The 105,000-nt window shown below is 41.3% G+C and overlaps 1 protein-coding gene across 2 annotated transcripts; it reads left to right on the top strand.

The window, feature by feature from the left end:
- Nucleotides 1-2,318: 2,318 nt before the first annotated feature.
- Nucleotides 2,319-61,025, top strand: dipk2ab (divergent protein kinase domain 2Ab). Of its 2 annotated transcripts, none has more exons than XM_053636792.1 (4): nucleotides 2,319-3,495; nucleotides 20,987-21,865; nucleotides 52,029-52,332; nucleotides 57,304-61,025. In XM_053636792.1, the coding sequence occupies exons 2-4, from the start codon at nucleotides 21,212-21,214 to the stop codon at nucleotides 57,633-57,635; spliced, it is 1,290 nt and encodes a 429-aa protein (XP_053492767.1). In that variant the 5' UTR covers nucleotides 2,319-3,495; nucleotides 20,987-21,211; the 3' UTR covers nucleotides 57,636-61,025. The 2 variants fall into 2 exon arrangements, with proteins under 2 accessions (XP_053492767.1, XP_053492776.1); XM_053636801.1 differs by having other exon boundaries at nucleotides 2,319-3,519.
- The last annotated feature ends 43,975 nt before the right edge of the window (nucleotides 61,026-105,000 follow it).

The following is a 105,000-nucleotide window of genomic DNA, read 5'->3' as shown; positions in this document are numbered from 1 at the left end:
TAGTAATAATAATAATAATAATAATAATTGTTATTTACATTTAATTACATTTTAAGGTTTGTTTATTTGGTGTATTGTTTGTTTATTTGTGATTGATGAACACTGAAAGCAACAGTTTATAAGAATTTCATAAGTTTTTTTTTTCTGAAGAATGTGATTATATATATATATATATTTATATATATATATATATGTGTGTGTGTGCAGTCCATATCCAGCGTCCATGAGACCGACTCGGCCACACACGATTATCAGCATATAAACACTAGATGTTTATAGACACGTGTGTGCATACCTTTACATTTACACACTGATTTTTTTTTTTCCTTCCCTCCGTAACATTACATTAAACATCAGCGGGCATTTTCTTTAAGGATTCTTAAGGATTAAGGAAATTACATGGATTTATTAAAAGTAGCTGTTAATCCTTCATTCCTGGCTTTTTGCTCCAAATCCCTCGGTGCTGCCGAGGTTTCACTGAAACAGTAACCAAACAACTTAATTCATCTGATTCAGTCGAGTGTTTTACTGTGCATCAGGATGCAGTTATAAACTCTGTACATACACACTACTAGTCAAAAGTTTGGAGACACTCGACTGAAATGTTTCTCACGATCTGAAGGTGTGGGATTAAATGCTTGGTGTTGTAGATAAAAATACAATTCTGCCATATTCATTTCTTTCATTAGAAAACTAACATTTTATTTACAAATAAAGATTTATTTTAACTCGGAGCGAAATATTCTGAAAAGCAGGTGATAAGAGTCCAGCGTCGGTGGGAACTCCTTTAATACTGTTTAAAAAGCATCTCAGGGAAATTCCTCAAGAAATCTGTCGAGTAAACGCCAAGAATACATTTCTGGACATTCTCGGCAAAAAGCGTGTCTACTTTGAAGATGCTAAAATACTAAATTATTTAGATTTATTTTGGATTTTTTGTTTATCGCAACATAATTCCCATAGTTCCATTTGTGTTACTCCAGAGTGTTGATGACTTTATTATTATTCTAGAATAAATATGCACCTCAGTTTTAGGATGGATTTACATGTTAAAGACTCGAAACAAACAAACCAGCAAACAAAATACTGAAAACACACTTAAAAACAAATAAAACAAACTGTAACATTCACATAATCAAAAAAAATACATCTTCAAACAACAATAACAACAAATTAACAAACAAATGCAGTTTCTGTGAATAATATACATGAAGGTAGGGTTATCTGGTGAATACTAAAGTTGTAAAAATATAAACAAACAATCACCAGGATAATCAGCAGGAAATACACAACAACAACAATAACAACAACAGCAACAAAGAGCAACAAACAGAAAGACAGATAAATGAACGAATAAAGTGCATGAATAAAAATCAGGCTATGGTGCATAGCTGAGAAAAACAACATTTTTCAACAGATAAACAGACAGATGAATAGATAGATAGATAGATAGATGGGTGGATGGATGGGTGGATGGGAGGGTGGATGGATGGGTGGATGGGAGGGTGGATGGATGGGTGGATGGGAGGGTGGATGGATGGGTGGATGGGAGGGTGGATGGATGGGTGGATAGGTAGGTAGGTAGATGGATGGATGGGTGGGTGGATGGATGATGGATGAATGGATGGATGGATGGATAGGTAGGTAGGTAGATGGATGGATGGATGGATAGGTAGTTAGGTAGGTAGGTAGGTAGATGGATGGATGGATGGATAGGTATGTAGGTAGACGGATGGATGGATGGATGGATGGGTAGGTAGGTAGATGGATGGATGGATAAGTAGGTAGGTAGATGGATGGATAGATGGATAGGTAGGTAGATAGGTAGATAGATAGATGGATGGATGGATAGGTAGGTAGGTAGGTAGGTAGGTAGATGGATGGATGGATAGGTAGGTAGATAGATAGATAGATGAATGGATAGGTAGGTAGGTAGATGGATGGATAGATGGATAGGTAGGTAGGTAGGTAGATAGATAGATAGATGGATGGATGGATAGGTAGATAGATAGATAGATAGATAGATAGATAGATGGATGGATAGGTCGGTAGATAGATAGATGGATGGATGGATAGGTAGGTAGGTAGATGGATGGATAGATGGATAGGTAGGTAGGTAGGTAGATAGATAGATAGATGGATGGATGGATAGGTAGGTTGGTAGATAGATAGATGGATGGATGGATAGGTAGGTAGATAGATAGATGGATGGATAGGTAGGTAGATAGATAGATGGATGGATAGGTAGGTAGGTAGATAGATGGATGGATGGATAGGTAGGTAGATAGATAGATGGATGGATAGGTAGGTAGATAGATAGATGGATGGATAGGTAGGTAGGTAGGTCGGTAGATAGATGGATGGATGGATAGGTAGGTAGATGGATGGATGGATAGGTAGGTAGGTAGGTAAGTAGATAAATGGATGGATGGATAGGTAGATAGGTAGGTAGGTAGGTGAATGGATAGATAGATAGATAGATAGATGAATAAACCTGGAAAGTAGTATTTATCTTTATTTTCATTCAATATATTTCAATACACCATTTACTGCACCTTTGTATAAACAGAGACAATTTATTTACAAATGATATAGAACTGTAAAAAAAAACAAAACATTAAAATCATTAAAATGAGTTAAAAATGAATTGTTTTATATATAAACCCGACAGGCAATGGGAAGCGCGCGCGCGTGTCTAACAAGTGGGCGGAGTTACTGTACCGAAAGGAGGCAACGAGACCATAGAAACGCTGGAATGACAGCTTAGCGAAAATCTTTCCCACTCGTATTCGTACAAACTCCTCCTTCTGCGCTGCGATTCGATAGTTATAATCATCCTCCTTCTCTAATTGGTTAATACGTCGAACCCGTAAAGTAGGACAGCGATAACTAACCAATCGCCGCTCCGAAGGCGGGGTTTATCGGAATACGGGTGTGACGCGACGACCTAAGAATCAGTAACGTAAAGCGAGCGAGAGGGTCGTAAAGCCGTTGGTTTGAAGCTGTTGTTGGTGCTTTAGGACCCAGTGAGCAGAGACACGGCGCTATCAAACACAGCCTGTCCGGGCAAATCAGACTGGAAAGCAGGGATATCGATACAGACGGCGCTTCTCAGAGAGATAAAGACACGGAGTGGGAATGAGAGCGGAGGGAAATCTGCAGCGGAAGAGTTAAAAAAAACAACAACAACCCAAAAACAAACAACAACAACAACAACAAAACAAACCGACGGTGCTGTGTTTAGTATTCCACCGGCTGGGTGGCTCGCGCTCTTTCAAAGGTCTGATCTCTTCTTGATGGAAAAGATCCTTGCTCCACTTTTCCGGTTAAAGATGCACATTGTAAAGGAATAGACGTCTATGTGCGTGTATAAAGTAGCTGTTTGGGTTTCTGATTAAATGCTTCATCTGCTGGAGAGGAAGAGAAAAAAAAAGATGGTCCAAAGCGTGCGCGTGAGAGAAACACTGTTTCAAAACTGAGTGGAGAAAGTGTCAGGTTGGTATTCAGATTTATTTCCAGGTGAGGTTTTAGTCCTTGCACGTGCCTCTTTCTTGTATAAGTTAACATTGCATGCATGCATAAGCTTTGTGCACATGATTTGATTGATTGATTGATTGATTGATTGATCTTCATGTCTAACTATTTTGCAGTCAAACTTATTGTTCCAGGATGCATTGCATCTCGTGCTTGTATCACTGCCTGTTACAGTTTTTGTAGCAGCTGTGTTTGCATGAAAGCACTTGCAATAAAAATAAAAAAACTGCAGCTAAAATTAAACAAAGTGAGCCATCATCATCATCATCATGCATGCATCTATCTCGACAGGAGGATCATAAAAGCTCTGCAGATCTGAAAGCTTTATTTCATACTTTTAAGAGCAAGGTTGCAATCTCAGATTTTGTTCACACTTCAGCTCACTTCCTATGAAGCAAGCAAAACTAATAAACTGTGCTCAAATCCTGTGCAAAAAAAAGAAAAAAAAAGAAAGCAAGGACCGTATACAGAGATCAGCATTGCATGAGCTCAGCAGTTCCACAGTTTGTATTCCTAACCTTTTGCATTTTTGCATCAGAGAAATAAAAAAGAGTGCAAATCTGAGCGCTCGGTTCAGGACTTCTCAGAAAACAGATGGCTCTGCATGTATTAAAGTGGAGAAATCTGTGACTGATCATATTTGATAGTCATGCTTTGACAAAAGGGTATTTATTTCTACCTTTCCTTGTCTTCTGTACCTTTTAGTGTGTGTGTGTGTGTGTGTGTGTGTGTTTTTTTTTTATAGCCGGAAGCATCTATAGAGCAGATGCATGAATGTAAATGTACACAAGACACCTTTCTAGATAAATCCACAAGGTACAGATTAATACTCTTGTGTTGTTGTTGTTGTAGTAATAGTAGTAGTGGTGGTGGCGTGAGGACGGAAACCGCTAAACCGTGCTCGCAAAATAAAAAAAAAAGGGGACAGTAAACCGAAACCAACACTTCCAAACTCAGCAGTTCCACAATTCTTCATTCAAGATGCGAGAGAGCGCACGTCCGTGCGCACGGCACTTCTTTTAAAACAAACCAGAACGCCTTGCACGCAAGCGCCCGCCAAGCACGAATGCGACTCGAAGCGTCGCGATGACCTTGCGAACGAGCGTACGTGGTGTTGAAGCATGGGATTTAAACGGGGCAGGACGGGGATACCGGGAGCGCACGGACGGTCTTGCGAACACATGGAGAACATCGAGTGTGTGGGGTTTTATCTGAAGTCATCGTTCATCTCGGTTTACGCACAAAGCCGGGTTTTGCTCACTTCTGGCTTCAGTTAAACGTTAACTGAAAGATAGAGCGGCACACACAGAGAGAGAGAGAGAGAGAGAGAGAGAGAGAGACACGAGAGAGAGAAATAAGAAAGAACTAATGAAGTGTTTGTGTCATTGTTGTAAAAAAAACAAAGCTGTGTCATGTGATTGAGCGTAACCATGCCGATGTGTATGTTTAAACATTAATCAGACTAATAAGAGTTGTTTTCTCTTTTTTTTTTAAGCTCTGAGAAGAGAGACTCATTTGTTTCCATCTTCCGTTCTCTGTGTGTGTGTGTGTGTGGTCGCCGGATTGAAACTCCTCAGCCCTGGATGGCTGTTTCTGTGGTCTGACATTATCGACTTCCTCAGTCGATAACCTTGGCAACTGCAGCCCAACGCGCTCGGCGGTAACGCCGGATAGCGAGCAACTTCTCTATTCCAGAAATAATGAATTCGATTCCGGGCTAGAACGCCGTCTGAGCTTGAACTCGAGGATCATTCTCGAGTTATGGATGCACTTCCGCGCAGGCGAGACTGATTACAGTGGCGATGCTGTCTGAAGACCGTATACCGGGTCGAGCGAGACGCTTTCCCCCAGATCCACGGAGAGAAAATCCTCCACACGGTCCAATCCGGACACGTGAGCACTGCGCTTTCCCGCGCCGGAATGTTTCTCTCCGTGATATAACGTGAAACGCCTACTCGCGACGACGACCCCGTCGGTCTCGCTCTCGTCGCCCGGGGTAGAAGTCGCACGTGACGTTTAAACACTAGTCTCGTCGTCGTCTCTTCACTCCGCTGAACAGCAGTGTGGAGATCTCCACCGATTATGTTTACATGCACATCAATATTCTGATATTAATTTGACTCTGGGAGTATCCTGATTAGTATCGCGTCATATAAACGCCGCAGTCCGATTATCCGAATCATATCGAGGCGATATCCTGATTCCCGTCCCTGGAACATGCCCGTTTTAATCGGGGAACGTGTTGCATGTAAACACCTTACGCAGAAAACCCACTGAAAGGAGATACATGCGCACGTTCAGTCCACAAGGAATTGTGGGTGCTAACAGATACTTAGCTGTAGGCAACTCGGGCGAACTTACAACCACCACGTATGCAGGAATATAAACACGATGCAATCTTGCAGAGTTTTTTTATTTATTGCGGGAAACGACTCTTTCGCAGCGACGTTTGTCGGTAAACGTAACCTTTTAGCTGTAATCGTGTCCGACGCGGGATTCGTCGGAATGCGCGTCGTGACGATGTCACACGGCGGGTCTCAGCCCGGATCTGCGGAAAATCGCAAGCTCCTGCGAATACTGTGGAGTTTCTTTTGATTTTGCGATCGCCAGGTCGCAAAATTCTGGAGGGACTGACCAAGGTGGTGTTAGAAAGGAACCTAAAAAAGAAAAAAAATAATTTCCCGCTTCATTTTCTTGAATCATATTTATGTTTTCTCAATGTCGAGATCTCAAAGTACGACATTAGTAGACTTTTCAGCTTTTTCCCAGACCACCACATGTATTTTGCGCGTGTGTGTGTGTGTATATATGTACACTATATCTCCATATGTTCTTGTGTAACGCGTTGGAGAGCAGTGATTGGAGGAAATTTGCTTAAATATAGGACTTTGTACAGCACCTTGATGAGCAGACTTTTTTGCAAAAGCGCTTCATAAATAACATCGACTTGCTCGTGTACGTTAAATACGCCGAAAAATGACACGTATTCGCACAGCGCACACGGTTCACACGCTTGACAAAAACGCAGAAGCACATCACATCACCGACTCGAAGAGTCACGGTCGGAGTGTGTGTGGAGTGAGATGCGTTGGTTACGTTTGCATTGTATTAAAATTTGTAACTCGTGAAAATCCTCTCGTTTCGGGGGGAAAAAAAAAAACGTTCGTAAGCTACTCGTGCTCACTGGCGTGTGTAAATTTACACGTAAGAAGACTAACTAACGCAAACCTCGACTCAACCGACGTCAAATCGTATAATCCTCATGGATTACTGCACTTGTATATCAGGAACATACCGTCGATTTTGATTACCTTAAACTTGCCGCCTTAAACTCACCGCCTTAAACGCGCCGCCTTAAACGCGCCGCCTTTAATGCGCTGCCTTAAACGTGCCACCTTAAACGTGCCGCCTTAAACGTGCCGCTTTAAACGCGCCGCCTTTAACGCGCCGCCTTAAACTCGCCGCCTTTAACGCGCCGCCTTAAACTCGCCGCCTTAAACGCGCCGCCTTAAACTCGCCGCCTTAAACTCGCCGCCTTTAACGCGCCGCCTTAAACTCGCCGCCTTAAATGCGCCGCCTTAAACTCGCCGCCTTAAACTCGCTGCCTTTAACACGCTGCCTTATCGAGAGCGACTTGTACAACCGCTTTGGAGTCTCTTCTCAAAAGCACGCCCTCATGATGGTTCACTAGGTCAGGGACTGGGAACGCCATCGAGAACATTCCGTTAAAGAAAGCGGTCGTTTTATATCATCGGCATTAACGAAGGGATATAAAAAGAGATAAAGAAAGCGAGGCAGCACGAACGCGTAAAATAAATCGAATCGTTCAGCTACGGCTAAAGCAGCGCCGCCGTATAAAGACCGTAAACAAACGCCCCGGCTGACGGAGGTTTTAGCGCTCGCTTTTGAGGGAGAGGACGATTAAAAAGACGGGTTTGGAGCATGAAAGCTGACTTCTGTTTGTCTCTTAGCGCCGTGCAGCACGTTAGATCCAGCACGTCGGATACTGATAAAAATAGCAGTGAAGCGATTAGCGTTCATGATCGCCCGGGTAGAGTGTCAATCTTTTTATTTATTTTATTTTTTTCTCACCTAATTCACACGTAATTCACGCTTTTCTGTAAATTGTCCCTTGATTTTGAACTTGATCAGCGTCTAAATAACTTTCACTTTTTACTTCGGAGAAAGTCGCGTTGTTCACCCGTCATTTCAGCTGTGTGAGCTTTGCCTTTTAAGGAGTTTTGTGGGCGTCGACAAATGCAAATCAGCTATGCTGGGCACACGCCTTGGGAATTCATCAGCATACGCACAACATAATTACAAAATCCCCTCTTCATCTCCCTCCACTGGCTTCCTGTAGCCGCCCGCATCAAATTCAAGGCCTTGATGCTCACGTACAAGACCCTGTCTGGAACAGCACCCTCCTACCTCGACTCTCTCCTGAAGGCTTACGTTCCCTCACGCAATCTGCGATCAGTTAGCGACCGACGCTAAGTAGTGCCTACTCAGCGTGGCTCAACATCCCTTTCCAGAACCTTCACACCGACCGTCCCTCAGTGGTGTTATGAACTTCCAACCTCAATCCGGACCGCAGAATCTCTCACCATCTTCAAAAAACAGCTAAAGACCCAACTCTTCCATGAACACCGAATTAACCCCTAAAAAAAACAAACACAAAAACCCCTTACTCTGGCACTTACACCTCGACTCTGCACACTTTGCTTCTTCTAGACCTCAATTAAAGATCTTGTACAGTAGCACTACTTGCATTGTTCTCTGCTTGATCTATCGCTTTGCTTGTATTCTCTCATTTGTAAGTCGCTTTGGATAAAAGCGTCCGCTAAATGAATAAATGTAAATGTAATGTAAAATCTCGAGGCGTATTTTGTTGTTTTTGCATTGTAAGAGTCTGTCCTTTTGTTCGTTCGGAGACGCTGTGCGGTTGTGACTTTCCGCACGTCTTCCGGAGCAGTTTCCATCCCATCCTTTTCATTCCATAACCTTTTCCACGCTAACACGGGAACTCTGTTGTTCAAGCACATCGTGGACGTCTGTATCGGTTTCAATTATTCTCCGCTTCCGCACACGCCGAGAGTCTTTCTCGGGTTTATCTGCCCCCGTCGTGCTGCGTTTATCTCCCGTCTGTGACTCAGCTCTTTCAGTTTGGACAAGTTTAGATCTGATGATTTGGGGAAAAAAAGGATAACGATTGTCTAAGCGTCATGTTCCAGGCGCTCTGTGGTGAAGCGTGGGCTCGGCGCGAGTTTATTTCTCCTCGTTCGGCGGTGACACGAACGCTCGGTGAGCCCCGGCACGACCGGGCTGAACAGCGGTGAGAGATGAGAGCAGCACGGGGAGTACGGCCGTAATTCAAACCCGAAGCGGCGAGCAAGAGCGAACGTTCTGGAAGTGGGAAGAAAAAAAAAAAAAGCTGGGTGGGTGTATTTTGATGGAATGCTGTGAGCCTGTCAGATATGTTCTTATTGTCCTGTTTATGTACATGTACACAGCAGGGTTCCTCCAGGACCATGATGCAACACCAAAACACTGTACATAGGACTGAATAACCAGAGAACAGTGACCTCGAAACTCTGAACATCAGGCTGCGTAAATGTAAATCGTGATGGATCAGTAAGAAAGAAAACACGACACGGCATGTTGCTACAGGAAAACAATCAAGACGCATGACTGGGAGTTACTGTTGCCACCTTGAAGTTGATCCTTTTTTTTTTCCTAGAACGACATGTCCTGATGTTTTTTTTTTATTCCTCTTATACGGTAATCATTTGCCAAGTCTAACCATTGTTGTTTGTCACGCGTTGATGTATTGCACTTTTTAAAAATTCATTAATAGTTATATTTACAAACTAGTTCCTGTTATCACTTACATTATAGCAGCTATAAACAGTCAAGCCTTTCTTCTCTCTCCCTCTCATGATGTTAATACGACCCAAAAAAAACCCCCCCAGCTAGTCATGTTACAGAGAAACCGCAACACACAGTCTCCTCCGGTCAGCTTTACCTCCGACTGTTACAAAGCTCTGACACTGGAGACTCCTTCCATAGATGTTAAATACCAGGGATGTTTACCATAATCAACGATTGCACACTTTTGAATAATCTGTTTATGCAGAGCAACATTCAAGTCCAGCTAGAATGAGCGAATGAATATAAAGTCTGTGATTTTTTTTTTTAAAATTATTTTTTCTTAAAAATTTGTTTGTTTATTTATTTATTTATTTTTTGGTCTTGAAAATGAATCGCCACCTTGTGACAAACCAGAGTCGAGAATTCAGCAGCGTTGTGTTCTACAAATAATAGATAAAATCTAAATAAACAGAAGGTCTGGAGGAGTCTTTTCATTCTGCTCCTTTTTTGAAGAAGCCCTGCGGTTAAAATGTGTACAAAAGTGGTCGTTAGATTTTTATGCTAAGTGTGCACGGTGCAGAGGCTCCGATAATATCTCAGCTGTTTCCTCTAACCATATGTGGTCCGAGATGTTGCAATTCCCATTCCAAACATCGACGCAGCTGCCCGAGAATAAAACAAAACAAAAAAAACAAAACAAAACAACAAAAGACTATGGGAATAACTATGGCTGAAAATGCGCTCTGGTTCTCGGTCTTTTCTCTGCGCTACTGTACGCGTGAAGCTGCGGAGCTGCGACAGACCGCAGAAAAGGATTATTTCTGTAACCTAATAACCTTTTTAAATATAACTGTCCGCTAGGCATTCGTGATGAGTCACGCTATCTGCCATTTTCAGCAGCCGGCGTGTGATTTTTTTCACCCTCTTTTTTTTTTAAAACAGGAAATGACATTATACCAGTGTTTGAGTCACAGCTTAAGTGCACTCAGTCAGAGAGCAGTTTGGTTAGTCGCTTGCAAATGGTTTCACAGTGTCGAATAAGAGAACATGGCACATACTTTCACTTCCTGCTTGTTTAACTTGTTTCTCCTTCAGTTTCATCTCGCGTGAGGAGGAGATATAACTCTGGAGTTACAGCTAAAGGGAATTGACTTGATCTGAGCTGCTAAGCTTCTTGCACTCTTCAAAAAAAAAAGGTTATTAATTCGTTTGTTTGTTAATAATAATAATAATTCCTTAGATTTATATAGTGCTTTTCTTGGCACTCAGAGTGCTTTACATATTACGTGTGAGGGGATCTCCTCAACCACCACCAATGTGTAGCATCCACCCGGATGATGTGACGGCAGCCATATTGCTCCAGAACGCCCACCACTCACCAGCTATTAGTGGAGAGGAGAGTGATGCAACCCATTCAGAAATGGGGATTATTATTAGGGGCTGTGATAGAGAAGGGCCAGTGGGGGAATTTCGCCAGGACACCGGGGTTGTACCCCTACTCTTTACAAGGGTTTTTAATGACTACAGAGAGTCAGGAAATCTTTAATTGCATGAAGCCACTTCTCATTAACGCCCAGATTTTGTTGCTAAGGACTTTTTTTTTTTTTTTTTGCCCCCGGTAGCAACTTGATTATTAAAAAGAGAGCTGAGCTTTTTGAGTTGCTCCATCTGTAACCATTTCCTTCATGTCTATTTCTGACTCCTCCCACTCCCATTGCTTCATTCTGTCTGTGTTCTTCATAGAAATGATTAGAATTCTGTAAATACAGATTTCTAAATAGTTATTTTAAGACTCTAGTCTTTATACGGCGGTTAGAATCTGTCGATTCTGTTCTATTCTGAAAGTTCTATTCTTTTTTTTTTGTTAGAATTCTATTCAAGCGCAATTCTAGTTTCATTAGAATATGTTCTTTTCTATTTTGTTTGTCCGATTCTGATATCAATATTCTATTCCTTTTTTGTTAGAATTCTATTCTATTCAAGCTCTATTCTATCCTAATGGAACTCTGTTCTTTTCCATTCTATTTGTCCGATTCTGATAGTTCTATTCTATTCCTTTTTGTGTTTAAAATTCTATTCTATTCTGGTCATTCTATTCCCTTTTTTTTTTTTTTTTGGCATTTTAATTCTATTATATTCCAGCTTTATTCTAGTCTAATAAAACTGTCTTATTCTATTCTGATAGTTCTGTACTTTTGTTAGAATTCTTTTCTAGCTCTGTTCTGTTTTGTTCTATTCTGATTAAACTCTGTTCTGTGTTATTTCATTTTTTTCTGCTAAAACTCTGCTCCCATTCTATTATCTTCACGTCCATTTTGATAAAGTTCAATTCTGTTCTATTCGGATGACTCTCTTCTTTTTTTTTTTTTTTAAATTCCGGTAACGTTTTATTCGATTCTGGAAAAAAAAACAAAAAAAAAAACATTTTATTCTGTTCTGATAAAACTGTTCTATTTTGATAAAACTTTAATTCTCTTCTGATAACGCAGTTCTGATCTGTTCTAGTGCCTCACGTCTTAATGTGCAAATGATCATGACGGATTTTTTGAAAATGCAATTTAACCGATGACGTCTTTGATCGCACATTAGCCGCCTTCCCCTGAATAGAGTCGCTAACACTGCAGCGCACTGCTTTACCAATGCCTCACCACCGCGACCCCAGGTCTTTTCACTTACAATAATAGTAATGATGATGATCATAATTATATCACCTGTATCAGCTCTTTTTTTAATGAAATGAACGATAAGTTCATGTCGAATAGGAAGTGTGATTTCAGTGGACTGGTGTCAGAATCACTAACGTGTGAGTGTTAAAAAAAAAAAGGCGAGTCACCGAGCGAGTATCTCAGCAGGACCCTGTCAAATGCTCTCATTTTAATCAATGTTCCCTTTTACACTGCACATGGGGTGCGCTTGACACATGCACAAAACCTGTTCGTCCACTTGAGATCTAAAGTTGCAATCAAAATGATTCAACCCTCACTTTCAGCTGTTTGCAATGAACAAATCAAACAAAAGCAATTGAAATAGTTCAACACAACGAATGCTTCGAGTGGTTTCCCCAAATTCAACTGAAAATGCAACTTATAATGATTTCTCCAGTTACAAATTTATTCACCCCCTTCATGGCAAGCATCTTTAGTACTTAGTAGAGCATGCTTTTGTTGCTGTGACCTGCTGCAAACGAGATGCAGAGCTTCTGCAGCGTTCCTGAGGAATCTTAGCCCATTCCTCATGAGCAATGGCGTCCAGGTCAGTAATATTCTTGGGTTTGCGTGCTGCAACCGCCTTCTTCAAATCCCACCAGAGATTTTCTAGGGGGTTCAAGACAGATGACAGTGATGGCCCTGTAGAATCTTCCAGGCCTTCTTATACAACCAAGCCTTGGTGGAATTTGAGGTATGCTTGGGACCGTTGTCCTGTTGGAAGATCCGATGATGCCCAAACTTCAGCTTCCTCACAGACGGGATGATGTTTTCTCCTAGGATTTCCTGATACTTCATTGAATCCATCTCGCCTTCCACACGCTGCAGGATTCCAGCGCCAGAGGATGCAAAGCAGCCCCAGAGCATCGCCGCGCCACCACCATGCTCGACTGTGGACAGAGTGTTCTTTCTTCATTCTTCTTCCTCCAGACATACCGCTGATCCATCATGCCGAAAAGTTCCAGTTTTGTTTCATCGCTCCACAGAACAGAATCCCAAAACTTCTGTGGCTCATTTATATGAGTTTGAGTTATTTGTGCTTTTGGGTCAGTAGACGTGTACATCTTGGAGTTCTGGCATGGAAACCTGCGTTTAGTACGCACCTTACTGTGCTCACCGAAACCTCAGTGCCTGTTACACCAAGTCTTGCTGCAGGTCTTCTGCAGTCACTCGAGGGTTTTTCACAACCTGTCTTCTCACAAATCTGCTTGCAGCTGTTCATAGCTTCCTTTTTCTGCCCCGTCTAGGTATTTATATATTTTCTGCCCCTAGCCAGTTTAGGTATTTCATGTGTTCCAGCTCAAGCACACCTGGTGCAACTTGTAAAGCCCTCGATTAGTCACATCAGGTGTGCTTGAGACAACACTTGTTTTTCATATTTGGTGCTGTTGTGAGGGATTCTATTCAGGGGGGTGATTAATTTTGAGATTGGAGAAATCATTATAAGTTCCATTTCCAGTTGAATTTGGGGAAACCACTTGAAGCGTCCGTCGTGTTGAACTATTTCAATCGCAAACAGCTGAAAGTCTGCCAATTTTGTCAGTAAACCTGATTTGCAACGGGGCTTGAATCATTTTGATTGCAACTGTATTTCTGCTCTGTGCCATTAGCAGCACGGTTGTGGTTTCTCGTTGGAAAACTACAAAATACTATATTCTATATCGTATGCTATATTATCCAGCATGTGCATAAGACCAGGCTGCTGAATGCAGCAAAGTGACTCTGCTGTGTGTGTGTTTGCAATAGAATGAGCCCTGTGCAGTTGCGTGGACGTGTTTGTGGTATTTAGCACTGGCGTATAGTACCCTTATTCGGCTTTTCACAGCAATAAAGTCTAAGACGAGCACGGACATTGCCCACTTCATACTATCTCTGAAATGTAGCTTCATGTTTACTAAAACCTTCGACCATGCACGTGTTACCTAACATGAATTGCAAGTATATTTCAGTTATATAACTCAATATAAATAAAACATAGCTACATTTGAGCTGCATTTTGTGGCCACGGTGATGAGTAGAGCTCCACTCAGACGTTTCTCTCTCTCTCTCTCCCTTCTCTCACTGCACATCAGCACTTAGCAGATGGTTAATGCTCACTATAGTGGCGCTTCAATGTGAGGCCAGGTTTTCCTTCAAATTAAAGAATTATATTGGCAATACTACTCAAACCGCCCTGTCTCAGCCAGTCACCATTTGTCTGAAGGTTGGTTAAGGCAAGCTCTGAAGTCACAGAAGTATAAACCAGCCTTAACATCCTTTTTTTTTTTGTGCTTGGTTTGTGAGAAGTAAAGCTGAATGTCATCTTGGTCAGGACTTCTGCTTTGTTGTTTTCTACATAAATATGCCAGTCTTTCCAAATACTGAGCTCCTCTTTGACCTCATTATTTGGGCTTATTTTTTAAAATTTGTATAACGATAACTTGGTGGGTAATGCATTCCAGGGTCATTCTGAGAATTACAGAGCCACATTTTCCGAAAATGCACAGTATCTGCCTATCTCTATGTAATTGCGATTTTTGTTACCCGCTGCTGTTTACTGGACTACACTGAATCCCCTACTATTTTCATTTTCTGTCGATCCACATGCTTCAGTTGCCTGTTGTGTTTTTTTTTTCTTCCCCCCTCTTCTTTGGCTTTGTCAGATAAACTGGCCCATTGTTCTCATCCAGTTAGAATTCTTTGGGTACCCTTCTCAAATTATCCACCTGCCTGTACCAATTTACCAATTACTTTGCTTGGTAGAACAGAAATTGCTTCTGAGAACACATCCGTTTCCCCATATATCGGCATAATCACATTCAGTTTAAAGCATAATTATAGGAAAAACAGTGATGTGCATTCTCAGTGGAAGTATAGTCACGGAGTTTGTTTTTAAGGCCCTGAAACACACAAAAGAAAGACAGTTTTCTAGAAAGTCTCACTTTTGCCTAGTATAGGAAAATGCTGCCCAAAATAACTTAATGGCTAACACAATAATGAACCTAGTTAGTTTGCTCTAACTTGCATAATTCTACCTTTTATTTCATTCATTCATCTCCAGGAATCACTTCATCCAGATCAGGGTGTGTGGTGGGAACACACCCTGGATAGGATACCAGACCACTGTAGTTCAGTATGCACAGACCTAATTGCACACTTCTACATATCCAACTGAGTGTAGCTAATAGATCTTTTCAGCGATAGGAAGAAACCAGAGAACACAGAGGAAATCCACACAGACCCAAACTTGGGATCACAACGGGGACCCTGGAGCTGTGAGGCAACCATGCAACCCACTGCACCACCGTGCCGACCCCACCTTTTATTTACTGTTGGCAAGCTATGTACTTTTCGGTTCAGGAGCCTGAGAATGGCCTGGGAATACTTACTCAGGTTGAGGTGAATGTAGTTGAATGGCGTACTTGTTCACTGACTTCCTCTTTGAAGTGGTGCCCCTCTTGCTTGTCATCACCCTGCACTTCACAGAGGTAGATTAAAATATGCAGAGAATATCTACATGCTCATTGATCATTGGTCTACTAAGGGCTGTCTGAAAGACAGTGCTTTTGATATGCCTGTCCTAATAAACTTCAAAGTGATTCAGTTATGCCATTTTGACATTGTCGTAAGGGATATGGCTCAAACAAAGTTATTGGAAGTCATTTATCTTTTAGAAGGGGTACGATGGCTTAGAGGTTAGCATATTTGCATCGCACCTGCAGGGTTAGGGGTTTGATTCCAGCTGACACCCTGTGTGCACAGAGCTTGTATGTTCTCCCTGTGCTTTGGGGGTTTCCTTAGAGTACTCTGCTTTCCTCCCCCAGTCCAAGGACATGTGATGTATACTGGTTGGCATCTCTAAATTTACTGTATGCGTGTGCGATTGTGGCCTGCGATGGGTTGGCAACCTGAGAGTTTCCTGAGATAGGTTCCCTGTGACCCTGTGTAGGATAAGTGGTTACCGAAAATGGACGGATGGATTATCTTTAAGAAAGAAAGGCGCTGAAAGGTGACATCCAAGATGTCAGTGGTGGGCCTGTCTGAGCTAACGGAGTGAAGTATTGTTTGTAATTCCTGAGATACAAGTGCCGAGTTTTGTCTCTTCTCAGCAAGTCTGCAGCGCTGTCATCCGACTGTTTCAGTGACCCCCTACATGCCTCAGGCACATCCTGTCTAGACTCTACAGTGATGTGAAAAAATAAGTACACCCCATGGAAATTGTTGGCTTTTCGGACAAGCAACGATCTGACCATCTTTGAAACAGTGTCTGTTAATAAAGTCGATATACTTTGAAAAAGCTCATTTTCCCTGTGGTTTTGTTAATCATTCATTCAACAGAAATATTAAAAGATGGGATTTTCTTCTGTGTCAGTCTCTGACATCAGTTTGCTGGAATTTGTGACCACTCTTCCACGCAATATTCTTTCAGTTACAATATGTTTGAGGACTTTCTTGCACGTACTGCCCGTTTCAAATCCCCACACAAAATTTCAATGGGATTCAAATCTAGGCTTCGACTCGGCCATTCCATAACCCTCCGTTTCTTCTTTTTGAGCCATTCCTTGGTGGATTTGCTCGTGCGCGTAGGATCATTGTCCTGTTGAAAGGTCCACTTTTGGTTCAAATTCCGATGGCCTCACATTATCTTTAAGCACTCTTTGATATGATGCAGATTTCATATTTGAATCAATGAATGAAAGCTGTCCAGTCCCTGAGGCAGCGAAGCAACCCCAAACCATAACATTTCCACCACCGTGCTTCACAGGTGGTATGAGGTGCTTCTCCTGAAAAGCTGTCTTTTGTCTGCGCCAAACATGTCTGCTGTTACTGTGGCCAAACAACTCTATCTTTGATTGGTCTGTCCAGAGCACATTATTCCAAAAGGCCTGGTCTTTGCCTGTATGCTCATTGGCAAACTGTAGTCTCGCGCTAATGTTCTTTTCAGACAGCAAAAGCTTTTTCCTGGTACGCCTCCCATGCAGGTCAAATCTGTGCAATCTCTTTCTGATTGTAGAAGCATGCACTTTGACACCAACAGTTGCAAGACTTACTAACAGATCCTATGATGAAATTTTGGGTTTCTTGGAGACTGATTTTTTTTCTCACAATATGGTATGCTCTTGGGCTGAACTTGCCAGGACGGTCAGTGCTGGACAAGTTGGCAGTCGTTTGAAATCTGCGCCATTTGTAGATTATTCTCCTTACGGTGGAATGATGCATTTCAAATAATTTTGGAGATCTTTGTAAATCTCAAGGCAGACACCACACACCTCAGTAATGAAGGGAACACCAGACACTAGATGTGAGACTTTTAAATAAGACCGGTTCCACCTGCACTCCCTAAGCAGGTTCTAATCACCGGCATCCAATCTTCAACACCTGATTCTAATTTTATGGATTTGAAGGTGGTGATAAATGTAGGGGTGCACTTACTTTTCCCATCTGACTGATCAGTTTTTTGTTACTTTAAATTGTGAAAATTACTATAAAATATCAGTTTTATGTGTCATTTGATGGTGTATCGACTTTATTAATAGGCACTGTTTCAAAGAGGTTCAAGTTTTGTTAGTATTTTCTCATTTGTAAGTCGCTTTGGATAAAAACGTCCGCAAAATGAATAAATGTAAATGTGAGTTCAGCTCACTTTTAAAACAGCCTCACGACTGACCAAAGTGCTGTACATGAGCAAGGTAAACAAATACAATATTAAAAAAAAAAAAAAAACATAACAAAGAGTGACAATTAACGTATTAAAAGCTAAGGAAAACAAATATGTTTTCAGAAGAGATTTGAAAACGGATAGAGAGGGTGCTACGCTACATTGCACTGGCAAGCTATCCCACAGTCCAGGCCCCACCACCGAAAAGGCTCCATCTCCTCTGCGTTTTAGCCTTGAACAAGGGACTGTCGGTAGGTTAAGGTTACCAGATCTTAAACTTCTGGGAGGGTTGTAGTGGCACAATAGATCAGACAGGTAGTTACGAGCAAGGTTATGTAAGCGTCTACACACAAATAGAAGAATTTTAAAAATCGATCCTAACTTGGACGGGAAGCCAGTGGAGAGCTTGCAGAGTGGGAGTGGCATGATCATATTTGTGACCATTTATTATTATTATTTTTTTAAAAGAAATTTAGCTGCAGCATTTTGAACCAGTTGAAGTCGAGCTACCTGGGACTTAGATATACAGCAGAACAGGGAATTACCGTAATCCAAACGTGAGGTTTTAAAGGCATGACTCAAGGCATTTTTCAGACGGAAAATGTTTTATTTTGGAGAGTAAATAACGTTCTGTATAACAACAGAGGATGCATGTTTGTCTAATGATAACCGACTGTCTAGAAAAACACCCAGGTTCCATACACAGTAAGAATTTAAAAACTGACAAATTTCCCAGAGAGGTGTTATTAAACTACAATTTATCGGATGAACTGAAAACTATAACCTTGGTCTTGGACTCGTTCGGAGTCAAAAAGTTACTGGCCAATCGGAGCTCAACCTCATTGAGACGGGATAAAAGAGTTTGCGATGCTGAAGGGTCGTTTCTTTTTAACGGCAGGTGGATCCGAGTATCATCCGCATAAAAGTGAAAAGATACGCCATACTTTCTCAGAATCGGACCTAATGGGAGCATGTAGAGGGAGAAGAACGAATGTGCCAGAATAGAGCCCTGGGGAAGTCCAGATTCAAAGGGAGTAGCAGAGGAGGTAAAATTGCCAACCCTGACGGGAAAATATCTCTCCGATAGATAGGATTTAAACCAATTAAGAACCGAACCTTTTAGCCCCACATGGGATTCTAATCTAGATAGAAGCAACGTGTGATCGACAGTGTCGAAGGCTACAGATACAGTTGTGCCCAAAAATTTGCATACCCCTTGCAGAATCTGCTAAATCTGAATACTGTTAACAAAATAATAGAGATCATAAAAATCCCATGTTGTTTTTTGATTTAGTTCTGTCCTGAAGAAGCTATTTCACATAACAAATGTTTACATATAGTCCATTAGACAAGATAATAGCCGAATTTATCAAAATTACCACATTCGTAAGTTTACATACCCTTGATTCTTAATAATATGTGTCGTTACCTGGGTGATCCACGACTGTGGGGTTTTTTTTTTAGTGGTTTTTTTGTGAGAGTGTTCATGACTGGAAGACTTCTGAAATTTGGTTCTCATTTAAAAATGACTGAAGTTGACACATCTCAACTTTTTCCAGTACCTTGGAGATAAAAGGAACCACTGAGATAGGGTCATAATTGTTTAAGACAGATGTGTCCAAAGAAGGCTTCTGAAGTAGGGGAGAAACAGCGGCCACTTTCAGACATTCAGGAACAGAACCGGTTAGTAAAGCCTTGGGCCAACAGACTCCGATGTTAGTAGTTTGAAATATCGGGATAAAATACTGGGATCAAATGTTTGTCTCTCCAAATACGTAAAAAAAAAAAAAAAAAAAACAATTTCCATGGGGGGGGTACTTATTTTTTTTCAGATGACTGTAGAAGGAACGGTTCTCCTCTTCAGGTATAATATTCCAGAAGTATTCATTGTACTGTAACTCTGACACAAACCATATTTTTTTCCCAAAGGCCAAAAGGCCAGTGACTTTAGACTAAGTTTAACATTTGATTAGGCACCTCTGATCAAAGGGTAAACTGTGCTCAGCTTGGCTTCCCTTGTGACACACAGCTGAACCTCTGTTTCAAACTAGAGTGAATTGATTGAATGAAAAGTACTGGCTTCAGTGCATTCCACTTTGAAGCCGTAGCAGCGTATGGCCATTTCTACTGCTGTAAATACTGCTGTCTTTCTGAGGGATCATCACTAACTGGAATTATTAATAGCGGAGAGGTTCGATTGTCATTCATTTCATTTAATTTTTTAAAATCCGGTATTGATGACGTTTTCCCAGGAGGAGAAATAAGCCAGGGCAAGATTGTTCAAAATGTGTGGCAGCTTAATCATCTGGCAAGGATCCATGATGATGATGTTGCTGTTATTTTTTTTAAACCCATTTTTTCTAATGTGGTCCTACCAACTATTTAGTTATCTTCTGTTATATGCTTTCTCTAAGACACATGAAGCCACCACATCTTCTAGAACTTCTACTTGTGCTAGGTCTCGTGGCAGCTGAACACTCAGTATACATTACATGAGCCTTCAGAATCCCACAGTTGGTTAGTACCACTCTGAATTATGGGAGCGAGTAATGCTGCCCCCTCCACCCAGAGAGGACAAGTTAGTTCAGTTTTTTCTCTGCATCCATCACCGATGGATGTGGCATCGTGTCCCGACGATGATAACCATAATGCTTTTCGACATCTCCAGTTGGTGAAGTTAAGTCATTTAAAACTCTACAGAAAACTTGCCTTTGCTGTGTATCTTCTATAGCGGTTTTTCCCAGTTTGGAAAGGTAGAAAACAAATGCTATCCCAGTGTGCATTGCGGTTAATGTAGAACCAGCTGAGTGGTACGCTGGTATAGCAGATAGCACTCCGACCTCACATATCCAGGGTCCGTGGTTCTATCCTGAGCACTATGGTTGCACTCCCTTTATCTTCGTGGGTTTCCTCTGGAATCTCCAGTTCCCTCCGACCTTCCAAGAACATGCTGATGGGTGAATTGGTGCCCCTAGTTAAGAATGATGTGTATGAATACAAGTGGTGTCCTGTGATTGACTGTCATCTCATCCTGGAGATATTCGCTCCTACAGTGTTCCCGGGATCGGCTGCGGATCCACTGCACCTCTAACCAGGTTGCAGTTAGTGAAGATGAAATAAGGAATGAATGAAACTGGCTTGTTCTGACAGTGCCTTGAAACAAAGGCAGAAACGTAAACGTAGATTGATTTGCATCGTCTTGTCTCTGTCACTGACTTTGTTGTTCTTTGTTCCTTTGCAGAATTGTTGGCATTCTATGGTGCAGTCCTAGCTGGATCCAAGAGGATGTCTCCCAGCATCCTGTCAGTGCTGCCTAAAGGGAGATTCCATCAGCATTCTCTTCCTCTCTGGCAACTGTAGATGAAGAACCAGCACACAATGATAGAACACCAGTGATTCCTGCCTTTGAGGTTCCTCACCTCCCCACCCTTCTTCCTTACACCCCTTCCCAACCCCAAGCCTGAACATGCTGCGTTTCCTGCCCCTCAAACTGGGCCGAGTGTACCGCTGCCTGAAGCTGATCTTTATCGTGGGCCTGTTTGTTGTGTTCTTGATGAACACTCACACTCTTCTCGCCTCCTTTCAGAAGAACGAGCTAACGGACCGCCGCTTCATCCATCTCAACAAGTGCCCGGCTTGCTTCGGTACCAGTTGGTGCCGCAAGTTCATGAACGGACAAGTATCCTTTGAGTCGTGGGGCCGACTGCGTTTTCTTGACGTCTTCAATGTAAAGAATGTTTTCTTTGCCCAGTACGGCGAGCCACGGGAAGGCACGCGCCGCATCGTCCTCAAGCGCCTCGGCTCCAACCAGGAGCTGGCGGACATCGACCAGAAAATCTGCAAGCGGGCTACCGGTCGACCTCGTTGTGACCTCATCCAGGCCATGTACAAGACAGAGTTCGCACGACTTAATGGAGATGTTCGCCTCTTGACGCCTGACGTAGTGGAGGGCTGGTCTGACCTGGTCCACTGCCCCTCGCAGAGACTGCTAGACCGGATAGTCAGGAGATATGCTGAGACTAAAGACTCTGGAAGCTTCCTGTTGAAAAATCTCAAAGACACAGAGAGGATGCAGCTTCTGATGACGCTGGCTTTTAACCCTGAGCCTTTGGTTCTGCAGGTGGGTCTTGACATCTCTACTCTTGGTAGTTGTCCAGTCTTCTATTATGGTTAATCTTATGATTATACAGTTATTTCACCAAGGCACTGAAAGTGTTTAATTGATTGTGAACAGATTAATATTGTCTATGCGGAGATGAATACATGCAGGGGTGGACAAATCACTAGCCCGGGCATCCGGTAGGACATGCTGATCGTTTATCAAGGGAGCAAACACGACATGCTATCTCAGACACCTTCTTATAAAATGATAGTTATGATGGCTGAGTCGTCCTCTAAGCAAGAATTGATTAATTAGCTACCATTTGTTTTAAGTTTCCAGGCAACCAAAACATGAGACTGGGCAGGCCACTGGAACTTTCACTTGCGCAGTGGGCTAGCCGATGGATTTCTGATTTGCCACCCCTGACATGGCATCACATTTGGCCAGATTGTTCACGTAAATCCCGTCTTAATCTAAGAAGTACAAACTTCCCCAAAATGCTCTTCATGCTAGTAAACAGAATGCGCAGATGTTTATTATTTTTAAAGCAGCCATGATGACAGTATTTCAGTGTAACTGATTACTGGAACATGCATACTGTGTTCTCACAAACCGTCTGAGACATCTTGACAGAATCCTCCTACCTGTAATGTACGAGTTGTGAGGTTACAGGCTGATTATAATGTTTGTCTTTGAATTGCCCTCGATAACTCTCCGAGCAGAATGGAACCTGTCAATACGACAGGGTGCAAATGGGCTCGGAAAATGTTGCTGAAAATTATAGGCCTTTCCCCCCCACCTCATCGCTTTCTTCCCATGGCCATATTTCTTGTGTAAGTCACAGTGTGTTTCGAGCCTGAAACAGGCTTTCGTCTGTAATCTTCCTTCGTTGCTCTCTTTGCAAGACCTTAATTGCAGCTTCTAACTCCACTTGGATGGGCTTGACTGTAGCTGTGATGTGCGAGGAGGTTCCCCCCATGTGTGTTCAATTATTTAATCTAATGGTCAATGGGTTTTAAATTCCGAAACTGCGTTTATAACCGAGACATCTCAAAAAATAACCCATCAAAACGGGTTTGGTTAAATAAACCGAATTAGGAAGATGTGTCTGCTTTCTCATCCCTCATGTCAGTCGGGATATCATCATCCATCATGTTTAATGTCTCGTGTTGAAATGATGGTAATAGATATTATAGTCTGTTATTGGCTGTGATTTCCCATACTGATTAGACAATCAATTCCAATTTCAGCCGGCATTGATTGCGGCTCGTGAAGAACTAGGACAGAAAAAGAACGGCTTTGTGAAGACGTTCGGTGTCTGAGCTGACCACTGATCTATCGCAGGATCCCTCATGCACCTGCAGGCATTTGGACAGACAAAAGAGAGCTCAGCTCCTCAGAGACTCGAGTCGATAAATTTCTGATTAGTCGTGTGCTCACTCTCGGTCTCTCTTCTTCTTCTTCCAGTACTTCCCACAGGTCTGAAATATACTCGCGGTGGAAAAGGCTGCCATTACTCGCCAACGGTCTACTACATGTGACGGACGACGAATCATGTCTGACTTTTGATTTACTGAATATTTATATTGATTTCACATGATCTATTTCACACATCCAACCACTTCCCTAAGCCTTCTCTCGTTCAACCCGCATGGGAAGAGTAAGACGAAGTAAAAAAAAAACAAACTCTTTCACATGTACGAACCTGGCACTGTTTGTCAGGGCACTTAATCTTTCTGGGTTTTATTGATATTCACAGACGTGCAGCCAGGTGCTCCCGTTTTCAAATTGTTTCTCAGGTCAGTTTTGACCTGAAAAAAATATGAAAAGCAGGCACTTGGCTTTAAATGAACTCTACAGGAATTGGATGCTAAATACATTTAGTGCTGAAAGAAAGATTAAAATCCACTTCCCCTGTTCATGGTTGAAAAACCTCTCGCACAGTGAACCCTGGAGATGGGGATGACCAGCCTTGCTTACGCTAAAAGTCCAGAGGTTTGGGTATATTTCTTTGCTTTCACTGGGTAGCAGCTGCATCATCTGAGCTTGCGTCTTGTCCTTCAGAGATTAGCCAAGGCGGGGCACCCAGGCTTAAATGATACTGTGTAGATCGTGGCAACGAATTAAGAATTCCGTCCCTCGTTTTAGTAAGTTGTGGCTATGTTGTACTAAATCCTTTCCTCGTTTTACTTCAGTCAAAAGGAGGGCACGAATTAGTACAACATGGCCACGATTTACAAAAACGAGGGGGCGAATTCTTAATTCATTGCCGTGATATTTATATATATTTTTTTTCCCCCGCAGGTCTCCGTACTAGGAGAGTATTCTCACGATAGCAGAGCGAACCGGCACGGAAGGTTGTAGAGCGATGGGAGATTATCCGCTAGTTAATCGACGGCAGATCGCGTCGGACGGATGAAAAAAATGATGCAAGAACGGGTCGCCTAATATACTCGGGCGGTCGTTAATATACCTGGGCAGGCCGTCCAAGTAAAGTCTGTGTGGGAAGCGCCGTCGTCTTCTTTCTCGTTCCCATTTACCTTCTTGTTTTCTCTCTGTGTGCCCTTTTCATTTTTATCCGTTTCCGTCAGCGTTTTCCTGTTTGCTTTCATTTGCTCCTTCCTAGATTCAGCAGTTCATTGAAATAGTTCATGAGTAATTGGAAAAATAACTGAGTCTAAAAAATCTAATCTAAAGTTGTCTGGACTTTTTAGAATCAGGTCAAGTACAAGCACGATGTTCTGTGCCATAAAGCGTCTTTTCATTGCACTTTCTGCAATAATAATAACGCTAGTGAGATTGGATTTAGTTGGTGAAGTGGACATGAGAGCGGAATGATGTCACTGAAAGTGAGTGCATGAGAAAGCGAAAAGCATATCAACCATGCTCGATAGGGATTGATCGAGCACTAGCGATGTCAAGTTTGCGGTTGATCCGCGGGGGGAGCAGTGGTGGCTTGACGGTTAAGGTCGGGGGTTCAAGCCCCATCGCTGCCAAGCTGCCACTGTTCGGCCCTTGAGCAAGGCCCTTAACCCTCTCTGCTCCAGGGGGCGCTGTATCATGACTGACCCTGCGCTCTAACCCAAACCTCCTAACATGCTGGGGTATGCGAAGAAAAGACTTTCACTCTGCTGTAATGTATACGTGACCAATAAAGTCTCATTATATCTAGGGACAATTAAGAGTCGCCAGACCACCTATCCATCACTGACCATTTCACACTGCGTCAGTTTGGTGGACAGTTAGGGCTTGCAGACAAGGCGCACACACTGCACACTCTTTGGCTTTGCCAAATTCTAAGGACGCAAAGAACTTGCGTTTTTTACAAAATTTTATTACATTTTTTTTTCATTTTAAAAAGACCGGCCTTGACAGGTTAGCTCGGAAGAGCGAACTCGGAAAGGCGGGAGGACATGGAACACATCTTCGCGAGAATTGAAATGTGCTGTGAGCTTCCTGTTGTGCGATGGACCGTCCCAGCACGTTTCATCCTCATATACAGTCTCAATCTAAATAATATATCAAAAGCATTCTTTTTAGATGCATATTTTGATTTATTTTGATAATTGGCATTAAAAAGATGTTACAACTACAGTCATGGGACAGGCTTCCATCATCTGCTATTGTTTTGCCGCAGGGACTTCTGGGACTTCACGCGGGTTCAGTGCGCTCAGGCCTGCGTCCGATATCAAGAGCACATCCGGGTAATTTCACGCGTCTCTGGTACATGTGTTCTTGAGTATTGGAATTGAACTTTGGCGCCGGATGATGTAGAACGAGTACACGAGGACGCGAGTCCGCTTAAGAACGTATATTGAGAAACGGCCTTTGTCTCGGAGAGATCTCTGCCGCGTCCTGCTTTTTCACAGTGCTAAATGCAAGAGCTATCTCTCATATGACTTTGTGGATATTTTATTCCGAAACAAGAAAAAAGAAAATTGAGAAAAATGTTGAGGGCATATTGGTTTGGTTTTCCATTTCGGTATGACATGCCAAATAATTTGTCATGGAAACAGTTTTTTCGTCCTTCCATTTTGCCCTTGCCCTCGCACACAAATAGAACCGGTTTCAGGGATCTGCTGCGCGTGTCGGCTAATTAATTTGATTTCTCTCTCATTGGCTGTTTTCTCATTTAACATTTTGACGTGAATGTCTTTCCTCGAGATAACGCGCCACTCAAATTGCAGTGGATTTTTTTTTTCTTGACTGCTCTTTCTGGTGTATATCTTCCAACTGCATGGGCTTAGGCCCCTCATAAATAGTTAATTTTACACTGAACTTGTGAACTTGACTCGTGCTCCTCAGGAGGAGTGTGTGTGGCTGGAGATAAGCCTCTTGCTCAAAGCACTTGGCCGGGAGCTGCACCTGAGGCCCCGTCCTCTGCTCCCACTCCTCCGAGAGACCGAGCGTAGGCAGGAGGCGGAGCTTTCTAGAGCAGGGAAAGACTTAAAGAATGAATGGTTTCTGTCTGCGATCACCGTTTGCTTTGTGCACGTGTGATGTTTTGATAAGTCCTGCTCCTCACACAGCTTGCATAGCCGAGTATCCGACCTCAAACAGATCGAGCTGACTTGTTTAGACTCAAGCGTAGGCTCAGTCAGGAAGTGTCAGGTTTGCGAGTTGCTGAGCTGTGCATTCACGCAATGGAAACTTGCTTCATTGCTCTTTTTTAGCGGTATTTTTCTCGCTAGCGAAGAGCAAGCATACCAGCACTCCAACTTGGCGTCCTGCTCTGCTCTGGCTGTAAAATCCCGACCCCCCCTCCTCCTGCTTGGCTGTGTGAGAAACCAGACTCCCTCTTTGTCTCTGGAACACAATCCCGAGCGTTGTTTCGAGTTTGGCCCACGACGCATCGTCCCTCTAAAAGCCCACTGAAAAACATAGCTCGCCAATAACATTCCCACAGTCATGTGCCTGTCAGTTTGGCTTTGAGTAGTAAATGTTTTTAGAAGCTGAAATGATAGCAACAGGAACTCTCTTTGAGATACTGGGCTCGGCGTCTTACTGAGATAGCGGCACTTTACGTAGAAGGAATAGAACCCCTTTGGGAGGTGCTCTTATAGGAAAATGATCAACAACGGGGTGGTGTGATTCAGCCCAACACAAAGCAGAGTTCCTAGTACCTCTCTGACATTTTCTTATAATAATGTTTTAGACATTTTTCTTTGTTAATAACAACCATGATGTAGATCATGTAGATAATGTAGAAAAGAATAAATCACTACCTTCTTATCAATCAGAATCAAGAATTTGGAAGTACCCTGGTCTATTAAAAAAATAAATAAATAAATAAATTTTTTAAAAGAGAGAGAGAGAGAGAGAGAGAGAGAGAGAGAGTGTTTTTACAAAATCCTTTCTACTTCCACGCTGTTAATGTGCCAAATTTCAGCCATAAAAGCTTTCTTTCTTTTTCTTTTTTTTTTTTTTTCTCTTTTCTTTTCCTGCTAATTAGCCTAGCAGGGGTTCTTCACATCTACAGGTCAGTAATTCAGTGACCCACTTTCCCATCAAAGGCATTTATTACACCACAGCCCCGTGTAGGTCAAGTGCTCGTGTTTCAGCTTTTCCGGATCTCAAATTCCCGGCCTTGTCAGGTTCTACGTGTGTTTAATAGACGGAATGAGAGTGTCCGGTTTGAGCTGCCTCCCTCCTCTAACAAACCCGGGTGGTTTTTTTTTGGTTTTTTTTTTTGCTTCCTCATTTAAGCAGCTACTCCATCAAACACTGTTCGCCTGGAGCATGTGACCAGCCATTTTATACACACACACGCACACACACACACTGGCGCAGGCAACATCTGCTCAGTCATCCAGACAACAGGAGATGACAAGCCTCGAGGTTAACTCGGGAACTGCTCTCCTCACTGCTGTTCTCGCATCTTCTCTCCTCTTCTCTTCTCTCTTTCGCCGTCTCTTCTGTTTTCCCGTCTTCTATTCTTTTCATCATTTTCACCTCTCCCCTCACCCCTCTCCCACAGAGGCAGTGTCAAGAGGAAGTCATTTATTTGGATGGAGCAGGTCGCAGTACAAAAGGGAGGAAAGCAAAAATAAAGGGAACGTTCGCACACAGTCGAACCTCGGCTCATCCCTCTGCCGCGGCGGCGGCGGCTGAGGAAAAGCAAACAGCCGAGCGCCTTTGAACAAGCACATGGCAGTGTTTGCGTTTTTAAATGGAGCCTGTGCTGCTGTTTACTGAGCGGCTGAAGAGAAGCTAGTCACATAGCCATTAAACTTCATTTCACAGAAACATCATCCTGATTTTAGAATCAGCGCGTGTGTGCGTGTGTGTGTATAGACATTCAATTATTGTCTCTAAATATTTCTGCAAGCCACCAGCGCTCTAATAAAAACGAGAGATGAGCCAACCGACATGTGAATCTGAAATGATTGGAACCCTCCAATATAAACAGACACTTCCGGGAAGCTCCCAACAACCCCCCTCCCCCCTCCCTCCCCTCCAATCTTATCTCGATAATGTTAAAAAAAAAGCTGTCATTGTACGTTCAACTGTACTGTACATATTTATATACAAACCTGTATTTCATAATGGTTTACAATATTTTGGTTTTCAGTAGGTAAGAGAAGATTAAAAAAGCTTAAAAATGTTAAATCGTCCTACATCAAAGTGTCGAATGTAACACTTTATAAATATTACACGGTAGAAAGTGATTAAATATGCCGATTTTTATTTATTTCTTCTTTTTTTTTTTTTTTTTTTTGCTCAGCACTGTGAACATTAGACAACTGATTTCTAAAAGGATTACGTCATGTTTATTGTTGTTGTTGTTTACGTTTACTTTTTACTACATATTACCGCGGAATTACCTGTAATGAGAGTTTGGGATTGCTGCGGCCGAAAACGCTCGGTGTTGCCGCGGATCACTTGTTGTTGTTTACAAACAACTGATGCTTGTTGGTAAACGAGACCTTTTAGCTGTGCTCACGTTCGACGCACGTGAATCGAAGAACGTTTTGGCCGAACGCGTGTCACGACGACGTCACGTGGCACGTCTCGGTCCGAACCTTCAGTGATTTAAAACAAAAATTTTCAAGCTCCTGGGATTATTGTGGAGTTTCCTTGATTTTGCGTTCTGGAGGGACTGACGAATCCCCTACCCTGCTGAGTTTCCTGCCTGCACAGCTGGTAAAAGTATCACTCCTCCTCTACTCTTCCTAAACCTGAAACGGTAGAAATGCTCGCTTTCCTGTGTTGTTATTTTTAGCCGAATGTTTCCAGACGATGAAATCGTTGATCACGGAAAAATGGAAAATTGCGATCAGGAAAAAGAAATCAGTACTACACAAGCTTCTGTTGAGAAAATCCAGATGTTGGGGGCTTATTTTTCTTCTTCCGAATCCTGTCGTGTCTGATCAGATTATCTGAGCGCGTCACGTTTTTCACGTCGTTGTTCGCAGGCTCCGTGCTCATGGCAGCCCTGTGAATGGTTTTAAAAAGAGCAGGTCTTTAATTAGCGCCTTGCTTTTGTTCGGGTCTGTGGATTCCAGGTACTTTCTGAACGAGGAAGGCTTAACCCTGCTAAAGTCCTCTTATTGAGCGACTCGGATGGTCTTTCATTACAGTGGAGTGACCTTTGTGTCCACCCTCAATCCTGTTAGTGTAAGGCAGAGTGGAGATTTGGGACGAGCCCTCGCCGGATGCCGTATGTAGCTGAAGAGAGAGAAGGGTGGGTGGCAGGACGAGGTGTGTGTGTGTGTGTGTGTTTGCTCGTGTGTGACCGTGTATCTCACACAGATTGTTACCCCTGAATGAGCTGGCTCCCTGTAACCCTAATCCCCTGCCCACGTGGCTCATATAAACGGCAGCTGTGTTTAGTTAAGTAAATGCCCTGTGGTGTTTCAGGCTCGGTTCCTCGCCCCTGCTGCTTCCTTGCTGTTACACTCTCATGCCCACATTACGCTTTTTTTTCTCGGCACACCTGTGCCGAGTGACTGCGGCCGACACGCACATCAGTGAGCGGTGATTTGTGGACACGGTGCTTCGGCGTAAAATGCCCGCGCCCGTGTGTGCTACCTGTGAGACGGCATGAATAACGGATGACTCGTTTCCTCGGAGTAATTATCTAGAGAAATCAGTCAGCGCTCGGGGAAACTGACTCGCCTCCAAACGCCGTGTCTTTAGTAGGGATGTCACGATACCAAAAATCTAGGAGTCGGTACCGATACCACCAAAAGTACACGATACTCGATACCACAGTGTGGTATAAAAATAAAATGAAAAAAAAAATCATTAAGAACTCTCCTGGAGGACATCCTCGTCTGGATGATACTGGCAAAAAAAAGAAGCGAGGGCGGGGTATTTTAGTTATCAAACACTGTCTGACAACGAGTGCAGGTGCATTCCTAAACGCACATACAGACACACACACCCCTCATACTCTGAATGCAAGCATTAGTGTAAATTCACTGATCTGGTGGCAGGCCAAAAAGATTTATTAACAGCATGAACATGTGAATAATTATTAGTGACATTAGGCTACGTGTATCTGACAGGACACGGGCTGAATGGAGATGCATGGTGGAACATTCGGAGGTGGTTTATAACATCGCAGTGCGTTAGCGTCGTTAACAAATAACTGTCTATCGCTAACATTACACGGAGCATAACGCTAGCTGATTTCACAGCAACAGTGCGGCTGCCTCAAACACACATAATATAATATAGGACCGTCTTTCAGGGGCTTCGCCAAATTCCAGGTGTTTCCTCGCTTTGTTTGAAATGAACGCTAGCATCGGTTGCACACCGGCTTCACAGCATCAGTTATGTGTTTGTTGTCCTCCGCCTCGAATGTGAAGTATTTCCATATTCCGTACCCTCTTTCCTCTGAACGAGTCGGGCGGAGCTAAACTTCCGCAGTTTTTCCCGTGTGCTTGTAGTTGTTGTTGTTGTTGTTGTTGTTGTTGTTGTTGTTATTCTTCTTCTTCACCACTTGTGGACCGACTAAAACACTTGCCCGTATTTGCTGCCCCCTTCAGTTCCGGAAGAATTGCAACCTCGTGCCTCTATTAGAACGGTACCAACGCCGCTCCAGAAAAACAAGTACCGTCACGTTTTAAGAATGTTGGTACCGAAATATCGGTTCTCGTGACATCCCTAGTCCTTAGGCACAGCTCCTTTTAGCACTGATTTCAGAACAACTGTAGATTCTGAATGTGATATCGTCTCTGTGCGTCTTTCTCACTGTCTGTGTGTGTGTGTGTCTGTGTGTGTGTGTCTTTCTCACTGTCACTTTGATGCTCTCTCTCTCCCACTGTCTCTCTTCTGTGTGTTTCTCTCTCTCACTGTCTCTCTTCTGTGTGTTTCTCTCTCCCACTGTCTCTCTTCTGTGTGTTTCTCTCTCTCACTGTCTCTCTTCTGTGTGTTTCTCTCTCTCACTGTCTCTCTTCTGTGTGTTTCTCTCTCTCACTGTCTCTCTTCTGTGTGTTTCTCTCTCTCACTGTCTCTCTTCTGTGTGTTTCTCTCTCCCACTGTCTCTCTTCTGTGTGTTTCTCTCTCTCACTGTCTCTCTTCTGTGTGTTTCTCTCTCTCACTGTCTCTCTTCTGTGTGTTTCTCTCTCTCACTGTCTCTCTTCTGTGTTTCTCTCTCCCACTGTCTCTCTTCTGTGTGTTTCTCTCTCCCACTGTCTCTCTTCTGTGTGTTTCTCTCTCTCACTGTCTCTCTTCTGTGTGTTTCTCTCTCTCACTGTCTCTCTTCTGTGTGTTTCTCTCTCTCACTGTCTCTCTTCTGTGTTTCTCTCTCCCACTGTCTCTCTTCTGTGTTTCTCTCTGACTGTCTCTCTTCTGTGTGTTTCTCTCTCTCTCTCTCACTGTCTCTCTTCTGTGTCTCTCTCTCACTGTCTCTCTTCTGTGTGTGTCTCTCTCTCACTGTCTCTCTTCTGTGTGTGTCTCTCTCTCACTTTCTCTCTTCTGTGTGTTTCTCTCTCACTGTCTCTCTTCTGTGTGTTTCTCTCTCTCTCACTGTCTCTCTTCTGTGTGTATCTCCCTCTCTCACACTGTCTCTCTTCTGTGTGTATCTTTCTCTCTCACTGTCTCTCTTCTGTGCGTCTCTCTCTCGCTCTCACTGTCTCTCTTCTGTGTGTGTCTCTCTCGCTCTCACTGTCTCTCTTCTGTGTGTCTCTCTCTCGCTCTCACTGTCCCTCTTCTGTGTGTTTCTCTCTCGCTCTCACTGTCTCTCTTCTGTGTGTCTCTCTCTCGCTCTCACTGTCTCTCTTCTGTGTGTGTCTCTCTCGCTCTCACTGTCTCTCTTCTGTGTGTGTCTCTCTCGCTCTCACTGTCTCTCTTCTGTGTGTGTCTCTCTCGCTCTCACTGTCTCTCTTCTGTGTGTGTCTCTCACTGTCTCTCTTCTGTGTGTATCTCTCTCTCACTGTCTCTCTTCTGTGTGTTTCTCTCCCTGTCTCTCTCAATTTCAATTTTCAAGATTGAAAATTTTCAATTTCAAAGTGCTTTATTGGCATGATTGTTTACATACAATATAAAGCATCACTGTCAATTTAAAAGCATCAATTTATTAAAAATGATAAATAAAAATGAAAACTAAAATGACAGTGCTTTCTCTCTCTCGTGCGCGCGCTCTCGCTCTCTTTCTTTTTTAATAGACAAAATATCAAACCTTCACTTCCTCATACTGACTCAAGTTGCTGTTCTGGTACACTGAAGTTTGTGCGTGTGCGTGCGTGTGCGTGCGTGTGCGTGCGTGTGCGTGTGCGTGCGTGTGCGTGTGTGCGTGTGTGTGTGCGTGTGTGTGTGTGCGTGTGTGTGTGCGTGTGTGTGTGCGTGTGTGTGTGCGTGTGCGTGCGTGTGTGCGTGCGTGTGTGCGTGCGTGTGTGCGTGCGTGTGTGCGTGCGTGTGTGCGTGCGTGTGTGCGTGCGTGTGTGTGCGCGTGGGTAGGTTTTCCCAGGCATTTAAAACCCTTCTGCTGAGGCCGTGGCTTTAAATGATTTTTTTCCCTCATGCGCTACACAGTTTTCCACGTTATTTGTACTAGTAATAAATGTTAAAGAATGATTATTGCACGTGTAATGGCTCGGCTGTATTACCGCCCACTGCTGGACTCTTTATTACACACAGTTTACCACATCTTTAGATGTAGGCAGTTAATAGTTGCTGATTACGTCTATCATGTTGTGTTCAGCATCATTCTCAGTGTATCCTGGAGCTTTAATGCTAAGATTACTGTGTGTGTGTGTGTGTGTGTGTGTGTGTGTGTGTGTGTGTGTGTGTGTGGTATGGCATGGTATGGTGTTTACTCGACAGTGGAATTATAAGGGCTCCACGTGACTGTCCCCCAGTGTCCTGGCCCGTTTTTAAACTTTAATGGGCAGCAAAATGCCAGATGCCCTACTGTCTTTGTGTGTGTGTGTGTGTGTGTGTGTGTGTGTGTGTGTGTGCGTGTGTGTGTGTGCGTGTGTACAATTCTCTATTCACCTTTTGGTTTATTTGTCTTTTGTAGAGACCCCCACTCACTCTGTGCTTTAAAGCAGCCCTTTGGGAGTGTTTGGTGGGTTTCACTGTCTCTGAGTGGACACTTGATCTCTGTGTGTGTGTGTGTGTGTGTGTGTGTGTGTGTGTGTGTGTGAGAGTGAGTGCCTGTCTGGGCTTGTTCCCTGGAGACCTGAGGACTGGAGAACATTGCCACACCCAGCTGAGCACTCTGAGACATGCTGTGTGTGTGTCTGTGTGAATGTCATTAAAATGCTTGTTAGCTGCTGCTTAATTCTAACACGTGATCATTAGCAAGCTGACAAATTTTATTTGTGAAACACAAACTTGCCAGTACTGTACAACACATCTTAGCTTTGTTACACACACACACACACACACACACACACACACACACACACACACACACACAGTGCCTCCCAGAGGAGTGTGTTTGGAAGGTCATTGTGAGCAGATGTGGGGTCACAGGTGTGTTTCAGCCTGCAGTGGCTGGCTATCTGTCAGAGTCTCAGTTTCCTTTTCAGCTGGACATCTCTCTCTCTCTCTCTCTCTCGCGCTCTCTCTCTCTCTCTCTCTCTCTCTCTCTGTGGCTTCTTGCCAATTTTTCTAAGTTTGCACTTGGTTTTCATTCATCTCATTTAGTTAAATAGAGGAATTTACATCAGTCAGGTATAGCAGGTGTAAATGGTTTGAAAGCAGGTGATTGAGGACCTGGGATCCGTATCCCAGAGTGCACGCCTCGCACAGCAGTGACTCAGTGGTGCAGGAACAGCACCGACGCAAACACTGTACCCAATGTTAATGCAGTGACCCCGGCACTAACGTCTGCACTGAAGGTGTCCCTGACCCGGAAGCAGTAGGAGAAAGCACAGGAACACACCGAGACCCGAGAAACTCTGCTGAGATAAAGGACACTGTGGTAGAGCTGCAAACCGGTGGGAGAAGAAGATGAAATGACATGAAGAACCAGACAGAGAGTGCAGGCCCGGAGTTCAGGTCATGTGATCCAGGAGGAGAGACGGATCACACCCATGGAGGAGGGAGAGATCAGCTCAGACGTCTATTTCTGCAGTCGTGAAATCCTGGACGCACCGATTAGCTCTGTCTGTCTGTGATTGACAGCTTCATTAGATTACATTAGCATTGCATTAACGTCCTTGAGAAGGGGGAGACCCTTTCTCTTAGTCTCCAGAGATGGACTTTATCTCCGCATTAACACAACCGCTCGTCATAAATTACTGTTACAATTTAAGATGATCTAATTTCTAAAAATGTATATATTTCTGATACCAATAACATTAGCTTGTGTAGAATACCGATCCGCCGCTGATATTCTTACGTTTGCACATAACATTACAGCCATAATGGTGACCTGCTTTAAGACGTATGTTCATGTACGTGATCTAATTCGCTTCGGTCAAAGTGGTCTTGGAACCAACTTTTCACACCAATGCATGTACTCCGTGTCAGTGTTCTGCATATAGTATTATCCAGAGCACCTTACAGAAGTGTTCGATTGTCTTGAATAACAAATCTCAAGCTTTCAATCCGCTAAGATTCTGCCTAGACGCATAAAGACAACAAGTCGTACAGTATGATTTATTGTTCATGAATAGGGTTTGTGTAGGGTAGTCCCCTTCCGATCAAAGGTTGTGTGTTTAAATCCCAGCGCCGCTGAACCCTGAGCAGGGCACATAACCCTCAACTGCTCAGTATAAAATGAGATCAACTTAAGTCGCTCTGGATAAGAACGTCTGCCAAATGCCATAAATGTTTGTTCAGGTGCTTAGTAAAGACCTGGGTTTGAAGACCGTGAAGGGCTGGGCTGTTCAGACAGCCATGGGAAGTTCATTCCACCACCTGGCTGACAGAACAAGTGTGTTAAAGCTTGTATTTTGTTTGTTAAAGCGTGATGAGTATTACTTGCCAAGCTGTACTTGTGGTTTGGCTTGAGGTGCTCTTTCTATCAGGTAGGAGCCATGTTCTGTTTTTTGTAAGACTGCTTTCACAGAAATAAATGCTGACCAGGGCCCCATTTGTTCTGATATGCAAAACAAACAAAAAATCCTACTGCAACAGCTCTGTTAGCTAGCTAGTATTGACTAACGAACTAGCCTAGCTTGTTTTCGCAAATTTGTGCTGCATAACATTTCTGCTATGGAACCAGGCAAGCTGGACTGTTGTTGTTGTTGTTGTAGTAGTAGTAGTAGTATATAATAAAAATCTAAAACAAATACTATTACTGTTAGTACCACTACGATTACACCTGTTACTGCTACTGCTTCTAGTACTATTACTGGTACTGCTATTACTACTACTACTTCTGCTCCTCCTACTGTTACTACTACTGCTGTTACTGTTGTTAGTACTATTACTGTTACTGCTGTTGGTTGTACTGCTGTTACTACTACTGTTACTGATGTTGGTAGTACTAGTGTTACTGCTGTTGGTACCAATCAACCTTCTCATCATAGTCATCTACCGCCCTCCTGGTCCCCTAGGTCCTGGTCTTCCTGGAGACTTTCTTGAAGAAATGGACATGCTCCTCAGTCTTTTCCCTTCTGTCAGCACCCCTCTTACAGGCCGTGGAGACTTCAACCTCCCCTCTGACAAGCTCGAGTCCTCTTGCCTTCTCCCTCTTCTGCATTCCTTCTCCTTGACGTTCAACAGCTGCCCACCCACACACAAGGCAGGAAATATCCTGGACCTGGTCTTCAGTTGCCCCTCTCCAGCTACAGACATCAATTCTACCCCAATCCACACCTCTGATCATCATTTGGTATTCTTAACCATCATCCTCCCCTATCCTGCCTAAAACCAGCTGTCGATTCTTCTCTCCTCCCTGTTGAAACCTCCATTCTATCTCGCCTTCCTCCATAGCTTCCTGCACCTTATCATCCCTTCCAAGCCCCGACTCCTTTTCCTCCCTACCATTGCAGTTAACCACAGACAATTTCCTCTCCTCACTTTCCTCATCGAGGGCCCTCCTCTGCCCTCTATCCTCTAAACCCAAGAAGATTTCTTATGCTGTTCCTTGGCTGTCGGATGCGTTACAGAGCAATTGGGGAGAACTAAGAACAGCAGAGAGAAAGTGGAAGGAATCACAACTCGACACAGATCTTGCCTCTTACTGTACTCTCCTGTCCAAATTCTTATCTGAAGTGACTACTGCTAAGACTGCATTCAACAAGGAAAAGCTGGAAACTTCTGCACAAGACCACATCATCTTTTCTTCACTACTCAACCCACCGGCTCTTCCTGCTCTGTCCTACCTGACTGCTGAAGACTTTTCCACCTTTTATGATGAGAAGATTGAAAAAAATCTGCCAGACCTTCACTTCTGCCCCAACTCTTACACTACCCACTGAGGATTCCTCTTCTCCTTCACTGGCACATTTTTCTAATCTAGCAACAGATGAGATCCCGCAGGTCATCTTGTCCTGAAATCCTACCACCTGCCCATTGGATCCAATCCCTTCCACAATGCTCCAGACCATCTTACAAGACATCCTCCCCTTCATCACAACTACCATCCATGGCTCCGTATCATCTGATCATGTACCAAATGCATTCAAGAGAGCAAGCGTTATTCCCATCCTGAAGAAACCCACTCTGGATCCCTCTGATATTGGCAACTACCGACCGGTATCACTTCTCTCTTTTCTTTCTAAAATTCTTGAATGCACTGTCTAAAATCAACTGTCTCTCAACCTCTCACAGAACAACCTCCAAGATCCTAACCAGTCCGGCTTCAAACCATCACATTCCACAGAGACTGCCCTTTTGGCTGTTACTAAGAAGCTACATGCTGCTAGATTAGCCAAACTGTCATAAGTCCTCATCCTTCTCAACCTTTCAGCAGCGTTTGACACAGTCAACTACAAGACTCTCTTGTCCACCCTCATGAGTCTCGGAATTCGTGGTGCAGCATGGCAGTGGTTTGCTTCCTACCTGGAAGGCCGTTCACACAAGGTGACGTGGAAGGGATTCTCATCTGCTCCCCATGAACTCTCCACGGGTGTCCCACAAGGCCCAGTACTTGGTCGTCTTCTGTTCTCCCTCTACACTTGATCTCTTGGTGAGGTCAGATCCTCACGTGGGTTTCCATACAACTGCTATGCAGATAACACTCAACTCATCCTCTCCTTCCCTCCCTCAGATCCTCTTGTTTCTGCTCAGATCTCAGCATGTCTGGCAGACATCTCATCATGGATGGCAGCTTATCAGCTGAAACTTAATCCCAGCAAAACTGAACTGCTGTATGTCCCAGGTGATTCATCACCATGTCAGGATCTTGCGATCTTCCTGGACAACTCTCTGATACCACCTTCCATTACTGCACACAAATTGTGGTAACCATGGACAATCAACTGTCCTTTTCCTCTCACATTGATGATCTGACACACTCATGTCGATTTCTCCTTTACAACATCAGAAGGATTCGTCCATTAGTATCCATACAGGCCACCGAGGAGCTGGTTCAGCTTCTTGTAATTTCGAGACTGCACTACTGCAACTCACTCCTGGCAGGTCTGCCTCTGAGCACCATTCGACCTCTACAACTGATCCAGAATGCAGCTGCTCGATTTGTTTTCAACCTTCCTAAGTTCTCCCACACCACCCCATTACTATGTTCCCTCCACTGGCTTCCTGTAGCTGCCCTCATCAGATTTAAAACACTGATGCTTGTCTACAAAGCCAAAAATGGACCAGCACCCACTTACCTCAAATCACTTATCACACCCTGCATTGCACCACGCTCCCTCCGATCCTCTAGCACCGCTAGACTGGTCTCAAACCTCTAGGCGTCTGCCAAATACCATAAATGTAAATGTACTATTACTACTACTACTCCTGTTATTACTACTACTACTGTTACTATTATGACTACTACTACTACTCCGGTTATTACTATCACTATTACTACTACTACTGCTACTATTGTTACCACTACTACTGTTACTGCTGGGACCCCTGGAACAATTTTTAATTAAAACTAATCTATATCCAACAAAGATGTCATGGTTGTGCTGGATGTAGTTACATTGCAAAGTATTTGTACAGTTATGATCCTCCTGATAACCAGAAAATAGATGCATGCACTGTTCAGTGTCACATTCTATCACATTGACGTTCAATACCAAACTCTGTTATCCACCACATTCATGTTTTTTTTTTGTTTTTTTTTTACATGGTTCTACATTCAGACATTCGTTTAATTGATGAGAGCTTGAACAGGTGGCCGCTACGTGCCAGTAATGCAATCACAATGCTTATGCAAAGCGGCCATTGTGAATTCGTGGAAATTTTAAGGCACTTTTCCTCTTCCTTTTTCTCCATTTGTCTTGCATCTTGTGTTTTTTTTTTTTTTTTTTTTTTTTTTTTTTAACCACTCACTCACACTCTCTCCCCACTCCATCGCCTTTCTTCTTACGTTTCCCTCCAAATCATTTCCAAGTTGCCTGTCCGGCCCATGCCGGGTTTGCCGCCTTTATTTTCAGGAGCGTGTTCGAATAAATGCGCCGCTTCCGAAATGAATTCAGATCGACTCTTTCATTTCACTTCCCTTCGACACATTTTTCCATCTTGTAAGAGTCACAGTACATTAAAAAAGCCCAATTCATTCGCTTTTATCCTTTCCTGATAGATGTGCCGTGTTGTACATTATTACTGTCAGTATTTCCTCAAAGCTGGAGTGGAAGCTATAAAACACTCAGGTCTTGTCTTGCCTGCAGCATCATTCCTTTCAGATGCCTATCTCATGAGATCAGATTGAATTACCCGCAACTCTGAACTGTAACAAAGCATTTGTTCCAGGAGGATGAATTGAAAATAATAAAAAAAAATATATATATATATGGCAATAAATCGTAGATACTATATATTTTCAAAGCCTTTAACTCCTTTGTGGGCAATATATGGGTGGTAAAGTTGCGCAGAGTCTTTCCACTTTTACTGCAAATGCTTGCTCTGACAGTCCTAAACTCTTGAGACGTACAACAATGAAAAAACGGTGTGTGTGTGTGTGTGTGTGTGAGGACCGGAATGGAAATTTCCTTCAGATCACTTAGAGACGCTGCTGTATCGGTTCACACTTTCTCAGCGATTCAGCATCTTCAGCACTCCTGAATGCCCCAGCCCTACATTTCAAGGAGAGTATGTGTGGGAACAGAGGTTTAACCAAAGACCAAAGGTTTTTTTTTTTTCCTGTCTCCGTCTCACGCCTCTACATACATCTGCATCTTAAAAATCATCATAAATATGCTGCATCTTAACGTCCCGCCTCATGTTTTATACTTTCATTAATCAACCATAGTTGATCGAGTATGTTCTACTGTGCTTTCTAATTTATCCCGCCACTTGGACGCCTCATTGCTGGCATTAATGACTTCTGCTGGGTTGCTGTTTAAAGTGCACAGGGGAGGGGGTGGGGGGGAGCTCGGCTGGTTAAGCAAGTCAAGCATTGAACACAGCTGCGCATGCTGGCTTTTTAGGAACACAATTAAAGTGAAGTTTCCTTAAAGGTATGGGGGTTGCTGGGGTGTAGCGCCGAGGAGTGTATGGAAGTGTGTGGATGATGTATAAATGCATCTTAGAGTGGGTTTGATGACCGAAAAAGGCCCGAACAGTCCCACACACGTGCACTAGATAGTTCACATCGGTGTATTTTCATATCACAGTAATTGCTTGTGTTGTCACAGCTATATTTCGACACAAGGCAAAATGCTTTTGAAGACCTTCACCCCCCCTCTATGTAATTAATAATATGCTGGTTGTTGTGATGGGTTCACAAAAATGCAATTAAACAACAAAAATGGCATAAACGTGCCTGAAATTTCACAGTCAAAAAAAAATCTAAACTTCATAAATATGCAAATATGCAAATATGTCCACCCCTGACAACAGTAAACCACTGTTGGATTACCTGCATATTGGCACATGATTGGTGCTTATATTTGATGTACTGATTAAAACACTTGGGGCTTTGCTCTTATAGGAAAATTAGGTGGTATGATGAAGCATTACAAAAAAATGTAACGTTGCAATTTTAGAGATTCGGACACTGGAAAACTTGATGAAATCTACTTCATGTTTGTAATCGTTATTTAAAAAAAAAAAAAAAAAGATTATACACTTTATTGAAATATCATGAGCACTGTGATATTTTGTGATGACAAATTACAATGAGTACGAGTAAAATAAACCTGTTATTTGTCACCCCACTGTTAGAGAAAATTAATCAACACTTCCTTACCAATCAGAATAAAGAATTCAACAGTGTTGAACAGCGTAGATTTTTCATTAAGTTCTAGCTCCACCCTCTTTCTTAAAACAAACAAACAAAAATACGGTCGTAATGATTTGTGCATTTTGACAAATCTAATTTTGTGCTTTCTTTTTCTCCTAAAAAAGTTATCGTCCTAAATGTCATGACTTTTTAATAAAACAGAGGAGACATGGATTCTTTTACACATTCTATATCGTCCATGTTTTATAGTTTGGCTATGTACTTAAGATGGCTAGGTCATCACCTAGGCTATTCATGGTCATGAAACCCCTAGTTTGTATACTCTTATACCAATAGAGATTGAGGTAAAATATCATTTATAACATGGACTGGTGTATAAACGGACTTTTGAATTAATGCTGAAGGTAGAATTTTTTGTATTCCTATTGCACAAGCATCTAGTTAATAATGTCTGGCATCCCAGGTAGTGTGCTCACACCCTTTAGCTGCATAATCATTTGGTTCTCAGGCAGGTGGAAACTTGGGATGGTAACTAATTATTACATTTACACATTTGACAGCCACGTTTATTCAAAGAGACAATTATTATAGTGCTTTCTGCAAAATAGGTCAACGGTCCCCAACCACCGGTCGCGACCGAGTACCGGGCTGTAGAAGAGTTGCTACCGGGTCGCAAGAACTAGGCTATATGCAGTGCCACTTTATTTATTTATTGTGCATTTCCCCTTTAAGAGCCACTATCCAAAATTACACAGGTGCGGTTCAAAAAACATCGGTTCCACACTTTCAGGTACAGCTAATATTAACATGAGTGTGAAACAAACATCGCTCAAAAGTTTCTTTAGTGGCTGCCACTGCTGGGCCCTTAACTCAACTGCTGGGCCCTTAACTCAGCTGCTCAGTTGTAAATGTAAAGTTTATCTCATTTGTACAACTGAGAAGTTGAGGGTGTTAAGGGCCTTGCTCAAGGTTAAGGGCCTTGCTCAAATTTGAACTCAAAAACTCAGAATACCACAAGCTTGTGAACCTCAGTGTGGCAAGAGCTTCATGATCAGAGCAGGGGCTTGTGGGTCTCACGATGGCAATAGCAGGAACTTATGGGTCACAGCATGGCAGGAGCTTGTGGGTCTTGGAGTCTTAGGATGTTAGGAACTTTTGGGCCTCAGGATGGCAAGAGCAGAGTTTGTGGGCCTCAGGATGGCAAGAGCAGGAGTTTGTAGGCCCCAGGGTGGCAAGAGCAGGAGTTTGTAGGCCCCAGGGTGGCAAGAGCAGGAGTTTGTAGGCCCCAGGGTGGCAAGAGCAGGAGTTTGTAGGCCCCAGGGTGGCAAGAGCAGGAGTTTTAAAGCCTCAGGGTGGCAAGAGCAGGAGTTTTAAAGCCTCAGGGTGGCAAGAGCAGGAGTTTGTGTGCCTCAGGGTGGCAAGAGCAGAGTTTGTGGGCCTCAGGATGGCAAGAGCAGGAGTTTGTGGCCCTTAGGACGGCAAGAGCAGGAGTTTGTGGGCCTCGGGATGGCAAGAGCAGGAGTTTATGGGCCTCAGTATGGCAAGAGCAGGAGTTTGTGGGCCTTAGGGTGGCAAGAGCAGGAGGTTGTAGGCCTCAGGATGGCAAGAGCAGGAGTTTGTGGGCCTTAGGGTGGCAAGAGCAGGAGGTTGTAGGCCTCAGGATGGCAATAGCAGGAGTTTGTGGGCCTTAGGATGGCAAGAGCAGGTGTTTGTGGGCCTTAGGGTGGCAAGAGCAGGAGGTTGTAGGCCTCAGGATGGTAATAGCAGGAGTTTGTGGGCCTTAGGACGGCAACAGCAGGAGTTTGTGGGCCTCAGGGTGGCAAGAGCAGGAGTTTATGGGCCTCAGGGTGGCAAGAGCAGGAGTTTGTGGGCCTCAGGATGGCAAGAGCAGGAGTTTATGGGCCTCAGTATGGTAAGGGCAGGAGTTTGTGGGCCTCAGGATGGCAAGTGCAGGAGTTTTTGGGCCTCAGTATGGCAAGAGTAGGAGTTTATGGGCCTCAGGATGGCAAGAGTAGGAGTTTATGGGCCTCAGTATGGCAAGAGTAGGAGTTTATGGGCCTCAGGATGGCAAGAGTAGGAGTTTATGGGCCTCAGGATGGCAAGTGCAGGAGTTTATGGGCCTCAGGATGGTAAGAGCAGGAGTTTATGGGCCTCAGGATGGCAAGGGCAGGAGTTTGTAGGCCTCAGTATGGTAAGGGCAGGAGTTTGTGGACCTCGTAGTGTTTCTTGTATGTTGCTGACTCTGTTATTTATAAATTATTTATTATTATTTATCATTTGTCTCATGTTGATCCTTTCTGCAACCTTGGGGTGGAAATAGGCAGTAAACAAAAAAAACATATTTATTAATTAATATTGTGTGTTTCAGTCAAGCGAGCACGAGTGTAGAAACTCCCCATCTATTGATCCAGTCTTCTGAGAGAGCGCTGACTAATCCCTGCTCACTCACACACTCCCTCCCTCCACACTTTCTCATTCATTCACTTACTCCTGTCTTCTTCCTTCCTTTGCTCTGCTTCATGCTGATTTCTAATTAATCATGTTACACTGTTCTGAGCTTTTAAGTGTCTCAGAGCAAATTTGGTTCAGCTATTGAAGGACTGAACTCTGGGAAAGAGAGAGAAAGTGAAACAATGTCGTGTGTACAGCTTGCCTTTGGTCGTGATGGGGGTTTGTATTCTTTCAATCTTATCTCTGCCTGGCCCTGTCCTATTTCAGAGGCCTCTGATAAAGACCTACACATCTGATCTGTCCTGCTTCACTGCACTTCAAAGACAAAAGGAGACAGACGGAGAGATATACACTAGCAAGCTATTGTTGCTGTGATGGTGAGATGTGTAGCTGTGTATAAAGTAAAACTCAGACTCTGCTACAATAAAAAATGTTGAGAGATATATACACATATATAATCGGTGCTTAAATTTATTTATTATATTTATCACAATTTAGAACTTCGTAAGAACTTCACAGTTTAAAAAAAAAAATCTAAATAATGATAAGTAAAACAGATGTTCAGTTCTGATTGACAGCTCAATTGACAGTAGCACAGCTGCAAATCACAGGTTTATATTAGTGCATTCATTCTTGTACATTATTGTTTCTATGGTAACAACTTATGGTGGTGCTTGTATGGCTGACGCTTCACATAAATGTTTTAAGTGACATAAGAACAGGGGGGTGAATACTTCTACAAGCCACCGTAGGAGCCTATTAGATTCCTGTGCCTTACTGTGTGAGTATGTAATGCTTTGTGTCGATACCACCGAAACCCGTTTTGAGTCATTAATCTGGAGTAGAAAAGAGAAGCGTGTGATTATTACCTTTAGGGCTGTAACAGTTAATCGATAAAACTGATGATCGGTAATTAAAATAACCGACTGTGGATAACCCCCGTCAGTGACGTCACTTCATAACGGTGAAAAACACATTTCTGTGAATATAACCCATGTGAGGAACAGCGGAGGTCACAGAGTGAGCGGGAAAAGTGCACGATCCGGGTTGTCCAAAACGTGAGAGTGTTTTATATTAAGCGCTTCGGTCAAACTCATAAGTGTATTAACGTGGCTCGTCGCGTCAGACGCGTGTGACGTTTAATGTGTTCCAGACGTGTTTTCTTCAGCACAGAAATGACATTTTTACTTTATATCCTCATCTGTAAATGTTATAACTTCACACCAGTATTTCCATCCTACATAAAGACTCGTCCCGACAGCGGGCGAGTCTCCGTTAAACTTCACGAGTCCATGCGTGTGCGTCAGTCGAACAGCGCGCGATAGAAAGGAAGCGCAATAACGCTCTATTGATCAAATATGTTGTTTGATGCGATATTTAGAAACAAAAGTAATTGTGTTTATTAGAGCAGTAAATGTAATGGGGTTATAACCCGTCATTGGATATAAATGTAAGCAGTGCCGTACATTTACAAAATAAAGTACCGTTTTTTTTTAGTATTTTTAATATAGTGATTTAACTTCTGCTTTAAAGTTGTTTTCAAAATATAATGTTAATCTATATATTTTTTTTAATCCTTTGCACAATGTATAGCATAGCCCATATAGGTCCATTTAATGCCTTTTTTCATAGCCTTCAGTGTGTGAAGGACAACGTCGGGCAGGATGTAAAGTAACGTTTTTTCAAAATACAGAAAATAAAAATTGGCCTTTTAATCCAACAAATCACTTCATCGAAGAAATAATCGACACATCAATCGATTATCAAAATAATGGTTAGTTGCAGCCCGGATTACCTCCCTGTGGCTCCAACGCTCAGACCCCGAAATACAGACTGACCTCTTAGTCATAAACTATTAGTGCTGATCAGATCTTTGTAGATGGAGTGACCGCTTCATCTGTACCCGAAAAAAAAAAAAATAGATCAATCTTAAAGTAAGAATATTTTAAATATAGGCAAATTTACCGAATATTTCTCTCCTTTAGGTTGTTGGTAAACAAATATACGACTATTAACCCTATTTCCATTTGGGTTTTTACCCATTTCAAGCTTGAAATTGTCTTCAAATGAATTCTCTGCCAGTAGAGTAAGAAATATTTAAGCTTTAAATGAGTAAATATGTCTAGAAATAGGCTTAATAGTCTTAGTTGTTCAATAGTAATGTCATAATGCGAAATATTCAATTACTACTCCTTCATTCAAGATATCGTTACTCGCTAAGATCTCATTTTCTGCAGCGTGCCACGCAAGTTCGACAAGTTTGAATGAATCGGATGAAGTATGAATCGGATAAAACTGGTGGGATTTAGTGCTACGTGATGAGTAGGCCTTCCCCTCTGTTTATATGGGAGATTATTATTCTACCCAAAACCAGAGAGTAATGCTTAAAGAGGACTAATTATCAGCTTCACTAATGTCCGTCATGATCAATTTCAGTGTCCATGTGCCTTCTTATCTCTTTCCGTAATACACTTCGACATCATTTCATTTCCCTTCCTCATCCATTGCACCTTTCAGTCTGAAAATGGAATTGGAAATTAGAAAAGACTAAACAGAATACGAGAAATGACAAACAGGAAACTCGAACGCATGGCGCTGAATGAAAGGTTTAAATGGCAAAAATAATAATAATAATAATAATAATAATAATAATGATGAATAAATTAAAATGGATGAATTGAAATTGAAAACTGAAGATGATTATATGAAAATGACATAGTGAAATGAACTAGGAAGAGGAAATGGAACACTGAAATAAATGATAAATGGTATTGAAATGTATAACCGTGCCCATTGAACTGTTACTCTGTGGCTTATAAAACCTCCACATGTTTGACAACGCTTCTAGTTTAGCATGAATGGTTGATTCATGCCAATAGGCATCCTTGGGGACAAGTAGGTTCAACTACAAGAAAAAGAACCCTACTCCTTGGACAATTTGGATTGGTGTATCGATTTATAAGAAGGCAACTGAAATGAATCGAGGCAACAATCATAAATCAATTAATTCTGATTATGAATGTATTATTATTGGATTGGGATTATCGGATAGATGGATTATTATTATGGACGGGAAAATAGGCTAGCAAGGTGATTTGCTTATAAATCTGACGCTTTTTAAATAGTCGTTCTCAGGGTGTTCGTTTTTTTTTTTTTTTTTTTTGCAAATTAAAGGTAGACCTTCAGATTCTGGATTCGTATCATAAACAATTCAGCGTAGGAACGGCCGACGTGACAGAAATATCATATCGCCATGTATGTGAAAAAGATGGTTCTAATAAATTCCAGTATGAAGAAATAACGTAATTTTTATTACGTAAATTTTATTATTATTTAAAAAATTCTGTCGTCAATTTTAACATCAAATCGGCTATCACGATAGGTATCACGATACCTATGATATCTCGGAAAAGTTTAGTGTGACATCATTTATCACGATATTAATGATATCGTATCAGCCAGCCCTATTTCAGTGGGATACTCCAATATCTAATTATTGTCTTAAGAGTTATCGTATTGGGTATCATATCTTGTGGAAGCCTGGGGTGTGCTTTAATCATAACGTGCTCTACGGATTTGTAACGCACTCCGGCGACGTAACTATAGCACCAGCTACTTGTTCTGAATCCCGACATCTGCCGATTACCTGCCAGTTATATGAATTAATCAGCATGCACAGATGGCAGAAAAAAACTTTCATAATCTTTTTCACTGATTAAATGGAGCAAAATCTGTCATGGCGTAAAGGCGTCATATATCTCACCTGCTTATTACACACAGTCACCTCACTGTTAAACACTCCGAGAGAATCTAAAGACACTAGCTAGAGTCAGATAGCTCTTACATTTGATGGGAGGACTGAACACTGTGTGTCAGATCTCAAAGAAACTGTCGCTTCCTGTCGCATCCTGTCACAATATGATGCCAGTGAAAGGCAGTGAGACTGAAGATAAGCGTGTACACATGAGTGAGTGTGTGTGTGTGGGGGTGTGGAGGCCTATATGGATGTATATGTAAAAACATTTTCACAAACACTCTGTAGATACTGCTTACCTACGAGGTGTGATATACCTACATATGCAGGTTTGCCGTAATAATAAATCATGTCCTCATGAAGATGACTTATTATTTTGCATTTTGAGAAACGTTTTTTCTTTTTTTGGTCTATCTTGCTCTAGTCTTGCTCGTGGATATGGGCTTATGTACATTTAATCTCCATTCTCTAAATAACTCTCAACCTGCTCACATAGGCCTGTTTATTTCACGCTTAATAAAAACCTCATGTTGATACTACATGCGGAAATGCTATACAAGTTTGTCTGTTGTGTTTTTTTTTTTCTGCTTCTCTAAAGTGACGTTAATTGAAAGCCCCAGGTGACTACACCTCGATTCAGTTTTCTTCGTATAGAACAATCAATATTTTTTTTTTTTAGGGTAGATTTGTAGGTTTAGATCTCTAATGAGCAAACCAGAGGCGACAGTGGTGAGGGAAACCTCCCTGAGAACACGAAAGGAAACACTTCCTCTCCTCTGCGATGCCTGATAGTAAGATTATTAGTCAGTTATATAGAGAAAAAGCTAACGGTACCAAATTCTAAATTTGTTGAAATTATATGGAAATTGATTTGCATAAGAAACTTTAATGTGTTAGATAGATAGATGATTAAAAAAAAACCCACTAGCTAGCTTAATGTTCTGTTACCATAATATTAGTTTATATATTTGCAACAAGGGTCACTCAGAACATACCAAGAAATTGTTATAGTTGTTGTTATATTTTTATTTAAAATGACTTGACACAAACTATTATGTAGGAATGTTCTTGGGACAGCTGACGAATGTATCAGGAATTGCGGATGGATTATAAACTATACTGAGGGTCGTCAAGGTGTACAGTTGAAATGTTTGTCGGTTTACGCTAGACGAACCGTAATACGTTTCCTTTTCGCTCGTTTATTAATCCTATACGAACCTCAGTAGCCCGTACAGAGCATCTTTCGGTCGTGTGTCTTAGCTTCACAAACATATAAAGGCACAAGGACGCGTGGTTCTTTCGCAGGGTGTCCGAGTCGAGCTGCATATACATTCGTTTTGTATTTTTGTATCAAGTCTGGAACAATGCAGTGATTGTAATGTGCTTTTTTTTTTGGTGCATAATCAGTGTGGTCTGACCTTTCAGGTTGCTTGATTCTGAGGGGACTGAAGCATGAGGCATATATTTTAGCTCGGATATGATGTACGAGAGAGTGGGCCAGGTTTTAACATGGTTAGCTCCAGAAGAACAGTAGAGAGCCAGTAGTCGGAGTTTTGGAGTTTGCTTGCCTGTGGACTTTCTGAGATGGGTGACATGTACACCATCCGGATTGGCTGAGAACTTTTGGCTGAGTATATTTTTATCACACACACAAAAAAAAATCCCCCCGCCCTCCACCCTGCTCTTTTTTTTTTTTTTTAATGCTACTCCCCACCTTCCCTGTCAGTAATACACGTCATTTTAATGAATCCACACATTCTCTCTCCTAGCTGGGATCGACGATTTCACGCCATTTACCAATTAGCATAAAATAGCTGTTTCATGCTATTTGTCACCTTTTCTCTAACTAAAATAGCTGATTTTAATTATTTTGTTTAATTATTGTTGTTCATTTGAGATGAGCTATTCCATTTCCTTTTCCACTAACAGCAGCTGTCACATTTTTATTTATTTTTTTTTACTAAAGTGGAGATTTTTTTTTTCTTCTCCCCAATAAAGTAGATGTTGAAGCATGTCTTTTATCCATTAGCTGGTTTTTGAAAAATTAATCTTTTTCACCTGCTAAAGTAGCGTATGTATGTATGTATGTATGTATGTGTATATATATAATTTATTTATTAATTTAATGTGTATGTGTATATATTCCTCACCTTTCTTTCTAATAAATAACGTCACCAGCTTTTTTTTTTTTCTTCTTTTTTTAAACTATTATTAAAATTTAAAAAGTAGCTATTATTTTAAATATAATGTATAGATCAGCCTTTTTCTAATATGTAGCTATTTTTGGACTACTCCGCACCTTTCCTGTCACTAAAGCAGCAGGTTGAAGTCATTTCTCTCATCGCCCTTGCTGTCGTAGATAGTGGGTTTTTTTTTTGTTTTTTTTTGTTTTTTGTTTTTTTTAAACTGTTCTTCACATTTCATTATTAAACTAGCTTTAAAATAAATAAATAATCAAATAAGTCCAAAACTCACCACGTAGTCAGCCAGCACCAGTGCAGCTGTGGGATATATGACCAGCAGCTGGCTCTTTGTGAAAATCTCTGGTTATATTTCATGTTAAACAGGAAGGAAGTCACGCTGGACCACCTTAAACACTTTGTTTCTTGCCTGTCATGATTTTAAGTGAGAGAAATGTGCGGAATTGATAATTACCCACCGGGGGGGGGGGGGGGGGGTCTAAGGTGGTTCTGTTTCATCAAATGCATCAACAACGAGGAGGTCTGATGTGAGGATGTACCGTTGCCATGTTGGGTAAACTTCCCCTCGGAATGGCTCCGCGTTCATGATCGCTAGATTCACGATTATCGATCGAATTCCTATCTATCGTTCGATGGATTTGATAAATCTATCTCTTTTAATAATTTTCTGTCTGTAGTATATTTCTGCTTTCTTAAAATATATTGAAATGAGTAGGATTTTAAAATACTCGTTGTTCCAAATCTGGCAGCCATATAAAGCTTTCAAAATCGAGAGCACACTAAGCTGTGCAGTGACGTGAGGATGAAGCAGCAGAACTGAAGAATACCACATTACAGTCCAACAGGCCGAGTTCAATACCGACAACGGGCGTTAATTGATCGAAACCTAATATAAATGTAATTCAGAAATCTTATTCCATCACTCTTTTCTAATGCAAGTCCAGTAAAGTGTGCCTGAAAGCAGTAGGAACGATAAAAGCATGAGCTATCCGGAGACAGTAAGAAGAACAGTGTGTACGTGCGTTTAGTGTTTAAGTGAAATATGTGCGGCCTGACCACAACTCTAAAACAGTGAAGTAAACGCTGGCTGAACAGGACTATGCAAATTTTTCTTGCATAATTTGCAAATAGATGACATGCGTTCCACAAAAATAAAAAAGAGAGAGAGAGAGAGAGAGAGAGAGAGAGAGAGCTCCACGAATAAATTGTAAGCGATTTCACGAATAAATGAATAAAACGAGTTTGAGAAATAAATAAGACGGAATGCACAACATCATAAACAAACAAGTAAACAAACACGCAAGCAAGCAAGTGAAATAGCTTGTTTTATTGACTAGTGGATCTCGTTTTTTCTCATTTTTTGTTGAAGATATCTATTTGCAAATTACGCCACAACATGGTCCGCGTACGGGACATTCAGAAGATGATAAACAAAATGAGTTCCGCAAGTCAGCAAAATGAGATTAATTCAATTTTGATCTATTTTTTTTTTTTTTTTTGGTCAAACTTGTTTATTTCTTTGTGAATTTTACTACAAAAAATTCCGAATCTGACGATTTCTCTTACAGTTAAAAAAAAAAAAAAAAATTGTTGCGTTTCAAAATGTGTATATATTGTGTATATAAAATGTGTATAATTGTTAGATAGATAAATAAATAAATAAATAAATTGTTGTGTTGGTGTTTATAGTAGTTTTGTACATTTAGTAAAAAATTAAAACGCTCTTCCTGGTGCTCTCGGACTTTATCATCAGGCCTGAGGTTGAATAGCTGAAAGAATTCGAACACTAGAAGTGACCGCTCTGGGACTCAGGCCTAGGGCATCTCTAGCAGGTGTGAACACACATTTAAATGGTTCAAGATGTTCTTTACGATCGTGTTCACGTCCAAGAATCGTGCCCTTGGGTACAGCAATTAACCTCCACGTGCTCCCACGGCTGGCCATATGTTCCGCTACACCTTCAGGGTTTAGCGCTCGGATATTCAAATATTAACCAGCACTCTAGTTGACCTCCTTTTTTTTAATATATATATATATATATTTTTTTTTTATACCACAGCGCTTTTGAATTCTCAAATTTGAAGTTGATTCTTTCTCGATCGCAGCAGCTCTGACGCAAATCACAGGTTTAAATGAATTACATCTGTTCTAAAACGTTATCGTTTCCATAGTAACAACTTGCACACAAGAGTATAAATGTAGGACTAAAACGAAAACGTTCTGTATAATGGTTGGAGTTTAATCATGAAGTTTTTTTTTATTATTATTATTTATTTTTTATGTTTGACATTTCTGGAAGGAGTCTCCAGTGCCAGTGCTTTGTGACGGTCTTCCAAGTCTTCAGGGTTTTGCCGTTTTTGCGGTTTCTCTGTAACATGATAAGGTGGTAGTGTGTGTGTTTTTTTTTTGTTTGTTTTTTTTTCTTCTTCTTTCTTTTCTGTCTGATTACCTTCAAGAGAGAAAACAACCATGGGGACGGCTGTTTATCTCTGCTATAACGCAGGACAGAACAGGAACTAACTTGTCTCGTTTCCGATCAACAAGATTAAATGTAACTATAAATGGATAAAAAGTACAATGTGCTGTTCTTTAACAAATAAAACACTGTAATTGTTGGCAAATTGCTGTGGTACAAGAGGAATAAAGCATCTCGTGGATTATTTTTGCATTAACAGCACACCCCCAAGTGTTTTACATATTTACTTACACATTTCTACTTATTTCTTTTTTTTCATTTCAGATACTTTTTTTTTTTTTTAATGTTTTATTGTTTGTACATCTGCCCAAGGTTCTTTTTACGGATAACGAGATGTTTCAACAGCGAGTGGTTGTAGGATTTTATGTGGAATTATGATTGTAACCAGCAGGTGAATTCATTAGATGTAAGAATTGAGACAAACAAGGTCAAGGTCAAATGTCTGAGAGAGTTTTTCCTCACTAGTTTCCTTCCTGTTCGGCTCGAGAAGGTAACGACGGTCGAGAGACGGTCGTTTGCGGCTGAGGCTTCTCCGTCTGTGTGGAAATATGAACGTTGTTCATTCTCCTCCTCCTTGTTTTGTTTGTTTGTAGAGTTTCCCGTCAGACGAGGGCTGGCCGTTTGCCAAGTACCTGGGCGCGTGCGGGCGCGTGGTGGCCGTGAACTACGTCGGCGAGGAGCTGTGGAGCTTCTACGAGGCGCCGTGGGAGAAGCGCGTGGACTTGGCCAAGCAGCTGCTGGACATCGCCGAGCAGCTCACCAACAACGACTTCGACTTCGCTCTGTACCTGCTCGACGTCAGCTTCGACAACTTCGCCGTGGGCCCTCGAGATGGCAAGGTCATCGTCGTGGACGCCGAGAACGTGCTGGTGGCAGATAAGAGACTCATCAAACAGAGTGAGGGCACTTTCTAAATTTTTTTTTTCCCCCTCTCAGTCTGATTTGCGCTTGTGCTTCACTCTTCAAAGGCACTGGGCTGCAGCCCGAGGCTGTGTTTTAGAGGCACGATCAATCACTCCGGTCTGATTTGTTTTTCTCAGGAGCACACCAGCGCAGTACAAGGCAATCTATTCAATACCAAATATCTGCTGGTCCTGAGCGCTGATACCCACTGACGTCTTACACGGATATAAACATGCCCGAGGCTTTATCCTTTATTTTATTCTTTATTCTGAACTGTTGATTCTGATTGGTCAGGAGGTGTTAATTCATTTTCTATAGCAGCAGCTCTGATAATAGTTCAGTGTCAAGGTTTCTATTAATGTGCTCATTTATTGATCTGTTTTGTTTTGTGCTTTTTGTTTTGTTTTCCGTTTTTTTGTTTTGTTCTATGCTTTGCATGATGTTTTTGTTCTTTTCCTTTTGTGGTGTTTTGCATTTTAAGTTATTTTATCTTTTTGTTTTGTGTTTGCTGTATCGAATCAGATTTGAGGTATTTTCTGATCCGACTCACTGACATTTATTTATTTATTTATTTATTCGCGTAGCTTCATTAGGATCGTTAAGCTCAACGTCAGCTGAAAGTCCGTAACACGAACACCGAGCGTCCTGACCGTCTCATTTCCAGCTATTAAAGTTATTAAAGAGGGAGAAGGTCAGATGAGGTTCGAGGTCCGGTGTTGGCCAATACTGAGAGTTTGATCACGATCAGTTTTTGGCAGCTGTGTATTATTAAAAGAGAGACGTATTTAAAATGATGGTTTTTGTCTCTGATCATGTGACTTAAAGCTCCCCTGACGTTGATATTAACACCACACAGAGAGTTCTCTGGTGTCAGAATTGAACATCCACAGATCGGTCCCGAGTCATGAGTAAGGAGTGCCGATGAACCGTGTCGTGCTTTTGTTTTCCGGACGGAGAAATCGGATGAGTTTCGAATCTTTTGTTTTTTCTTTTTTTGTTTTTTTTGTTTTTTTCTCCCGGATGCTGCTAACTGCATCGATTTGTCCTGTCTCCGGCGAGGCTATTGAGCTTCATGCCGAGTTCTGCTTCCTAAACATTTGCCACCTATTTCCCCACACTAAACATGTCGGTTCCCCCAGAGGCCTGCGCAGGATTTCAGACGTGTACTGTAGCAGCCGAGGCTTTGATACAGACAGAGCTGCAGAGCTGCTCTAGAGATGTGTAGTGTAGGTGTGAAGGGTGGGATGGGGATTTCTCAAAGACTCTCATTTCTCCTGGACTACACTCACCACCCCCCACCCCCCACCCCCCACCCCAGTGTGTGTGCTGTTACAGAGTTGTGAGACCGATGTAGCTGTCTCACAGTTGGATCGTATCGCCAGTTAGTTTTTCCAATTTTATTCCGGGAAAAATGTTTCACCAGTAAAACTTCATGACTCCATATAAAATCTTTTTTTTTTCTAATAAGCTGTTTTCCAAAATATGAGACATTAGGCATTGCTGCAGTGTGTGTGTGTGAGAGAGTGTGAGAGATCCCTGCATTGTTCAGAGTGATGGACGGAGATGATTGATAGCACCATCAGAGTGCTAGGATGTCAGGTGTGAGTGTGTGAGTGAGGCATGTTAACAATGTGTGCGTGTGTTGAGCAAGTGTGAGTCCGAGAGTGAGTGTATTTGTGAATGTGAGAGAGAGTGAGTGTGTGTGAGAGAGAGTGAGTGTGTGTATGTGTGTGTGTGAGAGAGAGCGTGTGCATAGGCACCAATTTCTGTTTCTGTCCCCCCCATAACACACATCCAGTTCTGGCGGTAACATGAACGCTTTATATTAATGTTCTCGTTCAGATTAGTCCATAAATAAAGTTATGTGTAATAAAGTGGAATGACACGGGAAAAAAATATTGAACATGCTAATTGAAATGTATTTAATACTTAGTGGAGAAGTCTTTGTTAGTAATGACGGCTTCAAGACGCTTCCTGTATGAAGAAATTAATGTTCTGCAGTATTCAGGTGTGATTTTGGCCCGTTCTTCTAAACATATTGTCTTTAAATCTTGTTCAGTTGGATTCGAGTCAGGTGATTGACTGGACCATTCTAACACCTTGATTTTTTTTCTCTGAAACTAATTGAGAGTTTCCTTTGCTGTATGTTTGGATCGTTGTCCTGCTGGAAGTCCACCCACGTCTCATCTTCATCATCCTGGTGGATAGCAGCAGATTCTTCTCAAGAATCTCCCGGTAAAGGGCTCCATTCATCATTCCTTCAGTTATATGAAGTCTGCCAGTACCATGTGATGAAAAACAGCCTCACACCATGATGCTTCACCTCCAAACTTCACTGTTGGTATAGTGTTTTTAGGGTGATGTGCCGTGCCATTTCTTCTCCAAACGTGGTGTGTAGTATGACAGCCAAAAAGTTCAATTTTGCTCTCGTCTGACCAGACTACACTCTCCAGTATTTCATAGGCTTGTCCAAATCAGTTTTAGCAAACTTTAAACGAGCTTCGACATGCCTTTACTTTAGTAATGGAGTCTTGTGGGTGAGAGTGAGCAGTGGAGTGCATTGCCTATTGTTTTCTCTGTGACGATGGTACCTGCTGCCTCCAAGTGTTTCTGGAGCTCTTTCCGAGTGGTCCTTGACTCTTGGGCTACTCTTCTGACTATTCTTCTGACTCCCTGCTCAGAAATCTTGCGAGGAGTTCCTCTGTGTGGCCGGTTGTTGACAGAGTGATGTTGCTTCCACTTGCGGATAATGGCCTCAATGGTGCTTACTGGAGGATTCAGAAGTTTTGAAATACATCTGTATCCGATTCCATCAATATGTTTTGCAACAATAATGTTGCGAAGGTCTTGGGTGAGCTCTTTGCTTTTACCCATCATGAGATGTTTCTTGTGTGACACCTTGGTAACGAAAAGCCTTTTTATACACCATCAATTTACTAACCCAGCTGATATTCATTTGTACAGATGGGAGGAATAATTACTTACGGATTTCAGCTGGTTCCTTACGTTTACATGTATTCATTTAGCAGACGCTTTTATCCAAAGCGACTTACAAATGCCTTACCTTGCTTGGGAGAACTGCCTTTTCTTAGCATGTTCAATACTTTTTTCCCGTGTCATTCCACTTTCTTATACATAACTTAATGTTGTGAATTCTTTATATTTCCGGATTTTGAGTTAATACTGATGTCTGGGGAAAACTTCATGTGAATAACCTCATTGGAAATATACTTGCTGAAAAAATGTTGATGTGTCCAATACTTATTTCCCCCACTGTGTGTGTGTGTGTGTGTGTATATATATATTTGAATAATATATAATTATGTGTGTGTGAGAAACATGTAGCCTCTGTGTCAGTCCCTCCTGAGCACAGTGTTATCGCACTGCCAGCAGTCTAACAGTAGCAGCTCTGTACTAGCAGCTCGCAGGATGTGGAGAGAGTTCACTCACAAGGACACGGCCTCTTTACCCGGCCCTGCTGTACTGAACCTGCTGCGTGACCTTTTCCACCAGCACCTTTGTGTATACAGTGCACCCGAGCGATCCGTTTATTACTTTTACCCAAAGTCCGAGTTCAGTCCGAGTTTGTGGAGAAACGTTTAAATTCCTAACAAAAATTCCTAGTTGCTTTAATGCTGCGATCAGTGACCTGATCTAGTCGAGGGTGTTGATTACTCTTCTATAACAGCAGCGCTATATTCATGTTCTAATACGTTCTAATACGTCATCGTTTCTATAGTAACAACTCATTCACAGGGACTTGTATGGCGTACGCTTCACATAAAGGGTGGGTAGGATTATACAGTAGCTGCTACATAAGAAATGATAAGCATTGGCAAATTCCTGTGTTATAAGAGGAATTAAACACTTGAAACACTGCTGGTAAAACAGCGGTCGTTGATTTATTTCCCTTTATGTTTATTTTAGTCGGTTGAATGTGATGTGGTGTGTGTTACGACGCCCGTTTCACGCTCCGCAAATTTAGGAAGACCAGAAAATTTAAAGAAAGAAATGCCGAGGGTGTGTGTGGGGGAAAATCAGGACTGATTTCTACTGACTTTTATTTCTAGTTTATTCCCTGCAATCTAGAGCTTGTTTAGATACACACCGTCTGCACACCTGCCCAGTCAATCTGATCCAAAAGTACTACTGAATGCTGTTTAGTACTGAATCTAGTGAGTCTCTCTCGCTCTCGCTCGCTCTCTCTTTTGCTCTTATTTATTTATTTATATACATGGGAGGAGTGAGGTCTTGAATATCGGCTGACACTGGAGCTTGTTTGAATTGGAAATCAGCACATTTGGGTTGCAGAATTTGGTTGGAGGGGGAATTAAGTACCAGTGGTATTCTTTGGCTTGAGAAAATTGCAGATTTCAGTTGCTATTCTGCTCATCATCCTTGAGGACATACGCGCGCGGAGGTAGGTCCGAGGCTAACGAAGCAGATTTGCGGTCCCGGCCTGTGTGGGAGATGCAGAAAGGCCGAGCGTGGAGGAATTGGCAGCGGTTCGTCTACACTATCTTCTCATGGCAGAGCCAGCTCTGAGGCAGGATGAAGAGATTGATTGATAAGGGAGAGGGAGAATTTCAGTCGAGTTGTTGGAAAGGAGGAGGATCTGCAGTGCATTACAGGCTTTTGGGCTCATTGACCTCATCGATTTACCTGTAGCTGCAAGTTTCTCCTCTACGAAAAAAAACGTTATTTATTTGCGGTCATCGCTCGGGCCGTTTCAACCCACGCTTGAAAGAACAGTCGTGTGGATCGCGAGGAGCAAGAGCTTGATTTCATGTCTTTCATTATTTCATTTTGTTTGTTTGCTATTTGTCGTCGTAATTAATTAATATAATGAATCGACTTGGTTATGAGGGTGGTAACCGTAACGCCAGTTCTTCGCACCAGCTTGTTGTTGTATCACTTCCTCAGTTGACTCCTGCCCCCTGTTTTTCTTCCTCTTTCTCCTCACAGATAAGCCAGAGAACTACGACGTGTGGTACGAGAGCCGTTTCGAGGAGTGCGATAAGGAGGCCTGCCTGTCTTTCTCCAAAGACGCTCTGTGCTCAAGGGTCACCGTCGACCACAACTACTACGCCATCTGTCAGAACCTGCTGTCTCGCTACGCCACATGGAGAGGCAGTACCGGGGGCTTGCTGCACGATCCGCCGCCCAACCTGGGGAAAGACGGGCATCTCGACCACCTGCTGGAGGAGTGCGTCAAGCCCAAGGCGCGCTACGGACGCTTTGCAGCTGCTAAAGAGCTCCGGCAGTATCTCACCGAGCTCAGCGGCACGGCCAGGTAATGACCGAGTGGACTGCCGGGGAGCGGGTACTGAGATACTGACGGCTTCTTTCGCTCTTTGGGTGGCGGAGGAGTTGTTTCGGAGCGACCGAGGAAAATATCCGCGAGATCTGCGTTAATGTTCCAGCCTGCTAACTTTTAGAAATGTCGTTCCTCTCCGAAGCACGGGGGGGCTGGGTGAAGATCTCCATATTGGATTGAAAGAAGGAACACTTTGTCTCATTTTACACAAGATCAGCCGTCAAGCGTCCGTGATCGATGATGGGGAACGTCATCATGCAAGGCATGGAAACTTGCTAATGCTTCAGTCCTAGGCTCATCATTTGATCATCTGCGCTATCGTACTTTCTTCCAAGAGTTGCTCGGTGAGACGTGAGCATGCTCAGAACGGCAGCTGGAGAGTTCGACACACCGCAGCTCAGGAGGAACCCATCTCCAGGCCTCTTCACTAAATCTCAAGACTTCCAGTGATCTGATATTTTGGCAATCAAGCAAAACGAGGGTTTTAGGGTGTACAGAACAAAATAATGAGCTACAGCTGTTTTTGCTTTCGCATATACCAAAGAGTCTGGCTATATGTTGCTCCGATCCCTGTACATTTGGACATCCTGTCGTGATTACGTAGTGCTCAAGGGACGGAAAATGGACACTTTTGATGGAGGATTTTTGCTCGTATTCATCAAGCAGATCCAGTAAGGACTGAACGTAATCCAGGATGATTCTCTGTTCTGAATAAATAACCACCAGGTCCGACTCAGCCCTCTGTTTGAAAGCGGACGCGCTGAAACGACGCGATGCGCCGGCCCTACCGTTCAAATTTAATTCCACGGCTCGGAAATTGATTTAATCGCAGTTTAATCACATGTCTCTGACAATTAACATCAGTTAACCTTCAGCTATCAATCTGCCATTTTTCCTGTTCCTGCCTCTTTTTTTTAAAAATGAATTAGCACATTAGTTTTGATTTTACACTTGGTGGACCAGTGAATTAGACCTGTGTGTGTGTTTGTGTGTGTGTGTGTGTGTGTGTGAGGCAGATGCAAATCATCATTTCATTGAGCTTCGGGAAGGGGCTGGAAACCGAAATCTAGATAATCACCTCAGCTTAGGACATTTCATACGAAATGAACGCAAAGGGAAGACGTTGCCGTTCTCTCACTGCGGAGTGAACTCTGTTCTTGGAGATCTACAACCTCGCAGAACCTGGTTCCTTCCCTCATCTAATGTCTTGACTCGATCCCTGCTGTAATTTGACTCGCGTCGAAATTGAAATCGTGAGACCTGGGAAATCTTGAACTACTTAGGTCGGGTACTAGATTAGGGCGGGAACTGGGTTCCACAGGGTTCCACGTCACCTCGGACGTTCTAACATGGAAAAGCAATAAGTGTCGTTCCGTATGACCCGGTTTCATCTCTGTTCTACCTGGGATTGATTCGCACCTCTTTAGCAACGGGTGTGAGCGATTTGTAAGTGCGTTTAAAAAAAAAAAAAAAAAAAACAAACAAAAAAAAAAAAAACCAAGAAGGAAAGAAAAAAAAAAACACACCTGTCTGCTTGTGTTGTAATTATTTTTTTTTTTTTTGAGTATTATATCAGCGGTGTCTGATTTTACTGTGCCTTTCATTCGAAAGTTGTATCCACAACTTTTCAGTGGGTTTAATGATCAAATAAATGAATCAATCTATATATCTGTTTCTTATATTACCTTCTATTTTGTTTTATATATATATATATTTGTGGTCACTTACACTTCCGTTACACATTTAAAATCAACCTCCACAAACAGACGTTGGGAACGAGCTTCGGTTCATTTCCCACGGACTTGAGACGCCCGACGTTCGTAGCGACGCTCACAGCAATGAAGGTTATGATCACCGTTACTGCACACAACGACTCTGTTTAACGTAGATGAAGTGCTCTGATTAAAACAATCCTCCACTCAAACATGATGTATGTTTATATTGGAATGTCTGTGATGTATTTAGCAGGTCTAGCGAGAATTTGTCAGATTTCTGTTATCCAGGACTAAGTTTAACGGCCGTGTCACGGGGAAACTTTGTTACAGTTATACGGCGGCATTTAATAGGAGAGAGAGAAAAAAATCTCAAACGTTAATTGAAAACGCTCCGGTTCTGCTGTGATCTCCTAAAAACGAGAGTAAGAGCCGCTTTACTCGCTCACCGAGCAGTTTTCTATAAACGTCATATAAACGTAAAACCGTGGAGACATTGGTGCAAACACTGGACTCAATGTCCCAGAATGCAATGCAGCTATAACTACAGGGCGTCTATGAGATGACGAGTGCGATGAAATGAAATTAGCATGAGCGTCGATGCTTCGGAAGCCGATGCGTTTGGGCAGAGTGGACAGATGAGGTGAGAAAGCTGGACAGACTAAAGAACTAAAGTGCCGCTGCATCGCTCTCTTTATGTAGAGAAGACGTGAGGGCTAAATCCCACTGCACCGCTATGAGCAGGTAGAACGGCATTGTGGGAAATGTAGGGAACGTGAAAGTAGGCAATGAAAAGTTTTTAAATCTCAAGCTTAAAAAAAAAAAAATCAACTTGGTATTTCATTATAAAATAAATCTCGGGCATGTTAATTAGAAAGATTATGCAAGTCAGGATGGAGGTTTCCTTCACCTTTTTTTTTTTTTTTTTTTTAAACTTTGCCTGATTGGCCGTTCGGTTAACCAGCTGCAACGGAATTACTATTTCTAACACTTCGTGATGAAGGGCTTTTAAATTTTGTCAACATTAACAACAGAAAACGGGGCTCCTCCTCTGGCAGACGATGGGTCCGATTGGTATTTCAGCTGACTGAAACAAACACTCGAAAACAGAGTAGCAAAGCCAATAAATGTGTTTTTTTTTTTTCCTTTTTTTTTTCGTGTTTTTTAATAAAGAAAAAAATGGCCTTTGTTCACTGGCTCTTTATTCTTATTTAAAAAAAAAAAAAAAATTAATGAAAAAACTGGCCTTTGTTCACTGGCTTTTTATTTATTTATTTATTATTTATTTTATAAAGAAAAAAACTGGCCTTTGTTCACTGGCTCTTTTTTTAATTATTATTTTTTTATTTTTTAAAGAAAAAACTGGCCTTTGTTCACTGGCTCTTTTTTAAATTATTTTTTATTTATTTTTTTGTAGAAAAAACTGGCCTTTGTTCACTGGCTTTTTAATTTTTTATTTATTTATTTATTTATTTTATAAAGAAAAAAAACTGGCCTTTGTTCACTGGCTCTTTATTTCTTTATTATTATTATTTATATAAAGAAAAAACTGGCCTTTGTTCACTGGCTCTTTTTTTTATTATTTTTTAAAAATTATTATTTATTTATTTATTTTATAAAGAAAAAACTGGCCTTTGTTCACTGGCTCTTTATTTTTATTTTATATATATATATATATTTTTTTTTTAATTCATAAAGAAAAAACTGGCCTTTGTTCACTGGCTCTTTTTTTATTTTTAATTTTTTAATTTTTTTTTAAGAAAAAACTGGCCTTTGTTCACTGGCTCTTTTTTTTAATTTATTTTTTTTTTTTAAGAAAAAACTGGCCTTTTGTTCACTGGCTCTTTTTTTTTTTTTTTTTTTTTTTTTTTTTAAAAAGTATGAACCATCTCAAATTCTCTCTTACGGCCAATCATGTGCATTTGTGTACGTTATTATTATTATTATGTTTAACCTAGAGGCAGCTCATCGAGAAAACTACGCATTTACACAGATTTTCATACATTTTCACGTGTAAAATGTCACAAAAAGTCGACAACAGAAAACATCATTTTAAAAAGAATTGGACAGAGAAGAACGTGTGTGTTGTCCTATAAATGGACCCGGAAGCTTGAGTGTGAAACGGAACATAACCACTTGAATTTGATGTGTATTATTTATAACCATAAACTCTGCATTAACGGTTAAGTATTCAAATGTAACCGGCGTGTCTGTTGCTTATCCAGACCTTCATAAGCGAGGAATTTTATGTAGTTGTATGTTCCTGATTTAGTCGCCTGAAGCTCAGCGAGTCGACCGAAGCGAAAAGGCGGAAACGATGCTGGAAAGCTGTGAGTAAATTTTTCAAAAATGACTCCATGCGCAAACAAATACGTCCTTAGACAATGTTTAATATCCTGTATGGATAACAGATATGGATATATGATGAGTAAATGAATGAATGGGACGATGAGTCAGGGCTGCGCTCAGGTCTTACTCAAAACTCAAAGCAGTGACTCATTAAACATGGCGCGTGTTTATCAAGATTACAGTGGCTTATGAGTCACTCTTGGCACAAGAACAGAAGTGATTAACTAATCGGCTGTTAATATCGCCGCTTTCCTTTAAAATTCAGGAGGACACGCTGTGTTCTTGGAACGTTAATGCGATTACGGTTTTATAATAAACAGTCGTTATTTTTGCTTTCAGTGTTTGCGGTAGAAATGTGCAGAAAATCTGTCGAATCCAAATGCAGATGATTCATCTCTCACAAACTTCTGCTGGGAAAATGGAGCTACCATGCTCTGCTAAGGTAAGGCGAGGATTTCATGCATATTCGTACTGTTCCTTACGTAATTGGTCAAAGCAGGAGAGGACGAACTGGTAGCTTGGGCACATTTCGTGACCAGGCTATTAGTTTAATTACCTGGTGGACAAAATAATAATAATAATACAATAATAATAAAACCCTCATTGACCAGAAAACTCTATTTTGTGAGACAACACACCTCAATGCTATAACTATAGCACACACCACTCATTCTGAAATGAGAAATGAAATTGTACATGTACCAGACTGTTATTTTGCATTCCCCTAACGTATATTTGTATATATTTTATATATATATATATATATATATATATATATATATATATATATATATATATATATATATATATATATATATATATATATATATATAAGCTTTACATGCTCTGACAGAGCAAACAAAAGACACGCCGTTGTGGAGGCGCCCATGTTTTAGTTTTTTGTTTTGGGTTTATTCTTTCACTTTTCACAAGTTGAGAAATGATGTCATTACAAGCTTGCACATTACCATGTACAAGGCACCACTAGCTATGTTTCCATCCGTGCGTTTTTTTTAATACAAATTTTACGATATCGCATTTAAATAAATAAATAAATAAATAAAAACAAACACTCCTGGATGGAAGCAACAGATGCGAGTAAAATCTCCAAAATGTGCACAAAAAAAAAAAAACTATATGCGCTCAATCGAGGTGAGTAATTTATTTATTTTTTTTTAAATTCGATAAGAAGACGCACAAAAACTATGGTGGAAACATGTTTACCGAATAACGTCCTTGATGCGCGTCAAAAATCATGTGGCTTTGCCTCAACAAATCATGGGATTGGATAATCGGTAGAGAAAAGTAAAAACGGCGGACGGAGATGCGGCAGTTTCCCTGGAAGTGACGGTTTCGTTCTCTTGAAACGGTGTTTGATTCACAAATGTTTTATGCGAAATTCCAATTTTTCACGAGTTTAAATCCGCAACTTGGATGGAAACATAGCTACTGAAGCAGCTACCATGAAGTCCCCACATGGCTTGGAATAGCTGACAGTTTTGACCTTGTGGAGACATTTAGCTGGTCCCCACAAGGAAAAGTGCATTTTCTTCATTTTACGTTTATGGCATTTAGCAGACGCCCTTATCCAGAGCAACTTAAAGAAGTGCTTTTAAGTCTCTATCAATAAATCCATCCGGATACCGGTTCACTAGGTCACGGATTACGAATGCCATCAGTCTTCTTAAACTGTTGGGGAGGTAATATAGTAAGAAAAGCACACAACACAATGTTCTATCTTTTTAGAAAGGTCTTATCATTTCAAAAAAGTTTTTAAACCTTAATTATGTTGTTTATTGGATGTAATAGGACAGGTTAACATGCTTTAATGTTCAAAAAACGCATTATTTGTGATGTACTGTACATTATTGCAGTAGCTCTATTCCCAGGCTGCCTGAAACACTCCGATTTCTCTAAAGCCCCTCCTTCCGAAAAGCCCAGAGTGCTCTGATTGGCTAGCTGACCCGTTGCGTTGTGAATGGCAGAAATCCTCACGCGTGTGTCGGAAAAGTAACGCCCCTTAGATTTAACTTTAGCTTTAACCTCCAAGGCTTCTAAAGCAATTCTAAGCTACTAAGCAACATGCCGTGGGTTTTACCGCATCAGTTCGAGTCCGATTCAGAAAATGCGTCTGATCAAGCGGAAGCAAGTTTGCAACCACGACCTGAGCGGAACGTTTCAGAGTGGTACGGGTTTATTTTGTAACTCTCTTACCTTTCAGGTACGATGTAAATTCCGGCCCCGCCGGCGGGACCCCACTATGCGATGTACACAGCTTCTGTGTGTACGTAGGTACTCATGTGATGTATCTTTGGGAAGCTAGGATTCTTGTGATTCGATTGATATAAACAGTTTCAAGATACAATCACAACAGCAGCTACAATCAACGTCTCTGTCAGACCACCAACATACAAACAAACATTAAAAAACTGATCCAACTTAGCAAACTTTTGCTAGCACGTAAGCGGAGGTCTACAAAACTCTGCATTTTGAACAGTGCCTAGCAGATACTTCAAAAAATAATCAAACACACTTACAGGTTCTGATTCAGAAGCGCAAGATTGTCCGAGCAAACTGGGAGTCGCCCGACTTTTCAGGAGGAGCCTTTGCGTGTAGCCTGCGTTGTACTCGCCCGGGTTCAGGAAGCTGTCCTTGTAAAATGCGCTCTGCACTCGCTGATTTCGGTCGTTGATCTCGCTGATTTCGTCCGTTTTCAGAAGTCTAAACAAACAAACACATGATGTCTCCGCGACATGGCGCCCGAATTCACTGGAGCATCGCCTTCTTTCTTCGTGGCTGCCTTTGGGCGGGACTATACTGATGTAGTGACGTAGAGAAATTACAGAAGTAAATCTGGACTTAAAGAAGGCATTTCAGGCACGTCTGGAGGAGTGCTCTCTGTTCGATGGAATGAACCCCTTTGGCGGGGAAATATGAGTTTTGCGTCTTTGCAGAGCTTATACGTGCACAGACGGGTACATTACACTCCCAAACAGAAGGGAAACATTAATAATCATGTTCTGACCCCTTTAAATAAACTGCTAATTTAAGTACAGTAGGTGCCAGAACAGAGAAGCGTCTTGATATTCAAGCTTTTATTTGAAAGAGTCCGAAGGGTTTACGTTCGGTGACGGAGGTTAAGGTTAGACGTAGGGGTAGCCTAACATTAATGATCTGCATTAATAATGATGTCAGTGCGAGGTCCTCACAAGGATAGTAAGACAAGCGCTGGTGTGTGTATGTACAAGTGGAACAGTGAAAGTGTTACTTCATTCATAAAGGCAAACTCTTGAGAAGTAAGGAAGTGGGTAGTACTGGTCTGAATGCTCACAGAAAATTATAGTTTTCTGTGCGTGTGCGCGCGTGTGTGTGTGTGTATAGAACAGGAATAGTATCCTTGCCTCCAGCTCCTACTCTATAATTATGGCTTTATGTTTCACCACACCCAGCAGTTTGCCAGAAACATTATTAAGCAGTAATCCACACATGCATGCAGACACATGGTACACATTGTGTTCTTTCTCTGAGCTTTGTCACATTAATCCCACTGTCTAACGGGGGGTGGGGGCTGGGGGGGGGATTGTGCGGATAACGAATCCATCTCTGGAGACCTCAGCTGTGCCTGTTTGGATAAATAAACATGAACCTGATCTAACCCAAGAGGATTTTATCGGTGACGACGGATGGGAGAGGACAGAAGCTGATTAAGGTAAAAAAAAAAAAAAAAACTTCCACCGTTGGGCCCCAGACTGGTACTTCTGTACAACATACTGTAGAAGCTTTGAGTTAAACCAAGTTCTAACATTTCTTTAAAAACAAAACACTGTTCCTCAAGGGTTCTCCAGATGGTTGTGCACTTGGAACTGTTTGTGAAAAGAAAACTCTCTGTTGCGTTCACACACACACAGCGATTTTATCGTTGCAAGTCGCCGGTCACTGTACTATGAAGTCGCAGGTAGGCGTTCCTACTAGGGGTTGCCATAGTAACATGGGTGTTAAGTTTTCTTGCTGCTAAAATGAAACATTCTATAGAGAGCGCGATCTTATAAAATATTCACCGGTGTACATATGCATCGTATCCTTTGTGATGAAGGAGAAGCAGCGTGCGCTCTGTGCCACTCTGGCCGTCTGTTAGCTTAGCTTAGCTTACGGTCTTAGCGCATTTAAAGCAAAATAATAATAATGAAACACTCACTTTTTGTTGCAATTGAGAAAAATCCCGGTGTAGCTCCTATCTCAGTAAGTGAGCATCACCATGAGGGTGTCATTCACTATATGTTCGATGGTGACTGGGACCTGGACCGCATCTCTTCGGCCGTGGCCTCCGTGTTTCCTGGGTGAAGTGTCCCTGCTCATTCCCGGGTGCCGAGGCAGCAACAAGCCAGATACTTCACCCAAGATAGGAGCTACGCTGGGATTTTGCTCAATTGCAACCAAAAGTGAGTGTATTTCATTATTTTATTATTATTATTATTATTATTTGCTTTAAACCAGCTAAGATCTTAAGCTAAGCTAATTGGCTAATTGGCTAATTTCTGCTAGTGAGCACGGGTGGCTATGGATGGCGTGCGCTCTACTGTCTTCACTCCCATTGGTAGTCGCTGCACCAAGTCGCTCCAAATTTGCATAAAGTTCAACTTTTCTCAACTTTCAAAGTTGCTGGACACGCCCACATCTAGTCGCCAATGCTCGCTGTTGCTCACGTCACCAGAAGTCCCCAGCTCGCATTGAAAATGAACGGTCTCCGGTCGCTTTGACGCTGTGAGTCGCTTCATTCTCTTCATGTCTCACACATAGGTAAACCCTGTATTGCACTGCATTACGTAGTCTCCACTGGAAGGGCACGTCATCGTAGTTCCGTGCACATAGGGGCACCCTAGAGGGCATTTGATTACATTTTGTCCATTTGAAGGCTAGCCATGAGGTCAGTTCATCAGGTTTTCTCCACTCTAGAGGTACCCTAGAGGGCACTCTATCATGTTACATCTACTAATGCGGCACTGTAGATGGCACCCTACAGTATATAATTTTCTTCACTATTTTTTTTTTTTTCAATAAGATGTTTATACATGAAAGTGTTAATAACATTCACGATTTAGTGAGAAAATTCAACAAAGCATGTCTGTATAGTTTTAATTAAAAACATATCTATCCTAAATGTTGATCTAGTGTACAATTTTATCCTAAAAGTTCCAATGAACGATTTATAGATATAAAAAAAATATGAAAAATATACTTTTTTTTTTTTTTAATCATTTCTATATTTGTTTATATAGCTGTTTAAACCATGCTCATGTAAACAAGCATTTTAAAAAAATAATAATAATTAAAAAAAAAAAAAAAAAAAAAATTAAGCACTCACCTGCCCAAGCGCTTGGAATATAACGAATATAGATTTTTTTTTTTTTTTTTTTTTGAAAATATGAATTGTTAAAAATGTGAGACTCTGAACACTGAAAAGAATTCAAAACCAAATAGAAATGAATGTGTAGGTCTATGTATTTCAATTCTATGAATTTACTAGTGTTTAAATTCCATTATTAGGAAGTTAATGACTTATAATATCCAAATCTTTGTCTGTTTTGTTTCCATAGAAACATTTTACAAAGGAGATCTCCCGTCCCCATCCATGAGTAAAGTAGAAGAACCCTGATTTCTTTATATATATATATATATATATATATATATATATATATATATATATATATATATATATATATATATATATATAAGGCTTTTTTTTAGTTCTCCAACAACGTCCTTACACTTGAGGAACGAAGGTGTGAACTCTCTCAGACACACTGAGACGTAGGCTAAGTGTTTCTATAGAGAAACCTTTTGCTTCTGTTTAGGTTAGAGAGAGCCATCAGCTGTTCGAGACGGCTCCATCCAGCTGGAGTAATTGTTCCTTGTGTTTTCTGATTATACTTGTGTCCTCTGAGCAGACAGTCCACCTTTTAAAAAACGTTCTCTTGGTTGTCAGCGAAACGTGCTTTAAATAAGAAATATGTGGGTCGTGGTGCCACTGTTCCGTGCTCCATGATCTAAATCTGAACATGAGTGTGGCCTCGCTTGTCAGATGGCTGGCTTCCTGAAACAGACCCAGATATCTTATTTAGGCCAGACAAGGAATAACCCTCTGTGGCTTCTCCTCAGCAGCTTAAGTGGAAGAGAAATAAATAAAAAAATGCCACAGAAACAAAAGCAGTTGTGTGTGGGTCTAAGGCTAAAAAGAGCCAAAATAAGTAAGTACAAGTTCACATTATGTTTATACCGCAGCACTGTTGAATTCTTGATTCTGATTGGCCAGAAGGTGTTCATGAATATTCTCTAACAGCTCTGACAGTAGTTCCGTCCGTAATGCAAATCCCAGGTTTGCATATATTAATACGTTTCTATGGTAACAGTGGACACAGGGAATTGTACGGTGAAAGCTCCACATAAACGGATTAAAAACATGTGTAATTGTTGGCATGGTGAAGTTTTCTGTCAAGTGATGTTTATTTAAAATTTATGAAAGGAGTCTCCAGTGTCAGTGATCCACAGTCAGAGATACAGCTGTAATTTCACATTTTCCGACGTCCTCGGGACAGAGGAGTTTACGCTTTGTGCTTTCTCTGTAACATGACAAGCTGTGCGTTTTGTCTTATTAACTTCGACAGAGAGACAAAAAGAGAGCTTGGTGAGGGAGCGACTGTTCATAACTTCTAAAAACATTTATTTTGTGGACGTTCCATAGCACTAAATGTAACTATAAATGGATTTAAAAAAAACAACAACATGGTCATTCTTTAATTATTATTATTATTATTATTTTAATGTTTGAAATAAGTCACTTCAGAACATGCTGTTTCTAGGAAAATAGTAACTTTGCTTCATCACACCACTCTGTCACTGATTATTTTCCTAAAACAGCACCCCCCGTGTGTTTTATTACTGAATTAATTCACTCCTGTTCCTTCTATTTCTGTCTCTCACCAAATACATAGAAGCCATTACTGTACGGATATGCCTGTTCACTTAAAAATACACTACAGCAATATACACCGATCAGCCATAACATTAAAACCATCTGCCAAATAGGCAGTTTGTGTAGGTCCCAAATATGCCTATAAGTCGTCTGAAAGTGTGCTGTGGTATCCTGCACCAAGACGTCAGCAGCAGATCCTTTAAGTCCTGTAAATTGCGAGGTGGAGCCTCAATGGATCGGACTTGTTTGTCCAGAACATCCCACAGATGCTCGATGGGATCGAGATCTGGGGAGTTTGGAGGCCGAGTCAACACCTTGAACTCTTTGTCATGTTCCTCAAACCGTTCCTGAACAGTTTTTGTAGTGTGGCACGGAGCATGATCCTGCTGAAAGAGGCCACTGACGTTAAGGAATACTGTTACCATGAAGGGGTGTACTCGGTCTGCAGCAATGTTTAGGTAGGTGGGACGTGTCAAAGTAACAGCCACATGAAGGCAGAACATCGCCCAGAGCATCGCACTTCCTCCACCAGCTCGCCTTCTTCCCACAGTGCATCCTGGTGCCGTCTCTTCCCCAGGTAAGCGACACACACGCAGCCAGCCGTCCACATGAAAACGTGATTCTTCAGACCAGGCCTCCTTCTTCCATTGCTCCATGGTTCAGTTCTGATGCTCACTGTACTCATTGTATTTGCTTTTGGTGGAGGACAGGGTTCAGCATGAGCACTTCGAGTGGTCTGCAGCTACGCAGCTCCGTACGCGGCAAACTGTGTGTTCTGACACCTTTCTATCATTAACTTTTTCAGTCGTTTGTGCTGCAGTAGCTCTTCTGTGGGATCAGACCAGACAGGCGAGCCTTCTCCACCCACGCACATCAGTGAGCCTTAGGCGTCCATGACCCTGTCGCTGGTTCACCAGCTGTCCTTCCTTTGACCACTTTTGGTGGGTACTAACCACTGCATACCAGGAACACTCCACAAGACCTGCTGTTTTGGAGATGCTCTGATCCAGTCGTCTAGCCATCACTATTTGGCCCTTGTCAAAGTCACTCCGATCCTTACACTTGCCCATTTTTCCTGCTTTCAACACGTCAACTTCAAGAACCGACTGTTCACTTGCTGTCTAATATATCCCACGCTTTGACAGGTGCCACTGTAACGAGATAATCACTGTCACGGCTGATCGGTGTACATTACATACATAGAAAGTATAAGCAAACTCTTGGACAGAAATGCATTCAAGGTCATTGAGTGCAAAAGTTTGCACGCCCTTAGAAACGACTAAGTCATTTATTTGAACAAACATTACATTTACTGTTTGGTTTGACAGATGCTCCTACGATGTTACAAGTAACCAAAAATGGTCATTTCCCTTTATGTGTGTGATATAAAAACTTCCTGATAACTTTCCTTGCCCACATTTTGTCTTTATAACTGTCCCTAACCTCTTGTATATCTTCTAAGCCTTCAATTTCCTCCCCTGAAGTGTCTCTTCTAAATCTGACAGATTGCTTGGCAAGTCTCTCCATTCTTCCTGAGCTCAGGGTTATAACCCTGCAACACACTGCCTTCTTCAGATCAGCTCTGGAGACAGATAGGGTCATGACAAAGATTTGACTTCTACCTTCTATTATTATTTTTTTTGCTGTTGAGTAACATTTTGGGTTGCTGTCTCGCTGCAGGATACGCCCACGCTTCATTTTCATAGATAAATTGTAAAACAGAAGTGCAAATATGGTACCAGAAGGGATACAAGCTTTTGGCACTTTCGATACAACTGTTCTACATATAATTACTGAATCTATATTTGGGTGTGTGGTTATTTCCTTGGTGTTTGTAATTATGTTTTCCACTCCATGGTGTGCGAATGCAGAATGTGCAAGCTCTGGCTTCTGACAGATTGCTTGAGCTATGTGATGGGGTCAAAGTGCATTCCAACCTGCGAAAAGCTGTTGAAAAAGCTGGTGAAAACAATCCTTTTCTCCCCGTGGACTCTGAAGTGAAACCAAGCATGTAAAACATCGTATTGAGAAGCCATCTTCAAAAAAGCAGGCAGGACAAGGTTGTAACTTGTGGTGAATTTTTAACAACCGCTTTATCTTCAGCGATGAAAAATGGTGGAGGTGGAACACGGATACGCACGTCCCTTACCCCATTAGCGGAACAGATAGAATAGCTCGGCTTGGCTGGAAATAAGATTTTCTTTTCCTCCTCCATACTCCAGCAATCCCATTACCCAGCGTGTTAAACCAACATCATCATCGGCCCTGTGGGGGAGGCTGGTAGGGGGTTCAGATAGACGGATGATTGGTGCTTCCCATCCTGCTAGTTACCTCCTCTGGTTTTGTATCTTATCTCTCCCGGCGTGTCTACATGCACACACACTGCCATGATTACAAGCACCATTTATTCTGCTCATGCACCAATGGAAAACAATATGCTATGGCTCAGGGCCGTGGCACTCATGCCACTGGAAAATCTGGGTTATATATATATTTTTTATTGACACTGTTGTAAGAATGACAATGAAGACAGACGCATGAGAACCCATAAATTTATGCAGGGACCATGATCTCTATTGAGTCTCATTACACTTACCTAGCTTCATGGTCAGATTGTGTCTTTCATCGTTCAAGATGAGCATACAGCAATAAAGGAGGAACGTTTGAGCTCTGATTGATAAGCTAATGCGAAAGTAGTGAAAAAGTAGTTTTTCAGCTGAACAGCATTGATTAAAAGTTGATTTAATAATCAGCATTTATTGAGAACGCGCGCGTCGAATACGGACACGGGTTTAACGAGCGTGAATGAAGTTAGATCACTTTGTCCAGCACTGATTTTAAAAAGCCAGGCATAAATAAACGCATCAACCATCATTCATTCAAAGTCTACAAGAAGACAGATCGCACAATCATAGATTTTGTGTCTTCAAATGAAAGCAGCATTCACAGACGGTGTTGCTTATCTGCATTTCAGTGTGCTCCAGTGCGCATGCGTGATACTTTTACAGCTATAATGAGAACCCACGCTATAAGGCGCAATTCGAACGGCTGAATTACTGATGCATAGTAGAGGTTTTTTTTTTTTTTTTTTTGCTCTCGCATTCAATAACATGAACAGCCACCAGTGCTATTGAGCAGCAGGTTTTAGAAGCGTTTTTTCTAAAGGCTGAAGGAAATTGCAAAACTCAATCTTTACAGCAAGTGGCCTGAAAGACTGCTTAAATAAATAAATAAATAAACATCTGTCTTAGATTTTTATGCCCGACATCAGCTTTGGCGTTATATCTGATCTTCCTTTTCACCACTGAAAGACCATCTTTCACCACTCTGAGTCACACCTTGGCTTTTTTCTTTTATTAAAAATTAATATTCCCACCTCACACACACACACATACTCACGCAGCATGTGCTGGAGTCCTACTGATCATCCTTTATCCTTCCCATGGCCTCTTACACTGCTCTCTGTGGCTCTTTCAGCCCCAGAACCCCCACATTCACATTCCTCTCAGGATATATTTACAACACAGCTTTCACTGGATGTCATGTGGGGCACACTGCACCATCAAAAACAGGGACTGGCCCAAACAGGATCCAACAGGATCCTAGGGTTCTAGGTCATTTTCCATCAAGATGAGAGTTTGAGATTACTACAGTATGTGTAATTCACTATGAGGTGTCACAGTGCCATTGCTCAGTCCAACATGGATGAGGTGCTGGGATTATTATTAGTTTTCACTCTCTATTTTCTCCCAATTTTCACTGCCTATTCCCACCCACTGTCCCAATTACCTGTCCCCTCTCACACAACAGAATGGGCATGGTAAATAACTTTTTTTTTTTTTTTTTGCCATATTTGCTTTGATAACTCAGGATCTAAACACAGTTTTCTAAAGGGGTTCTAGAAAAAGTTCTCTCGAAAAGGAAATACTCTGCTTTAAGAAGCTTTTTGGTATTGCTGCCCTAAGATCTATGGAAAATGTCCTAGAATACTACCGCTCTTTCATTTCCACTTGTTTCCCATCATTACTCTTTGTCCAGGAGACTCCCCAGCTTCCTGTTGTTCGTGACAGCCATTAACAAGTTAGCGCAACACTAGGAAAGTGGGACATGTGCTAAGATGTCTGAAAGGTTCGATTAAACACCCTGGTTGCTCATGTCTTTCCCCGTAGGAGAGAGATGAACTGTCTGGCTGGAGGTGTGAAGCTCACAGGGAGCAGGAGCACGACGTAATGAACACAACGCTGGAGCTGGTGATGCTAGAAGATGGCGTTCGCTCCTGCCATGCCGTGACTACACTCTCTGACATCAGATGATGAGCGATAAATTTAGGATCTTCCTCTACTCAATACACTCAATCTTGACAGTTCCTGTGTAGGCCGGTGTCGCACATGTCTCCTGTTCCCGTCTTGAGCCAGAGTGTGTGTTCGGCAGAAGTGTGTCACATTCTCGGCTTGTGACACTTCCCCCACCGTCAGGAAGACATCAAACGTAGCCCACTTGCACTTCAGAGGGATTCTTTGTCAGGAATGAACCAGCTAGCTTTAATGCTGCTCTGATGGGGAGAAAAGAGTCTGTGATGCTTTACAAAGCACCAAGTTAGAGATGGAAAGCATGAGACTTTTTTTTTACTATTGCTTTCTATACCACAGCGCTGTTGAATTCTAAGACTGTTGATTTATTTTCCATAACAGCAGCTCCTTGTAGTTCCGTTCGATGCGCTCGTTCTAATACGATATCGTTTCTATAGTACCAACTCATTCACAGGGTCTCGTATGACAGACAGTCCACATACAATCATTGCAATGATGAAAAAAAAAAATGTTTATAGAACATTTATGGAAGGGGCGTCTAGTGTCAGTGCTTCGTAACAGAATGTTTTCCAACATGGGTAAAATTTCAGGACAGAGGAGTCTTCGCTTTCTGGTTTCTCTGTAACATAAGCCGTGTTCCCTTTCAAAGGGAACTCTACGTTGCGTGAGCTTCACACTGTGGGAAGTGGGAAGCGTGAAGCTCACGCAACGTAGAGTTCCCTTCTCAGGGAACAGGGTTAGATTTGTAACCAAGACGTGTTTTTTTTTTTTTTCTTTCCCTTATTAACTTCAATCGTGCGAGAGAGAAAAAAAAAAAAGAGAGGCTGGTGAAGTAACGACTGATTTATAACTGCTAAAAATGTGATAACAGGGACTAACTCGTTTCACAGAGGTTGCAAATCATGAAATGTAACTATAAATGGATAAAAAGTACAGGTCAATTATTAATTACTAAACAAATGAATCGTTAAAAATTTGCCGTGGGGTAAAAAAAGGAATTAAACACGTTGGGACATGCTGTTATAGAAAAACAATCGACTTTGAAAAGGTAACACTAATACTTCATTGCACCACTCTGTATTTGATTATTTTTTCTATAACAATGCACCCCAAGTGTTTTATACCTCACCGTATATACTAAATCTCACACCGTCATGTTGCAGACAGGAAGTAGATCTACAGTACGCTGTCTTCTTGTCCACTTGGACAGTTTTAATTCAGAAAGTTTATTTGAAACATCAGTGAATATGGATTACGGAGCATTTCAGGTACACGCCGTCTGATGTAGTGCTAGAAGTGTTCTCACAATAGGAAATTCAATAAAACGCAGCGCTATTTTTACCTGGATGATTTATATTTAATCATTACACAGCTGCTTTTATCTAAAGCGATTTACAGTTGAGCCGTGCAATTCAGGTTTGGATCAAAAGCCCGGCCGTGGTTCTCTGGTGGTCTTGGGATTTTAGCTTACACTCTTAAAAATAAAGGTTCCGATAAGATTGCAAAAGATTCCAAAAAAGGTTTTTCAGCGAGATGCCATAGGAGAACCCTTTTACTCTCAAGAAAAAACTTTTACTCTCAAGTTTTGTATAGAACCATCTATTTACTGGTGTGGTAAAGAACCCACAAATGGTTCTTCACAGCAGTGCCACAAGGAATCATGTTATCTTAAGTTCAGTTCTCTGAAAAAACAAAAAACAACAACAACAAAAAAACAACCTTAGTTAGTGCTTTAAGGAACTAAAGTAAGGTTCTTAAGCATATTTTTACTCTCAAGTAAAAGGAACAACGGTCAAGAACAAATGGTTCTTCACAGCAGCAGAGCCACAAGGAACCATGTTATCTTAAGTTGTCTCTTAAAAAAATAAAAACCCCCAAAACCTTAGTTAGTATTTTAAGGAACCAAAGTACGGTTCTTAAGTGTGACGCCAGGAGATCCTTCTCACAAATCCAGTCCCAGAAAGAACCACATAGGGTTTACTTTAACCTGTTAAGGGATGAAGAACTAATACACTGCTCTGAAGAACCTATAATGGATCATAAAGAACTTCTTTAATCTCCAAAGAACCATATAGCTCAACTCAAGAACCTTAAACAATGAAAAATGGTTCATGACAAAGAAGAAGAAGAAGGAGGTTCTTTGCAGAACCTATGGTGCTGTAAAGAACCACTGAAGAACCTTTATATTTAAGAGTGTATAATCATGTTGTATGTTAACGCTGTGGGAAGCATTGTTGCCCAACAGCTCCAGGGTTCCTGGTTCGATCTTGAGCTCGGTTTACTTTCTTTAAGGAATTTGACATGTTCTTCCCGTGTCTTTGGATTCTCTGGTTTCATCCTGTCTCAAAAAAACAACAACAACAACATGCCTGTAGATGGATTGATGAACAGTAATGATGCTGTGATGTAAATTACAGCAAGGTGTGAGTGAGTGAGTATGTGATTGTGTGTGCATGTTGCACTGAGATGGATCTATGTCTCATCCAGGGTGTATTCCAGCCTCACCCCTAGTCTTCCTGGGATAGGCTTGGAATCTAAAACCTAAACAGGATAAAGTGTTTACTGTTAAGTTTTTGCACTCTGTGGTTGGCGTGCTTCTCAAAATGGTAGATGCACAGAATGAAAGCTGCAAACAGGCAGCAAAACATTTAGCTCTGATATTTTTGGGGGGTTTGATGGCTGTTCTTTCGGAGGTTGTACAAGGGGTCATTGCCTCAAGGCACCAGACGAATCTGTCATATCCCTACAGTCATATCCCTACTGTGCTCAATTTGTGGCATCACTACAGTACAATACAAAATCCGGCTACTAGATACTCAAGGACATAACATGTTATGCTGTACACCCTGGCCTGGTGGTTAATCTGTGCTCTTTGTTTCTGTATATCCTCTGAATCCTTTTTCTTGCTGGGTTTCTGCTTCCAGACAGCAATTAAGGGACCTCTGGTGTTGACGCGGCAGCTTGATTCTCACTTGTTCTGTTGCTTCTGTGAATTCTGTGAATTGTGCTTAACTTCTTGGAGTGTGACCCAAACTTGTTATTGAACTTGAGATGTAGCCTTAGATGACACCTTAGATATCGTTTGCTGTATTCGTATTTGTACATATATTTTTTTCTGTATATATACATCCCTGTTTACGTCCCTGTTATATAGTCCAAATTAGCATATAGTGTAGGGTTTGGCCTCCGTTTTTGTTTTGAGGGAGTTCGGAAAGTTCGGTTGTCTCTTGTTAGTGTTTTATTTGTTGGTAAATTTAGCCGTCCAGGTAACCTAGGGGATCTGTTTCTTTTGGCCTGTCTGATGTCATTTAGTGCTATATAAATACTCTTCATACTTGGAACTTATGAGAAAATTGGCCAGTGTGTTTTCTTTATACAGCTAAAAATGACTACACACACACACTCACACACTTTCTGTTACATGCCCAGTCCTAGACTGGGGCATAACAAGTGTGCGGACTAAGAATATAGTACCAATAAGTTTTGTGTGTTTGTAATATTTATGATTCCTATTTTTATCATTTTTTTTAAATGGAGGAGTAAAAACTAAATTTTCAAGAATATCTGTATACATGTGGACAGGACCTGAGTCTGCAGATATTATTATAGCCGTAGTTGCACATTTCTAGCTAAAACGCATGTTTGTTTCTGTGTGGTTGAGCATGAGGGCAAATGAGACACCCAGGATAAGAGGTACTCACAGATCTCAGAAACAAAGGGATTAGCTGAAAATACAATTTAGGTCACACATGGCTGTGGGTGAAAACAGTATACAGCTCATTTAAATCCTTCGGCGAAGATCAGGGTCAATGGAGGTCAAGCTGTTGACCCAAGGAGGTTAGGACATAGCCTCAAGGTCTGATTTGTTTTTCCTTTTACATGGTTAGAGCAAAACCGATGTGGCGTAGAATTTGCGTCAAAGAATTAACGAAACTTATTTAAAAAAAAAAAAAAAAAAAAAGTTTTTTATTTTGCCCACAGGCCTGAGATCTTTCTACCAGTTCGCTCAAAATGAAAGATTGTATCTTCGAGCTGCAGGAATATCACAGTAATTCTGTATCTCTTGTAGATCAGCATGCTGATGTGTTTTTTATTAGAGCAGCAGGAAGAGAAAGAGCCAAAGCTTCACTGATAAAGAGACTGGATGGACAGGAAATCGGCGCCGACCTCCACTTAGTCTGACGTGATCCGCTTTGTGGTGTTCTCCACCGCACACAAAAACACCAGCTCACACAGGTGTCCTATTGCACTGCACAGTTAAATAGCAGCTGTTGCAACACCACTGAGCCTTTCGATAAGGTGTGGCTCAAAGAGCGCACTAAGTGATGCCACACTCTTCACCCGAGCCCATCATCGCTGTAATTATCTCATACGCTGCTGCTAATGGATTCCATGATGAAGTAGAGGTAGGGATGATGATGATTATTGCAGTATCTTCAGATTGAGATTACGGTGCTCAAATTTATGGAGTAAGCCTCGAGGGTCAGGGTTGGCGGAATACGATTACTTAGACAAACTGAACAGATGGAAGAGCCTGCGTTTCCCATTGCCTATACGGTTGTTTCCTCAGCTAGTAACGAAGACCTTGTTAAAGTATCTGGAATGCTTAGCAGAATAATCCAGCATTTCCCGATTTAGTGTTACTTGCTTTTTAAAAGGATATCCCAGTGTATTTCCACCGAATCTCTATCCATTAAGTGGAAGGTTTTTACTTTCACGATGACAAGCGATCATATATGATACTTATAGGACAAAGAAAGATCACATTCATTAACCCAAACACGAATTGCCACATGGTGCATTTACAGTGTCCTTTCATTCATTCATCCTTAGTAACTGCCTGGTCAGGACTGCAGTGGTTTATGTTAGGCCACTAGTTTATATTTGGAAAACAACTTTTGGGGACATCGTCATTTATAAATGATGCTAAGAAAATTTCATTTAAAAAAAAACACTAATAATATTCAAGCAATAAAATAAAATAAAATGAAATTCTTGTAATGTCACATGACATCCCCTTCAGCCAATGAAATTAAAAGTTATCTGCCATGTGCTTCACTGCCATGTTTAGCAACAAGGACGTGAAGGGGACATCGGCACATGTTAGGTTACATGCTCTCGAGACCACATGGTGAGTTCATTTTATACTAGAAAATACATAAAAATCTTCAGAATTTTTCATTGGGATTTATGTCACTTTTATCCACGGTTTAGAAAAACTCAAGAACACAAAAAAATCCGGGTGTCATGTATAAATAACAAAGTCCTTTTATGGGATAGATATTTCCTGTGTAGCTGCCAGTGTTGTTCAGTACTAGCAGGCAGTATAAGCGTCTCCGTGTCTGTGTTCTAGGTTGACGTTAGTAAGTTTTATGGAATACAGAGAGGCAAAGCTGTACCATTTCCAGAAGGTAGTGATGATAGTGACAGCAGTGCCTCAGCAGAGAAGATGCATTCTCCAAGTTACTACTTCAATCAAATGTCTTCCTCTGAGTGTCTCAAAGACATTGTCCGGCAAATATACCTTTAGTTCAAAAACAGGTCAACTCACCCCTGGACTGCACAGAGAACGAAATCGAACAGTTCATTGGGACTGCTTTCCAAATGTCCATCTATGGAGTTCCTGCAACACGTATGTGCTGGCATACCCACCCAGGCATTGACAAGATAGCTGATGTGATGCCAGTGAAAAGATGGGAACAAATCACGAGCAACCTTTTAGTCAACGCTTTAGACCTCGGCAGTGACGACTCAAATTCGAGATCCTCTCTTCAAAATAAGACCTTTCCTCAACTTTGCTGTAGAACGAATGAGAAGCATTCCAAAGGATGAACACCTAAGTGTGGATGAGGAAATAATTCCATACAAAGGAAAAAGTCGACTGAAGAATTTCAAGCTGTACCATGACAATTAGTTCACAAGCATAGGCCTTGAAGTTCAAATGGCAAAGAGCGGGATCTACTGCCTTGTCACCTAGTCACCGGCAGGCACAACAAACCGGCGTTTTGTGTAGGACTTACGCCGCTCGAAATGAGATTTGTTGGCGATCGCTCTAATCGTAGCTCGCCTCTTGCGCATGTAGCAGCTGCAGTATTATAAAATACAGAATTGAACTGCACACTGGCTGATAAGAATGACGACAAAGCCAGAAAAGCGTGCGGTTCAGTCTCCGTGTCGTTGTGTATACGATCAAGGAAGCTTAACAGTCATATGGTAGGGGCTTGACGATACGCAATGATCCAGAAGACCCAATCAGGGGGCGAATGTGGGTGAAGCCACGCCTTCGTTTTCAAAAGTCTTTGTTTTGGTCTGTTTACACTGTAACGCGAGCCCGGGGTTTTCAAACTAAAACGGGGTCTTCGGCGTTTCTGAAAATCTCAGTTAATGCGGGTCAAAAACGCCGGAGTAGTGTAGACGACAGGCGTATCCGTAGCAACAGGTATTCGTTTTACGGAAACGCACTAGTGTAAACAGGGCCTCAGCTCCCACTGTGCAATGCTGGGACCAGCGGCAGACTTTGTTTTTCTAAAAATCCACACGCTAGAATGCCACCAGAATGCATAATTCATGAGTTCCCACCCCCCACCCCCTACCCCCTACCCCCATGCCCCCAGGACCCACAACATTGGACTATTGCACAATTTTACTGTGCATCTGCGGAAATGATTCAGGAAGAAAGTAGCCAACTCGTACAAACTTCGGCGACGTCACGTGTATACAGACAGAGCAGAGTTGAAGCCAAGCAGTGGTGCTGAAAAAAGGAGAAAGCAGGAGAATAAAAAAGTTTTTTATCAAAGCCTGTGAAGTGTTTTAATTAACAGATTTTGCCTTTGGCGTGAAGACAAGTTGCAGTTCTACAGGCGCTGACGCCTCTAGCATTACAGCCAAAGAACAGTGAAGCTAAGACAGGCAGCAGGGGTCATTCTCTCTCTCTCTCTCTCTCTCTCAGCATGGTTCGTTCTCTCTCTCTCTAACCATTAATGAGCCGGTGTGTTATGATGTGGCGTGTTGTGGGCCGGCTGTGGTGGCCCGCTCTGAGCCAGAAAGTCCAGGGCCACTTTTTGGTCTCAGTTCACCCCTGATTATTGCTATTAATGCTAAATAACGTATGCTGAAAATTTAAATATCTATGTTAAAACACTGAAATGAGGGCCCCATTCCTATATTTTGCCTAGGGCCCCCAAATCACTAAATCCACCTCTGGCTAGGACAGGAGGACAAATCAGATCAGTGATGATGTATAATAAAAAAAAAAAAGGGAGGTGTTGATCTGATGGACTCCTTGCTTGCATTGTACCGAACAAAGATTCGGTCACGGAAATGGTACATTCGCATTTTCTTTCATATCCTGGATGTACTGTGTGTAAGTGCATGGCTGCTGTACAGAAGGAGCAACGATCCCTCTTCCAAACAAAGCCAGCAACTCAGCCTGAGAGGTCAAAGCAGCAGTTGCAGATGTCCTCTGTAGGCGAGGCAAAGTGATGTATACATTTACACGTGTAAATGGTGCACTTATATAGTGCTTTTATCCAAAGCGCTTTATACTGTGTCTCAGTCACCCATTCAAACACACACACACTCACACACCAATGGTAGCAGAGCTGCCATGCAAGGCGCTAACTTCCCATCGGGAGCAACTTGGTGTCCGGTGTCTTGCCACACTTCGACATGTGGAGTCATGCGGGCCAGGAATCGAACCGCCAACCCTACGATTAGTGGACAACCCGCTCTACCACCTGAGTCACAACCGCCCCATGTGAGTGAAAATGAAATCACATGAAATCATTTTTTTTTTTTTTTTCTGTTTTTAAACACTGACATTTTTACACTACTTTTTTTTTATAAAACATTAGGGCATTGTCACACTACTGTTTATAAAACAATTTCAAGTAGCTTTATTGTCATTTCAACCATATACAGCTGGTACTTTACGCAGTGAAACAAAACACCGTTTCTCCAGGACCACGGTGCTACATAAAACAACACACTAACCGCATGAGACGACACAGAACTAAATGAGATCTACAAACATTCTACATAAAGTGCACATGAAGACGTGTGCTAACAACACAGGACAGTACAGTAACTACTAAAACAGGACAATAGGCACGGTAAGAGACAGTGTAGCGCCGGACAGTACACAGTTCTAGTGTAGAAGTGTCTGATATAACAGGTAGTGCAAAAGAGTAACAATATCATTTAAAAATGGTATAAATATAAACATAACATGCTATGACTGAGTATTCAGAAGATAAGCTTATACCAAATATGGACATAGCAGTTATTGTGGTAGCATCCAGGTAAAGTGTGTAACAGTGACGAAAAATTAAATACTATATTTTTTATAATACAGTTGCAGCAAAAATGCAACAGAGTCAATGCTGGAATTTGGAAATATTGCAATGGGAGTGGGATGGTGTTCAGTTCAGAGACAGAGAGAGTGTGTGTGTGCGTGTGTGTGTGTGTGTGTGTGTGTCAGTCCAGTCTCTGAGTATTGAGGAGTCTGATGGCTTGGAGAAGAAGGTGTTACACAGTCTGGCCGTGAGGGCCTGAATGCTTCGGGAACATTTTTCCAGATGGCAGGAGGCTGAAGAGTGTATGTGAGGGGTGTGTGAGGTCCTCCACAATGCTGGCGGCTTTGTGGATGCAGCGTGTGGTGTAAATGTCTGTGATGGAGGGGAGAGAGACCACGATGATCTTCTCAGCTGTCTTCACTATCCACTGCAGGGTCTTGCGATCCAATAAGGTGCGATTTCTGACCCAGACAGTGATGCAGCTGCTCAGGGTGCTCTCAATAGTTCCTCTGTAGAACGTGTTAAGGATGAGGGGTGGGAGATGGGCTTTCTTCATCCTTCGCAGAAAGTAGAGACACTGCTGAGCTTTCTTGGTTATGGAGATGGTGTTGAGGGACCAGATGAGGTTCTCCGTCAGGTGAACACCAAGGAATGTTCAGTGGAGAGTGGTCACTCTGTGCTCTCCTGAAGTCAACAACCATCTCTTTTGTATTATCCACATTCAGAGACAGGTTGTTGGCTCTGCACCAGTCCATTAGCCGCTGCACTTCCTCTCTGTATGCTGACTCGGCATTCTTGCTGATGAGACCCACCACAGTCGTGGTGCTGGAGATGTTCCCGATCCGGACTGATTGAGGTCTCCCAGTCAACAAGTCCAGGATCCAGTTGCAGATGGAGGTGGTCAGGCCCACTAGGTTCAGCTTACAGTACTGTTTATAAAACTGTACAACATTCTTACACTACTGTTTATAAAACACTAATACATTTTTACATTACTTTCCAGAGAGGGAAATCGCATTTGAATTTGTCTCGGGTTTCAGACAATTGTACACGAGTTCCAAAACAAATATTGTAGAATAAGACGCATTGGAATGCAAATAAAGTTTTTTTTTTTTTTTTTTTAAATGTTTCTGAAACACCAAGACACTGGTTAACTTATTTCTATACAGTGAAAATGATATTCCACATATGAATGAGGATGAAATTTCAGACAATTTAGCAAAAATCATTTACCTTAATGGGACAAAGTTAGTTATAAATGATGGCACCCTAAAAAAGGTCAAAGGTCAAATGTAGAAAACTTAGGAAAATGATTTTAGCTTTAAATACACTAAAAATATAAGGTAATTATTATTTTTTTAGCTGTGATTTCATGATTAGTTCCATAGAGGAACACCCAATTCTAATTTTATGGATTTGAATAAAAATATTATATATATATATATATATATATATATATATATATATATATATATATATATATATATATATATATATATAATATAATATAATATAATATAATAATTCAATAATAATAATAATAATAATGTAATAAAATAATTTGAGATAAATATAGGGCTGTACTTACTTTTTTGTTCATGTAAATTGTGAAAATCACTGCAAAATGTCAATTTTATGTCATTTGATAATGCCTATTAATAAAGGTGATACACTCTGTTTCAAAGAAGATCAAATATTTGCTTGTACAAATATGTAAAAAAAAAAAAACAAAAAAAAAAAACAAACCAAAAAACCCCAAAACAACAATTTCCAAAAAAAAAAAACAACAAAAAAAAACAACAACAACAAAAGTGGTTTTGGCCTAAACCGGAAGGTTTTTTATTTATTTGTTTGTTTTTTAATCTGGACCCTACCACTGGAAAACATCAGCGGTGTTGGCATGGTGTGGTAAATCTCCCTCTAACAGTTCCTCAGCCTCAGTCACATCACTCCATTTCATAATTGGTCTCAACTAGAGATGTGTGCAGGATTGTTTCCCAGTCTCACAGTTACTTTTTTTTATATAATTTTATATTTGTTTGTTTTATATTTGTTTGTAACTCACTGCAATATTTTGTGGTTGCTTCGCTGCCTCTGGGACTGGACCGCTTGCATTCACTGATTCAACTATGAATTCTGCATCATGTCAAAGAGTGAAATGAAGAAATGGAGTGTTATGGAATGGCCTAGACAGAGCCCGGATTTGAATCCCATTGATTGATGTTGTGGGGGGATTTGAAACGGGCAGTACATGCAAGAAAACCCTCAAACATGTTGCAACTGAAAGAATATTGCATGGAAGAGTGGTCAAAAATTCCAGCAAGCCGTTGTCAGAGACTGGGGAACAATTATTGAAAATTGATATTTCTGTTGAATAAATTATTGAAAAACTATTTTTCCTTGAGGTTTGTTCAAGTATATCAATGTTATTAATAGGCACTGTTTCAAAGATGACCAAATGTTCGCTTGTTCAAATATGTAAAAAAAACAAAACAACCATTTCCATGGGTTGTACTTATTTTTCCACATGACTGTAAATCCAAATACAGATATGAATATTTATACAGTATATCTCACTCATTCACTTTGAAGAAGTATTACTACAGTATTACTACAGTACTACTACCGTACTACTACAGTACTACTACCGTACTACTACAGTACTACTACAGTACTACTACCGTACTACTACAGTACTACTACAATACTACTACAGTACTACTACCGTACTACTACAGTACTACTACAGTACTACTACCGTACTACTACAATACTACTACAGTACTACTACCGTACTACTACAATACTACTACAGTACTACTACCGTACTACTACAGTACTACTACAATACTACTACCGTACTACTACAGTACTACTACAATACTACTACAGTACTTCTACCGTACTACTACAATACTACTACAGTACTACTACCGTACTACTGCAGTACTACTACAATACTACTACCGTACTTCTACCGTACTACTACAGTACTACTACAGTACTACTACCGTACTACTACCGTACTACTACAATACTACTACAGTACTACTACCATACTACTACAATACTACTACAGTACTACTACCGTACTACTACAATACTACTACAGTACTACTACCATACTACTGCAGTACTACTACAATACTACTACCGTACTACTACAGTACTACTACAATACTACTACAGTACTTCTACCGTACTACTACAATACTACTACAGTACTACTACCATACTACTGCAGTACTACTACAATACTACTACCGTACTACTACAATACTACTACAGTACTTCTACCGTACTACTACAATACTACTACAGTACTACTACAATACTACTGCATTACTACTACCGTACTACTACAGTACTACTACAATACTACTACCATACTACTGCAGTACTACTACAATACTACTACCCTACTACTACAGTACTACTACAGTACTACTACAATACTACTACCCTACTACTACAGTACTACTACAGTACTACTACAATACTACTACAGTACTTCTACCATATTACTACAATACTACTACAGTACTACTACAGTACTACTACAATACTACTACCGTACTACTGCAGTACTACTACAATACTACTACCGTACTACTACAGTACTACTACAATACTACTACCGTACTACTGCAGTACTACTACAATACTACTACAGTACTACTACAGTACTACTACAGTACTGCTACAGTACTACTACAGTACTTCTACCGTACTACTACAGTACTACTACCGTACTACTGCAGTACTACTACAATACTACTACTGTACTACTACAGTACTACTACAATACTACTACCGTACTACTGCAGTACTACTACAATACTACTACAGTACTACTACAATACTACTACAATACTACTACAGTACTACTACAGTACTGCTACAGTACTACCGCAGTACTACTACAGTACTATTTTTATCCATCAAACACACAAATGCATGTTTTTTCTCTGAAAATGTAGTGCCATTTCTGAAAGGATGAAATAAACTGAAGTGGGTGCCATAAAAATGTTATGCGCAAACATTTATTGGCGTTTCAACTACTCTTAATCTTCTAAGTTACAAGTTTTACTTTAGTGAGGCAAATTAAGGTGGTCACACGTAAAAAAAAAACAAAAACAACAACAACAAAAAAAAAAAGAGCAAAAGTTCTTCTTCAAAGCAAGGTCTTCTTTCTCACCCTGACAAACATGCATGCTGTCCTCATGGACTTCAACTGCAAATGCATAAGGTCAATAACGAGTCAATATTTACACCAAATAACTGTGACATATGAGCCGTCCCATCTGAGTCCTGTTCTAGAGGGCTGTGTGACGGCGGAGCCTGTGCAGCTGCAGATGCGGCACAAATGCCAGGTCTCACATGACCAGAGAGCAGGGACAGAATACGACACAGGAATTTGGCTCAAGCAGTCATCTTCATGAATTGAGCCTCAGGAATTGGGGGTGGGATAAAGGATCACATACTGGATGATGTTAATCCCATACTGGGTAGTGGGATTATAAATCACTACAGTATACAGGTGTAGAAAAGTAAAGACAAATAGTGCTAAGTGTGTTGAAAGGATATCCGGTTAAGAGTCCTGGGATGAGCACAGGACAGTGTTTATGATTACAGCAGTAAGTATTAAGTCTAGGGAAGTGAAAATCTATAGGGTGTCCATGTGGGAGCAGAAAGCGATTCACATTTACAGAAAGGGTTAGGGTTAGACGTTCTAGATAATTGTGTGCTTCTGAATTTGTGGCATCATTTTGGGGGAAGAACCACATATGGCTGTGATGATCCGGTGCTCAAATACGTTTCGGTCATATAGTGTATGACTTATAACCCCACTATGCGGGTGTGTCAGTCAGAAGAAGAAGATTGCTACCCTTTTGAGTCTCCTCTCAAGGTTTCTTCCCCATGCCATCTCCGGGAGTTTTGCTTTGTCACAGTCACATCTGGCTTGTTAATATAACTTAATCGAATTGAATGCCAATAGTCCTATTGGCAAAAAAAGCACATTCTTTCCGTAACAGCATTATACTTCTTAACAATGTTTCTGAGCATGTCCTAGTAATGTTATATACATTGAGTTTAAAAGATGCAGGAGCTTCCCAGAAGAAGCAGATCCTGGATGGTAGATGTTGTGTGATAGAGGAGAACTAGCTACAGGGTAAGACTCTGCAGTGAATAAATTGGAAGAAAATGGGTTACTAAAAAAAAAAAGAATAAAAAAAAGAATAATAATAAAACAAAATCACTGCCAAAAAGCTCAAAGCACACAATTTCACCCATTTGTACTCGTACTGATGATGAAAGCATTGCGCAAGTATAACATGCCTCGGTTTAACACGATATACAATATAACCAGGTTAGTCAAGAATAAGACTGGGGCAAGCCCCCGAGCAAGTGTACCAAATGAAATCATCTGTAGTGAACTTCTAGTGTAGAACTGCACTCATATCCACCAATGTATTATACACTCATACACTCGGTGTATGACTTGAAGCACGTCTCCACCTCAGAACTAATAAACAACTCTAAACTACAAATTTCTTTATGTGTGAAAGAAAATACCATAGTCTTTCAGCTTATGTAGTTATAGGATTCTGGATGAGTGCTGAGGGCGTTTGGGAGCTCAGACTGTATTGATCGGAGTCCTGTATCTCGTTCCTCTGGGCCGGGAAAGCTGTCCAACAGTGGAATTGAGGTGATGGAAACCCCTGGGGCTTTTCATATAACAAAGAGATGGAAGGTGTGTGTGTGTGTGTGTGTGGGCGCGTTTGTGCAGTGTACAGAATGATGTAGAAATGTGCTAAATGACTAAACTTCTCCTAAACTTTTCTTAAATCACTTAAAAAAAGTATCGTGCCATTCTTTACTACTACTACTACTACTACTACTACTAATAATAATAATAATAATTTACTGTGGTAAAAGAGGAATAAAACAGTTCATTCAGGATGTGCTGTTATAGGAAACCTATCACCAGTGGTAATAGTAATTCGGCTTCATGTCAGATCCCATCACACCATCCTGACGCTGATTATTTTCCTGTAACAGCATGCCTCCAAGTGTTATATTCCTTATACACTAATGAAGCCTTTTTTTTCCATTAATCCTCAGAAGTAATGGAAATGCTTCAACATGCTGTGGTTTCGTGATGCACACATCTTTATCCTTTTCTTGCTAACAAAAGTTAGCTTCAGAGAAAAATGAGTGGGCGTACGGTAGAAAAGAGAAATGTAAGATTTAATAAACTTCAGCCTTTCCTTCATATGAAATTAGTTGCAGTTAGAGTGCGTCGCTTTGGATTTTGTATTTTTTTTTTAAATAATAAAATCGAATGATTTTCCCCCCTCTATGAAAGATCACTGGCAGAGTCAGGAAAAGTGATTTCAAAGCTGTATGGAGCTGAAAGGCCCAGGGTGTTGGTTAAGCAATCTGCTTTAATTTGTTCAGCACTATGTATTTTCAGACCAAATGATACGAGGGAATGTAATTTGAGTGAGTGCAAGTGTGGGCTACTTTTCATTTCAGAGATCCTCTTTTTCACAGCCACGATTGGTGACTTGTTATCAAGAGCAGAATTATTGCAGTATTATGGATTTAACCCTGGTTGAGAGCTCGAGCTGTGAAGTACTGACACATTTAATAAAGAAAAGCAGCTCGGCTCTTCAGATTCTTTCTGAAGAAAGTCCGCCTCATATAACTGAGCTGTTGCTACAAAGGTCAAGGCCTGTTTTTAAAATTATTATTATTATTTTTTAAACAGTAGGCTCGGTTAAAATGATGAATATGGATGGTTCAAGAAAACCTCACGTTAAGAAGATTGGAAAAGCTACAGAAAGAAAGCTTATACTATTTAACGGTCCATATCGGGTTATAGCCATGCGTATTAAGTGTAGAAGCATTTTAATGTAGTGTTTTTGTGTAATCTTTCATTTCACCGTGTAATCCAACACATTTTGTACGTTTATTTTAAATTATATCACAAAAATACCAATTAAAGACCTTTAGACCTAATGATAATTCACTACAAATTTGGTCGCCATTTAAAAATAATTAGCTGTAATTATTACTTTTGTTTCTTCATATTTATTACTGCAGTATTTCGTCTGCATTCTTGGCTAAGACCTCAAATTAATGTTAACTGACTAATAACTAGCTTTGGCCACACAGTTCACCTATTTGGACCCTTATACAGACCCTAAGCTCAGCGCTAATGTTGCCAGCCCAGGCTTACTGTAGCTTAGCTAATGTACCTGCTTAAGGAATAGCTATTTGGCTTCAGTTGCTAGACAGGTTCCCTAGCAAAATGTTATTTAGTTAAAATACTATAACATGTAATTAGAACCAATCATTAGCTATATTGTGTTAACCAGTAGCTAAAGTTTTAAGCTAGCTAACCTTAGGCTCGGTATAACATTATAAAAAACGATAACTAATGTTGTTAGCAAGCTAAGTGTAACACTGGCATCCCCCAAACACCAGAGGGAGCCCTCACCTGAATACTGATCACACTCCACTTCCTTCATCAGTCACTTCCTGTCTGTTAGTCATAAAGAGCCAAGCACACTGTGAAGTATTGTCAGTATACCTGCCTTACTGAGCAGTTTCCTTATTTCTATTGCGGCTGCCTCATGTTACGACCTTTTCCTGTTTTTTGACCATCCCTCTGTCTGTCCTTTTGGATTCAATGAACAAATATACACATGGATTCCAACCCTCCAGCTAACATTGAGTTCATTACACTAAGTAGCATTTACATTTACAGCATGTATCACCTGTCCTTATCCAGCGTGATGCTCAGAAGTGCTTAATAGTCTCGATCAGAAACATATCGTTACAGTATACAAATCAGTTAGAGGTTAAGATGATTAGGATAAAATGAATATTTTGGTACCTATGATGATTCAATATATATATATATTAAAAAAAAAAAAAAAAAAAGGTTTTGTGTTTCAAGCAGTTATGTGGGAACGTACTGTATACATATGTACAATACGTCAGCTAATGAAGGACATTTCAAAAACATCCTCGTTCTTACATTTAGGAGGCTACTAGTTACTATTTATATTTTGGGATAATAGAGCCAACTATATTCATTAGAAAATAATGCAGGTAGGTACAAACTAAAAAAAAATAACTAAAATAAGTGTGGTCTCACACATCTACTTGAAGCCAATTATGAACTGGAATCATGTATCTGAGGTTGAGGAACCTCGGTCAGAGCCAGAATTCACACACCGTGCTGACACTGCTGTTTCCTCTATGCTCTTTCCTTATCAAAGAGCTTTTCAGAAACAACTGAAACAACAGGAAATTTTATCTCTAAAAATACACACCACCAATTTTCACTGCTGGAAAATGTGAAAGGTCGCACATTAACTCGTGTAGCATCCAGAACCCTGAATTTTCCACTTGTAAGTATGACTTTGTCAGCTGTTCAAGTGCAATTTCCAAGAAGGAAAATTAGTATCTCTGAGTTTCCGACACCACTCGATTGCAGCTTAACTACAGGGTGGAAACTGGGAATGAGTGATTTGGAAAGCAAATAGCTCCTGTCGTTCTATTTTCACCCTGGTACAAATAGCATCTGCCTAATTATATGTGTGTGTATATATATATATATATATATATATATATATATATATATATATATATTTCAATTATTTTCAGGCCATTTACATTCATATTTTTTTCCTGTAAATTTGTAATAGCATGTTTCTTTCTATTTTCTATATGAAGCCATTCATGAATGTAGCCTCAGGCTGTACAAAAATTGGAACCACACAGTGTTACACACAGTAAAACCCTTCACCATAAACATTAAGACTTTCCTTCATGTCTACCGGTTTATAAAGCTGCACTGTTTTTTACTAAACTACATGGCCTCAGTCACTGTACTGTTTATTACCGGAGTAGCATAATGGTAGCGCTATCAGAAAACACCATGGAGAAGAAGGTGCCCTAAATTTGCCATCCCTTGTGACATGTAATGAGTTTAATAAGGCCTGACTCTATAGGGAGCCTATAAAGGACTAACATTTCCCACTGCTGCTCCAGTGTCCATTAATGAGAAGTGAGAAATAAATCCACATAGAGATCCATCCATCTTCTACCGCTTATCCTTTTCAGGGTCACGGGGAACCTGGAGCCTATCCCAGGGAGCATCGGGCACAAGGCGGGGTACACCCTGGACAGGGTGCCAATCCATCGCAGGGCACAATCACACACACATTCACACACTACGGACACTTTAGACACGCCAATCAGCCTACCATGCATGTCTTTGGACTGGGGGAGGAAACCGGAGTACCCGGAGGAAACCCCCGCAGCACGGGGAGAACATGCAAACTCCACACACAGGGCCCTGGCAGGACTGGAACCCCGGACCCTGGAGGTGTGAGGCGTACGTGCTAACCACTAAGCCACCGTGCGCCCCAGAGATACATACATAACAAAGTTTTCAAGAATCAACAAGCCTTCCACTGCTACCGCAATATCTGTATTGGCACATTAGAATTAATCACTACAGGGATATGAATAGTTTTGTTCATAATCTGGCTGCGTAAAGAAAAGCTCCAAATCGATTAATTAATGAAGCAGGTGGTGAAAGTGTAGCGCTCGAACGTACAATTTATCATCCAGCCACAACGCGTATTGACAAGGGTCATTAACTTAGTAAATGAGATTATTTCATCAATTGCATCCACATACATGCACTTACCTCACAGTGTATAAATCAACACACCGTATTAGACAAATTTATATGAATGAAAAATGGGAATCGGACCAAATTACTCTCACGGAGAGGTTTTAAACTGGAGGCTATGCGCAGGAATCGGTATGATCCTAATGCCATCAGACTGATGGATCTAAAACACAAACCTGTGTATGTTTTCTTTTGCATTTTCTATACTTTGTTCTGTATCCTTTTTCACCTGAATCTCGCTGTGAGTCAAATGTATTTGTGCTTGACCCAACAGCCCTGGATAAGTGGCTCTGGCAGATTTCTTCACTGGTGCCCAATCGTCCATGTCAAGGGGACGAGGAATTTTTGTGGTGGCTCTTTTCTGAGTCTGCTTCCGCCCACGAGGGCCTGCAGCGGCACTGAGGCTGATCGATGGTGGTGAAGTTTACTGCGCAGTAGTGTTGGGGGGATAATGGAGCGCAGCGGATAAGAGGCTTACTGAAAACTCTGAGATGTGGGTGGTGGATGACAAAATGGATGCGGGAGTCAAAGGAAGAGAAAACAGGCTCTGGGCCCTGTGATGAGGAAGAGCTGGTCACAAGGCATCTCAGTTCTCAAGGCACAACGGATCAGAGGAAAAAAAGGTGCTTTTGAGAAACGTTGGTGAAATATCGATGTAATAAGGGCTGGTACTTAAACCAGTTCTAGACCTAAACAGAACAGGCTGTGCAAGTCTTTATTTTTCCAGAACATTTAACTGTTGAGCTTAAATGGAAAAAGTGTGAAATGGGCCATCAACATCTCCAAGCACAAGACACACCATTTCTCAACCAAAACCTCACACAGAACAAAAAGCTTCTTCCAAAACAACTTATTCCAGCTGCCTTAAACATAAACGCTCCCTATTATAGCACTAAACATCTGCCTTTCTCTTAGAGCTATACATCAAGTCTGGGATACCAAGGAACCCAACTAAAAAGTCATGGGAGCAGGCATTTTTATATTCTTATGAGCAGTCAGATATGTAACAGTACACAAGAAAGGCCACATTCAGTAACATAAAAGTATACTCGGTACTTGCATGGAGTCGTGTGACGCATTTACTGCTTTCATTCTTTCATCTTCAGTTAATGCTTTATCCTGGTCACGGTCATGGTGGTAATCTTAATTGGCTCTATTTCGCAAATATAAAAAAAATATATATATATTGTGAAATAGAGCCAATTAAGATTGTCTAAAAATATTGTGGGTGGGAGCAGGTGGGGTTGGTCAAACTTTCTGTAGGTGTGGGTGGGATTTGTCAAAATTTCTGCAGGTGACCAATTGGTCAAACTTTCTGTAAGTGTGGTGGGATTAGTCAAACTTTATGTGGGAATGGATGGGGATTGGCCAAGCTTTTTGCAGGTGTAGCTGAGATTGGTCAGACATTCTGCGTGAGTGGGTGGGATTCGTCAAACATTCTGTGGGCGTTGATGGGATTGGTCAAACGTTTCTGAAGGTGTGGGTGGTCTTGTTCAAACTTTCTGCGGTTGTGGATGGGATTGGTCAAACATTCTGTGGGAGTGGATTGGATTGGTCAAACATTCTGTGGGAGTGGATAGGATTGGTCAAAATTTCTGTGGGAGTGGATAGGATTGGTCAAACTTTCTGCAGGTGTGGATGGGATTGGTCAAACGTTTCTGAAGGTGTGGATAGGATTTGTCAAACATTCTGTGGGTGTGGATGGGATTGGTCAAACTTTCTGCAGGTGTGGCTGGGATTGGTCAAACGTTTCTGAAGGTGTGGGTAGGATTTGTCAAACATTCTGTGAGTGTGGATGGGATTGGTCAAACTTTCTGCAGGTGTGGATGGGATTGGTCAAACTTTCTGCAGGTGTGGATGGGATTGGTCAAACTTTCTGCAGGTGTGGATGGGATTGGTCAAACTTTCTGTAGGTGTGGATGGGATTGGTCAAACTTTCTATAGGTGTGGATGGGATTGGTCAAACTTTCTGCAGGTGTGGATGGGATTGGTCAAACTTTCTATAGGTGTGGATGGGATTGGTCAAACTTTCTGCAGGTGTGGATGGGATTGGTCAAACTTTCTATAGGTGTGGATGGGATTGGTCAAACTTTCTGCAGGTGTGGATGGGATTGGTCAAACTATCTGCATGAGTTTCTGTGGGAGTGGGTGGAATTGGTCAAACTATCTGCATAAACAGGTGGGATTAGTCAAACTTTCTGTGGGAGAGGATGGGATTGGTCAAACTTTCTGCAGGAGTGGGTGGTTATGGTCAAACTTCCTCTGTATCAGGTAGAATTAATCAAATGTTCTGCAGGATTGAAGTGAATTAAAAGAAAACAAAAAACAATAAATACCCTTTCTGTTGTCATTCAAGATGACAACAGATGACAGTTATAATAGATGACAGTAATAATAGAATTCGGATCACTTTTGTCCCATGTTTCCATGCTTTTCAATTAGACAACTCTGTGAGAGAATCCCCTCTGTAGGCTCCTGTTACCTTGGTTATGAAGCGCTAGTCAGAGGCTCTCTGTGGATCTGCACTAGTCCTGAGATCTAATGAAACCCTCAGAGGTGAGACAGCCCTCTCCTTATTGAGATAGATGGCATTTTCTCTTTTCCTCACTGCTGTTTTTTGTGCCAAACAGACAAAAAAGCAGTTTCAACAGACCTGGAGGAAGAAGCGAGGAGCAAGATCCCCCTTAAAGCAAGAGAAGATTTGCTCAGATTAAGAAATAAGTCTGACAGCGAATAAGTCATTCTCAAAGTGGTCTCTTATATACCGTACACACTGTTCCGGCTGAGCTAGACTGTTCCATTTCTATTGACAATTACCAAGTAGTGGTGCCAGAGGTGATAGAGTCTGTGCATTTTCAGATAAATCAGTGGTCAGACCAATCATGGGTAAAGTTTGCCCAGTGGAAAAGACACTTCACTGGAGGAGAAATGTCCTGGATGCAGGGTGTGAAAGATAGGTAGTGATTACGTATGCTACTTACTACCGCCTTTCTCTACTGTAGGTTAACGTTGACCTGTGAATTCGCAAACCATGGTGGGGGGGTGTGGGATCTGGTAGGTGAAAGGGTGGCATTTATCATTTGTGCTGTTAGCACAGAGCCTTTTCATCCACTGAAATGTGCTAGGGTTTTTGAGGTAAAATTCTGCTTTTCTTGTTTTGAATGTTGGCACCTCTGTATTGCAATAATTATATTACAAAGTGTGTTATAACCTTTGATGTTAAAGTATTTTTAGGTCGCTTAGGGACATGTCAATACTCCAGAAGCAGCAGGTGGGCTTCCTGTGTTATGAAATGCTCAGGAAAGAAAGCGCACTGCTAAGGCATCATTACAGATCAGCTCCAAATGTTGCTGCTCCTGGTGTATTTACACATTTTAGACGACATTTCCGCAGCATTCTATTAGCCTTGTTTTAACGCGACCATATAAAGTCCAGAAATTTTACTCTGGCTTTGAAAGCTAGGACTATAGAAAATCATTATGGATCATTGACAAAAATGTGAAACGTCAACTCGGAAACTTGAATATGAATGGAGAGGTATTTCAGAAGGCCATTTGCACCATTTACTATCCATTTAGTCAGCACTCCTTCATTCTGGAAGACAAAAAAAAAAAAAAAAAAAAAGCCTCAGGGCTGTGTGTGGTCGAAAATGTTCTATGAATGAAGTGTTTAAATGAAATAACATGGGTGGTCAGAATACTGCTAAAAGGAAAAGAAAGTGAACTTAATTCACATCATCTTGTGAGGCAAATCCATGACAGTTTGCAGCTGGTCAAAGGCCCGCGTCACATGACGTACTGATCCTTAGCCAGTAGTACAGCATCTGTTTATTTCAGATAAATCATGTCACTGCTTAGCAGCAGCTGTTCATTTTAATTCAACATAAGCAAACAAGGAAAATACTGTTGCAAGGATTCCTCAAACTCACTCAATATTTCATTTTCCATTCCCTTATTTCATGAAGGACAATTAAATTTAAGAGGAATTTATTATAAGCATGTCAAACGTTGGGGTCATGTTCAGAGAGCAGCACCATTAAAAAGAACGTGCCTTGTTGCCATTGTGTGGTATGTAGTTATGGTCAGTCGGGTAAAGAAGTATCCCTGCGCTCAATAAACTTCCTCCACCGTCTATAAACATGGTTTTGTTCCGGATGAGAAGACGTGATTACCAAAGGTATGATAGATGAAAAAGCGAGTAGTCGGGTGGATGAAAAGAGGAGAAAAAGTCGAGGACGGGGTGGAGGAGATGGTGACACACCTCTCGCTGAGCTAGAAGAACAAAGCTCCAAAGAGGATCGAAATCAATTTACTCAGGTTTCTTGGGCTGCCTCTAGCTTTCTCTCTTAATCTAGTTTGCTGCTTGTTAGGCTTCTTGAAAGAAATCTTTTTCCTTCCATTGGTTTCCAAGCTTATAATACTATAGGATAGGATTCCTGGTTATGCGACGGAAATATCAGTGTCTGTCAAACCTTCACTTAAATATGTCAAGCAGGATAACAGTTAAGGATACAACTAAAGATGCTTATTACGATCAATCAATCAATGAAAGTGGAACAAACAATCATATAGTGTCTTGCATAAATCAAAAGCACGGTCTACTACCAATAGCAACTGAAAATATATATATATATGTATATAAAAAAATAGCAATTAATATTATATACTATATTAATATTCACATATATATATATATATTTACATGTAGCACTTTGTAGGGTAATGTAGGGTGTCATCGGTTTGTTCAAGACTTTTTTTAAAAAAAATGTATTGTATAAGTAAAGTTAATAAGACGTTAATCTAATAACCAACTGTTCTTGAGGATATTCAGGGTTCATTTGATTTATTTGTAAAATGTATGACCACTGCAAATTCAAAGACACTCTCCCTCATGAAAGCCATAATGAACTTGTCCACGAGGTGATTTCATTCTTTTTTTATGCTCATGCCATAGCATAGCACTTTAAATAAATAAAGCTCTGCCGCAGTCTTCTCGGCTTTTCTCAGCTCATGTTCACAGTTTCAGATGATAGAGACTGCTCAGAGATAGAGAGAGAGATAGAGAGAGAGAGAGAGAGAGAAAGAGAGAGGAGGGACATATGTAGCTATTTTCTTATTATATAAACCCTATAAGAAAATGACATCATGTGCAAATCAAGAAATACTGACAGGCCATATGTTTTCTACAACTATACTGCAATTGTTCCTATACGTCTTTATCAGGCATAAAATGTCAGAGTGGAAATTCACTGTAAGGTAAAGGGGAAAAAAACAGACCCAATTGACACCTCATATTTCTTCACCCAGAATAGATGGCTAAAGTGAAGGAATTCCTCACACCCATTAACACAGAAAACAGTAACACGTTACATCACGGTTCCCTTAACTTGACATTATTTATTACATTAGTTAACATGAACATCAAACTCCACTAGTTAACATGTTAAGGTAAACGCATGCATGATTACTGTATACGAGTGTTTGTTCAAACTAAAACAACTGCTTTGTCTTTACTCGTGAGTAAATTACAATACAAAATCCTACCTTTAGGACCTTTTCTAATCAACAAAATAAAAAAATAATAATAAAATTTTTACTATGTTAATAAGGGTGATGGTGTATCAATAACTGACGTACCCAACCATCTTTTCTTTAAATGGTCAGATTGCTAAGAACCTCCATGGTGGTTTCCTTCAGAATGAGTGAAGATTTTCTGTGGACTCGTCTCCTTGCCAAGTACCAATAGCAAAACCCTTGGTGTTCTTTAGAACTGGTACAGACCACATGTCTCTCTATATGCGAATCAAAATATTCGCATTAACTTGAAAAGCATTTGATCCAAACGTGTACGTAAATTAAGTAAAAAAAAAAAAAAAAAATGACAAAGTGCATTTTTTTTTGTCTTATTAAATTCAAGACGAAGACACAGAGGGATTCTGGTGAGTGAATAACTGGTTATAGCTGCTATTATGCACTTTAACATATGTGGCATCAGGAAATGTATTGTTTTTGATGTTCTCCGTCAGTCAGTGTAACTATAGAGCATAGTGGATTAGTTAGTTACTGGCTCTGTCAGTTCTGGCTCAGAACCAGAATAAAATATACAAACCAAATATGTTCAGCTGTCATATGACATTATGTAAGCGGCAGCTCACTTTAATAAGATACAATGGCTAGTCCTGAGAAAGCATGGTAGGCCTCAGGCAACAAAAATCAACCTGACATAATGTCACTAAAAATCTGCAATTGGCTTATCTCAGGTGACGGAGAAACACCGATGTTCCAACTCCTCTGATGAATCATCTCCATTCTGTTTCAGCAGAGGACAATGACAACGCTGTCGTCTTCATTAATCTGCTCTAACTGCAGCTCTACCAGGACCTCCATGACATGGAACAGCACAATAACACTGCTGCACGGCCAAAATCATTGAGGCCTAACATAACGATCACCGTCTCAGCCATCCATAACTTCACTTATTACAGTGCCATGAACATCGGGCCATGAACATAATCCTTAAACAAGTTTTATGAAAATGTCGCACCCAGAAATGGTAATTAATAGAGTAAGAAACTAATGGTGGAACATTTGAATTGATAGAGTGCAGAGGAGAATGCATAATAATCAGACAGCCAGTGCAGATGCACCGGTGCACCGCTCTCATTAATAAATCTGGGAGTAATGCTCATCAGAGGGTTTATTACTGTTTAATCTCACCATCTGTCTGTCTCTCGAGCCTGAGCCTTAGAAAATGGTGCTGGTATGTTTCATTGTTCAGATACGTAGGTGATGGATTAGAAGAGTGGCCCATTGAGGATATGCGACCGTGCTGGATTAGGCATTTGGAGTCTGAATAGACACAGGGACAGAATTTTGGGATTCAGTAACCCGTTTTGTGGAATTTCTGAAAGGAACATAACTATAGCAGAAAAGTTTTAATGCTTGATCGGAGAGGGAGAAATAACATGTCGTACAGGTATAACATGTATTATTAGTCGAGCACGAATTTAAAAAGAAGTCAACTGGTCGTATTTTCTATAGTTCAAGTAGTGTAGTTAGTGCACTTAAATTCAAAGAAAGGGTCAAACCACACTTAACAGCCAATTAGATTTACAGCTTCAACGCTGTTTAGGGCTACCGTGGTGACCACAAAAATACATAAATCGGTGTAATATACGTGAAAATAATAAATCTGTTCATCACATATTGTATCAAACTTGAAACATATTACACTTGGATGTACCAGATCTTAATACGCACTTGCGTGGACGATGTGGTGGCTCAGATTAAATCGTTGATTCAGTTGTGCGCAGCACAGAAGCTCATGTCCATCAACAGAGGCCTCTTTATAGTTCAATGACTGGCCTTCATTGGACTGAGGATGCCATGTCTATAGTAGTTACTGGGAAGTTTTTCTACACTGAAAATGATATTGGAGTTGTACTGCCATATATATTTTTTCAGGCTGATAATGACAAATTATTCTACACAGATGTTATGCTGTCTAGCAAGTGTACAATCCAGTCTCATTATAACGGGGTGTTCAACTTGGGCTTGTTTGATTCCATTATCTTGTTGCTCTTTTTCAGAATAGTCACATAACAGTACTTGATGGCAAAATATTACCAAGGTAACCTAGTGAGATACAGAGTGAGTCATAATTCTTATGTTACATCTTATGCTTTAAAAAAATAAATAAACACCCAAACAGTTCTGAGAAGAACTCGGTTGGTTCTGAGAAGACTTACATCTCTCTCTGGGTATCAGCAAAATGGCCATCCAGAAAAGAGAGGCTGCTGCTAACCGTGCACAGGTGAAGACGATCACTCGTTACCTGCTTGTTTTCTCCTACTACTCCTTCCTTCTGCAGATCCAGCTATCAAACAATCAGTTGCATTTCAGCTTGCTTTCAGGGATTTATATATATAAGGAGGGAAGGCTCTTCTAAAGATGATGCACAAGAAAGCCCGCAAACAGTTTGCTGAAGACAAGCAGACTAAAGACATGGATTACTGGAACCATGTCCTGTGGTTTGATGAGACCAAGATAAACTTATTTGGTTCAGATGGTGTCAAGCGTGTGTGGTGGCATCCAGGTGAGGAGTACAAAGACAAGTGTGTCTTGCCTACAGTCAGGCATGGTGGTGGGAGTGTCATAGTCTGGGGCTGCATGAGTGCTGCCGGCACTGGAGAGCTACAGTTCATTGAGGGAACCATGAATGCCAACATGTAATGTGACATACTGAAGCAGAGTATGATCAGTATACAGTATTCCAGCATGATAACGACCCCAAACACACCTCCAAGACGACCACTGCCTTGCTAAAGAAGCTGAGGGTGAAGGTGATGGACTGGCCAAGCATGTCTCCAGACCTAAACCCTATTGAGCATCTGTGGGGCATCCTCAAACGGAAGGTGGAGCAGCACAAGGTCTCTAACATCCATCAGCTCCGTGATGTCATCATGGAGGAGTGGAAGAGGTCTCCAGTGGCAACCTGTGAAGCTCTGGTGAACTCCATGCCCAAGAGGGTTAAGGCAGTGCTGGAAAATAACGGTGGCCACACAAAATATTGACACTTTGGGCCCAATTTGGACATTTTCACTTAGGGGTGTACTCACTTTTGTTGGCAGCGGTTTAGACATTAATGGCTGTGTGTTGAGTTATTTTGAGGGGACAGCAAATGTACACTGTTACACAAGCTGTACACTCACTACTTTACATTGTAGCAAAGTGTCATTTCTTCAGTGTTCTCACATGAAAAGATATCATCAAATATTTACAAATATGTGAGGGGTGTACTCACTTTTGTGAGATACTGTATATACATATACATATATATACACACATACATACGTATATATATGTGAGAGTGCAGTATCAGCTATGTTACCGTGGTCAGGATGCAGGTCCAGCCATTATACTGAGGCAGGGTGTAAAGTCAGCAATGATATTCAGGTCAGGGTCAGCATCAGCAATAATACAGGGGTCAGAGTGCAAAGTCAACCTTGTTACTGTGGTCAGAATGCAGGTCCACCCATAATACTGGTGCAGGGTGAAGAGTCAGCCATGATATTCAGGTCGGGGTTAGCATTAGCCATGATACTGGGGTAAGAGTGCAAAGACAGCCTTATTGCTGTAGTCAGAATGCAGGTCCACCAATAATATTGAGGCATGGTGTAGACTCATGGGTCAGCCATGATATTGAGGTCTGAGTGTAGGGTCAGCTATGATACTAGATCCAGAGTGCAGGGTGAGCCATAATACTAGTGAGAGAGTGCAAGGTCAGCCATGATACTTAGGTCATTTGAAGCCCTTGTCCAAGGGTCCAGTAGCAGCAGATTGACCTTGACATTGTGGTGCAATAACAAGGCTAAATAGTGACTTGTTTTGATTGTAAAAGAGGATGGTATGTTCCAAAAAAATGTAGATAACCAGCCTTATAATTTAATAAGAGTCTATTTTAATAGCCAAATTTAATATTTTAATACAACGCTTCAACTTCAGACTTCAGATGGAGAAGGTTGAACCGTACAAATTGGAACGGACAAGAGTGATGCTGTACACTCTACAGAGTGTAAGTGCAGATGAGGGCACTTCAAAATCAGGCCTCATTGAGGAAGAGAAGAGTGTGCACTCCCTCCCTCTCTCATCAGTGGGGTGTTATCAGAACTGACAGCACCGGGCGCATGCTGCTGCTGCCAGATTCTCTTTGTAGTGTTCCTTCTCTCTCTACACACCACCATGCTCCATACAAACACACACACACACACATGCATATATCACACCCACACACACACACACACACGGCCTCTGAAATGTTAATGCTGCCCTCTGAAAAACATCAACCTGACGCATATCCGCCCCCTGTTTATGATAATATACACATGTGGAAGGATCGGAGTGGAGGAGAAAATGGGACGAAGAAAGACAACACAGAAAATGTTGACACCTTTGAGAAACTAAAGGAAATAAAAGTATTCAGGGAGAGGATTTAGCTAGAAAAGGAGTGCAGGGAGAAGATGGAGGGCAAGGACTAGTCTTTGGAGATATAATTACGATGAAAAAGGTACACTCATACAAGCATGAAAAGTATTAAATTCCTCATCAACCCCGATGAAGTGAATAGTAGTGGTAACACTTTACTTAAGGGCAGTGCTCAAAGCTACAGGACTGTAGATAAGACTTTCATCCATCCATCCGTCCATTTTCCATACCGCGTATCCTACATGGGGTCATGGGGGAGCCTGGAGGCTATCCCAGGGTACTTGCGGCACGAGGTATGGGACACCCTGGATGGGGTGCCAACCCATCGTAGGACACAATCGCCCACACATTCACACATTATGGACAATATGGAAATGCAAATCAGTTCACAGTGCATGTCTGTGGACTGGTGAAGGAAACTGGAGTAACTGGAGGAAACTCCCGAAGCATAGGGAGAGCATGCAAACTCCACGCACATAGGTAGGAGGTAGGATTCGAACCCCCAACCCTGGAGGTGTGATGCAAACGTGCTCCCCACTAAGCCTTTCATGACAACTAATATAAACCTACATTAACATTCACAAAGGTTTATTTCAACAGTCATAAAGATTTATCAGCATTGACGTCAAGTAGGCATAATACTAGAGTCGAATGCCATGGCTTTCTGTTGATGTGAAGCTGTTATGACACTTCTTAGACTGTCTTAGACTTTATAGCAGCTAAACTGCTGTACATCGCTGTAAATGCATCCCCATGTCAAAATCTTTTGATGTCTCTGGACAACTCTTAGATCTCACCATCTGTCACTGAATGCAGCCATGGGGTAATCCTGTACAAACAACTTTCCTTCTTGCCTCACATCGCTAAACTGACTCGATCATGCAGGTTTCTTCTTTACAACATTAGGAAGATCTGGCCATTGCTATGCATAGAGGCCACTCAGGTGCTTGTTCAGTCTCTTGTCATTTCAAGACTGAACTACTGCATCTGGCTCCTGGCAGGTCTACCCTTGCATGCCATTCAATCCGTGCAACTGACTGCAGCTGCACGACTTGTTTTCAACTTCCCCCAAGTTCTTCCACATCATCTCTTAGTTACGCTCCATCGACTGGTTCCCTGTAGCTGATGCTTGCCTACAAAGCCATAAACTCTCCAGTGCCCCAGGTGGTGGAATGAACTCCCCCTGGTGGTCCAAACAGCTACTGTCAAAGGAAGACTAAAAACCTACGTCTTCACCAAAGAAGGTAAGAGGGCCGTTTGTGAGAGAGGCGACCAAGAATGAAAGGACAACCTTCAACATGCTACCATCACAGTGCTTCACAGTGGGGATGGTGTTCCCAGGGTGATGAGCAGTGTTTCCACCAAACATAGCATATTGTGCTTAGGCAGGGCTATGGTCGTCCTGTGAACAACTTCTCCCATCTGGGCTGTGGATCTCTCCAGTGTCTTCAGAGTTGCCCTTGGACCATTGGTTGCTCCTCTGACTAATCCTCTCTTTACGTGGTCGCTGACTTTCCCCCTCATACTTGAATCCTTGGCTCTTCATGATGTTCTCTAACAAACTCGTACTCATGTGTTATGCCATATTACATCAACTTGCCATCAAACCTGAGAAAGGCAGTCTTTACATCCCTGTTGTAGTAAGCCTTTATAACCATTTATATAGATTTATGCTATATGTCAAATTTATGAACCGACAAAACCCGCTGTAGCTTCAGTGTAGCCTTATGTGACTTCATAACCTTTATGTAAAGTGTAAATATATTTTTCTTTGCTTCTTTACATCTTAGCCTGTTAAAGTGTGCAGCAGCACCTGTGGAAACAAATCACATACAATTAAATCTAACAAGCAAACGGAATGCAAACGGGGTATTAAATAAGGTGTGAGAGCTTTCAGTGATGATCCGCATCAGGCCGGATAGGTAATGACATGGACTTCTTCTCCACATTTACTGGAGGGAGGCGATGGAAAATAAGAGCGTGCAGGGAATGAAAAGGGGAGGGACATATGCTACAAAGCCTAACCTTCATAATGGGATCTGTGATTGCTAAGCAGTAGCTAAAGCATTGCAATGCTCCTTCCTTTCCACTTCACATTTGTGTGTGTGTATAATAACTCATGAGACCTCATGCATCAGGCTGCATCACACCACCCACTCGTTGATTATTTTCCTATAACACCACATCCCAAAGTGTTTAATTCCTTACACAAACCACTTGTCCAAGACATCCTGTTTCTCTGGAAACTTTGTGTACTACCTGAATCTACTATTATTATTGAAACTCCCTGGATTCTTCTTTAGCTAACTGTAGCTTTTCTGATCAGTAGAAGATAATTTTAGCAGGTCATTTTTTTTTGTCTCAGCAGGTGCAAGATAGTGACTAATATTAGTTCACCATGTGCTAGCAAAGGCTAGCTAATAGCTATCTATCTACCTGAATATACTATATAGGGTGACCGTACGTCCTCTTTTTCTTGGACATACCTTTTTTTTTATATATACAGTTACATTTATATAGCACTTTTCTAGACACTCAAAGCACTTTACATAGTAGGGCGGGGGGGGGTTCTCCTCAACCACCACTAGTGTATAGCAACCACCTGGATGATGCGACGGCAGCCATATTGCGCTAGAACGCCCACCACACTCTTATTCAGCGAAGTGTCGCTTTTTGGAGTAGTCAGCTAACTATTTTTGCTATCTAAAGTGTTAGAATGTTTGTGCTAGCAGGGGCTAGCTAGTAGCTAATAACAGTTCAACATATTTTAGCAGGAGGTGGCTAATTGCTAGCTTTCTTAATGCTAGTTCCCACTGTTGATTAGGTGTAGGATATAACTCGTGTCTATCTCATTATCAGTCAGAACCTTGAGTTTTGATGGAACAGTGGTTGTAATTTATAATTATAATTTATATTTAAGTACTGTCAGGTTATCTATTTAAAGGTAGCAAGCTAGCAAACATTACCTACCTAACTAGACTAATATTACCTAAAGCTGGATTCTTGCTGCACTTATCCCCCCTGCTGAAAAACAAATAAACAATAGAAACCCTCACAGAATTTGTAATGGTTTTAATGGTTAGAATGAGAATTTTATTGGTTTTAATAGAAACTGTAATGGTCCCCGTGGGTCTCTACTGGTAATTTGTTGCCTTCTATTGGTGCCATGTTATGTCTAGATGATATCATTAAGTATCAGTAACAGTAATTGTTTTAATGTTTAGCTGATGGTTTGTAATGGCATTTGTAGTGGAAACTATTAGAATTACTGTGATGGTTTCTATTGTTTTTTTTTTTTGTTTGTTTGTTTTTTTTCTTCTTCTTCCCAGCAGGGCAGATTCTTTGATAGTACTGAAGGTGTACTATTTCATCAGAAGTCATGAAAGCAAGCTAGCGATAAACGGAAAATGAAACGTAGAGACGGGAGACGATTTCTGTATCAGGTGTTTGTTTTATATTGATTTCAGGTGCCTTGTTGTTACAGTAAAGTTCACGGTAGTGTTAGGAAAATTCTTTAGAGTGCTCTCACCAAGTTATCCGGATGAAATCGAACAAAATCCATCAACATTCGTCGCTCGAAGTCATCAGAGTTTCTCACAAGATTAGGCTTAGCAAACATCCAGTGCCAGTCTTCCGTCTTCCGTTATGTCAGTTTATATTTATAGAATAGTCAAGATGTGCACCAGACACACACACACACACACACACACACACACACACAAGCTGAAACCAGCATGCCGTTTGCCTGAGCAGGCCTGCAGGGATCTTTGGTAAGAGTGTCATCCATGGAAAGGAAGGATCTAAATAAGTGTGTCAGCAGCAGACAGACAGCAGTGGATGACAGCAATCATATGACACATGTCACATGCTACCAAACTTCAAAAAGAAAAAAGTTCCTGACTGGTGCCGAATGGACAGGTATATCACTGTATCACTCAAAACTGTGAGCATAATTACAGTGCTATCTTTGATCACAGAGACAGCATGCCATATTTTTTTTTCTTTTTTG

The sequence above is a fragment of the Ictalurus furcatus genome, chromosome 1 (genome assembly GCF_023375685.1).
Source record: "Ictalurus furcatus strain D&B chromosome 1, Billie_1.0, whole genome shotgun sequence".
In the NCBI taxonomy this organism is placed as follows: domain Eukaryota; kingdom Metazoa; phylum Chordata; class Actinopteri; order Siluriformes; family Ictaluridae; genus Ictalurus; species Ictalurus furcatus.
The sequence above is the reverse complement of the archived record's forward strand: the minus strand, read 5'-3'. Positions and strand labels throughout refer to the sequence as shown.

Coding starts and splice junctions, on each gene's coding strand:
- dipk2ab (XM_053636792.1), top strand. CDS start 21,212: ATGCTGCGTTTCCTGCCCCTCAAACTGGGCCGAGTGTACCGCTGCCTG. Junction 21,866..52,028: donor CTGAGCCTTTGGTTCTGCAG/GTGGGTCTTGAC, acceptor GTTTGTTTGTAG/AGTTTCCCGTCAGACGAGGG. Junction 52,333..57,303: donor TAAGAGACTCATCAAACAGA/GTGAGGGCACTT, acceptor TTCTCCTCACAG/ATAAGCCAGAGAACTACGAC.